Source organism: Hylobates moloch, unplaced genomic scaffold, assembly GCF_009828535.3.
Source record: "Hylobates moloch isolate HMO894 unplaced genomic scaffold, HMol_V3 SCAFFOLD_3, whole genome shotgun sequence".
In the NCBI taxonomy this organism is placed as follows: domain Eukaryota; kingdom Metazoa; phylum Chordata; class Mammalia; order Primates; family Hylobatidae; genus Hylobates; species Hylobates moloch.
In genome coordinates, this window is record NW_026652278.1 from 13,083,464 (window position 1) to 13,227,642 (window position 144,179).

General features: G+C 40.6%; 1 long non-coding RNA gene across 1 annotated transcript; it reads right to left on the reverse strand.

Annotated features, from left to right (window-relative positions):
- Window positions 1-35,576: 35,576 nt before the first annotated feature.
- Window positions 35,577-115,704, reverse strand: LOC131383018 (uncharacterized). Its single transcript, XR_009212691.1, has 3 exons — window positions 115,573-115,704; window positions 86,773-86,848; window positions 35,577-36,672 (listed from the first exon to the last, which is right to left on the reverse strand). It is a non-coding gene; the product is annotated as an uncharacterized LOC131383018 (long non-coding RNA).
- Window positions 115,705-144,179: the final 28,475 nt, after the last annotated feature.

Here is a 144,179-nt window from a genome sequence, read left to right on the forward strand (position 1 = left end):
GCCATAACAAATGCAACTCCCATTGTGAGAGCTGTAAGTTCAATGGGAATAATAGCAAGCGTACTCATTAGGACCTGTTGGTACATAAAAACAGTGTGCGGGACAAGAGTTCAACAAAGTGATACATACTCTATTTTCTTTATTTGCAAATGCCAGATACCAAAGTGTTTGCAAATTAACTTATCTTGTTCCTCCTTTCTCTGTGAAATAAATGAATCACTAGTTACAACCCTAAATTATAAATAGCACAGAATCAACTAATCTGCTAATTATCCTTAGAAGTTAACAGGTTGTCAATTTTTAGACTCGCCATTTAACAATGGCTATTTACATACTCAGTCCTTTACAATTTCCATAACACTTAAGAAATTTCCAGGCATATAGAAAAAAATCACATAAAATTTGTATTTTAGCTGTTGAAATTTATGGTATAATTCCAAGCTTTCTAGACAATATTCTTTAAAACTGATCATTTACTAGGGTAAGAAAAAAATGTCAGGCTTAGAGCCAGGGTACCTGGATTTCCAGACCTAGCTCCGTGCCTTAAGTCACTCCTCCTTCCTGAGCCTCCATGTCTCCCTAAAGTAAAATCTGAGGTTTATTAGATCTAGAGTATAAAGAATCTTCACTCTAAAAAATCCAAACTCAGCTGCTTCTGTATTTTATTGAAGATTGTGAAGCTGCATCCAAGGCTGGTGAATAAAGTACAGAGGTCAATTAGCAAAGTCTGAAATCAACAAAAAACGTAGAATGTGCAGAAGTACTACCTGGAAATAATTGCTGAGAACTCCCCAAGACTTAAAATTCATGCAGAATATAAGCCGTGCCATGTACTTTAATGTCTTTATCTCATCTGCTCCAGAAACCCAGTTTAGGTACAATCCTTTATGGAGCAAAGAGATTGGGGTGGGAGGGAAGATGCTCATCTTCAGAAGAAACACTGTGTTGTCTCTAGTCACAGGGAGTTCTGAGAGAGAAAACCCAGAGACTTGGCTGAGAGTGAGAAAGAGAGGATAAGGAAGAAGGAGAAGGAGGCGGGGAGAGGAAGCAAGGTTCTTGCAAGGGATCTGAATAGATCATCTCAAAATCTGCCACTTTAGCACAAGGATTATTTTGAGCTGAAGACACTCAAGAAACAGCAGATGCCATCAAAGCTCTCTGCCCTCCCCCACATTTCCACATTTGCCTAAAAGCAGGCTTAGACTCTGAATCACCAGGGATGACTCCAGACTCTTATCGGCCCAGAGATAGCACCAGGAATCTATGTAACAAATCTTGTTAAAATAAACTTCATCTTCCATTAATTTTCCCCCATATATTTACTTTTCCATGGTTTGCTGCCCTTGGAAGCCTAAACTCGTTTTCCTTTGTCTTGTCACGTCTCTATAAGTTTATTGTTCTTTGTTAAGATGTGATCTAAGTCCCAAGTTTTAGCCACCCCTTTGATTTTACTCATGAATGAGTTTCTCCCGTGGGTATGCACAATGCACATGTTAATAAGCTCTGTTTTTCTCTTGTTAATTCATCTTCGTCAGTTTCATTTCCAGAGCCTGAGCCAGAGAACCTTGGAGGGTAGGGGGAAAACATTTTTTTTCCTCCTCTAACCCCCCAAAAGACAAGCCATCCTGTTCAGATCAAGAGCTCTGTTTCCTTCATCAACAGCTGTGCTCCTGCCCCACACCTGGGCCCAGCTGTTTCTTGTTAAGGCAGCTGAGCACAGAGTTGAAAATGTCCTAAATTTCAGACAACCTGGGCTTTAAAAAGATATGGTAAAATGCTACATATAGTGACAAGCACAAAGTAAGAATGTGGCAAATCCTCTTGTTGGTCCCCAGTAGAACTCCAGAAAGATGTGCACATCTCCTGAGCTGGAGTGATGGGGAAGGAGGCATGGCCAGTCCTGGAGGTTGACTAAGCTTCTTCTACCTCAGTACTCCAAAGGGGACACACTTAAGGTAGCATGGGTACCACTTAGGAGCTTTTTAAAAACACAAAACCTTGGGCTCCTCCCCAGATGTACTGAATCCGGATCTTTGGGGGTGAAGCTCAGAAGTGTGATTTGGTGAGTTAACAAGCCCCCCGGGGATTCTGATCTACCCTCAAGTCTGAGGTGCTGTGCTCTAATTACACCAGGCTTTCTGGATCCTCCCCACTGATCTGATTGGAAGATCCCGCAATACAGTAGAGTCCAAACCTTTAATATCCCTACAGCTACAAAGTCAACACCACACTGTGTTTACTCAGTCCTACTGTGTTGCCACATTTGTTTGTACAAATTCTTTCTTCTCTGACCTTCCTTATTCTTGATTTTGCAATTGCGTGGCTGTGCATGTAGCAAAGCAAATTTTTGGTGAGCCAGACATCTCTCAGTGGCCACAAAGTCGCCTCTTGCTTTTTTTCACACCCTGAAATAGCCACAGAATAGCACTACGGAAACTCCAGGACAAGGTTCTCAAACTTGAGTGCATAACAAGGAACAACTAGGGGGCGTGTTTGAAAATATAGACTCCTGGGCCCCATCCCCAGAGAATGTGATTCAGTTTATGTGAGTCTAGGAATCTGCACTTTAAACTGATTCCTCAGATACCTGGGGAGCAGGTGGTACAGGGGACCACACTTAGAAAAACCCATCACTAGGTAATTCATCATGCGGGAATGCTAGAAGCAACATGTCCCCATCCTCCCTGAAATGAGCTGATGGCTCTTCTGATTTGTGTTTGATGATATCCATCAAACAAGTTAATGCTAACCACGAATTAATGACTTTTAAGCAATTTGTGTAGGTGGCTGTCCATGTAATCAATCTTAATTCAAAAACACTGCTGAGTACCCACACAAGGGTAATAATGTGCCTGATCTCTCACATAAATCTCTCAAATGGAAATTAAGCAGGTAGATGTAACACGCTGGTGTACATTCTTCAGCCTTCTGAGGGGTAGCATTAGGTTAACAGGATTGAAGCAGAAAAATCAATTAGACAATCAGGAGAGCTCTTGTCCTGCCATATTCAGAGCCATGCCTGACTTTAGAGCCAGTGCAGGGACCCGGGGTCAAAAACCCTTCCCTCTATGAGTCAGGTGTGCCATGAACCCAGAGAGCCTTGGAAGGCCGAAGTCACTTGGAAAAGGAGGGTATGGGATCGGAAGCACGCCATTCCCAAGCCCCAGGCAAAGCATTCACACCTTGCCTCAAATATTAGAAGCACCTGTTACTTTGGAAGACAGAACCCAGGCAATATGGAGGTCACTGGTTGTCTATCTAAGATATTTGCTTTTGGGCCATGTCCTTCCTCTCCTGCCAGGTGGTCACACTGCCTTGCCTGCTCCTTAGTGATGAGATAACCCAGAACTCCCTTCCCTGTCCACAGGGATTGGTCACAAGGACACCCATGTGGCTGGAGCAGAACCAGAGTCCTCTTGTGAGTTGTTATAGTGGATACTTGGGATTGGGAGCAATGAGGACCATGTAAGCTGGGAACTGCCACTTAATAGAATAACCAGCCTAAGAATAGAGGAGGAAGCAGAGCTGGGAGCCCAGACTGATCCCTGAATTTCTTTATTACATAAGCCAATTAGTTCATTTTTAGCTCAAGCAAGTTTTAGTTGAGTCTAACTAAAACTTGCTTGCTTGAGTTTTCCTGACAAAAACAATCACATCATTGTAATGTTTGACCATTCTTGGTTCTGGCAGAAGTAAGAACCTGGAGTCTACAGTGCACAGTTCACACAAATCACAAAGTTACCAAGCCGGCCCCAAAGAGCACGTGCCGGTGTGACTGCTGGGGCTGCAGAATTGGATCTCGATGTAGTTTGCTGTGCTTCAGTTGCTTTCCAAACACAGCCCACCCACAAGGTCATGTGATTTACATGTCTGTATGTGGCACTTTCAAAGGAGGTAGGAAATGGACCAGGGAACTTGACTACAAAAGACTGAGCACGTAGGTCCCTGAAAGAGAGAGGGAATCTGACCAAGGGAAGACCTCTCAGCATCTAGCCACTAAAGGCATCACTGTGAGTGACAGGATGTGTGTGTGGTATGACCACAGAACACTCTCTATGTCCCCAAGCTCTGGAGGCAGAGCACCTGTATGCAGCTTTTGCAGCCCCCAGCAGGGCTCACAGAGTACTTGAGGGTGACTCTTAGATAATAGTGTGGTTTATGGCAAATGAGTGAAGCTGGAGTGTGACTAAACTGGCTTTGGGAGCTTTGCGTTTCTTGCCTCATTTATCAGCACTTATAGTTTATAGACAGCACACTGGCTGCTTCTGAGGGCAGGAGGGATGAGCTGAGACGGCTGACCCAGGCCCAAATGTGAACCAGGGTTTTCGTGATATTGGCTGGTTGCACAATGAATGGGGCTCATTTGACCACCCGGGGCTCCAGGTACTGAGGCTGAGATTTGTAAAGCACATTAGCGGGCACACAGTCTCCACTGTCCTCAGATTTATGAACTAAAACCTGCAACAGAAATGCAGACCCATCTTTCATGCACAGAATGCTTTCCACACCGATGTTCCCCCTGCTTTCCCTTATGCAAATTCATTTGCATTCTAGACAACTCGTTTCCTCTCCTCATCCTGCAGCAATGACACTGCCTCAGAGCAGCCTTCTCCCCCCTCTATTTGAATCACTCCTCAAATGTTGCTGTACCTCCATTTCAGCTTTACTTTATATTTCCTTGCACCATAATTAGTTGTTTAATTATGTCTCTCCCAATAGGTTGACAGCTCTTACACAGCAGGAGCCTCATTTTAGTTACCTTTGTATCTATTTCAGCCTCTTCTCCCAGAGTCTAGTATAATGCTTACACCGTAGATACATAATAAATGCATATTACATTGAAATACACTGAATGGCATATTAAACAAATATGGGAATTATACACAAGTTGCGGAATTTGGGATTTTAGGTGCTGAGCAGTCTTAAACTAGACAGCTTTCAACAAGTGGTGAAAGGAGTTTCCACAAAGAAGAGACCTCATAGGACACGAGGGGAATAAAATAAGCACATGCTCTCCCCAACAAAGGCACTGCGTTTCCAGCACGACTCTTGCAGCTGCGAAGACAGCCATGTAGAGATGCAGATGAGTGAGATTTCCACTTACTGCAGTGGTACCCTCCATCCACAACTTCGCTTTCCACAGCTTCAGTTATCTGCAGTCAACTACAGTTCAAAATATTATATGGAAAATTCCAGAAATAATCCGTAAGTTTTAAAGTACATGCCATTCTGAGTAGTGTGATGACATCTTGCTCCTTCCCACCCAGGACGTGAATCATCCCTTTGTCCGGTGTCTCCACGCTGTCTACTCACCCGTTACTCCCTTAGCAGTTGTCTCAGTTATCAGGTTAATAGATCACAACAAGAAGAAAGCTGAGTACAGTACAATAAGATATTTTGAAAGAGAGAGAGAGACCACGTTCACATAACTTTTATTATAACATATTGTTACAATTGTTCTATTTTATTATAATTGTAAATCTTTTACTGTGCCTAATGTATAAATTAAGCTTTATCATAGGTATGTATGTATTGGATAAAACATAAAAATTTGGTACTATCTGAAGTTTCAGGCATCCTGTAGGGGTCTTGGAACTTATTCCTCACAGATAAGAGGGGCTACTGTTTTTTTTTTTGCCCACATTCATCTCCCAGGTGAGAATAGGAGGCTGACTTCTAGATAATTACATGAATTAAAATCCTTCAATTTGGCTCTGTGAAATTGGATGTAAAGAGGGAAAATGGCTGGGCACGGTGGCTTACATCTGTAGTCCCAGCAGTTTGGGAGGGCAAGGCAGGAGGATTGCTTGAGCACAGGAGTTCAAGATCAGCATGGGCAGGATCGTGAGACCCCCATCTCTACAAAAAATTTTTTTATAATTAGCCAGATATGATGGCACATGCCTATAGTCCAAGCTACTCAGGAGGCTGAGGCTGGAGGACTGCTTGAGCCCAGGAATTCGAGGCAGCAGTTGGGCCATGGTTGTGCCATTGTACTCCTCTCGCCTGGGCAACAAAGCAAGACCCCATCTCTAAAAAATAAACAAACATTTTTAAAAGAAAAAAAGCTTAAATGGAATTATTAATTGTTAATATCTTAGGAAAATTATCCTAAAATAATGCCTTTCAGCCCAGCTGGAGAGAGATTTGCTGGATAGTAAAACCACAAGGGCTTTACTGATTCATGAATGGAAGCAATTCTCAAATTTGACTGGGCAACTGAGTCACCTGGGGAGCTTGCCCACAGATACTCTCATTCAGGAGTATGGATGGGCCCAGTACCCTGCATTTTATCAAGCACCCAGTGGTTCTGATGCATAGCTGCAGGGTGACCCTGTTTCTCTCTCAGGTCCTCATTGTCAAGGGTGCAGCTCTGTGGCACAGTCATTGCTGCACTTAGTGGTCTGAAGTACACAGAAGAAGTAGGTGGGGAGTCACTCATCTTCTTGTTCAAAGTATATGAACATCTGATTAGGTAGAAATGTAAACGTGAGGCTGTCCTCCTACCCTTTGGAGGCAGAGAGGGTGGAGCATCAGCCAAATCCTGACTATTCCCAGCGACACCGTGATGGTTAGTTCTATGTGTCAATATGGATGGGTGGCTGTGTCCAGTTATTCAATCAAATACTAGCCTAGGTGTTGTTGGGGAGGTATTCTGTGTGTGTGTGTGTGTGTGTGTGTGTGTGTGTGTGTGTACACACACATACATACATACATACATCCCCTGCTACTTCTGTTCCCTGGAGAGCCTTGACAGATAAAGGCATTTTATCATTTCCCAAGCCAGATGTTTAATGATGAAGTCTCCAGGCTTCAGGAAGCAGAAGATAAAAATGTAAATATGTCCCTAGAATGGATAGCCTAAGAGAGGTCCAGGATTGGGCAGAGGCATTCTCCTCTTCAACAGGAAGAAGAAGGTGGGGAGAGGAGGCTCCACATTTGCCTCCAAGGAATATTCTTGAGTGACTTAAGACTATGAGTCTCAGTTGCTTCTCAGCCTACTGGACCAGCTGCCAACCTGGCTCTCCGTTCAGCCTCTCCAAGGCTCAGGCCTGGAATGACTTTCTAAGTCCCCAGCCCAGCAGGGACTGCCACTGTTTGCAATAGGGATGTGCCCATCTCTCCTTGTGGCTCCACAGACATCAATCTCACTATCATGGATCCTAGGTGCATGGTAGAGCTGTGCCTTGCTGAGATTTTGCAATCAAGGTTCCTTCTATTTTAGAATAACCCTGGAGGTCCAGGTCAGGTACTAATTTGTGATTCGATTGACATACAAATGTGAACCAGGAGCTGGAGAAAAATGTGGAGCAGTGAGGTGTTGTTCTTTATCCATTGTCATATAAAAGGTTAATTGCCATTGAAGTGATTTGTTTTAAAGTGGTTTCTTTTCAAATTTAGGTGAGCTCATCATTTATGTTCCTCCAGAAATTTTGAGATGTCATCAGCAGGGAACAAGACACACAGGTGCCTGCTCTCTCCAAGGGATTGTATTCTGGTTGGGGGACACAGGCTGTAGACAAATGAACAGAAGCCTGCCTGTCCATGTGTTCAGGCTGCTATAACGCAACACCTTAGCCTGGGAGGCTTTTAAACAACAGAATCATATTCCGTTTTCTTTTCTTTTCTTTTTTTTTTTTTTTTTTTTTGCAAGTAACACCTTTGATTTTTAATTTTTTATAGATTCAGGGGCACAAGTGTTATTTTGTTATTATTGCAAAGTGGTAAACTCTGGGCTTTTAGTGTAGCCATCACCCAAATAGTATACATTGTATCCATTAAGTAATTTATCATCCCTCACTCCGTCCCCAACTCCCACCCTTCCAAGTCTTCAATATCTATTATTCCACTCTCTAGGTCCTTATGTGCCCATGATTTAGCTCCCACTTATAAGTGAGAACATGTATTATTTAACTTTCTAAGTTATTCACTTAAAATAATAATCTCCAGTTCTATCCATGTTGCTGGAAAAAACATGATTTCATTCTTTTTATGACTGAATAGTATTCCATTATAAGTAAAGAAAATCCCATTTTCTTTTTTCTATTTCCTTTTCTTTTTTATATGTTATTTAAATCCATTCCCTCAGTTACCCTTTGTGTTACAAACAATCCAATTACACTCTTTTAGTTATTTAAAAATGCACAATTAAGTTATTATTGACTATAGTCACTCTGCTGTGGTATCAAACAGTAGGTCTTAACAGAAATTTGTATCTCACAGTTCTGGAGACTAGGAAGTCCAAAATCAAGGTACTGGCAGATGGGTGTCTGACAAAGACCCATTCCTCATAGACGATGCCTTCTTGCTGTATCTTTATCTGGTAGAAGGAACAAGGCAGCTCTCTGAGCTCCCTTTCATCAAGGCACTAATCCCATTCACCAGGGCTCCAGCCTCAGGACCTAATCACCTCCCAAAGGCACTGCTTCCTAACACTGTGATCTTGGTGATTCGATTTCAACATTTGAATTTCAGAGGAAAATAAACATTCAGATCATAGCAGTGTCTCATGTTGAAAGCTGCAAAAGGAAAACAAAATAGGCTGGGTGATCAGAGAGTGACTGGGCGGTGGGGAGGATGCATTAAACTTGAGGAACATCTTCTCTGAAAAAGTGACATTTAAGGAGCCAGCCACACAAAAATTCAGCCAGAGAAAGTATAAAATTTAGGGCCAGGAGAGGTGGCTCACACCTGTAATCCCAGCACTTTGGGAGGCTGAGGCAAGTGGATCACCTGAGGTCAGGAGTTCAAGACCAGCCTGACCAATATGGTGAAACCCTGTCTCTACTAAAAATACAAAAATTAGTCAGGCATGGTGGCAGGCACCTGTAGTCCCAGCTACTCTGGAGGCTGAGACAGGAGAATCGCTTGAACCAGGAGGCGGAGGTTGCAGTGAGCCGAGATCGTGCCACTGCATTCCAGCCTGGGTGACAGAACCAGACTCTGACTCAAAAAGAAAAAAAAAATTAGGACAAGTAGGCAGAGGCCAGCTCATGGCAAACCTCGTGAGCCACAGTTTGTTTTGATAATTTCATAAATGATAGTACCAGGAGAGAAGACAATATGGTGAAATTCCTCAAGCCAACCCTCCAGGTACACTGATTGTTTCTAATGCCTAACAATTTCTCAAGAGGCAATGTGTCCAGCTTAAAACAGACAAACAAACCTGTACCTCCCAGCATCACCTGAAGTTAGGAGTAGCCACATTTTGGTCTATGAACAACCAAGTTCTGGTCTATGACACATAAGCAGAGAAAAGTTGTTGGATAGGTGACAAGAGTTGTAGATTCTGGGAAATTTTCCGAGAAGGAGGAGAGGGATTGGAAGAGGATAATTCCATTGACATATGCCTTTTGTCCTTCATATCCCTTCTCCCTGCCTGGAACTTAGGTGTGATAGCTGTCACTCCAGCAGCAGGTTTGTGGCCAAGAAGCAACCTAAAGATTCAAAGCTATATACTAAGAATGACAGAACAGAAAGATAGACGAGCCTGGGATTACTTTATGGAGTCCCAATTTCATACTTTGTTTCCTACCTATAGACTTCTCCTTAGATGAGAAAAGTAAACTCCTGTTTTTCTTAAGATACCATTTTTTAAACCTGCACGTTGTGCACATGTACCCTAGAACTTAAAGTATAATAAAAATAAATAAATAAAATAAAAAGATACCATTCTTTGAGTCTACACTATATAGAGCTAAACTTAGTATCTTGTATCCCCCTCCTTTTAGTTTGTAAGGCTGGCTCTTTCCCTGGATCACAGCTGGAAGTGGACTGAGCCGTCTCAGAAGCTTGTGACTGGCTCTGATGCCCATTCCTGCCACTCCTGCCTATGGATTAGCAGGTGCTGCCTCTCCCTACTCATTCCCCTGACAACTGTGGGCACAGCGGTGGGTGCATTGGTTGATCTCCTTTGGATACTGTGGTCACAGCACTTACACAGGGGCCCACTGGCCTTTCAGGAGGGTTGATGTCTCAGGTTTCTAAGTGGGGCTCCAGCTAAGGAAACCACAATGGTCTCCTTAGACAGTAAACCGGGCAACTGCATCTGCACCCAGGATGCCTCCTACACAGGCTTCACCTGTGTCAGACTCAATTCCAAAAACACAAGGATGAGCAAATGGAAGGCAAAAATCACATGGGAGAAAAATGCAGAATGGATTTTTTTTTTTTAATTAACACGATTTCCTACTCTTGGAGGAGTTAATTAAAATGTAACTGTTTCCATCTGGTTTAAGTTTTCAGCCATGCTCAAGACAGTAAGTTACTGTTAGAATGATCAGACATGCAACATAACCACAGTAGGACAATACAAGGAGGAGGTAGTTTTAGGGCTTGGGAGGAGGCTCTCTGTGATCATCAGATTTTCTGGGGGTAAATGTGATTAGACTTTGATTTACAATTTCTAATCTCCCCAGCTCACTACAGCAAATGGCAAGCCCTTAGCATCAGATGAACAGTGAAGAGAAGATTCAGTAACTGAGAGGAGAAAACACTTTTAATCCCCAAACAAAAATACATCCACATCCTCAGGTTAAAGTTAAGAGATTTTTGAAAACGTCTGGTGAGAAGATGCTGTTGCGAAGTTGAAAAATATACTAAGTTGAAAACCCTTTAGGAAATCAGCTGCATGGTTTGAGATTGTTTTGCAAAACCACCAAGACCAGGAAAGTCTTTTTAAAAATTTTTTGAAGGCAGGAAAGTCTTTTTAAATTTTACTTTAAGTTCTGGGATACATGTGCAGAACATGCAGGTTTGTTACATAGGTATACATGTGCCATTGTGGCTTGCTGCACCTACCAACCCATCATCTACGTTTTAAGCCCCACATGCATTAGGTATTTCTCCTAATGCTCTCCCTTCCCTAGACTTCCACCCCACAACAGGCCCCAGTGTGTGATGTTCCCCTCCCTGTGTCCATGTGTTTTCACTGTTCAACTCCCACTTATGAGTGAAAACGTCCTGTGTTTGGTTTTCTGTTCCTGTGTTAGTTTGCTGAGAATGATGGTTTCCAGCTTCATCCATGTCCCTGCAAAGGACATGAACTCATTCTTTTTTACAGCTGCATAGTATTCCATGGTGTATATGTGCCGCATTTTCTTTATCCAGTCTATCATTGATGGGCATTTGGGTTGGTCTTAATCGTATATGCTCTGGACTCAATTGGAAACCTCAAAATTCATATATGTTGAAGCCCTAACCTCCCAATGTGACTTTGTGGAAATTGAGCCTTTACAAAAGTAATTCAGGTTAAATGAAGTCATAAAGTTAGGGCCCTGATATGATATGATGAGTGTCCTCATAAGAATAAACAAAAGAGAGAGAGCTTGTTCTCTCTCTCCCACTGTCAGGACATAGCAAGAAGGCCCTGTCTGCAATCCAGGAAGAGGGCCTTCACCAGAACCAACCACCTCTGGACTCTCATAAAATCAAAACAGCAGTATCAGTCTCTTTCATCTTCAGTTTTCAATGGATTTTGCTCTCTCAACCCTCCAGGTGACGAATGACGCCTTCTTTGGTCTATCTGATACTCAACCTACTGATACTGTTGCAGAAACAAAGTTCCCTGGTTTATCCAAAGCACATTTCTCTGCTTTGAACTGATATTTATGTAGGCCCTTTTCATATGAATAAAAAGTTTGCTAGAACAGACATAATCTAAATCCATGTTTACCTGTGATTTGCCTTGAAGAAAGCCAAATGGTTTGTCTGCCTCAGCTCAAGAATGAACTTTCCACTCTTTTTGCTTGGGAAGAAAATGTTCCAGATCATTGGATCATTTTTGTTTGTTCATTTTTTAATAATTTGGAGTTATTTTTATTCAATGATTTCTACTTAATCTGGAAAATAATGAAAGCTTTTGTAATGAGACAATATTTAGAAAGATTAACCAGTTTATATATTTGTCAATGGTTTTAAGAAAACAATTGGAAGGTGAATTTAAAAATAGAATGACTCCACAGATGCTTGCAGTCCTCTCCAGTGTTTCTTGTTGCCTGAATTTTGGGGAAAACAAAAAGCCATTTTAACTGGGGTGACGTGATATCTCACTGTAGTTTTGATTTGCATTTCTCTGATGATCAATGATATTGAGCACCTTTTCATATACCTGTTTGTCATTTGTATGTGTTCTTTTGAGAAGTGCCTATACAGATCTTTTGCCCATTTTTAAATTGGATTATTATATTTTTCATATAGAGTTCGAGCTCCTTAATGTATTCTGGTTATTAATCCCTTGTCAGATGGGTAGTTTGAAAATATTTTCTCTCATTCTGTAGGTTGTCTCTTCACTTCGTTGACTGCTTCCTTTGCTGTGCAGAAGCTATTTAACTTGATGAGATCCCATTTGACCATTTTTGCTTTGGTTGCCTCGGCTTGTGGGTTACTACTCAAGAAATCTTTGCCCATTCCAATGTCCTGGAGAGTTTCCCCAATATTTTCTCTTAGTAGCTTCATAGTTTGAGGTCTTAGTCTTTAGTCTTTACCCTATTTTGATTTGATTTTTGTATACAGAAAGAGATAGAGTTCTAGTTCATTCTTTTGTAGATGGATATTCAGTTTTCCCAGCATAATTTGTTGAAGAGACTGTCTTTTCCCCAGTGTAGGTTCTTGGCACCTTTGTCAAAAATGAGTTCACTGTAGATGTATGGATTTATCACTGGGTTTTCTATTCTATTCCATTGGTCTATGTGTTTGTTTTATTGCCCATACCATGCCATTTTGGTTACTACAGCTCTGTCGTGTAACTTAAAGTCAGGTAATGTAATTCCTCCAGTTTTGTACTTTTTGCATTTGGATAACTTTGGCTATTCTGGGTCTTTTGTGGTTCCACATAAATTTTAGACTTCTTTTCCCTATTTCCGTGAAGAATGTCATTCATGTTTTGATAGGGATTACATTAAATCTGTAGATTGCTTTGAGTAGTATGGACACTTTAACAGTATTAATTCTTCCAATCCATGAACATGGAATCTTTTTCCATTTTATGGCATCTTCAATTTCTTGCAATGTTTTATAGTTTTCATTATAGAGATCTTTTACTTCTTTGCTTAAGTTAATTCCTAGGTATTTTATTTTATTTGTAGCTATTTTGAATGGGGTTGCTGTCTTGATTTCTGTTTCAGATTGTTCACTGTTGGCATATAGAAATGTTACTGATTTTTGCATGTTGATTTTGTATCCTGAAACTTTATTGAATTTGTTTATCAGTTCTAGTAGTCTTCTGGTGGAGCCTTTAGGTTTTTCCAAATACAAGATCATATTATCTGCAAACAAGAATAATTTGACTTCTTCATTTCCAATCCAGATGCTCTTCATTATTTCTCTTGTATGATTGCTCTAGCTAAGGCTTCCAGTAATATGTTGAATAACAGTGGTAAATGTGGGCATCCTTGTCATGTTCCCAATCTTAGAAAAAGGACTTCCAGTTTTTCCTCATTCAGTATGATAGCAGCAATGGGTCTATTGTATATTGCTTTTATTATACTGATGTATGTTCATTCTATACCCAGTTTTTTTTTTTAGAGTTTTTATCATGAAGGGATGTTGAGCCTTACCAAATGTTTTTTCAGCATCAACTGAAATGATCATATAGTTTTTGTCCTTCATTCTGTTGATATGAAGTATCACATTAATTGATTTGCATATGTTGAACCATCCTTGCATCCCTAGGATAAATCCCATTTGGTCATGAAGAACGATCTTTTTAATATGTTGCTGAATTCAATTTGCAAAGCATTTTGTTGAGGATTTTTGCATCAGTATTCATCAGGCATATTGGCCTGTAGTTTTCTTTTTCTGATGTGCCTGTGTCTGGTTTTGGTATCAGGATGATACTGCCCTCATGACATGAGTTTGGAAGTATTTCCCCCCTCCTGCATTTTTTGGAATAGTTTGAGTAGGATTGGTACTAGTTCTTCTTTAAAAGTTTGGTATGGGCAAACTTTTAAAGGGCAGTGGCTCATGCCTGTAATCCCAGCACTTTGGGAGGCTAAGGAGGGCAGATCACCAGAGGTCAGGAGTTCAAGACCAGCCTGTCCAACATGGTGAAAATGCATCTCTACTAAAAATACAAAAGAAAAAAAAAATTACTACTCCTGCCTCAGCCTCCCAAGTAGCTGGGTTTACAGATGTGTGCTGGGCATGGTGGTGTGCACCTGTGTAATCCCAGCTACTTAGGAGGCTGAGGCAGGAGAGTCATTTGAACCTGGGAGATGGAAGTTGCAGTGAGCCAAGATGGCACCACTGCACTCCATCCTGGGTGAAACAGTGAGACCCCATCTCAAAAAAATAAAAAAGTTTGGTAGAATTCGGCAGTGAAGCTATCAGGTTCTGGGCTTTTCTTTGCTGAGAGACATTTTATTACGACCTTGATCTCATTACTTGTCATTGGTCTTTTCAGGTTTTGAATTTTTTCATGGTTCAGTCTTGGTAAGTTGTGTGTCTCTAGGAATTTATACATTTCTTCTAGATTTCCAAATTTATTGGCATATAGTTGCTCATAGTTGCCACTAACAATCCTTTGAATTTCTGTGGTATCAGTTGTAATGTCTCCTTTTTCATCTCTGATTTTGTTTATTTGAGTCTTCTGTCTCTGTTTTTCTTAATTAGTCTGGCTAATGGTTTATCAATTTTGTTTATCTTTTCAGAAAAAAGCAACATTTTGTTTTGTTGATCTTTTGTTTTCTTCATTTCAAATTCATTTATTTCTGCTGTAGTCTTTATTATTTATTTTCTTCCACTAATTTTGGATTTGGTTTGCTTTTGCTTTTTTAGTTGTTTAAGATGCATCCTTAGGTTGTTTAGTTGAAGTTTTTCTTCTTTTTTGATGTAGGCACTTATAGTTGCAAACTTCCCTTTTAGTAAGTACTCCCTTTGCTGTATCCCATAGGTTTTGGTATGTTATGTTTCCATTATCATTTGCTTCAAGAAACTTTTCCATTTCCTTCTTAATTTCTTCATTGACCCACTGGTCACTCAGGTTCATATTGTTTAATTTCCACGTGTTTGTATAGTTTCCAAAATTCTTCTTGCTATCGATTTCTACTTTTATTCTATTACGGTCAGAGAAGATACTTGATATTACTCCAACATTTTTTAATGTTTTAAGACTTGCTTTTTGACCCAACATATGGTCTATCCTTGAGAATGATCCATGTGCAGAGGAAAACAATGTGTATTCTTCAGCCATTGTATGTAATGTTCTGTAAATATCTGTTAGGTCCTAAATATCTGTTAGGTCCATCTGTTAGGTCCAAATGGACAGACTTAATCCATAGTGCAGATTAAGTCTGATGTTTCTTGGTTGATTTCTGTATGAAAGATTTGTCCAATGCTGAAAGTGGAATGTTGAAGACTCCAGCTATTACTGTATTAGGGCCTATCTCTCTCTTTAGCTCTAATAATATTTGCTTTACATATTTGAGTGCTCCAGTGTTGGATGCATATGTATGTAAAATTGTTATTTCCTCTTGCTGAATTGGCCCCATCATCATCATATAGTGATCTTCTTTGTTTCTTCTTATAATTTTTGTCTTTAAATTTATTTTGTCTGATATAGGTATAGCTAGCTCCTCCTGCTCTTTTTTAGTTTCCATTGGCATGGAATATCTTTTTCCATCCCCCTTTTTCAGTCTATGTGTGTCTTCATAGGAGAAATGTGTTTCTTGTTGGCAACAGATTATTGGGTCTTGTTTTTTTTTTTAATCCATTCAGCCACTCTATGTCTTTTGATTGGAGAGTTTTGTCCATTTACATTCAATGTTATTATTGATAAATAAGGACTTACTCCTGCCATTGTTATTTGGTTTCTGGTTGTTTTATGGTTTTTCACTTTCATTTTTCCTTCCTTCCTGTCTTCCTTCTAGTGAATATAATTTTCTCTGGTGGTATTATTTAATTTCTTGCTTTTTGTGTGTGTATCCATTATATGTTTCTAGATTTGAGGTTACCATGAGACTTGCAAATACTATCTTATAACCCATTATTTTAAGCTGATAACAACTTAATACTGTTTACATAAACAAGCAAAAAAAACTAATAAAAACTCTACACCTTATCTTCATCCCCCTACTTTTCAACTTTTTATTGTTTCTATTTATATCTTATTGTATTGTCTATGTCCTGCAAATTTGTAGTTACTATTTTTTATTGGCTTACCATTTAGTCTTTCTACTTAAAATAGGAGTTTTACATATCACAGGTACATTGTTATAATATTCTGTGTTTTTCTGTGTACAATTACCAGTGAGTTTTATACCTTCAGTTGATTTTCTTATTGCTCAGTAACATCCTTTTCCTTTCTGACTGAAGTACTCCCTTTGGCATTTATTTTAGGACAGGTCTGGTGTTTATGAAATCTCTCAAATTTTGTTTGTCTGGGAAAACCTTTATTTCTTTGTGTTTGAAGGATATTTTTGCCAGATATACGATTCTAAGGAAAAAAACTTTTTCCTTCAGCATTTTAAATATGTCATGCCACTCTCTCCTGGCCTGTAAGGTTTCCATTGGAAAGTCTGCTGCCAGACATATTGGAGTGTCATTATATGTTATTTGTTTCTCTTGCTGCTTTTGGAATCATTTTTTATCCTTGACCTTTGGGAGTTTAATTCTTAAATGCCTTGAGGTAGTCTTCTTTGGGTTAAATCTGCTGGGTGTTCTATAATCTTCTTGTACTTCAATATTGGCATCTTTCTCTAGGTTTGAGACTTTCTCTCTTATTATCTCTTTGAATAAACTTTCTACCCCTGTCTCTTTCTCTACCTCCTTTTTGAGGCCAATAACTCTTAGATTACCCCTTTCCAGGCTATTTTTCAATCCTGTAGGCATGCTTCATTTTTGTATTCTTTTTTCTTCTGTCTCCTCCGTGTGTTTTCAAATACCATATCTTCAAGCTCACTAATTCTTTCTACTGCTTGATCAATTCTGCTATTGAAAGACTGGTGCATTCTTCAGTACATCAACTGCATTTTTCAATCCCAGAATTTCTTTTTAATTATTTCAATCTCTTTGTCAAATTTATCTGATAGAATACTGAATTCCTTCTCTGTGTCTAAATTTCTTTAAGTTTCCTCAAAACAGCTATTTTGAATTCTCTGTCTGAAAGGTCACATATCTTGGTTTCTGCAGGATTGGTCCCTAGTGCCTTATTTAGTTTGTTTGGTGAGGTCATGTTTTCTTGGGTGATCTTAATGCTTATGGATGTTCATCTGTGTCTGAGCATTGAAGAGTTGGGTATTTATTATAGTCTTTGTAATCTGGGATTGTTTGTACCCATCCTTCTTGAGAAGACTTTCTAGGTATTCAAAAGGACTTAGCTATAGCGATCCAAGCCTATCTGCATTTGAGGACACCCTAAGCCTAGTAATGATGTGGAATTTGCAGACTCATAGAGGTACCACCCTGATGGTCTTAGATAAGATCTGGCAGGCAGAGGTTCTTATTCTATTCCCTTACTTTCTCCCAAATAAATGGAGTCTCTCTCTCTCTCTCTCTCTCTCTCTCTCTCTCTCTCTCTCCCTCTCTCTGTTCTCAGCTGCCTGGAGTTAGGTATAGAGTGACACAAGCACCCCTGTGACCACCACCCTGGGACTGCACTTGGTCAGACCTGAAGCCAGCACAGCACCGAGTCTCACCCAAGGCCTGCTGCAACCACTCCCTGGCTACTACTGAGGTTTGCTCAAGGCCCTGGGGCTCTACAGTCAGCAGGTGGTAAAGCCAGCCAGGTTTATGTCCTTCCCTTCAGAATGGCAAGTTCTCCCAGGCCCCAGACAGATCTAGAGATGTCAACTGGGAGCTGGGACTGGAGTCAAAAACCTTAGAAATCTACCTGGTGTTCTATTTTACTGCATCTGAGTTGGCACTCAAACATGAAGTGTTGTCCTTCCCACTCTTCTCTCCCTATTCCACAGGCAGAGGAGCTTCACCTCATGGCCACCACCACCACAGGCCCATGAGGAGTACTGGCGCGTTACCACTACTATGCTGTTAAGGCGCAAGGGCTTTTGAATCAGCTTGAAGTGAATGCTGCCCGGCCTGGGACTCAGCCTTCAGAGCAGTGGGAGGGCTCCCAAGGGCTCTTCAGTCAGCAGGTGATGGGTCCTGCCAGGACTGGGTCCTTCTCTTCATGGAAGCAGTTCCCTTCTGGCCCAGGGTGCATCTAGAAATGTCATCCAGGAGCTAGGGCCTGGAATGGGGGCCTCACGACTCTGACCAGTGCCCTAGCCTGCCGTGGCTGAGCTAGTATTCAAGATGCAAGACAAACGTCCTCTTTACTCTTCCTGTCTCCTCAAGCAGAAGGAAAGAGTCTTTTCTTGGGGTGTGGGGAAGCTGTGCAGCAGAGGGTTGGGGGAGGAATGGCCCAAGCACTCTCTTAGCTGCCAAAGCTGGTCTCTCAGTAGGTCTTGTGCTCCTCAAGTCCACTAACTGTGAGCCCAGTTTAGCACTAGGACTCACCTAGGAATTGCAGTCCTTATGGCCTAGGCTGCCTTTCAGGTTTATTTAGGGCACCAAAGAACTTTAGCCCATGGTGGTGAGGCTTGCTGGAACTCAAGTTTTGACTCCTGGAATGGGCAAGTCTCCTGTGGTTAGGGCTGGTTTAAATACTCCCTCCATGGGTGGGTGTCAGCTAAGTTCAGCCCAGTTTTGCTTGCTGCTGTATCAGGGCAGCACTGAGTTTAATGTAATGTTTCACAATTGCTGCAGTCTCCCTTTCCCAAGCAGGCAGATTCTCTCTCTGCACCATGCAGCCACTGCCAGGGGATGGAGGCGGGGTGGCATCAGTGATTCACAACTGTCTTTCTCACTCTTCAGTGCCTCTTTCAGTGATACAAAGTTAAAACCAGGTACTGTGAGTGCCCATCTGATTTTTGGTTCTTCTGAAGGCATTTTTTGTTTTGTTTTGTTTTGTTTTGCACAGATAGTTGTTAAGTTGATGTCTTTGCAAGAAGACAATCGGTGGAAACTTCTACACTGCCATCTTGCTCTGCCCCTCCTTCTCAGTAACTAAAGTTTTATCAGACACTCAAAAGATAACATAGCTTCCAAATATACATATATATATAAATATTTACAAACTGTTGACATTTTCTCAGGTTGGTCAGAGATTACCTTTAAAACCTGCCTTTTATTTCACTTTAGTAGTTAATGAGCTGCTCACCCTCCTGGAAACCTTCTAAAGGCATAAAAGTTCTTCAGAATAGAGATCACCTGTGCAAATGACCCACATTTTTCTAGAATAGTACCTCCTCTTTAATACATAGAGACAAAGCACAGATTCTGTTGTTAAGCACTATTTCCAATAATAAACTACTGATTCTCAACTGTTGAATTAATAGGTATGGCTCAATGCAAATACCAGGGTTCCCAAAGATTTTCCCTAAAGGAGCCCAGAAAAAAAAAAAAGGCTAGGATGAGGGATGAGGAAGGAGCTCACATAATGTTGAGTAACTGGGACTGGCCTTCCTCTGGGGGTCTGTATAGGGTTCTTTAAAGTCAGTCCATCTCCTCCTCGAAAGAATGAAAAAAATTAAAGGAAAAGTAGAGCAAGCATCCTAAGAAAGGAAGGAAGAAAGGGAGGAAGTGGAGAAGAGAAAGGTGCAGAATCATCTTTTGCATGCTCACTGGAGAAAATCCAATTTGGTTTGTGCAATTTAGAAAATAAAATCCAGAAAAACGTTAAGAAAGGGGAAAACATTTTTTAATAAAAAGAAATAAACAGCAAAGAGCCCATGCCTGCCTCAGGACAAACAGCAGCTTCTCCAAGTCTCAAGTTTCAAGCACCCCAGCATCAAGCTGGAGCCTTGATTTCTGTCGCCATAAGTTAAGAAGAAAGCAGCACAAATAAAAAGAAGAAGATTAAAAGATACAAGTAACTAAGAGAGCTGCTCCACAAGAATTGGATCAAATATAGGAAATCTGAAGGTTTCAGGATATGAATCCAAAGTTTCTATTTAAAATAAGCTAATATTGGGACTAAACACTGATTTCTAATACACTTACTGATATATTTTAAAGGAGTGTCAAAAAGTAGTAAAAGTGGCTATTTGGTAATGACAAACAGGGAAGGAAGAGGAAAGAGTTGCTTGGTTGAATTAAATTTTAAAAATTTAAATTCTATAAATAATCAACCCAGTTTACCTAGATTAGTATGGATTCATCCACTCTATTCACAATCTGAATAATGCCCATCTTGACATGCTTAGCTTTAATCCATATCCTTTATTGTTCCTCTGTCCTTGGATTCATGAATTTATGTCACCAGTGGAAAGGACTTGCCTTGCTTAACAGCCAGTTTGTATTTATTATTGACCTACATACTATGCACTGCCTAGTTACAATTACATATCAGAGAAATCTTCCAGAATCAGAAAATCAGAATCAGGCAAGTCAACCACCACCACAAGTAATAAAATACAGTCATGCATCACTTACCTACTTACCCCATAGGATACAATTGCAGAAATTCACCATTAGGTGATTTCATTGGTTTACGAACATCATAGAGTGTATTTACACAAACCTAGATGGCATAGCCTCCTGCAACTAGGCTATATGGCAGGGCCTATTGCTCCTAGGCTACAAGCCTGGATGGCATGTGGCTATACTGAATACTGTACGCAGTTGTAACACAATGCTAAGCATTTATGTATCTAAACATAGAAAATGTAGAGTAAACAACATGGCCGAATAGGAACAGCTCCGGTCTACAGCTCCCAGCCTGAGCAACACAGAAGAAGGGTGATTTCTGCATTTCTGTTTGAGGTACCGGTTTCATCTCACTAGGGAGTGTCAAACAGTGGGTGCAGGACAGTCGGTGAACTGCACTGTGTGCGAGCCGAAGCAGGGCGAGGCATTGCCTCACTCGGGAAGCACAAGGGGTCAGGGAGTTCCCTTTCCTAGTCAAAGAAAGGGGTAACAGACGGCACCTGGAATATCAGGTCAGTCCCACCCTAATACTGCGCTTTTCCAACGGGCCTGGAAAACGGCACACTAGGAGATTGTGTCCCGCACCTGGCTCGGAGGGTCCTATGCCCACGGAGTATCGCTGATTGCTAGCACAGCAGTCTGAGATCAAGCTGCAAGGCTGCAGCGAGGCTGGGGGAGGGGCGCCCGCCATTGCCCAGGCTTGCTTAGGTAAACAAAGCAGCCAGGAAGCTCCAACTGGGTGGAGCCCACCACAGCTCAAGGAGGCCTGCCTGCCTCTGTAGGCTCCACCTCTGGGGGCAGGGCACAGACAAACAAAAAGTCAGCAGGAACCTCCACAGACTTAAATGTCCCTGTCTGACTGACAGCTTTGAAGAGAGTAGTGGTTCTCCCAGCACGCAGCTGGAGATCTGAGAATGGACAGACTGCCTCCTAAAGTGGGTCCCTCACCCCTGAGCAGCCTAACTGGGAGGCACCCCCCCAGTAGGGACAGACTGACACCTCACTCGGCCGGGTACTCCTCTGAGACAAAACTTCCAGAGGAACTATCAAACAGCTGAATTTGTGGTCTCACGAAAATCTGCTGTTCTGCAGCCACCGCTGCTGACACCCAGCTAAACAGGGTCTGGAATGGACCTCTAGTAAACTCCAACAGACCTGCAGCTGAGGGTCCTGTCTGGTAGAAGGAAAACTAACAAACAGAAAGGACATCCACACCAAAAACCCATCTGTACATCACCATCATCAAAGACCAAAAGTAGATAAAACCACAAAGATGGGGAAAAAACAGAGCAGGAAAACTGGAAACTCTAAAAAACAGAGCACCTCTCCTCCTCCAAAGGAACGCAGTTCCTCACCAGCAACGGAACAAAGCTGGATGGAGGATGACTTTGACGAGTTGAGAGAAGAAGGCTTCAGACGATCAACTACTCCGAGCTACGGGAGGAAATTCAAAACAATAGCAAAGAAGTTAAAAACTCTGAAAAAAAATTAGAAGAATGGATAACTAGAATAACCAATGGAGAGAAGGGCTTAAAGGAGCTGATGGAGCTGAAAGCCAAGTTTCAAGAACTACACGAAGATTGCAGAAGCCTCAGTAGCAAATGCTATCAACTGGAAGAAAGGGTATTGCTGATGGAAGATGAAATGAATGAAATGAAGCGAGAAGGGAAGTTTCGAGAAAAAAGAATAAAAAGAAATGAACAAAGCCTCCAAGAAATTTGGGACTATGTGAAAAGACCAAACCTAAGTCTGACTGGTGTACCTGAAAATGACGGGGAGAATGGAACCAAGTTGGAAAACACTCTGCAAGATATTATCCAGGAGAACTTCCCCAATCTAGCAAGGCAGGCCAACATTCAGATTCAGAAAATACAGAGAACACCACAAAGATACTCCTCGAGAAGAGCAACTCCAAGACACATAATTGTCAGATTCACCAAAGTTGAAATGAAGGAAAAGATGTTAAGGGTGGCCAGAGAGAAAGGTCGGGTTACCCACAAAGGGAAGCCCATCAGACTAACAGCAGATCTCTCTGCAGAAACTCTACAAGCCAGAAGAGAGTGGGAGCCTATATTCAACATACTTAAAGAAAAGAATTTTCAACCCAGAATTTCATATCCAGCCAAACTAAGCTTCATAAGTGAAGGAGAAATAAAATACTTTACAGACAAGCAAATGCTGAGTGATTTTGTCACCACCAGGCCTGCCCTAAAAGAGCTCCTGAAGGAAGCACTAAACATGGAAAGGAACAACCAGTACCAGCCACTGCAAAAACATGCCAAATTGTAAAGACCATCGAGGCTAGGAAGAAACTGCATCAACTAACAAGCAAAATAACCAACTAACATCATAATGACAGGATCAGATTCACACATAACAATATTAACATTAAATGTAAATGGGCTAAATGCTCCAATTAAAAGACACAGACTGGCAAACTGGATAAGGAGTCAGGACCCATCAGTGTGCTGTATTCAGGAAACCCATCTCACGTGCAGAGACACACATAGACTCAAAATAAAGGGATGGAGGAAGATCTATCAAGCAAATGGAAAACAAAAAAAGGCAGGGGTTGCAATCCTAGTCTCTGATAAAATAGACTTTAAACCAACAAAGATCAAAAGAGACAAAGAAGGCCATTACATAATGGTAAAGGGATCAATTCAACAAGAAGAGCTAACTGTCCTAAATATATATGCACTCAACACAGGAGCACCCAGATTCATAAAGCAAGTCCTGAGTGACCTACAAAGGGACTTAAACTCCCACACAATAATAATGGGAGATTTTAACACCCCACTGTCAACATTAGACAGATCAACGAGACAGAAAGTTAACAAGGATATCCAGGAATTGAATTCAGCTCTGCACAAAGTGGATCTAATAGACATCTACAGAACTCTCCACCCCAAATCAACAGAATATACATTTTCTTCAGCACCACACCACACCTATTACAAAATTGACCACATAGTTGGAAGTAAAGCTCTCCTCAGCAAATGTAAAAGAACAGAAATTATAACAAACTGTCTCTCAGACCACAGTGCAATCAAACTAGAACTCAGGATTAAGAAACTCACTCAAAACCACTCAACTACATGGAAACTGAACAACCTGCTCCTGAATGACTATTGGATACATAATGAAATGAAGGCAGAAATAAAGATGTTCTTTGAAACCAAGGAGAACAAAGACACAACATACCAGAATCTCTGGGACACGTTCAAAGCAGTGTGTAGAGGGAAATTTATAGCACTAAATGCCCACAAGAGAAAGCACGAAAGATCCAAAATTGACACCCTAACATCACAATTAAAAGAACTAGAAAAGCAAGAGCAAACACATTCAAAAGCTAGCAGAAGGCTAGAAATAACTAAAATCAGAGCAGAACTGAAGGAAATAGAGACACAAAAAACCCTTTAAAAAATTAATGAATCCAGGAGCTGGTTTTTTCAAAAGATCAACAAAATTGATAGACCGCTAGCAAGACTAATAAAGAAGAAAAGAGAGAAGAATCAAATAGATGCAATAAAAAATGAAAAAGGGGACATCACCACCGATCCCACAGAAATACAATCTACCATCAGAGAATACTACAAACACCTCTATGCAAATAAACTAGAAAATCTAGAAGAAATGGATAAATTCCTCGACAAATACACCCTCCCAAGACTAAACCAGGAAGAAGTTGAATCTCTGAATAGACCAATAACAGGTTCTGAAATTGTGGCAATAATCAATAGCTTACCAACCAAAAGGAGTCCAGGACCTGATGGATTCACAGCCGAATTCTACCAGAGGTACAAGGAGGAACTGGTACCATTCCTTCTGAAACTATTCCAATCGATAGAAAAGAGGGAATCCTCCCTAACACATTTTATGAAGCCAGCATCATCCTGATACCAAAGCCTGGCAGAGACATAACCAAAAAAGAGAATTTCAGACCAATATCCTTGATGAACATTGATGCAAAAATCCTCAATAAAATACTGGCAAACCAAATCCAGAAGCACATTAAAAAGCGTATCCACCATAATCAAGTGGGCTTCATCCCTGGGATGCAAGGCTGGTCCAACATACGCAAATCAATAAATGTAATCCAGCATATAAACAGAACCAAAGACAAAAACCACATGATTATCTCAATAGATGCAGAAAAGGCCTTTGACAAAATTCAACAACCCTTCATGCTAAAAACTCTCAATAAATTAGGTATTGATGGGACGTATCTCAAAATCATAAGAGCTATCTATGACAAACCCACAGCCAATATCATACTGAATGGGCAAAAACTGGAAGCATTCCCTTTGAAAACTGCCACAAGACAGGGATGCCCTCTCTCACCACTCCTATTCAACATAGTGCTGGAAGTTCTGGCCAGAGCAATCAGGCAGGAGAAGGAAATAAAGGGTATTCAATTAGGAAAAGAGGAAGTCAAATTGTCCCTGTTTGCAGATGACATGATTGTATATCTAGAAAACCCCATGGTCTCAGCCGCAAATCTCCTTAAGCTGATTAGCAACTTCAGCAAAGTCTCAGGATACAAAATCGACGTACAAAAATCACAAGCATTCTTGTACACCAATCACAGACAAACAGAGAGCCAAATCATGAGTGAACTCCCATTCACAATTGCTTCAAAGAGAATAAAATACTTAGGAATCCAATTTACAAGGGATGTGAAGGACCTCTTCAAGGAGAACTACAAACCACTGCTCAATGAAATAAAAGAGGATACAAACAAATGGAAGAATATTCCATGCTCATGGGTTGGAAGAATCAATATTGTGAAAATGGCCATACTGCCCAAGGTAATTTATAGATTCAATGCCATCCCCATCAAGCTACCAATGACTTTCTTCACAGAATTGGAAAAAACTACTTTAAAGTTCATATGGAACCAAAAAAGAGCCCGCATCGCCAAGTCAATCCTAAGCCAAAAGAACAAAGCTGGAGGCATCACGCTACCTGACTTCAAACTATACTACAAGGCTACAGCAACCAAAACAGCATGGTACTGGTACCACAACAGAGACATAGATCAATGGAACAGAACAGAGCCCTCAGAAATGATGCCGCATATCTACAACTATCTGATCTTTGACAAACTTGACAAAAACAAGCAATGGGGAAAGGATTCCCTATTTAATAAATGGTGCTGGGAAAACTGGCTAGCCATATGTAGAAAGCTGAAACTGGATCCCTTCCTTACACCTTATACAAAAATTAATTCAAGATGGATTAAAGACTTAAATGTTAGACCTAAAACCATTAAAATCCTACAAGAAAACCTAGGCAATACCATTCAGGTTTAGGCGTGGGCAAGGACTTCATGTCTAAAACACCAAAAGCAATGGCAACAAAAGCCAAAATTGACAAATGGGATCTAATTAAACTAAAGAGCTTCTGCACAGCAAAAGAAACTACCATCAGAGTGAACAGGCAACATACAGAATGCGAGAAAATTTTTGCAACCTACTCATCTGACAAAGGGCTAATATCTAGAATCTACAATGAACTCAAACAAATTTACAAGAAAAAAACAACCCCATCAAAAAGTGGGCAAAGGACATGAACAGACACTTCTCAAAAGAAGACATTTACGCAGCCAAAAAACACATGAAGAAATGCTCATCATCACTGGCCATCAGAGAAATGCAAATCAAAACCACAGTGAGATACCATCTCACACCAGTTAGAATGGCCATCATTAAAAAATCAGGAAACAACAGGTGCTGGAGAGGATATGGAGAAATAGGAACACTTTTACACTGTTGGTGGGACTGTAAGCTAGTTCAACCATTGTGGAAGTCAGTGTGGCGATTCCTCAGGGATCTAGAACTAGAAATACCATTTGACCCAGCCTCCAAAGGATATAAACCATGTGTATAAAGACACATAACAGTATTTTTTTGGATTTCACAATAGCAAAAATTGAACCAACCAATGTCCAACAAGATAGATGTTAAAAAATGTGGACATATACACAATGAATATATGACCATATAAAATGATGATTCATGTCCTTTGTAGGACATGGATGAAATGGAAAACATCTTCTCAGTAAATATCGAAGGGCAAAAAACCAAACACCGATTTCTTTCATAGGTGGATTAACAATGAGAATCATGGACACAGAAGGGAACATCACTCCGTGTGGGGAGGGACAGCATTAGGAGATATACCTAATGCTAAATGACGAGTTAATGGGTGCAGGAAATCAACATGGCACATGGATACATACGTAACAAACCTGCACATTGTGCACATGTACCCTAAAACCTAAAGTATAATAATAAAAATAAAAATAAAAAAATAAAAAAAAGAAAATGTACAGTAAAAATACAGAATTATAATCTTATGGGACCACCATAGAATATGCGGTTCATTGTTGAATAAAACGTTGTTGCGGCTCATGACTGCACAGTTATTGATCACTAACTGAGCTGTGAGCTTTCTGCTGGTCAAAGATAAACTGGAAACATGATGGGAACATAATTCTCATTTGATTATTTGCCAGATTAAAAAAGGAAACACACTTGTCATCCCAAATTCCTCACTCTTCCTTATTCTTCATAACAAATCAATTAAGCAAAGTCTAACAATTTCACATCCCGCTTTCCAACCCTCTTTGCCAACCCCAACCCCACACTTCCAGCTTGGTGTAAGCATAGCCCACTTTCACTTTTGGCAACCCACTAACCAGGCCTCCTGCTTCCTGTCTCGGCGCCTTCCAATTTCTCTCTCATGCTAGCCAATCTGATCATCTGAACACATTATTCCCCAACAGAAATCCTCCAGGTTGCTCTTCAGCATCTATATTAATCCTCCAGCTTGGAGATACACCTCTCCAGTAGGTACTAAGAGTCATGCCAAGAGCTATAGGAAGCTGCAGAATAAACAGCAGGTTTTACTCAAAGATTTGAGTGGAAAAACATTTTATCAACGTCTATATAACATAGAGTCATTCACAAATGTTATATAAAACTTAAAGTTGAAACCCAAGACTTTAAAATATTGTCATGTCTGAATGGCCACTTTGGACTCAACTCTCAGAATGTATTTCTTATTCTGTGTTGTAAAGGTATTTCAGACAAAACATTGAAGAAGGTGTGGATATGACAAAAGATTCTCTTTCTTTATGCCCTTTGACATACTCAACTTGTTTATGAACATTTGTCCTATGGAAAGAACAGTCATATGCCAAAGATATATGCAAAAAGCGGTTCACCATAGCATTATTTGTGAAAGGAAAAAGTGGTATTTGAATGACCACTGTGCATTTTGGTTCATAAATATAGCAGAATACTTTGCATCATTTTATAAGATGTGGCAGAAATATTAATATATTATTGACATAAAAATATGTTTGGGATATATTGTTAAGTGAAAAGGCAATTTAGAAAATAGTATTTTATTGCTCACACACAGAAGAATAAGGATTGAGGCATTGCAGGGAGCCAAAGTCCCATGGGACGTGACCAACTCAGCATTCCACTGAGGCTATATGACCAAACAGCAAACTGTTCATCATGAATACAGAATGTGGGCAAACTCACGACTATGTCTGCCCCAGAAGGTTTGCTGCGGGCAATTGCTTCCTGGCACCAAGCTCCTTGAGGTTATCTACTGGGACATCTAAAGAATGCAGTCTTGCATTCTTTAGAATGCAATCAATTGCAATTGCAGTCTTGCAATCAAGAGTAGGCAAGCCAACTCTTGACCAAGCAGCTGACCCCTTCTTCCACCCTCCTTCTCACTATCTCTTTTGCCTAATAAATACGGAGGGCTGTGTAAAGCTCAGGGCCCTTGTCCGCTAGAGGCAAGGTGCCCCCTGACCCCTACTTCCAAATATACTCTTTTGTCTCTTGTCTTTTATTTCCACGTTTGCCCCCTTTGTCCAGTCCCCCTAGGTCCGTGCAGGTTACATAGTGGTGCCCCAAACAGCAACAGAATCGGGTGCTCAACAAGGCATGAGGTTGATCATCTTTGGGTAGGAGGGATGATTGTTAATATTTTGGTTCTTTTTGCTTGTTGATATATTCTGTAATAAACAGGTATTGCTTTTATAATAGAAATAAATAATGGGATTTCTTTCTGTGGAGAGGGAGGTGGAGCAAGAAAGAAACTCAATCTTTTTGCACATGATACACATCATGAAAGAGCTACCCACTGCCTACCTTGCCTCAGCTTCATTTCCTGCTACACCCACCTTGGGCCTTTAGCCCCCAAAAATACTGCAACACCCGCAGCTTCTTGAGTAAGAGATGCTTTCTCACCTCTGTGTTTACCGACACTTTTCTTCTTGCCTCACCAGTCCCTTAGCTTCTTAATTGACAAACAACGTTTCTAATGATAACTTGGCTTCCCACTGAACCATCACCTGGGGAGAGAACCTTCTGGGCTATAGGATTCAATTGCTTGACTCCTCTTCACGTGAATACTCTTGAATCTAAATTAATAAAGGCTGCTGCTTTTATAAACCAGCCTGTGGGTGCTTGGGCAATGTGAGTCACCCTTGCCAGACAGTGCCACTGAAGAAGTCTCAACATATTCGGGATTTTGGGTTCACAACGGCAGACATCTGGGTTCTCAATCGTGATGAAAGCAAGAAGTGCCTTTCTGTAAGCCTTCTTGAAACAGCCAAGTAGTTAGCCTTCATCCTCAAGCAATAAACTGCCATCATTTTGTAGCCAGGCTAGAGGTCCTAGTTTTCCACTGTCATTGAAAATCTCTACAACTTAATTATTTCAGTGGCCAGGGAGCATCACTCCAATGTGCCAATAAAGATGTCATCAAACTACAGATCAATAAGAGAATGTCCAAATACAAGTCTGTGTACTTTCATTTCTGAACACATAGTTTTGAGCACAGAGTGTATGAGTGAGTGCTAGGCTGTGTGTATGTGTGTGTGTGTCTGTGTGTGTGTGTGTGTGTGTGTGTGTGTGGCAGATTAATAAAGAAAACATAGTTTATGCCTACAGTGTGGCTTATTCAACCTGACTTTTTGGCTTCTCCGATGGAGAACCAAATTTCTTAGACAATTTTTTATTCTCCAAGCTGCCTCCAATTGCAAATATAAATGGGGAAAGAAAACCACATGAGCAGACTTTGAGCAAGAATCCCGGTAATGCTTAGCTTTAGGGAACTGGTAGAAAATGATCCAACCGACTCCACCTATCCTGGTCAGAAATATTACTTCTAAAGCTTGATCACTCTAATACAAGATGCTAGAGGTAAAGGCAGATACAAATTGCCTGCTGTAATTATCTTCAAACGGACAAGCACCCAGCCCTCAGGCAGCTGCTGCATCTTGCTTTATGAAGCAGTGAAATGCCTGAGGATTTTCCCTTGCATTTAGAATGCATTGTTAATACATCTTTAGAAAGGAAGCCTGTGTCAGCACAGTTTATTTACACTTCTGACCACTTTGGTAAAGAGAGAAATGACAACCACACAAGGACATTTCGCAAGCAAAAGAGATCCAAAGGCATAAGACAAATCTTGGGGATAAGGTTCTTCTCTTTGCCACTTATCAGGATAGATTTGAAGCCTCTGCCCCAAAACAGCTTCTGCCAAGTGCAACAGTGTACCCAAGCTTACAGCCTAAGCCATGTATTTTCAGTCCCACCTGAGTGAGCAAAAGCAATGAATGGTGATTATCACGGAGACGTGTTTATAGTGCCGCCTCATTGTCTACACTGCATCTGCCTCAAGAAGAATGTGTATTAGAAAATCTTCGAGCTCACTTGTAATCATGGAAATGCAAATGAACACCCAGAGATATCATTTTTCACCCACTAGTAGAGATTTTTTTAAAATGCCATTACCCAGTGTTGACAACCGTGTGGAGGAAATGCTCAGATGTTTTGCTGGAGGAGGTGTAAATTGGTGCTGCTTTCTGGAACACAGCGTGCATTATAAACCTTAACGTTTTGTATATGAATGCGCTTGCCAATTGTTTTCCAGCTGAGAAAACAGAAAACCTGATTCCTAATGACTTGGTCGATAGGAAAGCTTATCGTCTGACAACACAAGCGTGGCTGTAGAAAGCTTCAGGGCTCATCAATTCGAAAACTCAGCATTATCAAAGGCTTCTGTCGGCTCTGCCAGCCTTAGCTTGTTGGCTCACTCTCCTTGGTCACAATGAAGTGCCTAACCGTGCTTTTACTTTAACCCGTTACTTTGAATTGTGTCCTGCTTGTCTCTTTAAATCACCTAGCCTTGCTTCTCCTGTAAATAAGACTCTCTCTAGCTAGGAAAGCCGGACAAACTCCAACAGACCCCTTAATTTACAAGACACTAGGGCTCCCCACCCAACCCCCTTTCGTGTGAAGTTGGCTTGGGTAAACAGACCTTCAGCATTTCAAAGGAGCCCAATTAACTGATAAGGTACCAACACCAACCATGTATAAAGTTTCCCAGGAACTTTCTCTAAGAGATAACAACATAAAACCTTGAGTTCGTGTCCGGCATAGACCCTATATCTAAGTATAATGAAAGATTTAAAACCTTGCACCTGGTAACCGTGGCTCTTCTTGTAACCACTTGTCTTTTAAGTTGTTTATCACTATGTAACCATTTTGATTCTTTTGATTCTTGCATGTTTTTACTTCTGTAGAATTATTCCTTTTGAGTCCCCCTCCCCTTCCTAAACCCAGGTATAAAAGTTAATCGAGCCCCTTCCTCGTGGCCAAGAGAATTTTGAGCATTAGCTGTCTCTTTGGCCGCCGGCTTCATAAAGGACTCTTAATTAGTCTCAAAGTGTGGCTTCATAAGTAACTCGCTGGTTACAACAAGACCACTGCTCTGGAAGCACATTTTCACACACAAACATCGGAAAGCAGAAAACAAGCAAACACAACCCCGCCTCTTCCTTGGATCTCTTTAACACCTAGGAAATCTGCTGCCTCTACCATTTCATTGGCCTGAACCAGCGGTTCTCAGTATGCGGTGCTTGGACCAGCAGCAGTAACATCACCTGGGAACTTGCTAGAAATACAAATTCTTCCAGCGTGGCCAAAATGGCAAAACCCTGTCTCTACTAAAAATACAAAAATTAGCCGGGCATGGTGGGGGATGCCTGTAATCCCAGCTACCCAGAAGGCTGAAGCAGGAGAATCGCTTGAACCCAGGAGGCGAAGGTTGTAGTGAACTGAGATTGCACCACTGCACTCGAGCCTGGGGGACAGGGTGAGACTCCATCTCAAAAAAAAAAAAAAAAAAAAAAATTGCAAATTCTTGGCTCACCCTGGACCCACTGAGTCAGAAAGTGGGGCTGATTCTGATGCTCAAGTTTGAGAACCACTGACCTAAGCCAACTACATGACAAGGGTAATGGAATTGCCACAACTGGCTTTAGACTAATCGTGATTTTTTCCATCGGGTTGGGATGGCATCCCTATCTCTGGGCACAAGGCTCTTGTCTCTCTATGCTCCATTCTACTTGCCTACTTGCATGATAGCCCTAACACATTGCCTTCTGCAGCAGTTAAAATTTTGTCATCTGTGGGGACAGAAATCTAATTCAAAATGTCTTTAATAATAAAAGGGATCTATTGACTCAAATAATAACATGTATGAGAGTAAGATGTTTAAGTGTTCCTGCAGATGTTTACCTCTCACCCTAAGCATAGGTAAATTTCCTCTTCTTGCATATTTGTGTATGTGTGTGTGTAGTGTCTTCATAGGTAGTGAAGGGGTGAGACCCTATATTGGTTTTCAAATATGTCCACATATTCTTTGATCCTCTTCTTTCCAAAATGTACAGCCTGATTCTCCTCTCCTTTAATGTAAGCTGTACTTCAGGACTCACTTCTAACAAATAGAAGGAGGAAGAAATAATGGGGTATGGCTTTTGAGACTCCATCATAAAAGATATAGTGACTTCCTCCTTGCTTCTCTCTCTAGGATCACCTGTTCTGGAGGAAGCCCCCTGCCATGCTGTGATTACTCAAGCAACCCTAGGGCGAGGTCTGTTTGCTGAGGAACTGAGGCCTCCTGCCCACAGCCATGTGAGTGCACCACCTTGGAAGCAGATTGTCCAGCCCCAGTCAAGCCTTCAGCTGGCTGCAGCCTAGGACTCCTGAGAGACCCTGAGCCAGAACCACCCACCTAAGCTGCTCAAGAATTCCTGACCTACAGAAACTAGGAACTAATGTTCGATATTTTAAGGCAACAAGTTTTGGGATTGTTTGTAATACAGTAATAGATATCTAATGGACATCCCTAGTAGAATTATCTGCTTGGCTCCCAGGGATACACAGATTTCAGTTTTACTTTACAATCTTCTCTTCTTCCCAAAACAGAAATGATTCCTCAATAGGGGTATATTCAGGGTAACTTAATCCACACTTTCTTTTTACTCTTAGGCCCTGTTACTGGTCCATTGGGTAGCAAACCACTTCCTTTCTTACCCTGATTATTTTTCTTTTTTTGTTGTTTGTTTTTGAGACAGAGTCTCGCTCTGTTGCCCAGGCTGGAGTGCAGTGGCACCATCTCGGCTCCCTGCAACCTCCATCTTCCGGATTCAAGCGATTCTCATGCTTCAGCCTCCCGTGTAGCTGGGACTGCAGGTGTTTGCCACCACACTCAGCTAATTTGTATATTTTTAGTAGACACAAGGTCTCACCATGTTGACCAGGCTGATTATTTTTCTTTTAGTCACCCTGGCATTTGTTCCTGTATCTAATTTCTGAAGCTCTTTGCTACTTTGTTATTCTGCATTCTAACAGGGATTTACAGGAAGAAATTCCACCTCATCCCTCATCCTACAGCAGTGACTCCAGTAGTAGAACTTTCTGCCATGAATCAAGGGTGAGGTAAAAGTTAGGAAGACTTGTGATTCTACAGAAAGATTGTTAGTAAATTTCAAATCCCATCTCAGAAAAAAGGTGGGGATACCTGTGGAAACATCAGCATTTTCTGGAAATTTAAAGCAAACACATCATATTTCCTGCAGGCAACTCCATGTCTCTGACTTAGCTATGCTTCTGTGTCCTGCCTAGAGTAGAGGTGGCCAAAGACTCTGGGCCTATGTCACTAGAAAGTGCCCCTAGAAACTTCCAGGTGGATGTGTGCTCAGCAAGGTCAGGGGTACAATGGAGAGAGGAAGCCAGCCCATCTGATGCTTATACACTGCACAGGAGCCTGTAAACCCCGAGAACCACGTCTGGAGTGCCCAGGCTGAAACTCGGAACCTAAGTCATTGTCTCCCATAGGATAATGAGAGAACCACCTGGAGATGCTTGATAAAAATACAGCTTCCTCCACCCATCAATGCTCTACTGACAATCTTCAAGGTTAAACCTCTGCATAGTTATGAAGACTCTGGGCAATTCTGATGTATCCTAACTTTAGAGAATTACAGCTACTTTTTAATTGAAGTCTGATTTACATTCAATAAAGTGTAGAGATCATTAGTCTTCTATTCAATAATTTTTGACGATATAATCATCAAAAATGATTTTGACGATAAATCAAAAACCGACCTATGGAACCACCACCCAAGACAAGATATAAAACATTTCCATCACCCCAGAAAATTATCTCTTGGCTTTTTCAACTCCCAGCCCCAGAAGCCATGACTTCAGAGTCTTTATCATTATAGAGAAGTTTGCTCAGAACTGTTGCTTTTTGAGACATCAAAGCTAACAATGTAAAAAAAAGTCAGTTATTTGAGAATTCTAAGTAAGCCATTTCAGTTTGACAGGAGGAAACGATTTCAGTAGTCCATCTGAGGAGACTGTTCCATTTTTTCTGGGAAAACCAGCCAAATGGGCTCTTTAGTGATACAAACACAGAGCCTTCTGAATTGGTGATGTGATTGGAGATGATTCTGAGGAGCTGGCACTGCCTTGAGTGAAAGAATGTTAAAGCTTTCTGTGTCACAGGCAGGGCTGCAGATCTTAAGTGTTGTAAAAAGAAACGTGTCCAGGGCAGCAGAGGAGGCGCCGTGGCATTTGTCCCCACAGAGCCCTTTGGACGGGGTGCAGCCCAGGGTGACGGGGAGAGAGCCAAGAGTAAATGGGATTGTTTCCATGACAAGCCTTGAACCCAGCACCCCAGAAAGGGTGACTTTTATGAATGGTGCTTTTCCCCCATCATGCTTTCTAACTAAGGCATGCACATACACAGAGGGAAGCCTTTGATATTTCTCTCTTCATTTTCTACCTGGCCATCTCATTGAATGAATTGTCTTATTAGTTCCATTCCAATTAATTCACTGGGATTTTCTAGATACATATCTCCTGAAAATAAGGACACTTTTTTTTCTTTTCAATTATTATAGGATTTTGTTTTGTTTTCAGTTTTCTGCCTTATCATTTTTGCCATTATGTAGTTAAAGTTCTTTAGAATGAAGACATTGGTGTTGAATTTTTGACCAGCCTAAAAAGGATAGAGTTGGGTCTAGAACAGCTATAAGTCGGTGTAAACAGCAAAGAGGCCATGTCAGTAGCTTAGATGTGCTGTAATAATGGCTGGTGGTCATTTTAAATCAACCCAAAGATCCCTTATAACTTATTTATTTTAAAAGAGGAGAAAAGAAGGAAATTTAGCATGTGTCTCAGTTCATGACAGATTTTTGACTAAAGATTCAAGACACATTAGCAAATAGCTTTATTTTCTACTGTATACCCAGTGTGATCCTTAATCTACCAGCAAGCAAAACATGTTTAATGGTTCATACTTGATTCTGATTATTCTAATTTGCAAAGCAACCTTTCTTTCTCTTTGGGATATCAGATGCATGGAAAGAGAGTGAGTTAATTAATTTAACCACCTCAAGTCAGTTCATGGCACACAAGCATCAAGAGTTTACAAACAGCTCCATTTTCATCTTTACTATTTTGAAACATTATGTACTGCCCTCCCCTTCACTCAGTCCCTAATCCCATTATCATTCCACTGTATGTGCACACGCCAATAAAGTTAACATGTAGCTGCCCTGTACAACTTTATTTACATAAAGAGGCATCCCTAACAATACTTTATTCACGTGGGTTATTTTTCTTCACAAATAGGACTGTACTATTTGACTTTTGATTTTTTTCATTCAATATTACGTACTTGAGATTTATCAGCGTTAGGATATATAGAGTATTGAAGTTAATAAGAACATCTGGTGACCTATCACCTGTTAGATTGCCAGTATCAGATAATCCCCAAGGTGTCCCACCTGTCCCCACCATCCTTCCCCACAATAGGTAACCAGTATCCCAAACTCTTATTGTCTTACTTTTCCTTACTTGATTTATTCTTTGCCTTTATCATATATGTCATATACTTATAAATAACATATCATTTAGTTGTACATGTTTTTAAACTTTACATAAACGGAATTATACATATTCTTCTACAACATAATGCACGTGAGATTCATTCCAGTAGATGCTTGTAGCTGTTGTGTATTCATTTTCATAACTATGCACCATGATTTATCCATTTCCCATCCTCAGACATTTGGGTTGTTTCCAGGTTTTTGTTATATAAACAAAGCTGGCGTGAATGTTCTTAAGCATATGTGCAGGAGCATCCTGATGTCACAAAGGGGAATTGCTGAGTCTCAAGCACACATATCTTCAGCTTCACTAGATGATGCCAAATTATTGTCCAAAGAGCTTGCAGCAATTTGAACTCCCACCAGCAGAGGGCAGGTTTTTCAGTAGCTTCAACCTTCTCCAAGACTTGGTATCATCAGACTTAAACTTGTGCCAGTGTTGTACCTGCAAAATGTGGCTTTAATTCGAACTTCCTTGACAACCAATGAACTTGCCCATGTTTTTGTACGTGTGTTGAATGTTTGGCAAAGTGACTATTCAAGTCTTTTATCTTTTTTTTTTCTGTTGAGGCTTTTTGTCCTTCGCTTAATTAGTGAATAAATGATTTTTTTAACTGCTGTGTGACATTCTATTTTAGGCATTTACCACATTTATCAATTCTTATCATTGGCCATTTGGTTTATTTCCAGCCCTTTGTTATTACAAATGATGTTGTGATAAATATCCTTGTACAAGTCTCTGTGCATATAAGATATTTTCTTTGAAGTGAAACTGCTGGGTCTTAGAGGATGTGCATATTCAGTTTCCCCTGAAGGCTGACAAATTGCTCTCCAAAATAGCAGCACCAATTTACTATCCTAGAAATTGATGAAGTTTTCCATTCATTCTCCCACACATTTGCCAGCACTTGATAGCATCCACAAAGCAATGTTAGATATACACTGTCTCATTTAGTCTGTAAATAACCCTGGAAGGGAGAAAATTAAAAAGAATCAACATTTTTTCTAGCACTCTACAATTTGCAAAGCACTTTCATTTGCATGCTCTACTTCATTTTGTGCTCAAATCCTGCCACTCACTCTCTTGGAAGTTACATTCAATCAAAACCCAATGCTCGTTACCCTTGATCACTATACATTGTGTATATGAAAACATCACTATGTACCCCACAAATATGCGCACTTATGCGTCAATTTGAAATGTTAACAAAAATAAAAATGAAACAAAATAGCCAGGGGTGGTAGTATGCACTTGTAGTGCCAGCTACTGCAGAGGCTGAGGCAGGAGGATTGCTTGAGCTAAGGAGTTCAAGTTCTGCCTGGGCAACAAAGAACTGGATGAGGCCAGAGATTATTCTCTGCTGTTAGGGTCCTCAAGATGGAGGACCTGGCTCTGTCATCCCCTCCCAGGAGATTCTGCCTCCTCCCAAACCTCAGAAAGTAAGGAATTTCTCAAACACAGAAAAAAGTTTAGCCAAAGATGATGACAAGTTGTCTAGCACATAGGTTGTAAATAACAGGTCAGTTAAGGTAAAGTGTTTCTGTCTTTTCCCTTAGATACAACTTTTCCCCTTCTTATTTTCTTCAGCCAATGTCTGGTGCGGGGTTTGGGATAAAGGTTGTGCCACAATATTATAATCACTCGACCATTCCTATCAACGGAGGCTCCCTTCCTAAACTGCTTATTTTTCCAGAGATTTGTGACAGTGTTCCTTATGTTGGCAATGTGTCATCTTAATGATCTCATTCTAACAGTAATGAGTTATGACTTGATCCCCCGGCAAGGCAGATGGCATCCCTTTTCAATCCCAAGTGAACCGGTGGTGTTGTAATGAATACCAACTTCATCAATAACATTAGAAAATATAAAATGTATTCTCTAGTCACTGTCATCTCTTCCCGTAATCTTTACATTTCCATCCTTTTGACTCACGTTTTCTAGATTTAACTTCCTTTTTACTTATACAATGTTCATGCATGTCTGCCTGAATTATAACTTCCAGATTCCTACATTACTAACAATTGTTGAGGCCTGTGTTGGGCCTTATTCATATAACAAACCTATCATTTATAACTGAGGCAATCTGGGCTCAGAAACGTACAGCAATTTGGTCAAGGTCACATGGATGGAGCCTTCGAACTTAAAATTTAGTGCCTTTTCTTTTCTTTTCTTTTCTTTTCTTCCAAGACAGTCTCGCTCTGTTACTAGGCTTTAGTGCAGTAGTGCGATCTCTGCTCACTGCAACCTCTGCCTCATGGGTTCAAGCAATTCTCCTGCCTCAGCCTCCCGAGCAGCTAGGATTACAGGTGCACACCACCACATCCAGCTATTTTTTTGTATTTTTAGTAGAGACAGGATTTCACTGTGTTGGCCAGGCTGGTCTCGAACTCCTGACCTCATTATTCACCCGCCTTGGCCTCCTAAAGTGCTGGGACTACAGGCATGAGCCACCATGCCCGGCCATCTAGTGCTTTTTCTACTATGCTACACCATGTCTTTGCTGTAGCATTTTGCTATTGTTGTTTTTTACATTTCAGATACAGAATTTTTCATTCTTTATTCAACCTTCTTTATAAGCTCATTGAAATTAGGAGAGTATTACTTCAAATATTTGAATTCCCACGAGTGAAAGATCAAGCCAGCATTTCATGGGTCATCTTATTACAGTTCTCTGAGATGCAGAATGGAAGCTGTCAAACTTGGCCAGCTTTTATTCTCTGAAAGACATCATGGTTAAGGGTGGAGAGATCACCAACCAGCTACCTCCAATGACATTTTCATTACCTTTCCTTGTGAGATAGAATCAATATCAATAAATGTGAGTCTCTGAATTTCTAGCTACACAGCTTTATAGATTTACACTTTTGAACATCTTAGGAATCTGTTAGGAATGGGTGAGAATACTCCCACAGTTTCAGATTTCAAGTTTCAATCTTCTGAGAGGAATTTGGTTTTCAGAGCACTATTGCAAACCAAAATAATTGTGACTCAGATTTTGCCACGCCTACAAAACTTCAGACCATTTTATAAGAACATGACGTATTATCTACAAGAATAAACAGTCTGGGAATAGGCATACCTTGATGGCATAAAATTGTTATAATAAGTGTGTTATAATAAGTGTTAAATTAACTCTTCTAGGCCCCAGTGACTTTATAATTGCCATTCCCTCTACCTGAAAAGCCACCCAATTCTTCTCCTTCCTCACCCTCCATCTGGAAAACTCCCAGCCCAGAAGTAGCCTCCTCATGGTTGAAACCTTTCAGACATTTACACTACCCCCTTAGGATAGTCACTTTCTGCTTTCTGCTCTGTGCACTGATACATTCATTCATTCAGGCATTTATTCATGCAGACATTCATTCACCAAGCAAATATTCACTGAGGGCCTTCCATAAACCAGGTAACACTGTAGGTCCTAGATATATTCATAAATTGGCAGGTAAAAATCCCTGCCATGTGGAGGTTACATTTCAACTGGAGAGAACAGCCAACGAACAACACATAAGTGAAATATACTACAGGTATACCTCAGAGATATTTTGGGTTCAGTTCAGACTACTGCAATAAAGCAAATGTTGCAATAAAATAAGTCATAATTTTTTTGGTTTCCCAGTGCATATAGAAATTATGTTTATACCGGCCGGGTGCAGTGGCTCACGCCTGTAATCCCAGCACTTTGGGAGGCTGAGGTGGGCAGATCACGAGGTCAGGAGATGGAGACCATCCTGGCTAACACAGTGAAACCCCGTCTCTACTAAAAATACAAAAAATTGGCTGGGCATGGTGGTGGGCACCTGTAGTCCCAGCTACTCGGGAGGCTGAGGCAGGTGAATGGCGTGAACCCGGGAAGTGGAGCTTGCAGTGAGCCGAGATCACGCCACTGCACTCCAGCCTGGGTGACAGAGCAAGACTCCGCCTCAAAAAAAAAAAAGAAAGAAAGAAATTATGTTTATACCATACTGTAGTCTATTAAGTACACAATAGTAATATGTCTAAAAAAATGCACACACCTTAATTAAAATACTTTATTACTAAAAGGTGCTAACAATGATCTGATCCTTCAGCAAGTTATAATCTTTTTGCTGGTGGAGGGTCTTGCCTAAATGTTGATGGCTACTGACTGATCAGGATAGTGGTTGCTTAAGTTTGGGGTGGCTGTGGCAATTTCTTAAAATAAGACAACAACGAAGTCTACCACATTGGTTAAATCTTCCTCTTATGAAAGATATCTCTGTAACATGTGATACTGTTTGATCACATTTGACCCACAGTATAACTTTTTTCAAAATTAGAAGTCAATCCTTTCAAACCCTGCTGCCTTAGCAACTAAGTTGGTGGATTATTCTAAATCCCTTTGTTGTAATTTCAAAATTGTTCACACTATCTTCACCAGGAGTAGATTCCATCTCAAGAAACTACTTTTCCTTGCTCAACCATAAAAAGCAACTCCTCATTCATTCAAGTTTTATTACGAGATTGCAGCAATTCAGTCGTATATTTAGGCTCCACATCTAATTCTAGTTCTCTTGCTATTTCCACTACATCTACAATGACTTCCTCCACTGAGGCCTTGGACCCCTCCAAGTCATCCATGAGGGTTGGAATCAACTTCTTCCAAACTCTTGGTAATGTTGATATTTTGACCTCTTCCCATGAATCACAAATGTTCATGGCATCTAGAATAGTGATCCCTTCCAAAAGGTTTTCAACTGACCTTCCAGATCCATCAGGGGAATCACTATCTATGGCGTCTATAGCCTTAAAAATGTATTTTGCAAATAATAAGACTTGAAAGTCAAAATGAATCTTCGATCCATGGGCTGCATAATGGATGTTGTAATCGCAGGCATGAAAACAACATTTATCTCCTTGTCTACATCCATCAGAGCTCTTGCATGACTGGGTACATTGTCAATGAGCAGTAATATTTTTAAAGGAATCTTCTTTCTGAGCAAAAGGTCTCAACAGTAGGCTTAAGATTTTCAGTAAATCCTGCTGTAAACAGGTATGCTGTCATCCAGGCTTTGTTTTTCCATTTATAGAACATGGACAGAGTAGATTTAGCATCATTCATAAAGGCCCTAGGATTTTCAAAATGGAAAATGAGCATTGGCCTCAACTTAAACTCAACAGATGTGTTAGCCTCTAATAAGAGAGCTAGCCTGTCCTTTTTCGCTTTGAAGCCAGGCATTCACTTTTGCTCTCTAGCTATGACAGTTCTAGATGGCATCTCCTTTCAACAGAAGGGTATTTTGTCTACCTCAAAAATCTTTTGGATGTAGCCACCTCCATCAGTAATCTTAGCTAAATCATCTGGATAACTTGCTGCAGCTTCTACATCAGCACTTACTGCTTCACCTTGCTCTATTATGTTATAGAGAAAGCTTCTTTCCTAAAACTTCATAAACCAGCCTCTGCTAGCTTCCAAGTTTTCTTCTGCAGCTTCTTTACCTCTATTAGCTTTCATAGAATTGAAGAGAGTTATGGCCTTGCTCTAGATTAGACTTTGGCTTAAAAGAATATTGTGGCTGATTTGATCTTCTCTCCAAACCACTCAAACTTTGTCCATATCAGCAATAAGGCTGTTTTGCTTTCTCATCATTTATGTGTTCGCTGGAGGAGCACTTTTTAAATTTCCTTCAAGAATTTTTCCTTTGCATTTACGACTTGACTAACTGGTACAAGAGGCCTAGTTTTTGACCTATATCAGCTTTCAACATACCTTCCTCACTACGCTTAATAATTTCTAGCTTTTGATTTAAAGTGAGAGAGGCGGGACTCTTCCTGTCACTTGAACACTCAGAGGATATTGTAGGGTAATTAATTGGCCTCATTTCAATACTGTTGTGTTTCAGGGAATAGGGAGAAGAAGAGAGGTGGAGGAACAGCTGGTCTATGGAACAGTTAGAACTCACACAACGTGTATCAATTAAGTTTGCCATCTATGAACACGGTTTGTTTTCAACTGCAATAGTAACAAACATCACCAATGGCAGATCACTGTAACAAATATAATAATTGAAAGAAATAATAATAATTAAGTTTGAAATACGGTGAGAATTACCAAAATGTGACACAGAGACACAAAGCAAACACGTTATTGGAAAAAATGCCACCGATAGACTTGTTTAAAGCAGGGTTGCCACAAACATTCCATTTGTACAAATTCCAATATCTGTGAAGCTCAAAAAGAAAAGTACAATAAAATAATGTATGTCAGTCTACTGGACAATGAGAAACTCCAGGGGCAAAAAATAAAGCAGAAAAAAGATGTACACAGAGTACAAGGGTGGGAAGGCAGCTTCCCATTTAAAATAGGGGGTCAGTTACCGAAGGCTGGGAAGGAAGGAGGAAAGGGAGAATGAGGGGGAAAAGGGAGAATATAAATGTATTTACTGCCACTGAACTGTACACTTAAAAATGGTAAAGATGGCAAATTACATATATATATACTTCAATAAAAATAAGTTTAAAAAGGAAAATAGGGGGTCAGGTAGACCTCACAGAGTAGGGGACATCTGTACACAAAGTTGAAACAGGTAGTTACCCATTTGTAGAGGACAAATATTCCTGGCTGAGGAACAGATACAGGTTGAGCCTCCCAAATCTGAAAACCCCAAATCTGAGGTCCCCCCAAATCCAAAGCTTTTTGAGTAACAACATGATGCTCAAAGGAAATTCTCATTAGACTATTTTGGATTTTGGGTTTGGGATGCTCAACTGGTAAGTATAATGCAAATATTCCCCCAAAAAAATCCCAAATCCCAAACACCTCTAGTCCCAAGCATTTCACATAGGCTTAAGACAGGAGACAGGTTTGGCTGGAGCAGAGTGCGTGAGCAGGACATGGCATTTGGAAGAGACTTCAGGGAGCAGGCATGTGGAGCCTGGTTGGACATTCTAAAGTGAATTGACAGACAACAGTGGATTTTGAGCAGAGGTGGTCAGATTCACCACCTTGGTTAGAAGCCAACAGGACAATGATGAAATGTGAGAGAAAGAGAGGAGTAAAGGGTGACTCCACTAAGGCAGCCCTTATGGCACTGGGTCATAAATGTCTGTGTGTCTTTCTCCCTTAATGGACAGAGTCCCAGTGAAGGCAGATGCTGTGTTCAAATGTTTAATGTCTAGTCCAGGGCAGAACACACAGGTAAGAAATGTGTTGGGTCTGATGGTACAAATGAGCATCTCTACCATAAGACTAACCAATGAATAGCAAAGCTGAGACATGCCTTTAGACACTGTTTGGGAAAGCAAGTCAGAGGTAGGGAGGAAATCTCCATCCAACACTGCTAGCTTCTCCTCACCCAGATGGGTGTTCACTCGACATGGCAAACACTGTGTTCCTCCATGCAATGGATGTCAGAAGTACTGGCTGCTAATAACCTCTTTATTGAAGGATGTGGGGGCAGATGGGGCTCCTTAGATTTGTTGATATACAGGGGAACAGATTTGTCTTTTTCAGAGTGTTATAACCAGGATTCTTTAGAGCCAGGGGATTTCCCAATGCCTGGTTTCAATCTAGCAGGCTGGCTGCTTAGGGCCTTATGAGAACTTGAGATGGCTTTAATCCTGGGTGGGGGCAGCACCAAGAAGCCCACTGGACTGTTAGGAGATGCCCCTCTCTAGCAGGCTCCATGCTCCTGAAAGCAGAGGTGTCAGAAGAATTATAGCTCCTTCCAGATACTGAGCATTTCCTCTGATCCTGCCTGCTCTGTCGGTTCTGCTAATGATCTCTTTACTGCCTATGAGGGCAAAGCAAATAAGCCACTGGGAATGGCATCAGTACGAGTTTCTTTAAAGCCTATTTTTCAGAGACCAGACCTAGAGCCGGTAAAGCCTGGAGTGAATATGGGCACAGGCTCTAGATAACCATAAAGCACAGAACTGGGTTACCCAATAGCAAAGTAAATACATACCCAGGGCTCCAACAAAGAAGGGAGAGAGAGAAGAAACTCAAAAACCCAGCAAGAGGCCACTTAATTTCAGCATTTATGTAAGTTTTGTGTCATTGCGAAAATAAATCGCTATATGGTTTAAGTCAGTCTCATGCTGAATTCCACATGCTGGGTGGTGTGGTAAGCTTGTTGCTGTGAGAGGTCTCTAACCCAGCCCCATCCACAAACCTGGAGGCTTCTTAAAGCTGCATTATGGGCATAAGAAACAAAACCCCTTCATCTGATCTAAAAGTCAAGCTCTTCTATGTAATAAACTCTATAATGTTTCCAAAGACCAGGGAGTGTTTGGGGTTTATCAACCCCAAACTGGATTTGTGGTCAGTTACAAAAGCAGTTTTGCCGGACTCTCAGCAGCATCTCCATAGACCAGCTGCCATCACAGGTGCCAAGCTGTGTGTGACGCAAGCCTCCTCCCCCATAAGGCACCCACAGGGTCTGTCCACAGTGGACAGAACAACCACTGGCCCTGGAGGGGAAGGTATTTTCACCCTCATGTGAACAACCACCAAGTATTATTTCTATCTTTCCTATCCTCCTTGGCACTTGTGATATAATGTTTATTTATGCTTTTTGAAATAGGGATGGAAAACATGTAGCATTGCGCCCTCTTCCTACCAAACTCATCCATGATAGATGTTTTCTTTGGCCACAGTGTTTTTTTTCCACTAACCTAGATGAAGTCTCAGAATTTTCTCCACACAGCACTCCAGGCAGCCATGACCAACCAGCCAACCAAACACCAGTGGCATATGATAAGAAGCCTGCCTTTCATCCTGATATATGCTGGATGGTCAGCTTTTTGAAGGGCAGGAAACACATCTTCTGCATCTTTGTATCAAAGGTAGTACCGGCTCCCATCTTGGACACAAACAGCAATCTAGGCTCATTTTCTATTCCAGAAATTTAACACAGAACCAAGTCAATGTGGTTTACTACCGCCAGAAGCTTAGATTCACTCAACAAACACTTATGAAGCCATCTTTGATGAAACAATGGTGTGATTATAGCATTGATCACAAAGAAATTATGTGTGGGCCACTCCAAAAGGCCAAAGAGATGGCTCCAGAAATTAGATTAAATGCAAGGTGCTGTTTTAAACAAATAGCAATTAATGTCACCAATTAATGGCAATTAATGTCACCAGTTCCTTGAAGAATGGCCTCCCACAAGCAATGCTGTCATCTTCTCGAACATCCTGGCATTCTGTGATAAAATGGCTTTGAGATGGCATACATCATTACTGAGACATTCTTTTCACATTTATTTTCCTCATTACTATTGTTAAGAAACAGAATGGAAAAGGCTTCTATGACTGAGATAATGACTTCTGAGTCCTTTACACCAGCTGTTAAAAGCTACCCAAACTGACAATCCAATTTGTTTTCATCCAACCCAAAGAAGAGCCAGGTTGGAGTTTTTGAAAGTACCTTAAAACTTATGTGAGCCTCATTAATAACAGGGCTGAGCAGCATGTCTGGGTTGGCGTCTGTTACTCCCATCAGGGCAAAAGCTGTAGCTCTCCTAACACCCAATTACCCTGGCTAATGAGGCTCATTAATCATTCCTTGTAGCTTTGGAGAATCCCAGGGGAGGGTCTGTTGACCTTTGGAGCAGACAGCACAGTCATGGTCATATTTTATGTGTCAAACCTCTAACAAAGTTAAGTGCAGTTAGTTAAGTGCAGTCATGTTTACTAACAGTATGCTAATGGTTTTATTGCCTCTCCCCATTTTTTAAGTCAGGCAATGACTACTTGGGACAAATAGCCTGAACTGTGCTTTGGATCCTTCTAGATAAGCTCAGGTGTTTACACTTCATTAGCATGGATGTGAAGATCAAGTGAGTTAACATACATGAGAATGCTCTGCATGGCAAATGGCGCATAGCAAATTGTGATCAAACAGTGACCAAACAGTGGTCCCTTCATGCAGCAGGTCCCATGATGTTCCAGCCACCACCTGGGCCAACTCCAGCTCACATTGGCTGCTCAGAGATACTCGGGATCCCAGTCTCTTCTTATCTGAATGAGACCTTCTGGGATTTCCATCAGCTAATCTCTGGCAAATCTGTGGCTTGGTCAGATTAAGGGAATAAGTTTAAGGATTAAATAAATATCCATACGTCTGTGACCTTGGGCATATTATTTCACCTCTCCGAGTGTTGGTGTCCTCATCTATAAAATGAATATAACTAAATACTGGCAGACTCACAATACGCTGGTGGGATGCATGTAGTGACTTCAGCAAGGTGTCTTGAATAAAATAAGATCTCAATAAATGGTGCCCCTTATTATGTTGAATATTGTTCCTGATCAACTTGGACACACTTAAAAGACAAATGAAATCTGCTTGGCACATTAATGAACAAATTATTTTTGTCCCCTTGAGATAAGGTAAGTTCTTCGCTTGAGTGGATGGAACTGAGTAGATGGGGACAAAGTGACTCATCTCTTTCTTCAGGTAGGGAGAGGATTAGCTGAGACACAGAGAGCAGCAACTCCTCATAGTATGTGTTTTGGGGATTTTGAGGGTTTTATTTTTTCTTTTTGCAGACGAGAATCTCTCTGGAACTTAAGAAACAGACAAAAAAACAAACAAACAGACAAAAACTGATGCTGTCCCTGCACAAGAAACAGAAGGGAATTTCTTTCTTTCCTAAAACAAAAAAGGAGCGGATAAGTATTTTGATCAATATTACCCAGGCAGTAAATGACCATGCCAGATTGTCTGAGATTCTCATTCAGAATGTTCACTCCTCTACACCAGATGCTTCTCACTGTGAGGCTTTGAAGTAGTTCAGAGAAATCTCAAAAGAGGACAGTTTCAGGAAGTGCCAACAACTGTAAAGTTAAGGGCTCTTCAAAACAGGTGTCAAAGTTAGTAACAACGGCCAACATTACTGAGCACTCATCGTGTGCCAAGTCCTTTACCATGGCTCATCTCACAAAATTTCAACAATTCAAAAAGTTGATGGCAGCAATATCCTCACTTGACCTGTGATGAAACTGAGCCCGAGGAACGTAAAGCACATTTAGACAGGTAAGTTTTTTTTTAATCTTCTACAAACTATTCCAGAGAGTAGAAAAGAGGGAAGGCCTCATTTTCTGAGACTTTTGAATCCAAACCAGGCAAGAAAATAAACCGTAATTTAATCTCATTTATGAACACAAATGTAAAAATGTTAAATATTAACATAAAGAAATTGAATTTGGCTCACGTCTGTAATCTCAGCACTTTGGGAAGCTGAGGAGGGTGGATCACTTGAGGTCAGGAGTTCAAGACCAGCCTGCCCAACATGGTGAAACCCCATCTCTACTAAAAATACAAAAAAAAAGTTAGCTGGGCACAGTAGTGTGCACCTGTAATCCCAGCTACTTGGGAGGCTGAGGCAGGAGAGTCGCTTGAACCCGGGAGGCGGAGGTTGCAGTAAGCAGAGATCACACCACTGCACTCCAGCCTGGGCAACAAAGCTAGACTCTGTCAAAAAAAAAAAAAAAAATTGAGGGAAAGAAAGAGAGAAAGAAAGAAAGAAAGAAAAGAAATAAAATAAAAGAAGGAAGGAAGAGAGAGAGAGAAAGGAAGGAAGGAGAGGAAGAAAGAAAGAAACTGAATTTGGCTCTATCGCATACACACACACACACACACACACACACACACACTTAATTAAAATATTAGGGCCTTCAGGTTGCATTGAGATGGGTTAAAAAAAAATTAGGGCCAACTAGAATTTATCCTAGGAGTGCAAAAATGGGTCAACATTAGAATATCTTTAAATATAATCTACTACAATAACAGATGAAAGGAGAAAATGATAGTCTTATCTCAGTTATAGTGGGCTGCATGTTGGCCCCCCCAAAAAATATACACCCTCATCTTAATCCCTGAAACTGTGAATGTTAACGTATTTGGAGAAAGTATCATTGTGTATATAATTAAGGATCTTGAGATGAGGGAATCATCCTGGATTATGTAGATAGGCCTGAATTTCAGTGACAAGTGTCCTTATAAGAGGCACACATGGAAGACAGAGGAGAAGGTGTTGTGAAGACAGATTCCATGACTGGAGGGACGCAGCTACAGGCTAGGGAGCCCCAAGCATTACCTGCAGCCCCCAGAACCTAGAAGAGCAGCATGGAATGGATTCTTGCTCAGAGCCTCCACAAGGAACCAGTCCTGCCGACACCTGGATTTTAGACCTTGGTCTCCAGGAATGTGAGAGAATAACTTTCTGTTATTTTAAGTTATCCAGTTTGTGGCAATTTGTTCCAGCGGCCGCAAGAGACTAATCCACCAATGAATAAAGAAAAACCATTCAAGAAAATTCCGGCTTCATTCATAGAAAATAACTCAGTAAGCCAGGAATGGAAAAGAGATGCAATTTAGAGACGAGGAGAAGATATCTGCAATACATACATCCAACAAGGGATTGAATATTTAAAACGTGGAAAGAATTGCAAATCAAGAAAAAAAAGTAGGAAAAACTTTCATGGAAAAATGTGCATTATAAACGAACAGGCAAGTCAGAGAAGAGGAAACCCACTTGGTTACACTTGTAATCAAGGAAATGCAAATTAAAATACAAATGAGGTTCTATTTCACACTCATCAAGTTGACTAAAAGTTTATGATGAAAACATCAGGTTGTCGAATGTGTAGAAAAATGAACTCAGCAGGCCTGATTGCTCAAATCTTATGCATCCTCAGTGGGGCCTGCTGTGTGACAGCCCTTGGCTGGCTCCTGGTAACTGAGCTATTTCCTATGATACTAACAGACAGGGCATTTTAAACACTTGGAGCCTTTAACCATATAGTACCAGCTTGTCTAGACAATTTGTGCAAATTCTGTGGTTTGTGGTGGACATTTGCTTTCCTTCTGCAGGTCTGGAGTTTCAATAACTACAGCTAGTCATAAAGGCTGTATGACCAGACTCCATTTAAAACTCTAGACCTTTAGGCTTAAACAAGCTTCTCTGGGTAGAAAACTCATAGCACGGCCGGGCACGGTGGCTCATGCCTGTAATCCCAGCACTCTGGGAGGCTGAGGCAGGCAAATCACAAGATCAAGAGATCGACACCATCCTGGCCAACGTGGTGAAACCTCATCTCTACTAAAAATACAAAAATTAGCCAGGCACGGTGGTGGGTGCCTGTAATCTCAGCTACTCGAGAGGCTGAGGCAGGAGAATCGCTTGAACCCAGGAGGTGGAGGTTATGGTGAGCCGAGATCACGCCATTGCACTCCATGAGCTACAAGAGCAAAACTCTGTCTCAAAAAAAGAAAAGAAAAGAAAAGAAAAGAAAACTCATAGCACTTGTTGCAGTGAGTTGCTGGAGGAATAAGCATGTTCTGTACCACTCCATTGTGAAGGGATTCTGGAAGCTGGTCTCCCAAGTCTTGGCCCGTAGTGCCTTTTTCCTTTATCGATTTTGTTTTGTATCCTTTTGTTGGAATAAATCCTAGCCTTGGGTAATAACTCTTACAGAGTCTTGTGAGTCCTTCTAGGAAATTGCTGAACTGAGGAGTAATCTTGGGGACGACCAAAACAGTAAGAATGCAGAGAAACAAGACTGTCACACACAGCTGGTATGCCAATCATTTTGGAGGGCAATGTGACGAGATTCGGGGAAGTTCAAGATGCACATGCACTAAATCCCAACACTTCCTTTTCTACTTTTCTAATCTAGAAAAACTCTCCCTCAAGCCTATGCACAAAAATGCTTGCTACATCATCGTTTCTCACTGAGCGCAATTTAAAAATCTATGGATAGAATTATAGAAAAATAAGCTGTCACATATTTGTCTAATAGAAAATGGCAAAGCATTTCAAATGACTAAGAGCAACGCTGACATGGTTAATCCTCGAAAATGGTATGTAAAAGAAGGAAGCTGCAAAATATGCACAGTAGGATACCATTTATGCAAAGTTTAAAAACACGTAGAACTCATTCTTTAAGACGTAAGAGTACAACACATCAACTTTATGGCGGAAGCTACTCCACAGAGACAAGGAAAGGAATGGGCTGGGGAAGGGGGAGGCACTCAAGAGGAGGGTTTACACAGATCTGCAATGTTTTCTTTCTTACCTCCCAAAAAAGAGCCATAGCAAATATGAAAAAATGTTAACATTTATTAAAGCTAGAAGGTAAGTTTGTTATTTTGCATAGTTGAAGCATTCCACAGTTTTTTTAAAAAACATAAAAATGAAGAGTCAAGTGATTGACTTAAGGCCACAAGTTAATATCAAACTGAGATTTGAGCTCCGGCTCCTAAGCCTGGCTACAAACTGCACCAGGTGTCCCCTCATTTCTGCAGTCTGTTCATTAAAACCCAGGCAAATTACCCTAATCACATTTATACTATGCTCATGCAGGCTTCTGAATTACATTTCAGCAAAATGCTTATTTTACTTTAAAACTTTGGTTGCTATTTACAACAACTACATTCTGAGTTCTCACAAACTCTTCATATGACAGGTCCCACATTAATGACAAAGGTCTTATAGATAGACTTCAGGAGGCAGCTAAAAATTCTAGAGAAGACAAAGCTACTAAATCTCAAGTTATGGGACATCTTGTTCATTCAAAATATCGAATAAAATGAAATTAAAATCAATAGGAAGGTCTGAAGACATACAACTTGGTCAGCTGAACATAAATTACAAGTTCTTAATCGAACAATGTGTATGTGCTGATGGGTTCATCTCATCTTTTGAAAAACATAAATGGCTTTCAGTTTGTCATCATATGACTGAAACCAATACCTTTGGTATCAAAAGATGAAAAGTCTGAGAATAAGGATAAAAATCAAACATTTAAGTTCTCAAAAAGAAGCAGGAGATGTGAGTCATACATGCTGTGCTGTCTTATAATTTTAACTAAAATTGGTGGGAGCTGGCTAGTTTTAATTAATATTTTAGAGTTTTCCTTAATTAAAACTTGCCAGAAAATACAAGGAATTGTTTTTACATTCTTGTTAACATGCCTGCTATTCAATTTCACAAATGTTTCATCAGAACTGCTTCTAAGGGAAGCATTGTTCTAGGATCCGTAGAAGAAATCCCTTTAGTATGATAACAATAATCAAAACCACTACTACTATCACTACTCTAATGGATGCCTTTCATGTGCCAGGAACTCTGCTAGAAGATTTGCATCATTAGGAGGAAAATGAAATATGTGTGTGTGGAAGCAGAGACTGAAGAACATAAGGAATTAAGAATCTTACTAAGACCAGAGAGCAGAAATGGAGAAATGTGTTCATAGACGAGAATTGCAACGTTTGAGATATTAAAAGCAGAGATGGTCTTAATGACTGTAAGTTTGCTAGAGTATATGAATTGTCTTTTGCTGCTGTAAGAAATGTAGTGGCTTCAGCAACACAAATTTATCATCTTACAGGTCTGCATATCAGAAGCCCAACACTGGTCCTACAGGGCTAAAATCAAGGAATGCAAGGCTGTGTTCCTTCTGGAGCCTCTTGGGGAGAATCTGTTTCTTTGCCTTTTCCAGCTCCTAGAGCGCCCCCGCCTTCCTCACGGCCCCTTCTTCCATTCTCATAGCAACAGTCGGTCGAATCCTCCTTACATCCCATCACTCTGAACTTCTTTGCTGTCTCCCTCTGTCAATTTTAAAGATGCTTGTGATTATATTGGGTATATCCCAGATAATCCAGGATGATCTCCCTATTTTAAAATCAGCTAATTAGCAACCTTGATTCCATCTGCTACTTTAATTTCCGTTTGTTATGTAATGTGATATGTTTATAGGTTTCAGGGATTAGGACGTGGATCTCTTAGGCAGAGGCATTATTTTTAATATTTTACAGAAGTTACTAGAAAATCCCAATCCAAACTAGCTTAAGCAAACAAGGCTTTTTATTGGAAAGATGTCATAATAACACAACACCTTAAAGGCAGCCCAGCCTCGGGAACAGAGTCAATCCAGAAATCCCTCTTTCCCATCATATGACTGAAACCAATACCTCTGGTATTAAAAGATGAAAAGTCCGAGAAGAAGAATAAAAATCAAACACTTAAGTTCTCAAAAAGCAGTAAGCAGGAGATTTGAGTCATACATGCTGTGCTGTCTTATAATTTTAACTAAAATTGGTGGGAGGTGGCTAGTTTTAATTAATATTTTAGAGTTTTCCTTAATTAAAACTTGCCAGAAAATACAAGAAATTGTTTTTGCTTTCTTGTTAACATACTTGCTATTCAATTTCACAAATGAGTCTCTCATCTCTACTTGGCTACACATCAGCAGGCGATGTCTTCTACTAAAGACTTGTTTCTTTCACTCTCAGTCCACATATCAGAAGAATATGGCTGCCAGATGTTCTTTGAATTTTACATCTTACATTCCAGGCACCAAGAAAAGAAGCTTGCTTTCCCTCCACTCTCTTCCAGTTCCAATATACCAAAGAAGACATTACTTGGCCCATCTTGAGCCAAGGTCCTATATCGTCTTGGATGGAGGTTCAAAAGGGGGGCACCTGGAGCCATGGAAACAGGGTAGGGGTGAGACAAACAGTTTCCCAAAGAAAAAGATGAAGGAGTGGTAATGAGTAAACAAGCCAGTAGAGATCTATGATAGTGACTACATGGAGTAGACATCTTCCTGGTGATTGAGGACCACAGATCAGAGTAAGATAGAGGAATACATGGATTTCAATATAATGGGGTATGCGTGATAATCACGGCTTGCACAAAATACTGTGGGGACTCAGAGTTTCCTTCCAACAGCAGAGCTCAGTGAGGCTAAAATGCAAGGTGAGGCAAAGGAAGGAGACTGAGATGAAGCTGGACAGAAGGAGTGGGAAAGAGATTGTGGCCAAGTCTTCCATAACAAGCTAAGGTGTTTCTTTTAAAACAAGTGCCTGGCAATAGATCCACCTTGTGTTTTAGAAAGATCATCTCAGAGCTTAAAGGGGGGGTTGACAGCTGCTAAGCAGGGCAAGACTCTGTCCAATGGCACAAGTTAGGAAGCTGCTACTGTAGTCAAGAGAGTAGCCCAGAATTAGGCCAAAGCATCTGGATGGAGATGTGAAAGGATTGAGGCACATTCAGAATGGAATTTCAGAAGACAGAGGAGAGCAGAGTTGGTTAAGGAGAAGGGGAAAATAAGCCTAAGTGGTCCCAGGTGGTGACTTCAGCAGGATTTGGAAGCCTGGCTCGAGAGCAAGGACATCCTGCTAATTGGGAAGGAATTAAATCTAAACTGATTTTTGTGACTTTCATTCCTTTCCATGAGTGTGTTAGTAAATTTTAACTACTGGCTAGGCGGAGGGACCAGGGTTGGAGGAACCTTCATCTGTAGAATTTACTACTTTCTTTTTTTTTTTTTTCTTTTATTTTTTTTTATTATACTTTAAGTTTTAGGGTACATGTGCACAACGTGCAGGTTAGTTACATATGTATACATGTGCCATGTTGGTGTACTGCACCCATTAACTCGTCATCCAACATTAGGTATATCTCCCAGTGCTCTCCCTCCCCCCTCCCCCCACCCCACAACAGGCCCCAGTGTGTGATGTTCCCCTTCCTGTGTCCATGTGTTCTCATTGTTCAGTCCCCACCTATGAGTAAGAACATGTGGTGTTTGGTTTTTTGTCCTTGCGATAGTTTGCTGAGAATGATGGTTTCCAGCTTCATCCATGTCCCTACAAAGGACATGAACTCATCATTTTTTATGGCTGCATAGTATTCCATGGTGTACATGTGCCACATTTTCTTAATCCATTGTGGAAGTCAGTGTGGCGATTCCTCAGGGATCTTGAACTAGAAATACCATTTGATCCAGCAATCCCATTACTGGGTATATACCCAAAGGATTATAAATCATGCTGCTATAAAGACACATGCACACGTATGTTTATTGTGGCACTATTCACAATAGAAAAGTCTTGGAACCAAGCCAAATGTCCAACAATGATAGACTGGATTAAGAATTTACCACTTTCTATGGTATGAACACTCCTACTGTGGCCAATTTCAAACTACTAATGCAAAGTCACTAAATCCAGACTTGGGAAGCCAGCTACAGCACACCCTGGCTTTTCATTCTTCATGATGATGGTCCTTTACAATTGTCGTGTCCCAGTCCATGGAGGACCAGGTCTCTAGAGCCAGGCTTCCCTGGTGGACTTTATGGGGCCCATTGCTCATGGACCTCTCCTGTCCAATCTTCTCCTGTCCTCCTCAGCACCTGAGCATCTGATCACCACACAAAGGTGACAAGAGGACACAGTAGGATTTGCAAATGCTTGGCTGAATATTGACAAGAGCAGCTAGTCAATGGGTGGATAGTGACTGCAGCAGATACAATGGGAGGCAGTGTAGCACAGTGGATAACAACAACGGACACAGAGGCCAGACCACCTGGTTTCAATCCAGCTACTCCACTTACTGGCTTTATGACTTTTGGCCCAGTTATTTAACTACCCTGTGCCTCTGACCATAATCTGCAATGGCAATTTCCCAAGATGTTAAGGCATTTGTGTCTGCCACAAGGTGGAAGCTTCCCAAAACTGACCAGCGAGACAGTCAATAACAAGGAGTGCCCAAACATCTCTGAAAAACAAAAGCAAACACCTCTCCAAACACCTAAATGGCAGCTGAAGTGTTTTCTCTACCTTCATAAAAAATAATCAAATGTCAGCCTTGTAAATATTTATGATTCCAAGCAGACAGTTCATATTTGAACATCAATTGTTTAAAGATGATTTGAGTGGTTTTTGACAGAAACCTTATATCCTACACATGCCCTGTACACAATACTTAGAAAACATGCCTTTATAATGTTTTCCAAGATAAGGTCAGAAAGGCAACTAAATGTGATTACGTGAGCCCATCCAGAGCGTCATTTATTCTGGTCGTTGCATTTGCAAAGGTTAAAAGCAAAGGAGTTTTATTGGCAGAGGGCCACTCTGACTCTTCTCATTTATAATTCAATATTGTTTGAGTCGTAGTGTTTCTGATACCCAGATGAATTTCCTCATAGACCACAACAAGAAAACGAGAGAAAGAGCAAAGAAGTCATCACAACTATGTTTGTTCCAATTGTTCCAGTAGGGCATGGGAGTGTGCTGCAGTTAAGTTTAGAGTCTTCTGCTAGTAACTGTTTGTGACTTTGAACAAATCATGTGATTCTCAGTTTCCCCCATACTAAGAAAAATAAGTTGTCTTCCATCAATAATAAGCATTATTAAGGTACCATTAATCACTCATTTAAAAATGAAATATTTCTGAAATTCCAATGTGCCTTTTGGTTCCAAAACACAGTGGTGGTTCTGTGAATTTAATAGCAAGGATCTAAGAATCACAGGAAAAACAGAGATATTTTACTCAAGTACTCAAGAATAAGCCCCCAAAGCTCTCTGAAATCATGAGCGTCAAGTGTTTCATCCCACCAATACTCGCCCACAGTATAAATGTCCGGATATTAATTAAATTTCAGGTTTTTTCCATTTTTTTCTACTCTGCTAGAAAAAGCAAGAGAAAAAGGAAGACATAGGGAAAGGCCCTAAAAACAATCCAGGAAGCCTGTTTGAGAATCAGCCTGACTATAAATTGGTCAGAGCTCAAATAATCACTTACCAAGATTTCTTTGGTATGATTGGCCAATTAGAAGAACAAGTTATTCACTTACAAACATGCTTAATCGATGTGGAATTATCAGAGGATGAAGGTTCTATGAAAGTGAATTTTCTAGAAAATTGATACACAAAAGCTTTTGTTTTTAAACATAGAGGATAGAAAACATTCTAAAATACAGTACCCGCTTCCCTGGATGCTTATACTGATAATAATGAGCTCAGTTAACCTTTTTTGGATATTCAGGTTCAGCATCATTGAACATCTCTGATTGCACAAAATTTGCCAGTTAATAGCAGGACTCACAGGCACTGTTGTAACCCTTCCCACCAACTCACCCACTCCTTTGCTGGTGAAGCCCATCTGCCATTGTCCAGACTGATATGGCCAGGCACAAGCTTCCCCAGCCTGCCTTGCAGCTAGAGCCTGAATGCACGACTCAAACTTGACCAATGGAACATTCTGAGGAACTTGTGGAAAAGTTGAGGATGAAGGGAGTTTGCTTTGTTTTGAGTCTAAATAAAAAGAGATGAGAAAGAGATAACTTTTCTTCTGGACATAGCTATGTCTACCTGATCAGGAGCCATGATAACTCCCCAAGGAAAGCAGACACCTGAGTCCTTGAAAGCATCTCTAAGCCACTGAGTTATTCCCAGATTGAACCCCCTTTCCCACCTGGCCTTTCCTGAATTTCTGGGTAAGTGAGAAAATGAGTGTCTTCCTGTGAAGTCATTGTAATCAAGAGATTCTTTCCTTGCAGCCAGAAGTACTTAGCTTATAAACAAAGTCTCTGGGAAAACCCAAATTGGGTTCAGAGTCTGTTTGTGGAATAGTTGGCCTGGTGATTCTTCTGAGGGTATAACTACATGAGTTGATATTCAAGAAGGCCTTTAAATGGGCTACAAAGGAGAAAAGAGCTTATTTGAGTGTGCAAGCTCTAAATTCCCTGGTCACAAAGGCAATGGACAGAAGGGAGAGACAGATAATGATGTGGTTTGGTGTCCAGGTGACCAGGGTAGCATAAAGTGCATCCTCGAAGAGCTTGGGCTCTGAGCTGTGGCTGAATTCCAGCTCAGCAGCGTACATACCAGAGATTCCCTAAATTCCCTGTGCCTCCTCTTGAGGGCAGGATAATAATAGCACCCTCCTCAGAATGCTGTTGGCAGGGTTGACATCCCTATTCAACTGGGTCTATGATATCATTGTAGGATGCAATGCATTTTAAAGATGTTAAAATGTAGGAAGTAGGGGAGAGTGTCTGGATTGATGAAATGAGATGCATTTATATACATAAAGGACTCAGAATGGTGCCTGGCACAAAAGCAAGGGCCACGAAATGTTTGCTGTGGTTACTGGAGCTAGAGGAAAGGCCTTTGGGGACCCAGCAGGGTACAGACCCTCAAGGACAGGTGATTTGGGCAGCTTCGAGAGGGAGCACCCTGGCACAGGGCCTGAGATCTCACTGAGAGCACCACACACTTCATGGGAGAGGCTCCCATGGAAACCAAAAAGGCTTAGGGCCAGGTGAGGATGGACGGAGACCATGAGCCAGATGAGGATAAGAGCAAGGGATCAGAGTCCCTGCTCTTCATGTAGCTTCATTTGCACTCACAGGTGGAGGAGACCTGGGATAGAGCCAGGTTTGCATGAGCTATTGAGGGGCTCACTTTCTTTGCCCCTACACTAAATGTCCTCAGGTCACTCTACACATTTGAGCTCTGATGGTGCCATGTGTCACCATTCTTGGATTCCTCCCTCACTGGCCAATCTGCTCACTGCCAACAGCACCCCTTCTTCTTCTAATTACCTTATTTCAATATCCCACAGTCTAGATCAGATAGCCAAATATCATCAACTTACGGATAGTCACTTCATCCCTCCATCCAGTCACTCAACAGAGACCTTTGAGCACCCAGTAAGTGCTAGACACTGTGCAGGCACCGAGGACACCATGAGACCAGGAGAGACCAATCCTGCTGTAATGGGACTGACATTTTAGTGGGCTGCAGAGATACACCTCATTAAAATAAATGAACAAGACAATTCAGGCAATTATAATGTCGTGCAGAAAGGCATCTGTGTGTGGGACAAGAGGAACAGCGTGGGGAACTGGGAGACAGGACAAATGTTCTAGATCAGGAGACCAGGGATGGCGTCTCTCAGGAAGGTGACATTTGGGATGGGACCTGGACAAAAGAAGAAGCCTGCCCTGCAAGGTCATGCAGAGCTTCATAGGCAGAAGCCATGGCAAGTCCCATAACTGGAGACAGGAGGAAGCTCCAGGCATTTGAGGGAGGGGAAGGAGACCACTGTGGCTGGCTGCAGTGGACACCAGGAGAGGCCACATAAGGACCTGGTGTTACTCTGAGATCACCCAGAGGCCACTGGAAGGGGATTCGTGGTGGTGGTTCCAGTTTGGTTTTCCCCAGAAATAAACACTATGATTTGCATTTCCAATAGATGACACTGGCTGCGGGGACCATAGGGGGCAGGAAAGGATGCAGTGAAGCTCATCTGGAGGCCTGGAGTCACCAAGAGGGAGAAGATGGTGGTTAGGATAGGGTGATCACACTGGAGCTAGTGAGAAGTGTGAGGATTCCAGATACCTTTTGGAGGCATGAGGTTTGTGGTGGGTTGTGTCATATACCCTAGAAATACACATCCAAGCGCTAACCCATAGTACCTGTGGATATTATCTTACTTAGAAATGGGGTCCTTGCAGGTGTAATCAAGTAAAGATGAGTTCATACTGCATTGGGGTGATACCTAAAGCCAATGACTGGTGTCCTTGCAAGCAGAGAGAGATGTGAAGACATGGAGACACACAGAGAAAAAGACTGAAGAGATGCATCTGCAAGACAAGGAATGCCATGGATTTCAGGCAGCCCCCAGGAGCTGGAAGAGGTAAGGAGGAGTCCTCCCCTACAGCCCTCAGAGGAGCACGGCCCTGCTGACACCTTGACTTCAGGCCTCTAGTTTCCAGAACTTTGTGAGAATTCATTTCTATTGTTTTAAGCCACCCAGTTTGTGGTAATTTGTTCCAGCAGCCCTAGAAAAGAATCCAAGGCTGTAAGAGAGGACAGCATGCAAAAAGAATGGCAGGGAGCTGTGTAGACCTAGAGTGAAAGGGACACATATTTTATTGATGGAATGAGTTTTCTATGGAGGAGGCTGTAAATCACATGTTCATCTGTGGATATCCATCAAATTCTTTGGAGTGCTGATGATGCAAATGGAAATTATTAACTTTGGGGGCACTGACTTCATTGCACATGGCGGAGGAAGTCTCAGATGACACAGCCACCCCATTTCCCCCTTCATCTTCACTCTGCTTACTACCATCCTAATAAATTTATGCCACTGGGAATAGTGCTAGTAAATCCATCCTGGACAATGACCTGCAGATCCTTATTTGAGCTTTGAAAAAATTTCCTTCTTTTGCATCAAGAGATCCATAGACACAGTTAATGAACTACAAATCAGAGCTTTGGGAACCACTGAAGTGAGCTCTTCAAAGAACTGTGAGACAAATCCAATCCGCTAGAATTTTGCAGGGTAGAATTTTTGGAGAGCCAACCAAAATGTACCCTACTCATTAGTGCCTGCTTTCTAGGTGTCTTTCTGCTCAGCCAATGTAAATTCCTTGAGAACAGGGATTCTGTTTGTTTTAAATTTGTTTTCTTTTAAGTCCAGTACATTCATTTAGTCAATAAGTACTTATAGAGAAGACTCTGCTAAGCCCTGTTACCAATAAAAATTTGGCATATTTCTACCAAAAATATAATGCATTCAACAAATATTTAAGATAAATTTCTTTATATTTAATATTTAATAAGTTTATTTAATATTTAATAAACATTAATTTTAATATTAAATATTAATTTTATTTAATATTTAATAAATATAATGTTAATATTAAATATTAATTTTATTTAATATTTAATAATAGGCTGCAATGGACACCAGGAGAGGCCACATTAAGGACTTGGTGTTACTCTGAGATCACCCAGAAGCCACTGGAAGGTGATTCATGGTGGTTGTCCTGGTTTGTTTTTTGGTTTATTCATTTAATAATAAATAATATTTGAATAAATATTAAATTTATTCAATATTTAATAAATTTATTAAAGATAAATATTTGTTGAATACATTATATTTTTGGTAGAAATAAAGTAATATAAACAGATGATGGAAGGAAAGGAGGGAAGAAAGGAGGGAGAGAAGGAAGGAAGAATACAGGCAGGAAGGGACTTGCCCATATGTTAAAAAAAAAAAAAAAAAAAGGAGAAAGAAAAAATAGTAGAAAAGGCTTCTGGGAAAGACTATAGGGTCTCCATACCCAAAGAAGACCAAGATGAAAGTAGACAATTGAGAAATTCAGCTGGCAAGATACACTGGACAGGCCCAGGGATCTCAAAGTCCCATCCATCCAGCTCTAGGCTGTGCTGTACCATAGAGGAAGGATAGAAAGGTCAATTAAGAACATAGTCCTCAGAGACAAACTTGAGTTTAGACAAACTTGGGGCCAGACAGCCATGTATTAATTGTAGCCTCTTACTGTTCTTCACAGCACCCTGTCCTTTTCCTCCTGAACACTTATCCCCCTTTGGAATCGTGTGTTTTTATTGTTTGTGTATTATCTGTCTACATTACTGGGGTATAGATGCCATACTTCAAGGCTATGTGCTCACGGTGGTAGACCCAACATTATACTAGGAACATGCAGTCAGCCAACATATATTTGTGGAATATGTAAATTATTGTAAGTTATATAATCTCCCTAAGCCTGAATTTCCTCATTAGTAAAATAGTAATTATAATTGTATTTATTTCCGAGGGCTGATTTGATGATCAAGTGAGATAAAGTATTTCAAATGCTTTACTCATCAGAGACGTTCAGTAGATGATGGCTACCAGGTTATAACTAATATCATTATCATTGACATTACTACGGGCGTTGTATTAGTCTGTTCTCATGCTGCTAATAAAGACATACCTGAGCCTAGGTAATTTATAAAGGAAAGAGGTTTAGTCGACTCACAGTTCCACATGGCTGGGGAGGCCTCACAATCATGGTGGAAGGCAAAGGAGGAGCTAAGTCACATCTTGCATGGCAGCAGGCAAGAGAGAGTGTATGCAGCAGCACTCCCCTTTATAAAACCATCAGATCTTGTGAGAGTTATTCACTGTTATGAGAATGGCATGGGAAAGACCTGCCCTCATGATTCAGTTACCTCCCACCGGGTCCCTCCCATGACATGTGGGAATTATGGGAGCCACAGTTTGAGATTTGGGTGAGGACACAGCCAAACCATATCAGTCATAAAAGCTAATATTTTACTTTGAGTGTTAAAGTTGCTTGTTTTTCTTTAAAGAGGACAATTTAAAAGGTAAACCACTACATGGACATTTGGAAAAACGATTAATAAGATGTGAGGCCCATCAAATTAAAATGAAGGCAAAGAGATGAAAATTGGATAAGCGGGACTCCCCTTCAGGAGAAAAAAGGGAATGGAAGTGCTAACCAGGTGCCAGAAGGAAGAGGTGACCAATATAACATCTTCCCTTGGATACTCCACTTTCTTTGGCAGCAAAGGGGCAATGTAAAACAGCCGTGGCTATACTTTGTCATGAAAACCAAGTTAGGCTCTTCCTGCCGGCCTCAAGTGCGGCTTGTTCCTTTATCCTGGAATGAACATAAAAATATCAAAATCCTTTTCTGAATCATGCAGTTTTCTGCCTATAGGTTGTATTTTCATTATTTGTCAAGCACATATTTTCTTTTTAGTTTTTGTCAGATTTTAACTTAGAACTGCTCAACAGTTCGAGCAATGTTTAATAGAAGAAATTGTTTAGTCCACAGTTTACAATGTCACAATAAGCTACACCCAGATCCTGGTCATAATTCACACTCCCCAGTAGCTTATTCATTTCTTGTCAAACTATTTGAACTGCAGCGCAGACTGAAAACATTTGATACAGCAAATCACTTGGGTGGAGCCTAGTTTATTAATATTCTTTGAAAGAAGTCTATGGCCAGATTCCACTATGAGACTGAGATGTTGGGTCTCTAAATGATTTCCTCATTGTAGACTCTTCTACCACTTGTCTTTTGACTCCAGAGCCATCTGAGGCATCACTCTGTGACCCACTGAGGTAAAATTTGTTCTTGTCTTATCTCTTTAGTCCTGGGATCAACAAAGTTTCTGAAAAGGGCCAGATAGTAAGAATGTTAAGCTTGTGAGCCATATATGGTCCTTGTGACAACTACTCAACTTTCCTATTGTCATGTAAAAGTAGCCATAGACAATATGTAAATCAATGGGCGTGGCTGTTTTCCAATAAAACTTTATTGACAAAACAGGTAATTAAAACAGGATTTAGGCTGAGGACCATAGTTTGCCAACTCCTGCTTTAGTCACATCTTGTCCCAGATTTCGAGAGCCAGAAAAATCAATGGACTCTTTTGTCCCAAGAACTAAAAGGAAACCCATCCTAAAGATAAAGAAACAACTAGCTCATTTGCCACCAAATAAAGTACAATTATCCAAAATATCATCCCACAACTTAGAGTTTTTATTGTTTTGTTGTTTATTCAATCCTTCTCAATACCAATTCCATGCAAGCACAAAATAGACAGGAGAACCTCTTTTTCAAATGCCTCTCTTACATAGAAACCTAACTGAGAAAGCCAAGATAAGAGAGGAAGGGATTCTCCAGATGGTCTACATCTTTGCTGGTTTAGATAAATTCTTGAGTATTTGGGGATGCCCTGTGGCACCCCTGCAGAGCCCAGAGGTCTCACAGGTCTAGTTTAACAAGTACTGGTAAAAGGTCCAGAGGAAGAGGCTTGGAGTTGTGAGTCCTGAACACTAGACGAGGCTGTGTTCAGTTTCTTTGGAAACTGCAAAGATGAGAGGATGTAAGAGGCCGAGCCTCAGAGAGACATGGAAGGTAATTTGGCCCTGACATGCCAGTTCCTAGTTTGAGTTCCTATAGATACCCACATAGCCTTCTGTGGCCTGTGTCCAGTTTTCTTCCAATAAATTTCATTTTGTGTTTTGCTTAAGTTAGTATGGCTGTATTTCTGTTCTTTATGACCAAACAATCACTAAAAAATTAGCAGCTGAATTGGGTTTAATGACATTTCAATCCTGTTTAGCTTATGCTGAGAGAGAGACATCAAATGGGCCAAATGAGTTTTGGGATACAATTTTATCTTCAATACTTAAATTAATAAAATATTTTTAGTATTTCATAAGGCAAAGTTTCAGCATATGAACAAAAAAGGATTTTAGCTCTTACACATTTTCCTGTAGCTATTTATAGCTTAAATTTCACCTCTGGAATAAAGGTGAATCAGAATATTCAGTGCAAAGTTAAGCTAGTAATTCAAAATCAGGGGAGTTGTGATTCATGAGATTAGATTAAAATAATTAATGCTACAAGAAAGTAAATAAAGACTAAAGGTGTAGAGATAAGTGAGTCTGACTATCTAAAAAGGGTAAATAACTGAATAATGAGGTTTTAGGGATGGCAATCAGGTATATTAGATAGGAGGAGGGCAGTAAGGCACAGAAAAATGCCCTAAACATACCTCATTCCATTAGAAGGTAGAATTATCTTTCTCTAAGAATTTGCAGAAGTATCTTCAAAATTGACTGTGGGGTTTCTGAGGTTGACTCAGATAAGCAGATACAAGATGTGTTTTGGATCACTTGTTCTCAGTTGCTGACAAATGCTAATGTTAGAGCTGACCTTCTGGGACTTGTGTCTCCCTTAAAGCCTATGCTGGCACCTGACACGGCCCTGCTTCCAACACGTGGCACACACATGGAAATACAGCCTTGTGCACCCAGGATGGTTGTACCAAACCTAAGTAGAGGAGCCTTGTTATACAGAATTTACCACTAGTGCCTATGTGTAGCCCTTCAGAGAGAGGAGGACTAGATAACTCTCCTACTTGGCTTCAAGAGCAAAAAACAGTGGAGCATGAGGCAGTGGAAATGAAATTGATTGGGACTCAGGGGTCTGAGATCTGGATTTAGCTCTGCTAGTTATTACCTACATGGCCTGGTAGATCATTTTGACTTTCAATTTCCTCACCAAGGGCATAGGACTAGACCAGCGGTCGGAAAACTGGGGCCCAAGGGCTAAACCCAGTTACCACCTGTTTTTGTGAATAAAGTTTTACTGGAACACAGCCACATCCACTTATTTATGTATTGTGTATAGCTGCTTTTATACTACAACATAAAGTTGAATAGTTGCAATAGTCAGTACGGCCTGAAAGCCCTAAAGTAATTACTATCTGGCTGTTGCCACAAAACATTGGCTAAGCTCCGTATTAGGCGCTTTCTATGACATCTTCCAAGTTCTCTGATTCAACCCTATGCTGCTATGCACTGAGAAAATTATTCCAATGTGTGTATGTGTCTGCACACATATAAGAGAAGAATCCATCTTTCTCATCCATAATAACTATTTGTAGACAATGGACTTGGGTCGTAGCCTCAGACGCTTCCCACAGGAGTGCTTAATCAACCAAGAGAAGGGAGATTCCTGGAGAAAAAAGCAAAGTTTCTAGTCTCTGATAAGCATGGGGAGAGAATGAATCCATGTCTTTCCTCCATTAACACACAGTCTTTCTGGTGATCCCTAACAGGTTCTTTTACTGAAGTATCAAAAACTTTGGCCCATGGTCACCACATCCCTACACAAACTCAAAACTGACACCAAACTGTAAACAATCTCACTCATTGCTCTGCTCTGTAATAGATTTGGCCAATCTTGCATTTGTAGGATGATTTCAACTCCAGGCACTGAGGAATTGGAGATTTCTATTTTCTTCCCAGCTAACACAATTTATAAAGAACAGTCTACTACAGGATGGGTAGCTAATTCTCATTCAACTTTGCCAATTGCTTAAGAAGATTGCTTCTTATTAGAACTATCCATGTACATAGGATGTCAGGGGATACTTTCCTGCAGGAAAACCCAAATCCTGAGGAAGAAAGAAACAGCAGCAGGTCCCCCCTGCAACTACCCTTTCTGGTGGTCATGAAATTCTGGGTTGATAGTCTCTGCCACCTGGCAGTTTTCTGATACAGGTCATTTATTATTTTGACAGGAGGCCTGGAAAGGAATTGAATGATCGCTAAGATCCATGTGATAGAAAGCATACTCATATCAAACATAAGTGACTGCAATTATGAAGCTGTTGAAAAAATTCATCGATCTCTAAAATCTTCCATCTGTCATGAAATAGGCCTCATTTGGGTATTTAACAAAATTACAAAGACAGGCTCTGATTCTGCTGCCCACATTTCCCTTGTGGCATCCTCCTTCCCCTCAACTCTGTGTAGCCAGCAACTTGACTTAGTTACCATTAATGCAAAGTGGAACTCTCTACCCAATGTCTATACATCCATCCCAGGGAAAAGCCCAATGGTCCTATCTGGGCCCTGTGCCCATGCTTCACCTCTCATTCTCTGCATGAGGAAAGCAATTCCTAATTGCCAGCCTGGGTCACATACCCTTCCCTCTGGCAGGGGTGGGGATAAGGGATTCTGGCTCACCCTAACAGGGCTATAAGGGATAGGACAGGGTCCCCAAAAAACGAGAAAGACCTTTCAAACAGACAGAGTTGTAACCATCATGAGCTGTCATGCAGCCTTCAAACATGTGTTTCCAAAAGCATCAACAGAGATGGGAAGGGGAGTTAATATTCCAATATAGAAAATGAGGGAGCCAATTTGCCATACTAGCATCAAAAAATACTACATAGGTGACAAGAGTTTCATCTCACTGTTTTACTCAGGTTCTCTATTCTTCCTCCTTTTTCCTGCCACCTTGTTCATTCACTTCTCCATAATAAAATTAGTTACACAGTAGCTGTATTGTACTCAAGTGCTTGAGAAATAACAGGTCATTTTTCCTGAATTTAAGCAGTGAGAAAGGTCATTTTATTGTTGGTTAACACTCACTTTGGAAAGGGTTTGCATGTAAATGGGTTTATATTTCCCTTGAGATCTCCTTATGGGATTATCAGTAAGAATCTTGGGAGATGGTCTGCCAGTCATTCTGAAGCCTAAAGGAATTCGAGGTGCAGGCATAATTTTGGCCCCAGCCTTCCACCCTGAGAGGAAGCCAGCACACAAGCCATAGGTGCTAACTCCCACCATTCCCACTGTCATTTCTCATCACAGAAAGAGTATTTTTAGAACTAGAACTGCTCTCCCAGGGCTCAGAGGTTTCTAATAGCCTTTCTATGACACAAACTTGTTAATATTCTCTGATCTTTGTTCCTTGAACAAGCATTCCCATACTAAGTTTAAAGAGATTCCATTTAAGGTTAACTCCTTCAAACTGGTAATGGTACATTTTCTCAAGACTCATTTTATTTGACTATGCCTTGTGCTTTTTTATTCTCTACTTTACTTTATTATCCTAAATATATTATTTTAGCATTAGGCATACCAGTAACTTGGAGGAAATACAACGTTCAAATGTAAAGATCCCAGTTGCATTTAGATTTTGTGGTTTAGAAGAAAAAATTTTTCATTCCAAAATAACTTGAAAACTCAAAAGCTCTGTGATAAACACATGTGGAGATTTGCTTTCTAGAATTCTAAAATATTCTCTGCTATTCACAAAGTTTCCAAGTGCACATGAATAAAACATCGTGATTTCACATGGGAACTATGCTCAAATATTGTACAAACAAGAACAGTCATTTGGAAGTCCCTAAGGTTATCTAAGTCCACAGATTTCAAGGCTCAGACTCTGCAGGACTTTTCAGGGTGTCTCTGATGTGTCCCACACTCCCCAGTTCTCAGGGTGTTTGGCACCTAGTGTTTGGAAGGCATTAAGGGAAACAACAATTTTTGCCTTAACCCAGCCTCAATTTGTGTTGGCAGGGACACACAAAATGCTACAGATTTATAACACATTATAGTCATCCTTTGGTATTCACAGGGATTGGTTCCAGCCCGAACCCCCCACCCCCACCCACCGCAAATAACAAAGTCCTCAGATGCTCAAGTCCCTTATATAAAAAATGATGCAATATTTGCATATAATGTACACACATCCTTTTGTATACTTCACATCATCTCTGTTACTTTTAATACCTAATACATTCTAAATGCTATGTATATAGTTGTTATACTTTATTGTTTAGGGAATAACGACAAGAAAAAAGCCTGTATATGTTCTGTGTTGATGCAAGCATCTTTTTCCATCTTCATATTCTCAATCTGTGGTTGACTGAATCCATGGATTCAGAACCCATGGATATGGAAGGCCAATGGCACTTTACATCATGTTTCTATTGCACAAACTTGGACCTTTGCATTTTATTTCGGGACACTTTCTATACCCAGATTTTAGAGTTTCTCAAATATCAGGGAACCTGCCCCAATATTCACATAGATTCTTTTCTATTTTCCTTAAGCATCGGCCAGCTTGAGAAATAAAAGGACAGAGTACAAAAGAGAGAAATTTTAAAGCCAGGCATCTGGGGGAGACATCACATGTCGGTAGGTTCCATGATGCCCCACAAGCCACAAAACCCAGCAAGTTTTTATTAGGGAGTTTCAAAAGAGGAGGGAGTGTGCAAATAGGTGTGGGTCACAGACATCAAGTACTTTACAAGGTAATAGAATATCACAAGGCAAATGGAGGCAGGGCGAGATCACAAGACCACAGGACAGAGGCGAAATTAAAATTGCTAATGAAGTTTCGGGCACCATTGTCATTGATAACATCAGGAGACAGGGTTTTTGAGATCAACTGGTCTGACCAAAATTTATTAGGCGGGAATTTCCTCTTCCTAATAAGCCTGGGAGCACTATGGGAGACTGGGGTCTATTTCACCCCTGCAGCCTCAACCATAAGAGACAGGCACACCTGGGGGGGCTGTTTATAAGCCTATACCTCTAGGCGCATATTCTCTTTCCCAGGGATGTTCCATGCTGAGAAAAAGAATTCAGCGATATTTCTCCCATTTGCTTTTGAAAGAAGAGAAATATGGCTCTGTTCTGCCCGGCTTACCAGCAGTCAGTTTAAGGTTATCTCTCTTATTCCCTGAACAATTGCTGTTATCCTGTTCTTTTTTCAAGGTGCCCATATTTCATACTGCTCAAACACACATGCTGTACAATTTGTGCAGTTAATGCAATTATTACAGAGTCCTGAGGCAATATACATCCTCCTCAGCTGACAGGATTAAGAGATTAAAGTAAAGACAGGCATAGGAAATTACAAGGGTATTGACTGGGGAAGTGATAAGTGTCCATGAAATCTTTACAATTTATGTTTAGAGGCTGCATAAGAAATTATAAAAGTATTAATTTGAGGAACTAATAAATGTCCATGAAATCTTCACAATCCACGTTCTTCTGCCATGGCTTCAGCCAGTCCCTCCGTTTGGGGTCCCTGACTTCCCGCAACACTCAAATTCATGCCTTTTCCAGGCCCTCATTGCCTCATGTTATGGCTTTGCACGAGCCTTCCTCTCTCCAATCTCTTTTCTCCTCCACTGAACACTACCAGAGTTGCCTTCTGGACAGCCAGAACTGATCACTGTTCCCCTGGTTTAATGTTTCTGCATTGCCTAAACAATGGGATTTAAACTTTTGCAGTCTGAAACTTATGCTTCTGGCCAATATGGAATAAGAGGGTTTATCCTCCCACCTAAGTCAACCAAATATGAATATAATGTAGGAAACAATGATTTGCAAAGCACAGGCAATGAAGAACAGTGATCTCTGAGAGACAAGAAACAAACAGGATGAGTCTTGCAATTGGTCCAGTTTACTGCCTTAAGTGAGTTTCCAGGCTACAATACCAGTTGGAGATACTAGACAGAGCCCTGCAGACTCCCTGAATTGAGGAGGCAGAGCTGGGAGTCCAGAGAAACCAAGGCAGAGAGAGTTCACTGGAAAGAGTACCAAGAGGAAAGAGCTCCACAGAGAGAGAACTCTAGATATTTTCAGAGTGGTCCCTTCATATACGCAGCTGAATACTGGTCAGCAAATGTGTTTGCAAAAACTTCCTGAGGCTAGGGGAAGTACCACCTGAGAAGATTAGAAGTAACAGTGAGTAATGTTTATATGGAACTGAGCATCTATCTGTCCCTCCCAGTCAGACCACAAAACCCCAAGAATCATGGAACACTGGTAAAGCACACAAAAAGACTTACTAAGGTAGTACGAAATAATTAGCCCTAGACTGAGCATGGTTCTGCTCTCACCTAAAAATATTTCAAGAGTAAGACCCAAAAGAATCAAACTGTTTCAAAGTTACATAACTCTGTCACAGTACAAAGCTCAATAAAATTTATAGAAGCCAGGTATGGTCGCATGTGCCTATAATCTCAGGTACTCGGGAGGCCGAGGTGGGAAGATTGCTTGAGCCGGTAAGTTTGAGGCCAGCCTGGGCAACACAGCAAGACTCCATCTCTAAAGAAAATCACATTGTCAGAGATTAAAAAGTTTATGGAAGGGATTAATAGCATATTAAGTATAACAAAAAATATTAATGAACTCAAAAATATCATAGTAGAAAACATCCAAAATGAAACACAAAGAGAACAGAATCTTGAAAATTAACAGAGCATCAGTGAACCGTGGGAAGAGTTTAGATGGCCTAACAAATGTGTTATTGGAGATCACAAAAGAGAGGAGAGAGAAGGGGAAACATAAAAAGTATTTGAAGAAGTAATGGCTAACGTTTTTCAAATTTAATGGAAACTGTAACCCACAGGTCCAAAAATCTAAACATATTTCAAGCACAAAGAAAATGAAGAAAACTACACCAATGTGTATCATAATCCAATTGCTCAAAACCAGTGAGAAAGATAAAATTTTAAAAGCAGCCAAAGGAAAAGAAAGGTGTTTTAAATATAGAGGATCAAAACTAAAAATTACAGATTTCTTGTTAAGAAACATTCACCCAAATAGACAGTAGAGGAACATCTTTAAGGTACTAAAAAAAAAAAATGTCAAGTGTCAAAAAAATATCTTTCAAAAGCAAAGGTGAAATACTTTTTTAAAGACATACAAAAGTAGAAAAAAATTCATAATCAGCAAAGCCACACTACAAGAAATGTTATAGGAAGTCCTTCAGGAAGAAAGAAAATTATACCAGTTGGAAAGATAAATCTATACAAAAGGATGAAGAGCAACAAAAAAGTAACATCCTGGGTATAGAGAGATTTTTTTCTTATTGTTTAAATTTCTTAAAAGATTAGTGATGGTTAAAACAAAAATAATAATGTACCATGGGGTTTATAACATAAGTGAAACTAAAATATATGACAGTAACACGAAGATTAGAAAAGGAGAAGTGGGGCCGGGCGCGGTGGCTCACGCTTGTAATCCCAGCACTTTGGGAGGCCGAGGCGGGCGGATCACGAGGTCAGGAGATCGAGACCACGGTGAAACCCCGTCTCTACTAAAACTACAAAAAAATTAGCCGGGCGTGTTGGCGGGCGCCTGTAGTCCCAGCTACTCGGAGAGGCTGAGGCAGGAGAATGGCGTGAACCCGGGAGGCGGAGCTTGCAGTGAGCCGAGATTGTGCCACTGCACTCCAGCCTGGGCGACAGAGCGAGACTCCGTCTCAAAAAAAAAAAAAAAAAGAAAAAGAAAAGGAGAAGTGGAAATGAACTACTGCCAAGCTTTTACACTATATGTAAAGTGACATAATATTACTTGAATATACATTATGATAAGTTAAAATGTATACCATAAACCTTAAAGCAAACACCAAGAAAACAAAGTAAAGAATTACAGATCATAAGGAACAGAGAAAATAAAATAGTAAAAGGTATTCAATTAATCCAAAAGAAGGCAAGAAAAGAATAAAAGGAACAGTGAAGAATTGGAGCAAATAGAAAAAGGACTGCAAAATGACAAACTTAAATGCAATCATATGAATAATCACATTAAATGTAAATAACCTAAATGCTCAAATCAAAAGGTACAGGTTATTACACTGGACTTTTAAAAAGTAAGACCCAACTATATGCTGTGTATAAGAAACATGCTTTAAATATTCAGATACCAAAAGGTTAAAAGTAAAAAGATGGAAAAAGATATATCATGCTGACACTAGACAAAAGCTGGAGTGGCATTACTACTAAGCAACAGGTAGAACAAAAACAAAATAGATGTTAAAGCAGAAAAATATTACCAGGGGTAAAGAAAGTCATTTTGTAATGATAAAGGTATCAATTCAACAAGAAGATATAACAACCTTAAATATGTATGCCCTAATAACAGAGATCCAAAATACAGGAAACAAAAACCAATAGAACTGCAAGGTGAAATTACACATGTCCACAATTATAGTTGGAGATTTTAATACACCCCTCTCAACAACTGATTAAACAAATAGACAAAAAATCAATAAGGGTATAGAAGATCTGAACAACATTATTAGCCAACTTAACCTTATTGACATTTATAGAACACTCAACCCAACAATGATAGAATACACATTCTTCTCAAATACACATGGAGCATTTTCTAATATCCTCAGTCACAAAATAAGTCTCAGTAAATTTAAAAGGATTCAAGTCATTAAGAGCATATCTCTAACCGGACTTGAATGAAATTAGTTATCAAAAACAGAATGCTATCTGGAAAATCTCCAATATTTGCCAACTCTGCAGCCTGGCTTTTGACCTCTTCAGGATACAGCCTCCACTTGTGTTTATAACATGGCCTCCAACTGCTATAATAATACTGCAAATTTTCATGGTACTTACCATGTGCTAAATTTAGTGTTCATCACAACCTTATAAAGTAGATAATCTGATCTTACTTCTATTTTAAAGGTAAAGAAATTGAGCCACAGAACACTAAAGGAATTTGCCTGAGGTCACAAAGCTAGGGAGTGCCAGGGCTGAGATTTTCACTGAGGCAGTCTGGGCGCACAGTCTATGTTCTTAGGTAAAACCTTCCTGCCTCTCAATCCCATGTCTGACCACCATCCATTTCAAAGACAATATCATCTCCCTTTAAATGTTTGCTCAGACTGCTTCCTCTTTAAATTGTGGATGTCCTGCCTTCTCCTGGTGGTCTCCTGGGCTCTTCTTGACTTCTCCATTGGAGCATCTCTCAATGCTCAGCTCAAAAGTCACCTTAATTTCACTCAACAAGTTATCTGCTCCCCGTAGGGATGAGACAATTCCTCTTCTGAACTCCTGAAACACTCTGTAATAATGGCTAACATTTTTTGGCATTTTCTACGATAAAATAAGAGAGTTAGATCCACAATAGAAACAGAGTTCATCAGAAGAGAACTATAGGAGGGGCAGGCTATGGCCTCTCTCAGACAAGAATTGAAATAGGGAGAATTAAAAACCAGCACTGCTTTCTTAATCCTCTTTCCCACCCACCAGGTGAAGCTATTCCCCTAGTCTAATCTGTGGTTGCTTCCTGTGCAGCTGTACATAGGAAGTCCACGGCTGGACTAGCCACTGCCTCAGAAGTAGGTTCACTTCCTGTCTTGCTCTTTCTAGTGTTTGGCTGCTCAACCCAGGTTGGGATGGCCTTGTTCTTGGATTCCCTCTTGTCTACCAGGACACTTGATGCTCTACTCAGTCTGACCCTTCCTACCCCCTCTTGTGTGGCTCTTACCATGTCAAAGTGATTGCTGTGGCTCTTAGGTCAAAGTGACCTTTTCAAAAGTGAAAATCTCATCACATCACTTCCTGCTTAATACCCTCTAATAGGAGAGTATTAAAGGCTTGGCCTACAGGGCTCTGCATGGCCTGACCCTGTCAGCTTCTGGGCTCCATCTTATAGCACACTCACCAGCCCTCTGAAACCCAGAAACACAGCCTCCCTCTCCACCCCCACCTCCAAATCCCTTCTCCTAGTTACTTCCTACTCTTCCTTTGAATTTCAGTTCAATCCTGCCTTCCTTACGGAAATCACCCTTGACCTCCTCAATGAGTCAATTCCCCCATTATAATTTCCAGCAGCACTATGTGTTTATCTTTTCACAACTCTTGTTGCAATGACAGTATTACATTCACTGTGTGGTTTTTTGGTGAGTATTGATCTGTACCACTAAACTGTAAAGTCCTCAGGGCAGATATCCTATTTTTGCTTCCCAGCACCTAGCTCACAGTTGGCCCTCCATAGGCATTCATTCAATGATCAACTGGATGAGTCCAGTCACCCAGGTGTAAAATGAATGATATGAACTATGAAATAACACTATTAGCTCTCTCATCTTTCCCTGGACACATTTTTTTCTCTCTCTCTCAACAAGCTTCCTGCCTGGGTCTGAGGAATTGAAGGCTTGAGGGTGTATCTTCCAGTCCTGGTTCTCAGAGAGGCCCAGACCCTAATGCATTTAGAACACAATTTCTTTTAACATTTGTTCTTTGCCTCCACATTAAATTAATCAAAAACCCATAGTGTGGTGTTTGCCACTGTTCCTTCAATGCACTTTCACTGTGATGTTCTGTCTTTACAGCTAAGTGGATTTACAAAGCACATCCTCCCCAGAGCTCAAGATTTATGTACATGAAATTGCACTGATGGAATTACTGATGAGTGACAGAGCACAATTGAATCAAAGTGGTCATTCCAAACGAAGGTAAATACATTTAGGATTTGGGAAAAGCTGATGCTAGCTTGATTTATCCATCTCTTACCTTGAAGACAATGACGGAAACTTTGATTTATTTAATTATGTCATTGTCAAGAAATAATAGAACTCACTATAAGTCTTGAGTTAAATAGATTTCAGGTAAACAATCTCTGCTCTGCGTTGATCTGAAAATCAGACTCTGCAGAGGCTATGACCTTCCAATCCCACAACCTGATCCCTGAATTCAGGTTCTTGTGAATTCATCTAGTTCCAATAGCTTTCAGGATCTGGGGTTGGGTTTAAATTAGCTTCCCTCTATTGGCACTTTTTTTTCCTGTTTAAAAAAAGAAAAAGGACTGGATTACATGTTTCTTAAGAATCTCTTATTTTGCTATAACAACATTTATGTACTCTACTCCATAGGAGGGAAGGAGGCAGAATAGGGTAAAATAGTGATTTTCTAAACAGAAGAGGCAACAGAATTGCTTTGCATGGCCTGACCTCCCTACAACCTACAACCTCTCATCTGATGTTGGGGTCCTGAGAAGGGAAAGGACAGATACAAGTTTATCATGCTCTTTACTACTTCTAGAGATGTCTCAAAGAGCCAAAAGTCCCATAAAACTCCATCCAAAATCATCAGCTCCTGGCTAACCACCTACTGGAATGAAAGTTCTCACATGTCCCAGAAGCCTGCCTTATCATTGCATGGCAGCAGCCTTGCATACCACAAGTCCCGGAATCAAACTCATTTGACATCTCAAGGTTTCTTTTTTATATTTATGGCTTTTACATTCAACTCTTTTGATTCTCAAAATACAGTGAATAAAGCAGGGCAGATATCATGATCCCCACCTTAAAGTTATGGGAACTAAGGCCCCGTAATAGACATCTGGTCTTTCCGCTTGCCCAGCCTCCCTTCCCCTCTCCTAATACTGATATCTCCTTTTCCCTTAGGAAAGTTCTCCCCCCACATTCATTTGATTTTAATAAGGCTGTTAATCATAAGACTCAGCTGCTGCTGCTGCTGCTGCTGCTGCTGCCGCCTCCTGTACCATCACCCCTGCCACCCCCGCCTCCCTAAGCTAAAAGAGAGGATCGTGATGAAGAAAAACCAATCAGACTCTGTCTCCCAGAAATTTGAACCAAGCAGAGAATGCTGAGGCAGAAAGCAGTTGGAACAAAGAAACAGCCCACGGTATGTACTGCTGAGAGCCCTGGAGTAGCCTGCCTGGTTGCTCAAATCCCCCATTTTTCTATAATATTCCTACTCTCCTAAAAAATCATTTTCTGCTTTAGTTAATCCATTAGTTTCTGTTGCTTGTGTAAACCAAAAAGTATCTGAGATAGGTTTTAATCCATTTTGAAGTTTATTTTGCCAAAGTTATGGACCATGACCTATGACACAGCCTCAGGATATCCTGAGAATATGTGCCCAAGGTGGTTGGGTTACAGCTTGGTTTTACACGTTTTAGGGAGATGTAAGACATCAGTCAATACATGTGAGGCATACATTGGTTTGGCCTGGAAAGGCCAGACAACTCGAAGCAGGGGGCCTACAGGTCATAGGTAGATTCAAAGATCTTCTGATTGGCAATTGGTTGAAAAAGTTATTATGTAAATACTTAGAATCAATAGCAAGGAGTGTCTGGGTTAAGCTAAGGGGTTATGAAAACCAAGGTTCTTATTATGTAGATGAAGTCTCCTAGGTGGCCACACTGAGAGGCAGTAGATGACAAATGTTTCCTATTCAGACTCTTAAAAGGTGCTAGATTCTCAGCCAAACTCTTCAGGATCAGAAAAAGACCTGGAAAGGGCATAAGATTCTCTGTAGAAAGAGAATTTCCCCCACAAGAGACAGCCTTGCAGGGCCGTTTCAAAGTATATCAAAGGAATATATTTTGGGGTAAAATACTTTGGTTTCTCTCAGGGCCCTGCTATCTTTCGCCAGAACTCCAAGGGGAAGGAATTATGAGGCATATCTGACCCCCTCCATCCCTGTCATGGTTTGAACTAGTTTTTCAGGTTTAGTTGGATCCCCTTGACTGAGAAGAGGGTCCATTCAGTCAGTTGTAGGACTTAGAATTTTGGTTTTTGGTTTACACATGTAACCAAAGGACCCAGCAACAGGCTTGTGATTTGCCCAAGCTCTTAATTTTACATCCAGGTCTCTTGACTGAATCTAGTATTCTCTGTGGTATGCCCATGGAGTAGGATATAATGTTACTGGTGAAGGGTGTCCAGGTTCTTGGCATCTTGAACAAAGAATTGGAAAAAATGCACAAACAAAGCAAGAAAAGAGTGAAGCTACAAAAGCAGAGATTTATTGAAAATGAAGTACACTCCACAGGGTGGGAGTGGGCCCAAGCATGGAGGCTCAAGAGCCCTGTTACAGAATTTTCTGGGGTTCAAATACCCTCTAGAGGTTTCCATTGGTTACTTGGTGTGTGCCTTATGTAAATGAAGGGGGTGAAGTAAAGTTACGAAGTTATTTACTTGGTGTATGCCTTATGTAAATGGAGAGGATATTTCCTGTCATAGCTGAAGTGGTTCCATTTGATTTAGTTCTAGGAAGTCAGCATGAATCAGCCTATGTTCCCTGCCTCCAGACCCTATCCTCCTGCCTCAGTAATATTAATATCTTATCCAGTACAGTGAAGGAGATAGTAGAAACAATACAATAAATACAAAACTCACTCATTATCCAGAGCAGTGATTCTTAATTAGGGGTAATTTTTCCTCAAGAGACATGTGCCAGTGTCTGGAAACATTTTTGGTTATGACAACTGTTTGGGGAGGTGGTACATTATTGGCATCTAGTGGTTAGAAGCCAGAGATGTTGCTATATCCTACAAAGCACGGGACAGATATCTCCCCTCAACAAAGAATTATTTGTCCTAAAATATCAATAGTACCAAGGTTTTGACACCTAGAAAATGGGATTGTCTACCATATTATTCAGGATAACAGGCAGTGGTCCAAATGATAAACTGTTCAATGTTCTCCAAATTCTCAATGGCTTGACACCTAAAGATTTGCAATTTGCTTCTGTAAAGTCTTTCATGGACTGCTGATTCTTATTTCTGTAGTGGCTCAGCAATCCAGACTATTCTATCATATGACATTGCCATCTCAGCACATGGCTTCCAGGTGGCTAAGGCAGGTTATAGGAGAGATGGAGGACTGCCTACCAGCTTTTAAGCACTCCAGCCCTGAAGAAACACTTATCACTTCCACTTATGACCTAACTGCCAGGAGGCTGGGAAGCATGTGATGGAGTAAGGGCAATGCAATGGATGTTGAAGAATAAATGATTCTGACACACCATCCATATAATCCAGCACTGCTGTATTTTATTAAGGTACAGAAATCTACCTACACAATGTATTACTAAGCTACACATTTAATTATCTGCATATATTCTATGTAGTGCATTACTAAGTTATCTCCTGGAACCCTAGGTTTTATTTTTAACCTCAAAGCATTATTTTGCTGTAGCAGCTCCTACTGAAGCCTGCTTTGCTTTGTGGTGATTGGACTATGATCTGTGATGGTCAGGCCAACGCCAGGCTAAATTCTGTTGACTCAAAGAGCATTCCTTCTAAGAAGGACAGAGTCACATAAATGAAATTATGTCCATTGCTTGCAACCAAAGTACAGATGCAGAACATTTGTAAGTGAGGCTAACATATTTTCATTACAAATAATTAGTTGGACTCCATTTATACAGAGATGTTGTATTTCAGTTAAGAGTCTTTAAATATTCATGAGGTAGAGTTTCTCAATCATTTTGGGCAGTGTTTTTTAACTATGGTGCAGAGCCATTCCGGCCACCTTTTCCAAACATAAAACTTCCCTCCAAATTTCTAATTCAATAGAGGTATACTTATCAAGATTATTGTGATTGCAAATAAAGGATCTGATTATGGCTAACTTGAGAAATAAAAGGGGCAGAGCTTCTAGAAGGACAGTAGGGAGCTTACAGATGCAAAGATGGGACTGAGCAGCCAGGGCTTGGGAAGGACAGAACCTGAGGCAACTTCAGGAAAGGCAGCAGCCAAGGTTCAGGAACCTTCTACTAAGTTCTCTCTAAGAGTTTCAGGGTAACTCAGCTTCATCACCCTCATCTATTTGTGAATCTCCATGTAATTTCACATTTCCCAGGAGTTGCAGGATTGGCCAGGCTGAGAAGGGTATCTCTGCCTACATCAATCAGCTATGGGAGTGTGTCCTTCCTTAAGCTGTGTAACACTGGGAAAGTTACTTGTCCTCTTTCTGCCTCTGTTTAATTACCTGTGAAAGGGAGATGATCATAGTACCTGCCTCTGGAGGAATTGCTGTGACTGGGTCTTGAAGTTCCAGTTGGTGTTTAATACTGTTTGGACCTAGAACATGTGTAATTTGGAAACTCCCTCCAGGCACTTCTAATGGGTAAATATTCTGAGCACTTATGGGCCAAGTGCTACATAAAGCCTTTTAACTGCTGATATAGCTTGGATGTGTGCCCCTGCCCAACTCTCATATTGAAATGTAATTCCCAGTGTGGGAGGTGGGGCATGTTGGGAGGTGACTGGACCACGGGGACAGAGTTCTCATGAACGGTCTAGCACCTTCCCCTTTGGTAGTGTCCTCGCGATAGTTGATAGTGAGTTGTTGAGAGATCCGGTCATTTAAAAGTGTGTAGTACCTTCCCCCTCACTCTCTCTTGCTTCTGCTTTTGTCATGAGACATGCTTGCTCTCGCTTCACCTTCCCCATGATTGTAAGTTTCCTGAGGCTTCCCAGAAGCTGAGCAGATGCTGCTATGCGTTCTGTACAATCTGCAGAACTGTGAATCAATTAAACCTCTTTTCTTTACAAATTACCCAATCTGAGGTATTTCTTTTTTTTTTTTTTTTTTTTTTGAGACGGAGTCTCGCTCTGTGGCCCAGGCTGGAGCACAGTGGCGTGATCTCGGCTCACTGCAAGCTCCACCTCCCGGATTCACGCCATTCTCCTGCCTCAGCCTCTCCGAGTAGCTGGGACTACAGGCGCCCGCCACCACGCCCGGCTAATTTTTTGTATTTTTAGTAGAGACGGGGTTTCACCGTGGTCTCAATCTCCTGACCTCGTGATCCACCCGCCTCGGCCTCCCAAAGTGCTGGGATTACAAGCATGAGCCACCGCGCCCGGCCTCAGGTATTTCTTTATAGCAATGCAGTAATGGACTAATACACCTGCATTATCTAATTCAATCCTCAAAAGAGATGTACAGGCAGGTACCGACAATGCCTGATACCTTGCCTGGTGCTCTATGACAGGTGCTCCATAAATCTCAAATGAATCAATGAATGGACTAATGAATAAATAAATGATGATGCCACTGCCAACCACTTCGACCAAGAATGTAGGTGGTGATGTGCAGAGGTGGTGGCTCCCCACGCCTTAGACCCATGCTCTATTGGAGACCCCGGACCCTGTAAATGTCCAGTGCCTGCTGCTCAGTGGAATGGAGCTTGCTCCCCTCATGAGGCCACCATTCTAGTTGGTGCTTCTTGCAGGGACCAATAGCCCTTCTCTTTCTAACATTTGTCTCAGATATGCATGAAAGTTTAGGACTGCAATTTTTCTTCAATTTCATGCAGAGTTTATGTGTATGGCAAGGGCTACAACCATGACCCTTCATACTTCTTGGGAAGTCTGTGTAACTTTGGGCAAATTATCATCTTTCTCTGAGGCTTAGTTTTACAATCTGTGAAAGAGGGATAAAGATGATAAGCACCTCGGCTGTTGTAGTGTGGTCACGTGAGCAAGTGCATGGAAAAACAGCCTAATTCTTGAAATATAGTAGAGGTCCAATCAATACTGGCTAACATAATAATAGTATTTAATAATCAATACCATAGATGATGATACCATAACTGGTAAAGGAAATGGATGGAAGTGAACTCCTCCCAAAGCAGTAGCTTATTTTTGAAGTATTTTTCTGTTTTCTTGATATGATCTTCTGTTAAGATTTCCCTCATCCATAAAACATGAATTCTGGAATCAGACAGCCTAGGTTTAAATTCAGACTTACCATTTACTAGCTGTATGACTGTGGGCAAGTTTATTAACCTCTCTGGATTTCAGTTTTCTCATCTGTAAAATGCAATCATGTTACTATTTAATCCATAGAGCTGTTGTGAGGATTAAAAGGAAGAGTATTTGTTAAGCAGAACGGTAGCTATACATGAGAAGTATTATTTAAGTTTGTTAAATGAATGAAACAGAAGGCAGTGGGGGAGTTTCTGGTCAGTTTGTATATTCAGTTGGTTGGTTTCCAGACATTACTTGTTGGTAAGAATGTCTGTTAGACTAAGCTTACCCCATTGTATCTCTGGGCTCACCATTTGATCATTTTTCAAATTTAGATTATAGAAAACAATTACACCTATGCTATGTTCATCATCTGGGTCTATTCAGCTTGATGAAAAGTAACAACATGAGATCTTTTATGAATCAAAATATATTGAAATGCTTTGATCATTGGGAACTACTGGAGTCCAGCTGTCTCCTGGCCTCAGTACAAAGAATTGACACCTACTTCTGGTTGGCTTTGAGATTGTGAAAGTCTTAGGGCACAGATGACAAAAAGGCATTGGGAGCCAGCAGATGGTACCTGCTAAACAGGCCCTTCAAGATGAGCAACAGCTGGAGAAAGCAGGCGAAATGCCCCAGAGCAAGTTGTTTTGCACATGATCAAGTTTCCCTGAGGCTTACCAGAAGGAAACTTCATAAAGCTGTCTCTATAGAAGATGCTGTAGAGAGGAAAAATGTCTAGTGAATACTTTCACCTTCTTTTGACTTTCCATCCTCAAGGTGAAGGATCAGGAGGGCTCCTGGAACCCCCTCCCTACAGGACCCAGGAAAGCCCAACCAGCCAAGGAGGAAAGGAGTTTCCTTTGCACCTTTTCCATTCTGTTCCATGGTCATTGCTAGACTTGAGTTTCAGCCACAGCCCTGACTTTGCTTCCAATAGCTGGATATTAAACTGTTTTCAGTTCAGCCTTCTAACCAGAAGGAATCAGGTTGGCTTCACTGGTTTTCCAAGATTTCTGAAACAATTCTCCATTCAATCCACAACCTACTAAAACCAATTTCCTTTGCCAAAACTTAACTGACCAGGTTTCATTTAATCAGAATTAAGAGTTTTCCTTTTTCTAATAGATGGAATAGATGGTAGACTCAGCAAAATACTAGTGATGTTCTTCTCAAAGTTTCCTTTTATTTGTTCATTTAAATTGCAAAGTCACCTGCAGCAGCTTAATGCTGAATAATTTTATCTTGTTTCTTGAAAGGTTTAGTTTAGAAAAACTGACAGATAATAAAGCTACCATAGTCCACCCCTTGTCAACTTGGCATCTAAACACACCTCTGTTAGCTGTACTTAACTTCCAAATGAAAAAGACAGCAAAATCATCCTTCCGCCTCACATGTATACCTGCAAACACACTTTCCGAAAGATACAGAGACCCTTTATCCATCTTTAGGTCATATTCATTCCTCGTCTAGCTGAGTCAAACTCCCCTTGTGAATATCTAAAACGTAAAGACTGAGATATAAGATTAACTGCTATTAGCCCAGGTGCAGTAGTTCATGTCTGTAATCCCAGCACTTTGGGAGGCTGAGGTGGGTGGATTGCTTGAGCCCAGGAGTTCAAGACCAGCCTGGGCAACATGGCAAAACCCCATCTCTATAAAAAAAAAAAAAAAGAAAAAAACACCCAAAAATTAGCTGGTCTTGATGGCACATATCTGTAGCCCCAGCTACCCAGGAGGCAGAAGTAGGAGGATCACCTGAGCTTGAGCTTGGAGGTCAAGGCTGCAGTGAGTCATGATTGCGCCATTGAACTCCAGCCTGCCAGCTTGGGTGACAGGGTGAAAGCCTGTCTCAAAAAAAAAAAAAAAAAGTTAACCACTATTAATACATCTTAGGTAAGATGGTAAGGGAATGAGGAAGGAGGGAAGAAAACAGTTAATACATGCACAAATATAGGCCTATCAAAATAAGGAAGAAACACTCATAACTATTATAGTCTCGGCAGCTGGCCACATAGTCAAGCTGGTACAACTATCTTCCTTTACCACTTATGGCTTAGTGGGTCAGACAATACCCAATTTGTAATAGGTTGCTCAGGTCACATGGTCCTTTGGTGACCCGTCATTAAGCATTTTATGTTGTCTGGAAGAACCTGCAGACACTTCATTTCACCCAATTCATCCCAATTCACTTACAACTAACCAACCAAACCATTATGTTCCTGATTTTCACTAAACTATTCTATAGCAGAAACTACTTGGTCACCTACAAAACTGGGAGCAGGTGAAAAAGTCTACAAAGGCTGTTGACTTTGCATCTGGTGATAAGTTTGACGTCACTATGGGGTGGCAGGAATGAAGTCAGGAAGAAAAGCTGGACATGAAGACAGGAAGAGATCAAGGACAAGACAAACTGCACACACTCTCTAGATCACACAGGGACAAACTGGAACCCACAACGTGAACTGGAATGTATGTCTGCCACTCACCACAGTAACCTGATGACACAGTCACTAGCAGAAGGAGATGGCATCCCTTGCCATGGAGTTGCACACGTGCCTGCCCCAGGACCTGGAGAAGTTGGTGGAGGAGGTCTGGTGGGAGCTACAGGAGGTGTGGGCTCATCTGCTGCCCTGTGCCAATAAAGTGAGGCAGTAACAAGGTGAGAGGCCATCAGATGCCCTCTACACTGACCTGCAGTGCACAATGGCCACCGCTTTATCTCGGCTTCTAAATTATATGCAAATTCCTCTCGTGACCCACTCTAACCCAGAACCAGACATGGCAAGGAATTCTAAGAAACATTTCCACCTCAGCTGATGGGATATAAAGCCAACACGAGGATGGAAATCATTTATTAGATTGCCAGAAATCTCTGGGAACAACTTTTCAGGAATAAGTTTCCTATTCAATGGCACTTTATTTTCCTGCACACGTATTAATATGTTTTATCATTATGATAATCATCATAGCTAATATTTATTGCATATTTACTATGTGACAGATATTAGCCAGCTACTTCGCATCCATAATTCAATTATCACAATCACCCTATGAAATACCTCCTATTATTTCATTTTACAGATGAGGATATTAAAGCTTGGGAAGGGATTAAATAGCTTCCCAAGATTGCACAGAGAGTAAGAGCCTGCAAAGGCATCTGAAGACAGTAAGTCTGATTTCAGAGTCCTTTCTCTAACTGCTAAGCTGTAATATTCCTAACTTCAAACAAGATCCAAATGTTGATAAAGGTTTTAATCATTCAAAAATAAAAGGCATAAAATCTCTTTATAAATTTGGTTTCAAAGAAAAAGGAACGTGTTAAGAATTATTTGTAATCGGCTGGGCACGGTGGCTCATGCTTGTAATCTCAGCACTTTGGGAGGCCGAGGCGGGTGGATCATGAGGTCAGGAGATCGAGACCACGGTGAAACCCCATCTCTACTAAAAATACAAAAAATTAGCCAGGCATCGTGGCGGGCGCCTGTAGTCACAGCTACTCAGAGAGGCTGAGGCAGGAGAATGGCGTGAACCCGGGAGGCGGAGCTTGCAGTGAACCGAGATCCAAGATCACGCCACTGCACTCCAGCCTGGGTGACAGAGGGAGACTCCGTCTCAAAAAAAAAAAAAAAATTATTTGTAATCATAAAAAAATCTAAATTTACATAGCACTTATATTTAATTTAGGGCCACCATTACTTGTTTCAAATTCCCGGAAAAGTATGAGATTTTAATACCAGTTTTAAAAAGGCATTAGGCATAAAATAATTTCTATTCAGGTCATATAGGATATGAGAGCAATACTAACATAAATCAGATGGGCTGTTTTCAAAACAAGGTCAGAGCAATGTTCATTCACACATTTTTTTACTTGCTCCTTGAGCTAATATTTAGGAACATTGATGGTAAGTGTCTGTGGGGCATAAAAGAGACTAAAGCTCTACCAAGGACATTGAGGTTCTTAGGGGAGACAAAGCATATTGAAAGGAGTCATGGCATTTCCCTTCACTAGAAACCAGAGCACAGGCAGACCAAGTGTCTAAGAGAAAGAAAGATCAAGTAGTGAACCAGAGTTTAGAGAAGGAAGAGAAACGTCTAAATTTGATTTCCCTTCACTTGTGGTGTTCATAGACATTCAGGTCTATAGGTTATATGGTTTGATCTGTGTCCCCACGAAATTTCATGTTTAATTGTAATTCCCAGTGTTGGAGGTGGGGCCCGGAGGGAGGTGATTGGATCATGGGGGCAGAGTTCTCACCAATGGTTTAGCACCATCCTCTCGGTGCTGTTCTCATGATAGTGAGTGTGTTATCGTGAGATTTGGTTGTTTAAAAGCATGTAGCATCTCCCCGCTCTTCCTCCTGCTCCAGCCACGTGAGGTGTTTATGCCCCCTTTGCTTTCTACCATGATTGTAAGTTTCCTGAGGCCTCCTTAGAAGCTTAGCAGATAGCAGAATCATGCCTCCTGTACAGCCTGCAAAACCGTGAGCAAACCTCTTTTCTTTATAAATTGCCCAGTCGCAAGTATTTCTTTATAGCAGTACAAGAAAAGACTAATACAACAGGGGATCTCAAAATAATTTTGATTTAAGCCAAAGAACCATAAATTCTGGGGAAAAACAATGACCAGGGGAGTCACGAGCTCTAGATTCCATTTTCCTGTTTCTCCCGCTAATTCACTGGGTGGTCTTTGGAAAGCTACTTCCATTCCTCTCTCGTTCTCAATTTTATTATCTGAAAAGTTGGGGGAAGGACTTCTGAGATCAACAGATTTCTTTTCTGGTTTCAACAATCTGGCATGTTATGACTCTAGACTTTTCCCTGTAAAGAGGAACCTTCCTAATCCCTCGCTCAGGAAGACACACTCTTGATGCTGACAATGCTGTCACTGCTGTGTTCTGGCTTTTATTCTGTGGTGTTTTTGTTCAGTGTCAGTGATGGGTCACCTAGATCCATTGTTACTCTGCCATTTTTCTTTAAGGTCACCAGATGGCTCAAATCACAACAGACCAAGAGAAGATGGGCCACACTTAGAGCAAGCCCCTGACCCTGCCCTGGGAAATGAGCATTATATTCAATGGAAGCCAGGAGCCCCCAAGCCATGAATGATAGGACCCTTCATACATTAGGGAGACAGATTCATTGTGCAGAGAGAGGCATTGCTGGTCAAGTGTTCTTAAGACTAGTGCAAACTTCATGGACTGAATAAAAATGAGAGGAAACATGATATTTGACAATCATTTTTAGGACTAAGCTAAAAGCAGATTAGTTGAAGATAATCTGGGTAGAAGAGCAAATAGCTTGAAATACACATTACAAAAAATAGTCATTTGTGTGTGTTCTGGAGGCACATTTTAAGAGGGGAAAGCATTCAGGTCCAGGTTCCATGACTCCCATGTTAAGATCAAGGCTGTAAAATCCTGGTCGTGAGATCATGCATATTACATGCATTATTTCGTCAAGCTCATGACAGGTGCTAATCCTCATATCAAGCTCATGACAGGTGCTGTTTCTGTCCCAGAAGAGGAAACAGCCTTAGATAGAAGAGTGCCTGTCCAAGGTTAAATGGCAAAAGAAAGAGGTGGGACTTGAATCCAGGTCTAACTCCAGACCATTCTGTCCTTGTATAAGTGATTTGGGCTCTGCCTATAGAGCACCAATGCATCTGGATGAAAAGTTGAAACTTGTGTGCTTATGCCATGTACACATTGACCTAGGTCAGGTCAAAGGGCATGTGGAGATCTCTGTTGTGTATGTGAAACATGGATGAAGAGGCACACTCAACATTTCATTGAATAGACACCACCTGACAGGCACTGTGCTAGGAATTGGAAATACAGAAATGCAAACAACAAAAAACAATGAGGCCACTGCTACCACACACCAGAAAGATGTGTGAAAATTGTAGGATGACCCAGGGGACAGTGTAATTATGCTGGGGTGGATTGCTGACATCTCAGAGGACGCACTCTTTGAAATGAACCTCAAAGCACAGTAGGCACTCCCTGGTGGAGGGAGAAGTAAGGTGAGAGGGGAAATGTATTTAAGACAAAACCTCAGGAAATAAAGGTAAATATGAGAGCATCAGAGCCGACTTTCCCTGTGTCCTAAGATTCTCTAAAGCTTCTCCCCTTGGCTTGCATTAGGAATGCTCTGGCTCTCTTTAATAAGCAAGACTGACACCCAGTCCGTGGCTTTGCAACGTGATTGGAATTAGCAATACTAAGGTGAGGCACCTGTGGCCTTGCTGGGCTGTGAAATAAATCAAACATGGATAACAACTTCTCTATCATCCTGCTGCGAGTCAAAAAACACTTGGTCCCAGAACATGTGGGCGGTCATAATTTACTCTGAAAGCTGAGAAGACAGGGTTCAGTGAGCATTTAACATTTAATAGGAATTATATCACAGCCACTAAATATTTGGGGCCTAGAAAAAGCTTTCTGTTCCAGATATGGCTGCTCAAAAGAATAAAATAAAATAAAATGGAATAATAAAGAAAGCTCTAAGTGAATCAGTGGGGAATTGAGGAAGTCATTACTAGAACTAAAGAATCCTGCTTGATTCTTCTTCCTGGCCTGGCTCTCGTGGAATTTAAATAAAGCCTTATAGAGATAGTTTTAAAAATCTGGAATTACGCTCAAAGGTAACAAACTACAACTTTTAAGAGAAGCTATGGAAATAAAACTAAAATTGGCTTCAAATGCATCATTTATAGTGTAGACCATTACCTTTTTGTGGCAGTTTATCAAGTTGTAGTCTTCTATGTAATTCTCCACCCTCTTCTCCTTTCTCCTGGTTTTCTATACTCATTCCTAACCACATCCCCAAATCATTTGCAAATTTTCCAAGCACCTTCCTAGTCTATCCATTGAATCTTTGGGACTCTTTTTGGGTTTTACCTCTTCCTTCAAACTCTTATGCAAGAAAGAATAGTGTTTAGTCATGGCCAACACAACTAAAAAGCTTGAAAACCTGACACTCAGCAAACTCATAATTATGATTTTCTGTTTACTTCACCTCTCAGATCATCGTTGTGCCCATTCCTCATTTTTCATAATCATTTTGTTCCCAAAAATAGTGTCCAATTTTTTAAAAATAAATCAGATCTTAAGTCATAGGAGGGGATTTTCTACTTAGGGAAAACCTTTAGTGAACTATCTTATAAAGCAAATAAAATGTTCTATAAATATTTGCATCTGGCCGGGCGCGGTGGCTCATGTCTGTAATCCCAGCACTTTGGGAGGCTGAGGCGGGCGGATGGAGGTCAGCAGATGGAGACCATCCTGGCTAATATGGTGAAACCCCGTCTCTACTAAAAATACAAAAAAAATTAGCCAGGCACGGTGGCGGGTGCCTGTAGTCCCAGCTACTCGGGAGGCTGAGGCAGGAGAATGACCTGAACCCGGGAGGTGGAGCCTGCAGTGAGCCGAGATAGCGCCACTGCACTCCAGCCTGGGCGACAGAGCGAGACTCTGCCTCAAAAAAAAAAAAAAAAAAAATTGCATCCTCACAAATCCACTTATAAATCATACTTTAAGTGTATTAAAAAATCAGGAAAGCACCCCCTCTAAATACTTAAAGCATTTGACATTTTGCACGGGCATATCATACATATTTGTTGATGATTATCATTAATATTAAGCCTTAGAAAGAGTTTCATTGCATCAAAGTCACTGTTCCCTTAGAGACATGGCAAAACAATGTCAGCTTTCAAAATGTGATAAGAAATGGAAAGTGCAGGCAGGAGATCACGAACTTGGAGGGGTTTCCTTGCTCACTGACGTCAATTCATAACAATAATTTTTAAGGCACTTCTAAAAATTAAACCAATTAAAATTTTACCTACCTTGGAGATGATTTTGGGAGGGTAGTTTCAGTTTCAAGTTCAGTTCAGTTTCCTAAAGTATGCTCACTAAAAAAGTCTAGAGAAAAAAGGAACACACATGAACTTAAATGAGTTGGATTAACAGGAAAGCTTTGGCAGTGGTGGAAAAAAATAGTCTATGCGGTCATTATTACTCAAATAAGCAGCTTTTTTTTTTTTTTTTTGAGACAGAGACTCGTTCTGTTGCCCAGGCTGGAATGCAGTGGCGTGATCTTGGATCACTGCAACCCCTGCCCCCCGGGTTCAAGCAATTCTCCTGCCTCAGCCTCCGAGTAGCTGGGACTACAGGCACCAACCACCATGCTTGGCTAACTTTTGTATTTTCAGTAGAGACGAGGTTTCACCATGTTGTCCAGGCTGGTCTCGAACTTCTGACCTCAGGTGATCCACCCACCTCGGCCTCCCAAAGTGCTGGGATTACAACCATGAGCCACTGCACCCGGCCTCAAATAAGAAACACTAAGAAGTAACCAGATATATTGCCCAGAAATTCTTTCTGCATATCACAGAGAAAACTGGACTAGCACAGTTAAGAATCACATGCAGCTTATCTATTTCTTTTGTTGTTTTTTGTTTTTAGCTTGCCTCCGTTTCTCCTTTCCCACCCTCTTGGGGGACCAATGCCTTGTGTCTCTACCTAGAATCTCCCATAAGTAGTCATCTTGGCAAAACATTTGTGGTACTAAAATGCCTGGTGAGACTACCTCACCTGGCCCTCCTTCCCGATAGCCCACTGAAACTTCTCCTTGCACAGCTGCCCCCAAAAATTCTGCCTAGATCAGCGTCACCTGACATGGGCTCCCTGGACCAGCAGCAACATCAGCTGGGAGCTCGTGGGAAATGCAAATTCTCAAGCCCCGCCTTGACCCACTGAGTCAGAATCAGGGGCCCACAACACTGTTTAAACAAGCTCTCCATGTGGTTCTTGTACACATTGAAGTTTGAGGGCCGCTGACTTAGAAAAAACATCAGAAAGGGAATTCCAGCAATGGTGGAGACAAAAGGTGCCAAGTGATCTCCAGGACCCCTTTCAACAGAGAGATTCTAGCCCAAAGCACTTTGCCCACTAACTGTAAGTACTGAAGTACGTGATGCAAAAGGAAACAACTAGAAAATGATCTAAAGTCTTATTGAATAAGTTCCCTGAACTTCGGACATGAGGATTCAAAATTAATGACTCAAAGTTTTTGGAAATGAATCGCAATTCTCTGGGTCTCTGGAGAGAGGCTAATTGGGGCTCATAAATTGGAAGAAATTACTTAGCGAGTTGATTAGTGTTCTGAGAATGGGATGGGAGGCCAAAATGGATGCATTCTGCTGATTTCTAGAAAGGGGACTTAGTTAAAATCAATGGCTTCACCCCACTGTAAACAAGCTCAATCAATCCAGGCTGTGGGCAGTCACATCAATGTACAAGAAGAAGAAAATCAGGCTGCAGGCAGCAGGATTTCAGAGAAATTTTGTATTTGTCAGAAGACTATTTGTCACCTTCAGGAATATAAAAGTATGGAAGGAAAAATCAAACAGCAATTTCGGCCAAGAATAGATTTTCCTGTATGTGGCAAAGGGGACACCCAGGCCCCGGTCATGCAGAGTTGAGTCAATTATTCTCTTGGGCTAAATTGCTGTCAGCCTCCACTTCATAAACTGAATATTTGCTGTGCCTTTTCCACAATCTGCATGAATGATGGTGTGGATCTCTGGGAACAGACAGCTAGGCTGCACTGCTGACTCGGGGCCAGCACAGGGAAGTCCTCGCTGCTCAGCAGCGAGCTCTTGGCATTGCAGATTACCCAAGTGGTTCGCACAGACCCAGGTCTGCACCCTACACTGCCACACCCTATTACCACCACCTGGAGCTACCTCCTAGACAAGAGAGGCTCACACCTTCAGCAGGTACCCAGTGAGAGAGGGCCACACGTGCAGCAGGTACCCAATGAGAGAGGGTCACCCCTACAGCAGGTATCCCACAAGAGAGGGTCACACCTGCAGCAGGTACCCAGTGAGAGGTCACACCTGCAGCAGGTATTTCATGAGAGAGGGCCACACCTGCAGCAGGTAGCTAGTGAGAGAGGGCCACACTTATAAGAGATACCTAATGAGGCCCACACCTTTAGCAGGTCCTGCTCTCCCGTCTTTCCCATAAAGGCCCAGAACTCCCATTCCCAGTTTCTCTGCAGTCCTATCTCACCCCTCCAACCTCAGGGCCCTCTTCAGGTTCACCATGCTTCCCTGCTTCCCCAGGCTTCAGCCACTCCTGCTACAACTCCAAGAGAATTCTGCCAGGTAAAGAAGCTGACATACATTCAAAAAGTGAAAAATGTGGGCACCCAGTACAGTTAGACTGAGCAGAGAGGACACAGGACACAGAGCCAAAAGAGAGGCCTCGTTCACTGTGGCAGGCAAATAACAACCTCCCCGCCATAAAAAAAAAAAAAAAAAAGATGTTCACATCCTAATCTCAGAACCTGCAATATGTCATTTTACCTGGGAAAAGAGAATGAAGGTTGCAGGTGCAACTAAGGTTGTGGATCAGCTGACCTTGAGAAGGCATGAGCATCCAGAATTACCCAGATGGGCTCAATCTAATCACAAGTCCTTAAAAATGGAAGAAGAGGCAGAAAACAGATCAATGTGAAAGGCACCCTACCCACTCTTGCTGGCTTTGAAGCAGGAAGAAGCTAGGCCTCGAGAGAGAGAGGTGGCTTCTAGAAGCTGGAAAAGGCAAGGAAATAGGTTCTCCCCTAGAGCTTCCAGAAAGAAACCAGCCCTGCTAACAAATTATTTCAGCCTAGCACAACCTGTATGGGACTTCCGGTCTAAACAGCCATAAGATACTAAATGTGTTTCATTTTTAGCCACTCTGTCTGTTGCCACTTGTTACAGCAGTGATAGGAAACTCATGCAGTCAGGGCAGCCTTTGGTGGGCTTGGCAAGACCTGCTCTGGCCGGTGTCCCAGCATGGGACAGGCACAGCCACTGCCTAGCTGGATAGGAAAAGTGGAAAGAAAGGAAGAAGAAAAAAAAGATGCTTCATTGTGAACCATTAATTCATCCCTGAAATTTCACAAACACTTAACTGATGGAAACTCAAAAAAAAAAAAAAAAAGGTCTTCACTTTGATCTTAAAACCAATTTGAGTTGAAGCTTTTAGAAAATGAAGCTGTTTACCACTGAAAACAATCTTGACAAAACAACCTCAAAGAATGTCACAAAACCACACTACAGAGCTAGTGAGATTGTTTTTAGCACATCCATAAAGGGAAAATAGAACCTAGCGTCTAGTATTCTATAAACTCCGCTAGCATATTAGGAACATCTTGACTTCAATAATTATATGCCATAACAGTATCTAAAACATACGGTATCCTAATTTTGGGTGGTCTTGGGGTTTTTTGTTTGTTTTGATTTTTAGAATTGTGTGAATTCACACTTGGGTGCCTTCCTGCGTGGTGGAAGTAAGAGACACTCAAGAAAGAGCAGATGTTGTACTAGAAGATATAACATACAAGGATGATTTTTAGTGGACTCTACTGGAAGAATCTCAAGGCTTCTCTGTCCCCCTCCACGCAGCCTGCCCGGTGGAGAGGACCCTTTGTTAGGTGGAGTATTCGGCCTCCAGGGCAAGGCCAGCGCCACGCTCACTGGTGAGAGCTGCGGGTGAGAGGTCTCTTCTCTCCCCTCTCTAAGATGAACGGCTTTGGTTTACTCTGTCCACACAGCGGCCGGGCCATGTTGGCCCTGGGTGTGGGGACCAAACAGGGCTTTCTCTTGCTATTTCATGCTCTCTGGTGACAAGTCCCCGTGGACTGCTGGGAGTGTTGAGCCACTTAGATTTAGGAAACAAAGGTCCTCTATGTCCTCAAACCCATTTTACCAGGGAAGCCTGCCCCGGGTCTCAGATCCAAAGGCCCAGTAGCAGGAAGTGCTCAGCAACTGTGCTCCAGCACCCTCTGAAGAGCAAGTGAAGAGGGCCTTCAGGGGGCTATGGCTGCACTCCACTGGGTCCTGAGGCCACAGCCAACTCACCCCTCAAATGTAATATCTAAAGAAGAGGGAAAGAGGTGGGGAGAAAAGAGAAGAAAAGGAGGAGAAGCAATTATTTCTGACTAGTGGTCCGTTGCCTGCCAGCCAAGGGGACTCTTGAGCAGTGTCCAAACCACCTGCAGAACTGTTCAAAGGAGGCCCCGCCAAGATGTGCACATGTAGGGAGGCATGCGTGGGTACTGCTTGCTAGCACCTTCTCCTTTAGAGCCATTTCCGTGGAGCATTTGAAACACATTAATGATCCCGATTCCACTGACTCTCGCAGACACAAAGTTCAGCACAGCAGGATGGGCAACACACAGAACCCATGCATTTTCTTTAAAGAAAATATGTTCTTCTGAGCACTGAGAAACAAGAAGCTTTTCTTTTTCCTTTTTTGTACATACAACTAGATATTTTGTCTGGGGTGAGGTAATAGCTTGTCAGCCCAGCCTGTGATTTTGAATATGAATCAGCTGGAAAAACTACAGCTTTCAAAAAGGAAACCTGGATTTAAACAGATAATAATAGATTTAAACAGATAATAGTATAACTAACCTACTTTGAGGTTGTACAATATAACTAACACGTGTGTCACATCCATCAGCTGATGCATGTTTAAGAGCAAGTTTAATTTTTCAAAGCTTCTAGAAGGGAGATGGTGTGGAAGTGAGGAGGGGACAGTAGGGACATTTTATAATTCATCAGACTAAGTACAACAGCTCAGGTATGTGTGTTTAAACTCTGCTCCTTCCTATGCCTAAAATGCTTATATCAGGCTACAGAGTTCACCTTAAGGCTTAACCACAATTCTTTCAAATGTGGAGGCTTTTGCCCCCAGAGAAGATATAACCAAGGTAATTTAATCAGAACAGAAATAATCCACGTCTCACCAAGCCCATGGCAGGCTCCTGCTGCATGTTAACAGATGCAGGCATTTATTGTCATTGAAGACTTGTCTTTTAATTTGACATTTAATATAGCTCCTTGTCTCTGAGGCCTTCGAGATGTACATACGTTTTTGTTTTCACTCTAAGTTAACATTCTGCCTTTCTTCAGAGATCATCATTCTTAATCTCCTTTAAACACTTCCTCAGAATGAACAGCTGTCTTTAGCCTGTCTGCCTAAAGTCTATTCTTGATAACGATCGCAGGTTGCAGTGAGTTTGAACTTCAGTACTCAATGATTTCCGTCTTCAGCTTGCAATCCCTGGAGCCAGGAACCTCCTCTTTTTATACATTCTGCAAAGCATCTTGTGAACTTATAGCCCTCAATAAACCACATACCGTAGCAGGGGCGATCTCTTTCCATTTCCACCCTGGGGACTGTGGCCATCTATATTTTATGGAGATCTCTGTTAACCAGGTCCATTAATTTTGCAGGAAGCATCCTGCATATCAGGACCTTATATGTATTGTGCAGATGTGCTCTTGTAACACATGAGTTGCCAACTGGCCTTTTCCACAGAGGCACCACAGGGACCCCATTTATAACAACATCCTTAAGCAAGGACTGTGATTTGTTGTTGTTTTCATTCAGGAGCTTTAAGATGCTTTGTGGATCACTCTCTATGCAGGAGCAACACTGACCTGGGCTATGCTGAGCATGGGACCCCTACAGCTGTCGAGTGTGGGAAACAGAATGTGCCTAGATGAGCTTCACTTTGTGGGCAGCATGGGCTAAGCCCACCCAAGTGAACACCTTTATCTCAGCCAGGAGTTCACCTGGACAGACACCATGACAGCTGGTTGGTAGTGGGGACAGGAGGTGGGGATGGCGTCGGTCCCAGTAGGGGGTCCTGAACCTAGAGTTCAGTCCCTCAGGGACGGATGAATTGGCTCCAGGTATGGGGGTGGGGCCCTCCTACTCTTGGTTCACTTTTCCAGATGCTGAGCATCTAGGTAAACTCACCTGAAACTGATCTCAGCCTCCAAGCGAGACAGCCACTGCTCAGCAGCCAGGCAGCCTGCAATGTCTCCCTGAGCACCCGTCTTCCATCTGTTGTATGAAGATGCCAATGCCCTCTCATGGGACAGTCGTGAAGATTTAATGATAACTCATGTACAGTGCACAGCACATGAAGCACTCAATACATACAAGGTCCTGATATTTATCATTTTTATTGCTGCTGGGCCAGATCTGACTCCTGCTCTGCAAGTCTTCAAAGGCCCACTGAAATTGACCTGGTCAGTTCCAAGTGTTCATATTCCTCTGAAAGACAAATGGCTGGGCCCAGCCAAAAAACTCTCTAATTCTGGGAGCTGAGATGTCAGCTATTCCACAGTGCCTCCTTTGGACTGTGATATGGACTAAATGTTTGTGTGCCCCCAAGCTTAGATGTTAAAACTCTAACCCCTGATGGGATGGCATTTGGAGGTGGGCCTTTAAGAGGTAGTAGGCTCAGAGGACGTCAGAACCCTCATAATGGGATTACTGCCCTTATATGTAGAGATAACAGAGCTTGTGAGCCCACCTCTCATGCAGGGGCACCCAACAAAGGCCATATGAGGACACAGTGGGATGACATAAGCCAGGAAGAAGGCCCACACCAGAACGCGGCCATGCTGGCACTTTCATCTTGCACTTCCAGCTTCCAGGACGGCGATAATACAAATTTCTGTTTTGTTTTCTTTTCCTTTTTTTTTTTGTAATTAAATACTTTTACTTTTTAACTTCTAGGTTCAGGGGTACACATGCAGGTTTGTTATATAGGTAAATTGTGTTTCATGGGTTTGGTTTACAGATTATCTTGTCACCCAGGTAATAAGCATAGTACCCAACAGGCCGTTTTTCAATTCTCTCCCTCCCCACATCCTCCACTCTCAAGTAGGTCCTGTTGTCTGTTGTTTCTTTTGTGTCCATGTGTTCTCCATGTGTTCTCCACTTATAAATAAGAACATGCAATATTTGGTTTTCTGTTCCCGCATTAGTTTGCTTAGAGTAATGGCCTCCAATTCTATCCATGTTGCTGCAAAGGATGTGATATCATTCTTTTTTATGGCTGCATAGTATTCCATGGTGTATATGTGCATTTCCTTTATCTAGTCTACCACTGATGCACATTTAGCTTGATTCCTTATCTTTGTTTTCATGAATAGTGCTGCAATGAACACAGCCATACATGTGACTTTATGATAGAATGATTTCTATTCCTTTGGGTATATACGCAGTAATAAGATTGCTGGGTTGAACGGTAATTCTGTTTTAAGTTCTTTGAAAAAATCACCACGCTGCTTTCCACAATGGTTGAATTAATTTACACTCCCATCAACAGTGTGTAAGTGTTCCCTTTTCTCCACAACCTTGTCAGCATCTTTTTTTTTTTTTTTTTTTTTTTGAGATGGAGTCTTGCTCTGTCACCCAGGCTGGAGTGCAGTGGCATGATCTCAGCTCACTGCAACCTTCACCTCCTGGGTTCAAGGAATTCTCCTGCCTCAGTCTCCCTAGTAGCTGGGATTGCAGGTGCATGCCACCATGCCTGGCTAAGTTTTGTATTTTTAGTAGAGACAGGGTTTTACTATGTTGGCCAGGCTGGCCTCAAACCCCTGACCTCAGGTGATCTGCCCACCTTGACCTCTCAGAGTGCTTGGGATTACAGGCGTGGGCAAACATACCCAGCTCGACTTTTTAATAATAGCCATTTTGACTGTTGTGAGATGGTATCTCATTGTGGTTTTGATTTCTCTTCCTCTAATGATTAGTGTTGTTGAGCATATTTTCACAGGCTTCTTGACCATATGTATGTCTTCTTTTGAAAAGTGTTTGTGTCCTTTGCCCACTTTTTAATGAGGTTGTTTTTTGCATGTAATTTAAGCTCCATATAGATTCTGGATATTAGTCCTTCATTGGTTGCATAGTTTGCAAATATTTTCTCCCATTCTGTAGGTAAGGTTGCCTGTTTAATCTGATAGTTTCTTTTGCTGTGCAGAAGCTCCTTAGTTTAATTAGATCCCATTTGTCAATCTTCGGTTTAGCTGCAATTCCTTTTGGCATCTTCGTCGTGAAATTTTTGCCAAGACCTATGTCCAGAATGGTATTTCCTAGATTATCTTCCAGGGTGTTTATAGTTTAGGTTTTACATGCAAGTCTTTAATCCACCTTAAGCTGATTTTTGCAGATGATGTAAGGAACGGGTCCAGTTTTAATTTTCTGCATATGGATAGCCAGTTTTCCCAGCACCATAAATAAAAGTGGTGGAGTCTTTTCCTCATTGCTTGTTTTTTTGTCAACTGTGTTGAAGATCAGATGGTTGTAGATGTGAGGCATTTTTTTCTGGACTCTCTGTTCTGTTCCATTCATCTGTGTTTGTACCAGTACCATGCTATTTTGGTTACTGTGGCCTTGAAGTATAGTTTGAAGTCAGGTAATGTAATACTGCCAGATTTGGTTCTTTTTGCTTAGGATGGCTTTGGCTATTCTGGCTCTTCTTTGGTTTCATATGAATTTTAGAATTAGCTTTTTCTAATTCTATGAAGAATGTCATTGGTAGTTTGATAAGACTAGCATTGAATCTTTACATTGCTTTGGGTGATATGGCCATTTTAATAACATTGATTCTTCCTATCCCTGAATGTGGAATGTTTTTCCATTTGTTTGTGTTGCCTCTAAACTCTTTCATCAGTGTTTTGTCGCTCTCCATGTAAAGATCTTTCACCTCCATGGTTAGCCGTATTCCTGGGTATTTTATTTTTTTGTGGCTATTATGAATAGGAGTGTGTTCTTGACTTAGCTCTCAGCTTGGACATTGGTGGTGTATAGAAATGCTACCAATTTTTGTATCCTGAAACTTTGAAGTTGTGTATCAGATCTCGGACTTTTGAGCAGAGATTATGGGGTTTTCTAGGTATGGAATCATATCATCTGCACACAGAGATAGTTTGACTTCCTCTCTTCCAATTTGGATGCCTTTTATTTCTTTCTCTTGCCTGAAATTCCTGTTTAGCTGCCCAGCCTATGTTATTTTGTTGTGGCAGTCTGAGGAAACTAATATAGTGCCAGTACTTCTTCCTCTTGGCACCTTGCTGCCCTGTGGCAACAGCTGCAAACTAAGTTTTACAGCCCTCTAGAGACCAGTATTTCCTCTTTTTTTTTTTGCATCTAACTTCTTAATTTTTTAACTGATGTAATAATGGCATATTTACGGGGTACACAGTGGTGTTTTGATACATATACTAATCTGCTCACCAATCAGTATAAGTAAAACATATGCATCATCTCAATCATCATTTCTTTCTTTGTGTTGCAAACATTTGATATTCTTGTTCTAGCTGTTTGAAACTATATAATATGTTACCTACATATATTCATCCTACAGAGGTATAGAACACTAAAACTTATCCCTCTTATCTAGCTGTAATTTTGTATCCTTAACAAATCTCTCCCTATCTCTCTCTTCCTTTTTACCATTCAATTTTCTATAATAACAAAGTAATCCTGACCTGAGCCCCCTCCCAAAAAGCTACAACAAGTTTTCCCAAAGATACTTGGGAAATGCATCCATATCCCATGGCTCCACCTTGCCCTGCTCCCCCAGCTTCCTACCTGTCATACCTGGTCACCTCTTACCTGCTCTGCCACTTTACTCCAGCTCTCTACAATCTACCCAGTCTCTAGTTGCAAAATCTTTACTCAAACTGCAAATGCAGACCTGTTGCCAAAGTTTAAGAAGCACATAATAGAAGTCAAGACACAAGTTGGAAAAAAAAATCAGGTATCACAACCCTGTGGACCAAATAATTTCACCAGGGATCCTCAATGACCCTCTTTCCCTTATCCCCAAGGCAGCAGTCAGGTCTCTGGAGTCAGTTCATAGTCCCCATAAAAAAAAACCCTCCATGATCATTTCCTTACTCCCTGAGGCCAAATCTGTTTGAGATAAAATCTCTGCAGAGTCACTGTACTCTCAATGGAGTCACCATCCTTAGGCAGGGGATGCCTCATTACCCATTCCAAACTCAGACTGTAGTTTTATCTTTTGCACGGCCAAATGCATCAAATAATAATTTCCCCCAAGGTGAGGAGCTTTGAGCCCTAAAGACAACTCAAGCTTCCATCTCCGGCCACACAAGGAATGTGAAAGCCTTGACTATCTTTTCTTTAGAGATTACAAAAATCCCAAGTTCATATATATATAAGAAAGATGCTCCCAGTAGCAAGAGGTAGGTCCTTAACTTCCATTTGCATGACCAAAGGGGCTCACTAAAGGGACCCCCAAAGCAAGGGGAACATCTCTCTCAAAGATTGCTCTGTTTTTGTCATAAACTGCTAAGGTTTCCAAAATAGCATTTTCCCCTTGTCCCAACTGCAAATGGATCCCATCATCTAATCAGTTATCATGTTCTGTTTCCCTTCCATGCCAGGATTGACACTTTTTTTTTTTTTTTGGGACAAAGTCTCTCTTTGTTGCCCAGGCTAGACTGCAGTGGTGCAATCTCGGCTCACTGCAACCTCCACCTCCCAGGTTTGAGCGATTCTCGTGCCTCAGCCTCCCAAGTAGCTGGGATTATAGGCGCCCGCCACTACGCCAGGCTAATTTTTGTATTTTAGTAGAAGCGGTGTTTCACCATGTTGGCCAGGCTGGTCTCAAACTCCTGACCTCAGGTGATCCACCCACCTTGGCCTCCCAAAGTGCTGGGATTACAGGCGTGAGCTACCGCGCCCGACTGACACATCTTATAACCCATTGTTCCTGCATGCTTTTCTATGAATATCACTAACTGAGACTTTGCAGAACTTCACATTCTGCAGATTGTGTTAAAAATTGGCATTTTTTAAAACGTGTTTTTAACCACGTACCTCTGCCCCAGAGATTCATATTGGCTGTCTTGGCATCTGTTTCTTATTCTACCCCAGAAACTAAGAATCACTTATATTAGACTATGAGCTCCTTGGAGGTAGGGGCCTTTCCCACTGTCCCCTGCTCCTTGGAACCGGGTCTGGGTGAGATGCCTGATGGTATTTAAAAGCTTTACCCACATATGTGGGCCAGCCATATAATTATTCTCTAAAAGCAGTGGGCTTCTCTTCTAAATATTCTTTATTTTATTCTGGGGTACGTGTGCAGGACGTGCAGGTTTGCTACATAGGTGAACGTGTGCCATGGTGGTTTGCTGCACCTATAAATCTATCACCTAGGTATTAAGCCCTGCATGCATTAGCTATTTATCCTTATGCTCTTCCTCCCCCACCCCCCTGACAGGCCCCAGTGTGTGCTGTTCCCCTCCCTGTGTCCACGTGTTCCCATTATTCAATTCCCACTTATAAGTGAGAACATGTGGTGTTTGGTTTTCTGTTCCTGTTAATTTGCTGAGGATAGTGGCTTCCAGCTCCATCCATGTCTTTCAAAGGACATGATCTCATTTCTTTTTATGGCTGCATGGTGTATATGTACCACATTTTCCTTATCCAGTCTGTCATTGGTGGGCATTTGGGTTGATTCCATATTTTTGCTATTGTGAATAGTGCTGCAGTGAACATATGTGTGCATGTATCTTTATAACAGAATGATTTATATTCCTTTGGGTATATACCCAGTAATGGGATTGTTGAGTCAAATGGTATTTCTGGTTCTAGGTCTCTGGGGACTCGCCACACTACCTTCCTCTAAATATTCTCAGTTGTTGCATTTCTTCCCTTTGGGCTCAGCTGCTCACTGCAACAGCCACTTCAATGATCCCTGCCTCTACTCTTGCCACTCTCTAATCCATGGTCCATGCTGTAGGCAGAGCAAGCTTTATAAAATGCAAATCTGACCGTGTCACTCCTCAGCTTAAAGGCTGCAATGGCTTTCCTGGCTCTTAAACCAAAGTGCAAAATGTCTCACAAGACTCTTAATGGCCTGGCTGCAGCCCATACCTCCTGCATCATTTCTTGCCACTGCTCTCTTCCTACTCTGTGCTTAGCCAGGCTGGACCCCTTTCAGGCCCTCGAATTTGCTGTTCTGTCCCATCTCACATCCTCTGGATGTGTTAGTCCCAATGTCTCACCCATGGTGAATAGATGTTAGTCCTCAATGCCTGTATAGTAAATAGATAAAGCAATCCATAGTGGGATTCTCATAGCCTGAGCAGCTTCCCAGTAAATATCTGAAGGGAGACAAAGGAAGGTAAGATAAGGATGGAGGGGGGCAGAGGGAAGAGAATAGAGGACAAGTAGCATGTTAGCTGATGAGACCACAGAGCTCAAGAACCAAATCAGTAGGTCTGGGGAGGATGAAGCATGTAGGATGAGAAGGAGGTAAAGCAAGAGCTATCAGTCAAAAGGAGGGTCTTGAGACCTTGGCCAGTCCCCTTCAGTTGGGCTCTAATGACAGTGCTCAGCCTTCCTAAGTCCCAAATGGTACAGGCTGGTCAGGAGGGCTCCTACGTCCTTTGCACCATCCATCCAGCAGAGCACTGGCTCTCTTTTGACTTGAGGCACCGTGGTGTGGCCAACTGAATTTCTCATTCTTCCCAAAAACAACATCCAGTCCCTGTCCTCATCTACCAGAGGTCAGAGCTGGATCTGGGTCTAGGTGAGATCCTTAACTGTACTTAAAAGCTTGACTTTCACCCAGAGCCACATCAAGGTCTCATCAGCTGGCCCTTTGACCAGGGACTCGATGGTTATTCTGGCTATTCTGACCTCGAAGTGATACGAAAACATCTAGGCAGAGAAACCAAAATTCAGATGGACGTCTCAAGCCTAATACTTTATATCAACCACAAAGCAATTAGATTGTCATGTTGTTGTACCACAGATCAGCATGCCACCTTCATGAGCAGCTATAAATATTTTCTTCTCCTAGAAAATGTTTTCTCCTGCTGAGTAGTCAACTCATATCTATGCATCAGCATAGCTGTAAGAGATTCAGTCTGTGTGCCAGGCGTGATGGCTCACGCCTGTAATCCCAGCACTTTGGGAGGCCAAGGCAGGCAGATCACCTGAGGTCAGGAGTTCAAGACCAGGCTGGCCAACATGGTGAAACCCCATCTCTACTAAAATATAAAAATTAGCTGTGTGTGGTGGCGGGCACCTGTGATCCCAGCTCTTTGGGAGGCTGAGGTGGGAGAACCACTTGAACTCCACTTGAGGTGGAGATTGCAGTGAGCCAAGGTAGTGCCACTGCACTCCAGCCTGGGCAACAAGTGCGAAACTCCATCTCAAAAAAAAAAGAGAGAGAGAGATTCAGTCTCTGTATGTCAAGATTCTCTAGGTAAACAGAACCAATAGGATATACATCAATATAGAAGAGGACATTTATTAATTACGGGAATTGGCTCTCATGGTTATAAATGCTGAGAAGTCCTACCATCTGTAAGCTGGAACTAAGAAAGCTGGTGGCATAATTCCATCTAAGCCTGAAGGCCTGAGAACCAAGGGATCTGATGGTGTAACTCCCAGACTGAGAACAAAGGCCTGAAAAACACACGGGGGTTGTGGAGGAATCTGGGGTAAAGTCTGAAGGCCGAGAACTAGGAGTGCCAACATCTGAGGACAGAAGATAGGTATTGCAGCTCAAGAAGAGAGAGAGTTCACCCTTTCTCTGCCTTTTTGTTCTATCTGGGCCCCCAACCAACTGGATGATGCCTACTCATGTTGCGGAAGGCAGATCTCCTTTACCCAGTCTACTGATTCCAATGCTGATCTCTTCCAGAAACGCCCTCACAGACAAATCCAGAAAAAATAGTTTGCCAGCTATCTAGACATTCTTAAACCAGTCAAGTTAACACAAAATTAACCATCACAGTCTGCAATCCATAGAACTCAAGGCCTACGGGGGAGAGGCAGAAATGTAAACAATGTATGTCACGCAGTGTTCTGGAACAGGGCCCAGCTCATAGCAGGCGCTCAGTAAATAATTGCTGCAAATGAAGGAATGAATGAAGAAATGGGTGTTACAGTAGTTATGGAATACAAAACCCAGTTGAACACCAAGAAAGGGAATGATTCATAGTGGAAACAGAAGTTGAGTTAAATCATAGAAGACAGGTGGGATGTACTTGGTGGTTAGTATTTGGAGGAAGTTCTGATTATAAATGTCTTATTGGAAAACACTTTTACATTACACAAAGCATAAAGAAGAAAATTAAAATCACCAACAATTTAGGTAGATATATGAAATTCAGTATATGAGGAAGACATGGCTTAGCAGGGATAGAAATAAAGTCAATAAGGAAACTGGCCTGCTGGGCCAGACTAGTGGATGAAGAGATGGCATGGGGGTTGTTCCTGGGAAGAATGGAAATTGCTTTCCATTACCATGGTGTCTCAAGTCAAAGATATATCGCTGAGACTTGAAAAATACCGAAGACCTCACACTGGTTTGTCAGAAGGATGGAGCAATAGGGGTATTTCAGGATGATTGGTACTGCCCAACTCTAGTCCTGGGAAGCTGGAGAGTTTGTGTTTGAGCTAGGATGTCCCCCACTATTACCCACGACATAGTAGAAAGCCCCTGCCAAGTCATCAGGGACTTGCTAGCAAAGGTGGAGGCAGTGGGCATGTGGAAAGAAAGATGCTCATTCATCTGACTCACTTCTACACATCCACCTGTGCATAGGTAGATCCGCTCCTATGTGTGTGTTCAACACAGTGCAAGGAAAACACTTGAAAAGGGTGTTTCACCAACTGGGGTAGGGGGCAGTTAAATAGAAGCAGTGTTCTGTCCCCTAATTAATAGAGAGGATGGTTAAGCCTCTTGATTGATGACACACAATCCCCCATCAGCTCTCCGAGCACAGATGCATAACAGTTTCAGAATCCAGAAGGCAAAAGTATTTTCATCCTGGACATGGAGAAACTGGAAAACAGCAGAGCAAGCCAGAATTTTCACTTACATGGTCTGCTGGATGAAATGACACCTTATCAGTTTTCAGTTTTGTGTTCCTTCTAGATCCACACACCAGAGACTAGCACTGTTTCAGGTGGATCGCTGATTTCCCCTGTAAAAGTCTGCCATTTTGATACTCCTTCTTTGATAATAGTCCAGATACCAGAGCAGTGAAGTGGAGAGGTTCAGGTGGCTAAGCTCTATTGCAGGCTTCCAAGAAAAGAGCTTCACTGATCACACCATTATTTCCCATTAGCCTAAGAATGGTGCCCATTTTTCCCTTAGAGAGCTTTATATAGATAGGTGGCTGCTTCCAAAGGCCCATAAAATGAACAGGAATTCAAAGATACATTTCCTGTCTTCAGCTAACATTCACTGCCTGCTTCTCTGAATTATTCATTATTGAAATTATGCCATCAGCAAGACCAAACCATCTTTGTTAAGGAAAATTTACCCACAGAAGTTTTAGAAAGTAGAACATGGATGAGGGCCCCCAATTCTGCTTTTCTCCTAATTATTTTTCCTTAAAATCCAAATATTACCATGATTAATGCTACAGAAAAGCAAAATCGGATTGAGTATGTATAGTCACTGATAGATACTTCTAATGCTCAAGGGTCAAAATTTGTTATTAAATATTAACTACTTTTTCTCAGCTTCAAGAGAATTTTCAGCTATGTCACATTTTAATCTTCTTCAGGGGAATGCCATCACCTAAAACACGTGCACAGAATTTTTTAAATGTCAGAAAGGTCTTATTCTTGTGTTTCCAGAGTCATTACAAATTCTCACTAGGATTCTGAGGTTGCTCTTGCTGGTTCTCTCTGCCCTCTCTCCATTATGCCCAGGCAGGGCAAACACATGTGTCCTTGTGCATACACACATACATATATATTCACATGCATACACACACAAGCACACATGCATATATACACACATGCATACACACAAGCACACATGCATATATATACACATGCATACACACACAAGCACATATGCATATATACACACATGCATACAGACAAGCACACATGCATATATACACACATGCATACAGACAAGCACACATGCATATATATACACATGTATACACACAAGCACACATGCATATATACACACATGCATACACACACAATCACACATGCATATATACACACATGTATACACACACAAGCACACGTGCATATATACACACATGCATACACACAATCACACATGCATATATACACACATGTATACACACAAGCACACATGCATATATACACACATGCATACACACACAATCACACATGCATATATACACACATGTATACACACATGCACACATGCATATATATACACATGCATACACACACAAGCACACATGCATATATATTCACATGCATACACACACAAGCATACATGCATATATACACACATGCATACACACACAGTTGAATTTATTTGGGCCTTCACTTTTTCTGTCTTCAACTTGGATTAGAATCATGAGGTTAGGAAAAGTACAAAAGATAAAATCTATCCTATTCCAATTTTTCCCACATTGCAAAGACCTGGACCTACAGAACAGGCTGTCCTTGTAAAAATCAATGAGATTATGGCATAGAAAATAAGGTTACACAAGCTCCATAACTCGCCAGCTGTGGGACCTCAGGCAATTGCTTAACCTCTCTGTGTCTCAGTTTCCTTGTCTGTAAAAAGTGGATAATAATAGTCTCTCTCATAGAGTTGTTAGAATTAAATTTATGAATACAGGAAAAGTATTTTTAACAGAGGAAGGAGTATAATAGATGGGTGGATAGACAGATGATACAGAGATAGGGGTTTTTTCTAATAGTTGAGAGAGTAGCACTTTTCAGCAATCGATCAGCCACTGAACAGATATTGATTTAGTACTGAGAAAGAGGCAAGCTCTGGGCTTGTTGCTATGGATATGATCATAAACAGTCAAGCTTGGTTCTTATTCTCACAGGGCCCTCAGCCTAGTCATCCCAAAGAGCACAACATCTCCTTGTAACTGACACAGTCAAATAATTGCCATCTTGATGTGGACTAAGAAGTCTCTCGTATGTGCCACTGGCTCAATTATCTGTGAAAAATAACATAAGAGTGCCAATTGATGGGGGAATTATAAAATTCTGCTGATTGATCTTAAAAATACTCTGAAGGCATTATATTATAGAATAATTTGTAAACAACAATGCAAAGACAGCCCCATTAGTCATAAAAACAATAAAGGTTTACCCCCTCCCCATAGCAGTTTGGTATTAGGATCAAAATCTGATTACAACATACCCAAGATAAATATTATTCAATGATGTTACCATCATTCCTATAAATCCAGCACAATGTCAAAGCACCATCCCGAGCACTGCAATTTCTAAAGCTTTTGTAAAAGTACAGGCAGCCTTCACGAGGACTCAGTAAGTCAGGCTTAAACTAATAGGCATCTCTCTGTATTAAATGCTTTCACAAATCCACAAACCCATTCTTACAGGATGTTGCTTTTGGAACAAGGCAGGGTTAGTGCAATGGGGGAATCGTGGTCCCCAGCCTAGTCTCTAGAAGCTGGCCTTATTTTCAACTGACTGGAATTAACCGCAGAGAGATGCTTGTTTATAACTTATGTTCCTGAAATCTTAGAGACAGATGCAGCAATGCAGACATTCCAAAGGGAATGGTTCCTGTCTGGTATAAGAATAATGTCATATTTTCTGCAAACAAGGCTTCAGGGCACATTTGCATTCTTGTTGCTGAGCAGAAGTGAGGAGGCTCAATTTCAGAATGTGGCAAGATCACTTAAAGTGAGAAACCAACCTCATGGGTCTTTTCATTTGCATCTGACACACTGGACTAGTCTCCCATTGAGCCAAAAGCACATTTCATAAGAACTATCCCTTCATTTTCCAAATATGTGCTAATAATAATAAAAAGGACAGATGATTGAGTAGTTACTATGATGCACACAATTTATACATGTTAGTGCATCTGATCCTCACCGCAACCCTGTTGGAGAGGCATTATTATCCCCATTTTGTATGCAGAATATAATATTAATTCATCAGTCTGAGCCTCTATAATGAAGAAACAGACTTACAGAAAAAAGTAGTGTCCCAGGTGCAGGATTGGGTTTGAACCCAGGCATGTCCACCTCCAATGCCCATGTTCTAGAGCACTGCACCAGTGGTGAATGATGGTTTCTTTGGCATCATTTCTGTGAACCTTTTTACTGAGGTATAAGACATACAATAAGCCACACATACTTAAAAAGTTCATTTTCATAAGCTTTGTATACCCCATGAAACCAACAACGCAATCAAGATAATTTATCTATCCCACATGGCAAAAGGTTCCTTGTACCCCTTTATAATCCCTCCCTCTATTCTGCTCCATCTGCCATCCCCTACTCACCCACACTCCCTCAAACCACTGATCTGCTTTCTGTTACTATAGATTAGTTTTCATTTTCTAGAAATTTATATGAAGAGACTCATACTGCTATGGATTGAATGTTTGTGTGCCCCCACTCCCAAATTCATATGTTGAAATCCTAACCTCCAAGTTGATGGTATTAGGAGGTAGAGCCTTTGAGAGCTGACAAGGTCATGAAGCAGAGACCTAATTAATGGGATTAGCACCCATTATACAAGAGACCCCAGAGAGCTAACTCATCCCTTCCATTCTGTGAGGTTACAGTGAGAAGCCAGTAGTCTGCAATCTCGAATGGGGCCCTCACAAGAGACCTACAATGCTGGCACCCTGATCTGGGACTTCTAGCCTTCAGAAGTGTAAGAAATTTCTGCTATTTATAAAGTACTCAGTTTATGGTATTTTGTTAAGGCAGCAGAAACAAAGACACAGTATCATGCTGATTTTTTTGTCGAGCTTCTATCACTCAGCCTAATTATTTTGAGATTCATTCAGGTTGTTTCATATATCAATAGTTCATTACTTGTGTTGGTGACTCTTATTCCATTATATGAATATATCATAATTATTCACTTACCTGTTGATTGTCATTGATCGTTTCTGGCTTTTGGCTGTTACAGATAAAGTTGCTATAAATATTTGTGTACAAGCCTTTGTATGAACAGATGTTTTCATTTCCCTTGGGAAATTCCTGGATCACAAGTATATGATTCACTTTAAAGGAATTACTAAACTATTTTCCAAAGTAGTTGTACCATTTCACATTCTTGACAACAGTATATCAGAGTTCCAGTTGCTCTACATCCTTGCCAACATTTGATAAGATCGGTTTTTTAAAAAAAACTTTGGGTATTAGCATATCATTGTAGTTTTAATTTGCATTTAACTGAGTGATAATAATGTTAAGAGTCTATTCATATGCCTATTTGCCATTCATATATTTTGTTCGGTGAAATATCTATTCAAATCTTTTGCCCATTTTTTATCAGACATTTTTGTTGTTATTGAGTTTTATTAGTTTTAATAACATATCCTGGACATATATCTTTTATCAGATGTATTTATTTGCAAATGCAAATAAATTTGTATTAGCAATACAAAAACGTGTATTTATATTATCTCAGCCAGTAGCTTGTATTTTCAATCTCTTGAGTATCTACCAAAAAGCAGATGGTCTTAATTTTGACAAAGTCTAATTTATCTTTTTTAATGAACTGTGCTTTTGGTATCATTTCTAAGAAATTCATCCCCTATCCAAGGTCACAAATATTTTCTCCTATATATTCTTCTAGAAGTTTTATAATTTAAAATTTAAACTTTTACATTTAGACCTATGATACATATTGAGTTAATTTTATACAGGTATAAGATAGGAATAAAAATTAATTTTTAAAATAGGAGTTACAACTATTTCAATAGCATTTGTTGAAAAAGAATGTCTTTCCTACACTTAATTGTCTTTATACCTTTGTCAAAAATAAATTAACTACATGTACCTGGGTCATTACTGGACTCTGTTGCATTGACTACTTGTCCATTTTGATGCCAATATCATACTGTCTTAATTACTATAGCTTTAATGTAAGTCTTGAACTCAGGTAGTATAAGTCCTCCAACTATTTTCTTTAATATCATAAAGCTGTTTTAATTATAGTAGATATCTTGCTTCTCTGAATGAATTTGAGGCCCATACATTAGTTCTAGGAAAAAAAAAAAAAAAAGCCTACTGACATTTTAATTGGGATTGTGTTGAATCAAGTTATCAAGGTCTACCAAAAAAAAAATGCCTAATGGAGTTTTAATTGCGATTGCATTAACTCTAGGTCACTTGGGGAATAACTGACATCTGAATAATATTGATTCTTCTCAAAATTATTATGTGAACACAGTAAAATTTCCATTTATTTATATCTTTTATAATTTCTCTCAGCGTGGTTTTTATTGTACAGATCTTACACATTTTTGTCAGATTTATCCCGAGGTATTTCATGTTTGCATACTATTGAAAATGGCATTGTTTTCCTTTAAATTTATTTGTTACTAGTTTATAGTACTACAATTTATTTCTGTGTGTTGATCTTGTATCCTGCAACCTTGCCAGCCTCACTTATTAGTTCCAAAAATATGTTTGCAGATTCCATCAATTTTTCTACATAAATATGTCATGAGCGAATAAAGATAATTTTACCTCTTTCATTCCAGTCTGGATGCCCTTTTTTTTGGCAGAGATAAGACAGAGAAAGTGTGCCTTATCAACTGGCCAATTGAATAGAAGTGGTAAAAAACAGGCATTCTTGTTTTGTTTCTTATCTGAGGAATACTGCATTTGATATTTCATGATTAAATATGATGTTGGCTATGGGTTTTTGGTAAATGACTTTTATCAACTTGAAGAAGGTCTCTTCTGTTCCTAATTTGCTGAAAGTTTCTAACAGTAATGAATGTTGAATTTTTTTCAAATGCTTTGTCTGCATCTATTGAGCTCTTAGGGCTTCTTCTTTTTTAGTCTGTTAATATGGTAAATTACATCAATTTGTTCCCAAATGTAAAATCAACCTTGCATCTCCAAACCAAACCTTACTTGGTCATGCTGTACTATCCTAATTATATATTGTTGAATTCAAATTGCTAACATTTTGTTGAGAATTTTTGCATCTATTTTCATAAGACACATTAGTCTGTAAGTATTTTGGAAATTACAGAGTTGGAAAGTATTTTGTCCTGTTTAATTTTCTGGAAGTGTTTGCATAGCTGTGACATTATTTCTTCCTTAAATGTTTAGGAGAATTCACCAGCGAAGCCATTTGGCCTGGGTTTGCTTTGTGGGAAGGCTTTTAACTATAAATTCAAATCATTCGATAGATATAGAGCTATTCAAATTCGGTTTCTTTCTGAGTGAGATTTGAGAGTTTTGGTCACTCAAGAAATTTTCCCATTTCACTTAAATCATCAAATTTATTGGCTTAAAGTTGTTCAAATATTTCCATGTTATCCTTTTAGTATCTGTAGAATTAGAAGTAATGTCACCTCTCTAATTTTCTGAATATTGATCATTTTTACCTCCTATGTTTTATTCCTGACCAGTCTGACTAGAGGTTTATCAATTTTATTAATCTTCTTAAAGAATGAAATTTTTGTTATATTGTTTTTCTTAATTTTTCCTATTTAATTGAGTTCTGTTCTGATCCTTATTATTTCACATCATAAACTTACTCTGGGTTTAATTTGCTGCTATTTTTCTAGTTTCTTAAGTTGGAAATTTATAGCATTTAGTTGAAATCTTTCTTCTTTTTACTATAGGCTATTTAGTGTTATAGATGTTCCTCCAAATACTGTTTTAGCTGCATCCCATTGATACTGATATGTTGCATTTATATTTTTATTCAATTTAAAGTATAAATTTCTTTTTTGATACATGAGTTTTTTAGATGGGGTTTATGTAGTTTCCAGATACTTGTGGACTTTCCTGTTATCTTTCTATTGTTGTTTCTAACATAATTCCATTACAGTCAGAAACCATATTTTATGAGTCCTTTAAAATTTATTCAGACTTATGGCCTAGAATTTAGTCTATTTTAGTAAATGTTCTGTATACCCTTGACAAGAATGTGTATTCTACTTTTGTCTGATGAAGTACTCTATAGATGTCAATTAAGTCCAGTTGGCTGATAGTGTTGTTCAAGTAATTCATATTCCAGTTGATTTTCTGTCTACTTATTCTGCTGGTTATTAATAGACTGATTTTTAAATCTGTGATTGCAATTGTGTAAATATCTGTTTCTCCTTGTAATTATTTCAGTTGTTGCTTCAGATATTTCAAAACTGTTATTAATTGCATAATTATTTAGGATTGTTATGTTCTCTCAATTTTATCATTATGAAATGGTCCTTTTTATCCCTGGTAATATTCTTTGCTATAAAATCTAATTTATGTGATATAATATTACCACTTTAACTTTCTTTTGATTAATATTGACATTATATATATTCTCATTCTTTTACTAACGTATATTTGTATTTAAAGTGAGTTTCTATATAGCTTGATCTTCCATTTTTATCCAATATGACATTCTCTGCCTTTTGATTAGTGTTTAGACTAATAACATGTAATGCGACTATTGATATCGCTTAGTTTAAATCTATTATCTTGTCATTTATTTTCTGTCACATCTGTTCTTTGCTCCTTTTTTCCTGCCTTCTTTTGGACAAATGGAGTATTTTTACGGCTCCAATTTTTCTGCTTTGTTGGCTTTTAGCTCGAATCCTTTTGACATCATTTTAGAGATTGCTCCAGGGCATATGGTATGCATGTTTTACTCATCACAATCTGTGTTCAAATGATATTATACTGCTTTGCATATAACATAAGAATCTTATAATAGTATATTTCTATTTCCTCTTTTATGACATTTGTACTATTATCATATTTATGACATTTGTATGATTATTGTCATATATTTTAATTCTACATGTTAGAATTCCACAATGTAATTATTATTTTTTGTTTTAAACAATTTATTGCTTAGAAACAATAATAGATATCAGGAAAGCCCACGAGTATCTTCTAAAGAGATTTGAATAATTATTTTTTCAAAGTATTTTATACCTATCTATGCAGTTACTTTTGGGGAGGGGGGGCTTTTCATTCCTTTGTGTAGATCCAGATTTCCCTCTGCTGTCATTTTCCTTCTTCCCATAGAACTTTCTGCAGCATTTCTGATAGTAGAGCTCTGAGGATGATGAATTCTTTCAACTTTCTTATGTCAACAAAAGCCTTTATTTCACCTCCATTTTTGAAGAATGGTTTCAGTAGGTGTAGAATTCTCAGTTGATAGTTTTTCTTTTAGCATTTTTCACATAGTGTTCCACTCTCATCTGATTTGTATTATTTCCAACAAGAACGCCACTGTAATACTCATCTTTGTCCTACTGTATGTAATAAATATATTAAAGGTGCTCCTGCACAGGAATAATTTTAAAATGCAAGTTAAAACTAGAAATTATTGTTCTCCTATTGCATTTGCAAAGATTTAAACTATTGGCAACATCTAGCTGTAAGGATATCCACACTATCTGCCACTATCTTGGGGAGTATTGGTACAATTTGGGAGACAGTAGTTGGATATAATCTACTAAAATTTAAAACATCTAAGCCTTTTCTGTTTTTCTACTATGATTTTTCCCTAGAGATATTCAACAGCTGTGCAAGTATAAAAGAATGCTCATTGCCGCATTGTCTAAAGTCAAAGCTTCAAAATAATGCAAATGATTATAAATAGAAGAGTTTTAAAATATGAGTTCACATATTAATAAACTATAAGCCACCCAATAAAAAATGGACAATATTGATACATTAGCATAGCAAGATGTATTAATAAAGACATTTTTGAATATAACCGGCAAGAAATAAAATTCAAACTAGGTTAGGAGGAAAAAAAGAAAAGCTACTGGCTCCTCCAAATCAAGGAAGTAGAATGTGACTGATCAACCAAACTGTGAGAAAAGAACAGCTCAATCCAGGGGCTAAGACACTACTGGGACTCACCTTTCCAGCACCCACTTTGTGTTTCTGCCATTGGCTTTATGTTGGCTTCCTCCCTATTGAGAGTACCTAAGTCAAATATCCTCATATCATCTTCAAAGGGAAACGTATTCCTCATTTCAGTTTCTAATACGCCAGGGAAAGATGTTGACTCACACAGCTTGAACCAGTCAACTCTTTCTGCGGGGGAGGTTATATAAAAACATAAGGAGTCGCCTAGCACCGATGTAAGTTAGAACAGGGAGCATGCAAGGGAGCTTCAGGGAGAAGGGAGGTGGTCTAGGCTCATAGACTGTGTATATCTGCTACAAAAGTATCCAGGATATGGTGACTGAAAAAAAAAATGAGTTGCAAAACAATATAATTGAATTTTCCCTGCACAAAGTGCAATACATGCTATCGCAGAGATGGAAAGGGGAAAATACTGGAAAGCTCTATACTAAAATATATAAAAGATTATCTCTGAGGTCTAAGACTGTGAAGAATTCACACCTTCTCTATTAAACATTTCTCTAGGGTTTCAACTTTCACAATGTAAGTAGAAAAAATATTATATATTTCAAAATAAATGAAATTTCACAGAAATCCAAAATCTTCACATCAGGTTCTGAGTATAAATTTTTTATGCTTGCAACGAAACGTGATTGAACATGTTTAATTTTTAATATTCTAAGAGAAACATGGAAATATTTTCTTTTTTTTTAGTCTGATGTTCTTAAATTTACCAGATTGACAACTCAACACACTGCTCTCCTTTTACACAAAATATTTAAAAGCATAGCTATTGGTCAAACAGCCTCTGGAAAATTTAAATAAAAAATGCACCCCTCCTAATCTGAATGGCTCCACAACACTTTATAGATGAGAAGAATGATATGCGCCTCCCCATCTCTTATGGTCACCCCACCTATAGTGGTGTGACTATAGTAAAAATAAAAATAGGACATTTTCAGCAGAACCACATGTGTAACACAGTGATCCTCCCTGACGTCCCACTAACCACATGGTGTGAAAACAGCGAACACAACCTCCAGCACAACCGAGTCCACACAGTGCACCCCATCCCTTCCCTACACGTTCTATCATGGCAAAGAGGTCCCAGAATTTTTAATTTACATTTTGAATTAATTTTTAAACTTAATTTTACTTTTAAATTATACCAAGCAGAGGGAAGCTGGTACAGTTTTTTAGGCCATTCAACTGAATATGTGATTCACAGTCTCCAAGGTTTCTAGGTTTTACTCTTTCATTTTTATTCATTCTTCAGATGTTCCTAGCCCTCACCCACCCCACCAGAGTCCATGAAAGAGCCTGATGCTAGTGGCTACAGGGCATTGAGGAAAGGGGGAACATTTTCCTTCATCTTCATGTTTCCACATAGAGGGACTAAGTTAGAGTAACACTCCTGGCCTCTCTCTGCCCCTTACTTTCTACTCCCCATGGGAGGAGGAGAGATTTTTCTGACTGGTGGAGTTGGGATACTTATACCTCATGGCTCCATCTCTTTGCTATCCCTTGGCATCTGCCTTCCCGCAGAATGGAAGCGCTTTGGTCTCTCATGGGCAAGGCCATAAGCTTAGCAGTAGCGGCTCTGCCCATTGAGAGTCTGCCCACAGTTTTCTAGAATGGCCTGCACTGGGTGGTTAAGACTGCTCCAGGGATTTAGTACAGGAAGCATCTGAGCCACCTTTTCCAAATGATCTAGGAGTAAGAAAGCCGACATTTTCCTCTCCATCTGCCTGAACTTCTCTGTTTCAAACTGACTCAGAATGCAAGTGGGTAATTTATTACCCAGAAATCCCCCTTCTAGAATTTACCTTGAGAAACCACCTCTACAAATAAGAAACAGCATATGCGGAAGTTATTTATTGCTGTGTTGTTTGTTAGAAACAGCCCAAATGGCCAACTGTAGATAAGTAATGTACTTGTGGTACGTCCACACACCAGAGTAATGTGTAGCCATTTACAGAAAGAATGAGAATGCTTTCTATAGAGTGATATGGAATAACTTCCAGGATGTATTGTTAATTTTCAAAATCAGAGTTCCAAAGAATTATTTAGCATGCTACTTCTTGCATGAGAATAAAAGGGAAGAATAGACCCATATTTACTTCATTTATCATAAACTTAAAGATTACCTAGAATCTAATAAAAAGTTATCTACGGGAAGGGTAGAAATGGAGGGAGAAAGAAAAAAGATGGCAGAGAGACTTCTCTGAATACATCTTTTGTGTAGTTTTGACTTGAAACGTGTAGCTGTTTTTCATTTTCAAAATTAAATGAGATAGAAAATCCCAAAATGTAATGTAAAAAGAAACAAATTAATATAATTTTATATCAACTAGATATCAGTGCCACACAGAGAACAAAAAGTAATTCATGTAATGTTTTAGCACAACCATCTGATTACATACACTTCATGGGATATATTTTAAGAGCCAAAAGAACTGCCAAAAAATCTTGAACTTTGTTCAGTAGATTTGTTATGGGTAGTGATATTAGTGTTATAATCCTGAAACCACTTGCATGTATTTAAAGATAGAAAAAATTCATAAATGTATTGATTTAAAGAGTTATCAAAAAGGAGAAGGGAGATGCGAATATAGAACATGAGAGAGTTAGGAAGAACTGGATGAGATTTTTAATTAGAGGGAAATACACCTTTTTTTCCCAGCTCTGTCTACTGAAAGAGCCTAGAATCCATTTTAAATTTCTTGGGTTCAATAATTGTGTTGTAGCCACATAGGAAAGTGTTCTTGTTCTCAGGAGACATATTAAAAATATTTTTCAAACTGGGAACAGGGGAAAAGGGATACTACTTATTGTCTCCCTAAAACTCCAACAGAAAAGGTTTTTCCTAACCAGATAGTACCAATTTATTTTAAACTAGCCAAAACTACTGTCAACTTCTAGCCCATTTAAATGTTTTTGTCAACATTCCTAATTAGCATCCTATCTCATTAGTCTAATTATTTGAGTTCTCTCTTATTTCCTCTGCGCCTGTGGGGCAGGGAATATATCTTCTCTCTTGGACTCTGCATGACCTCTAACAACATCTTGCCTTCGTGGCTCAAAAACCCTCAAGTTCTTACTGAATGAAAGGTGATTAATGAAATTTGTATATTGTCTTAAGTAATTTGCTGGTACTAACTATGCCACCTAACCATGGAACCCCTACAATTCAGGCATCATAACCACCTCTCTTTCATGAGGACCTAAGATCAGATTAATTGATCCATTCAAAAATATTCACAAAATACAAATTATGTACCACATACTACGCTGGGATCCCGAGGAAAGAAGGGCAAGTATACAATCTTTATACTCACAGGGCTCTATGTAGTGGGAGAGACAAACAGTCATTACAACACAAAATAATATATGCCACAATAAAAGTAAGTACAGGTGCTAAGAGCCACATAACTCATAGCCAAAAGAGGCTGGTTCAGTTGCTGAAGGAATTATAGTTACAGTGACCATCATCTGCCAAGTGCTATAAGGACCATAGGACAGATCCTGTCTAACAAAAGCTGTCCTGAAATATCTGAGACTATATGATTATACGCTTCCTGTGGCTAGACCATATCTGGCTAGAACTAAGACATTAAAAACAAGGTGACATGAAGCTTTACTTGTTACCCAAAACATTCCATTCCTTCTCACTCCTGATTTGCAAGGGAGTTTCAGTCAAGGGTTTTCAATGCAGATGTGGAAATCAGCGAGTATCCCCAGTGATGCTGCATAGAAGGGCTGTGGTGAAACAGTCCTTGTAGCACAGAACAGGCTCCGTTTATCATCTTCTCTCTACTATCAAAATAATTGCACTGTGCACAGCCATGTTATTAACAACTGGGCACCACCACAGAAAACATATTAGAAAACACCTGCACTGGCAAAGCAAAGATGAGCTGACCCAGTTATTTCCGCCATCTCTAATTCTGGATGGCATATTAAGAGTAATTGAAAAGAACACATTGGCAAGAAATGGGTGATGGTTCTGCTGGGGTTGCAGGGGGAGCTACCCACAGAGCTCCATTGGACAAAACTCTGAAGAATCGTCTAATTATACTTTTACACACCCCTTCCCTCTCCCATGAAAAACACCAGGGGTGAAAACATGTCATCTAAAGCCTTTCTCCTGTCAACAATTTCCCCCACATGTCAATGTGAAATTTTTAAAATTCCAGTCTAGAGCTCTTTGAGGGACAGTGATGGGAATGAGACCCTGCCAAGCATACAGGATGGGATGTGGTAAACTATGACTAGAACAGATGGCTGGAACAGAAGCCACTTACTCAATGTGACAGCCCAAGATTAAACTGCTCCCTTTAAGTCTTCAGCCGTTTTGTGGCCCAATTCTTATTAACTTCTTCAGAAACACAAAGAGGCTTGGGTCTGCATAAGCTTCATCAAGGCGCTTTTCAAGTAATGTATCGACTTGGCCAAAAGTCGAACTGGAAGGTGACAGAGAGTCATCTATTCTGTCCATTCCCAAACCTAATAGCACAAAAGAATAACTCTAGAGCTTTGAAATATCACTATAAAATATTTCAAACACACAGAAATGTAATGCATTAAAACAGCCAAGTGCCCAGCACAGATCATTTATGAATTTTGTCATTTTTCTCTGTTTTCTCTGGATTTTTCTACATAAAAACCGATTACAGATACATTTCAAGTATGCTTGGTATCTCTCTTCTGTCTCATTCCTTATTTTTCTGCAAGGACAACCATTATCTTAAAGATACATTCCATTTTTATATTTGTATATTTTTTAGTATATATATGCAAGATTGTGTATTGTTTTGTTTACTTTAAAATACAAACATACCTCATCTTATTGATCTTCACTTTATTATGCTTTGTAGGTATTGTATTTTTAATAAATTGAAGGCTTGTGGCAATCCTTCATTAAGAAAATCTATTTACATCATTTTCCCAACAACATTTACTCACTGTGTGTCTCTGTGTCACATTTTGATCATTCTTGCACTATCTCAAACTTTTTCATTACTTTTATATCTGTGATGATGATCTGTAATCAGTGACCTCTGATGTTACTATTGTAAAGGTTTTGGGGCACCACGAATCACACCTATAAAGGATAACAAACATAATCAACAAATGTCTGTGTTCTTACTGTTCCACTGACCAGCCGTTCCCCTGTCTCTCTCCCTCTCCTTGAGCCTCCCTATTCCCTGAGACACGAGAATATTGAAATGAGGCCAATTAGTAACCCTACAATGGCCTTTTAAGTGTTCAAGTGAAAAGAATAGTCACAACTCTCTCACTTTAAATCAAAGACCAGAAATGATTAAGTTTAGTGAGGAAGACATACTGAAAGCTAAGACAGGCCAAAAATCAGTCCTCTTGCACCAAACAGCCAAGTTGTAGAGGTGAAGAAAAAGTCCTTGAGGAAATTAAAAGTGCTGCTCCAGTAAACACATGAATGATAAGAAAGCAAAACAACCTTATTGCTTATGTGAAGAAAGTTTTAGTGATTTGTTTGGATAGAAAATCAAACCAGCCACAACATTCTCTGAAGCCAAAGCCTAACCCAGCGGGAGGCCCTAATTCTTGTTAACTTCTATGAAGCCTGAGAGAGGTGAAAAAAAAAATCTGCAGAAAAAAAGTTGGATGCTAGCAGAGGTTGATTTAAGAGGTTTAAGGAAAGAAATTGTCTCCATAATATAAAAGTGTAAAGTAAACCAGCAAGTGCTGATGTCAAAGCAGCAAAAATTATCCAGAAGATCTAGCTAACAAACTTGATGAAAGTGGCTATACCAAACAACAGATTTTCAACGGAGTAATAGCCTTCTATTGGAAGAAGCTGCCACCTAGGACTTTCATAGGTACAGAGAAGATGTTAGTGTCTGAATTCAAAGCTTTGAATAATAGGCTGACTCTCCTGTTAGGGGATAATGCAGCTAGTGACATTAATTTGAGGCCACTGTTCATTTGCCATTTCAAAAATAGTAGGGTTCCTAATGATGCTAAATCTATTCTGCCTGTGCTCTATAAATAGGATAGTAAAGCCTGGGTGATAGCACATTTGGTTACAACAAGGTTAACTGAAGATGTTAGACCAACTGTTGAGACCTACTGGTCAGAAAACAAGATTCCTTTCAAAATATCGCTGCTCATTGACAATGTACCAGGAGACCCAAGAACTCTGATGGACATGGACAAGGAGATGAATGTTGTTTTGACACCTGCTAACACAATATCTATCCTGCATCCCATGGATCAAGGAGAAATTTCAATTTTCAAGTCTTATTATTTAAAAAAATACATTTCATAAGGCGATAACTGACATAGATGATGATTCCTCTTATGGTTCTGAGCAAAATACATTCATAACTTTCTGGAAATGATTCACCATTCTAGATGTCATTAAGAACATTCATGATTGATGAGAGGAAGCCAAAATGTCAACATTAACATGAATTTGGAAGAAGGTGATTTCAACCCTCCTGGATAATTTGGAGGAGTTCAAGACTTTAATGAAGTAATTGCAAATGTGGTAAAAATAGCTCATGGGTTAGAAGTATCAATATTGTTAAAATGGCCATACTGCCTAAAGCTATCTGCAGACTCGACACAATGCCTGTCAAGCTCTGAATATCATTTTCCACAGAACTAGAAAACACTATTCTAAAATTCATATGGGCTCACTAAAGAGCCCAAATAACCTAGGCAATTCCAAGCAAAAACAACAAAGCCAGCGGCATCACATTATCTGACTTCAAACTGTACTATAAGGTAACAGTAACCTAAAGAGCATGGTACTGGCACAAAAACAGAACACAAACCAATGAAATAGAATGGAGAGCCCAGAAATAAAGCTGCACATCTACAGCCATGTGATCTTTGACAAAGTTGACAAAAATAAGCAATGGGGAAAGAACTCCCTATTCAATAAATGTTGCTGTGACAACTGGCTAGCCATATGCAGAAGATTGAAACTGGAACCCTATCTTTCACTACATACAAAAATCAACTCAAGATGGGTTAGAGATTTAAATGTAAGACCTCAAACCATAAGAATCCTAGAAGAAAACCTAGGAAACACCATTCTGGACACTGGTTTTGGAAAAGAATTTATGAATAAGTCCTCAAAAGCAATTGAAAAAAAAGTGACAAGTGAGACCTAATTAAACTAAGGAACTTCTGCATAGCAAAATAAACTATCAACAGAATAAATAGGCAACCTACAGATTGGGAGAAGACATTTATAAACTATATATCCAACAAAGGCCTAATATCTAGGATCTATAAGGAACTTAATTCAACAAGCAAAAAACAAATAACCCATTAAAAATTGGCAAAATACATGAACAGACACTTCTCAAAAGAAGACATACAAACAGCCAACAAACATATAAATAAATGCCAGCATCTCTAATGATCAGAGAAATGTAAATCAAAACCACAGTGAGATACCATCTCCCACCAGTCAGAATGGCTATTATTAAAAAGAAAAAAACAGATGCTGGCAAGGCTCCAGACCGTTGGTAGGAAAGTAAATTACATTGTTGATGGGAGTATAAATTAGTTCAACCATTGTGGAAGACTGTGGCAATTCCTCAAGGATCTAGAACCAGAAATAGCATTTGACCCAGCAATCCCATTACTGGGTATATACCCAAAGGATTAAAAATCATTCTACTATAAAGACGCATGCACACGTATGTTTATTGCAGCACTATTTACAGTAGCAAAGACTTGGAACCAACCCAAATGCCCATAAATGATAGACTGGATAAAGAAAATGTGACACATATACACCATGGAATACTACACAGCCATAAAAAATAATGAGTTCTTTTTTTATGGAACAATGAGAACACGTGGACACAGGGAAGGGAACATCACCCACCAGGGCCTGTTGGGAGTGGGGGAACAGGGGAGGGAGAGCATTAGGACAAATACCTAATGCATGCAAGGCTTAAAACCTAGATGATGAGTGCATAGGGGCAGCAAACCACCGTGGCACATGTATACCTATGTGACAAACCTGCACGTTTAGCATGTGTATCCCAGAACTTACAGTAAAATTTAAAAAAATTTTAAAACCTCCTCTCATATACAGAGCCAATCGGTTTCTCTACAGAAACCTAATACACAAACATCAATTTTCCCCACCAAATGCTTCTTGCATACTACTATTTCCTTCTGTATTGTGCTTTACCATGAGGTAAATATCTTTTTTTTTTTTTTTTTAGACCGAGTGTCGTTCTGTAGCCCAGGCTGGAATACAGTGGCATGATCTCAGCTCACTGCAACCTCTGCCTCCAGGGTTCAAGCAATTCTCTGCCTCAGCCTCCCAAGTAGCTGGGCTTACAGGCACCCACCACCACGCCCAGCTAATTTTTGTATTTTTAGTAGAGAAGGGGTTTCACCATCTTGGCCAGGCTGGTCTTGAACTCTTGACCTCGTGATCTATCTGCCTCTGCCTCCCAAAGTGCTGGGATTACAGGCGTGAGCCACTGCGCCCAGCCTCCATCAGGTAAATATCTTTCAGACATTCCTTTTAGCAGGGTCTGTGAGTAGCAAACCCTCCCAGTCTTCATATATTGTTAGATGTCTTTATTTCATCATCCTCTCTCCTGGTTGGTAATTTGGGTGTAAAATTCTAGGTGAACTCTTATTTTCCCTCAGCATTATACATTCATTATTCCATTATCTTCTGGCATCTATTATTTCTGATAAGAGCCTTATTAGTTGATTGTCACTCCCCATAAATAATCAATATTTTATCCTTGGCAGCTTTTTTGATTTCTGCTTTGACATTCATGTGCTGCCATTTCACTATGTTGCTGTCTGGGTATACACATTTTTCATTTTTTCTACTGGAGCCTCAGTATGCCTTTCAATCTCTGCTTCACGTCTCTTGGCTTTTTTTCATATTTTCTTTCTCCTTATCTCTCTATGCTACATCCTGAATAATTTCCTGAGATCTTTCCCCTACTTAAATAATTCTCTTTTCAGCTGTGTCTAATCTACATTTAGACTCATTATTTGAGGGATATTCTCTCATAATGGCCATATTTTATTTTCTATGATTTCTATGTAGTTTCTTTTCGAATCTTCCTATTTATGTATCATATTATCCTGTTTTTGTCTTGCGGTTTCTAGCCCAACTTTTCTCTTTTAGGAAATTTTATTGCTATTATTTCTAATTCTTTTTTTTTTTTTTTGAGACAGAATCTTGCTCAGTCACCCAGGCTGGAGTGCAGTGGCACGATCTTGGCTCACTGCAACCTCTGCCTCCCAGGTTCAAGGGATTCTCCTGTCTCAGCCTCCTGAGTAGCTGAGACTACAGGCATGCACCAGCATGCTCAGCTAATTTTTGTATTCTTAGTAGAGACAGGGTTTCACCATGTTGGCCAGGCTGATCTCGAACTCCTGACCTCAGGTTATCTGCCCACCTCAACCTCCCAAAGTACTAAGATTACAGGCATGAGCCACCATGCCTGGCCTATTATCTCTAATTCTTGTGATGTAAATCCACCAGTGTGATAATCCTCCTCATGGTGTTTTTCTATTCTCATGTGAGCTTTTTATTTTTTAAATGGGTAGTTTAGTGATTCTATTTTTCATGGGAGTACTAATTAATGTCTGGGAAGTGTCAAATTTCTCAGACTCTTCTTTTTTCCCATCTACCATCGTGAATAGAGGCTCAGCTTTCTTACTGCTCCCTAGACAGGTGAATAGAATTTCTCACATCCTTTTCATGCATTATAAAAACTGCTATTTTTCATGGACCAAAGACTTTGCCTCCTGTCCTTCAGTATGCATTAGAATCTGGTCAGGAACTTTTTAAAAATTGGTTCCTGGGCCCCACTCTAGACCTTCTGAAGCAGAAATCTGAGCATGGGGTCCAGGAGTGCACACTTATCAAGCTCTCCGGATCCAGCCACCCTAGTATTGGCAGAGCCAAGATGAGAATCTGTATTTCCTGAAAGAATGTTAGTGGCAGAAGATACTGGGGAGCAACTTAGCACATTCATGAAACGTATTCTCTCACTCCACAGAAGAAGAGCAAAATATGGTTCAATGTTCTCCCGTCAGAAGTAATAAGCACAGACTACATGCTGTTCCTTTCCTAAATAATGTTCTTTCATACAAAGGCATTTCCACTTAACTTACAAATCTGTAATTTAACTGACCCATTTTGCCCACTTTTCACAGAATAATTCTAAAATCCTCAAAATTATCACCAAAAAAGGCCATGTGACATACAAAAGAGGTTTTTTTTAAATCCTTCATGGCAAAATTAAATAGCTTTAACCTCTACTTTTATTTAGATATTCAGACTTTATCCACAGCTTTAACTATTGTTTTATTTTATACAATAAGTTTTACCTCTGTGGCTTCATGTAAATATCAGAATAAAACTTGAGACTAAAAAAAATAGATTTATTTGATGTGCCGTAAGACAAACCAAGCAACCTTTTCTAACTAGTAAATACATTTTCTCATGCTATGAGCACTTCTAACCTAATGGTTCAATTTCATTTTGAAAGAAAAGTGTTATTATATTATGCAACATAATGTTTTGAGCAGCATTTAAAGCCAATCATATTCTGCACATAATCTTCCTCAATTTTCTCCCTCTTCACTACCCGACTTTGGCCTCAGCTGTATCAAAACAACCTGTATTTCCCTGAACATGTCTATTTAAGGCTTTTGAGCCTTTCTACTCAGTGACTCTGGCTAGAGTGCTTTCTTTCCCACACTGTCTCATCCCATCCCTATCACCACGACTACCTCCACATACACACGGACACGTCATAATCCAGCACCTCCCTACCCATCCTTCAAAACTCCCTACAAAGATGTACAAATATACATCTCTCAAAGCAATGTTCATACTCTACTACAATAATTGATTCACTTACAGTAGAGCATAAACTCCTTGAGGATAAGGACCATGTTTTATTTAACTTCCATGTGTTATATGAAAAGTTAAATGTAGTCTGAGACAACATGGCCAAGATGTGCTGGGCACTGAGGGTATGATGGTGAGGACCCAGGCCTCTTGCCCAATGGCACTGAGAGTCTAGTGGCAGAAAAAGACTAGTGAATGACCAAATAAGTAAATATATAAATACATACTGTGAAAAGCCTACAAACAAATAGAGCAGGATGTACAACAAAGGGATCTGGTTTATTCTGGAAGGTTCTAGAGGACTTCCCTCAGGAAGAAATATATGAGCTGAAGGAAGAGTTAAGAGAAATTTAGGCAAAAGGATAAACAAGAGCATTCAATGGAAGGAGTAACCAGCCCAAAGTTCTCAAGATAGGAAGGAGCATTTAAGGGGAAGAACAGGGATCAGTGTTGCTAGGGTCCTAGGGCAAGGAGTAGAGTGACCACAGATAACGCTAAAGAACAGCAAAGGTAGGTCTAGCAGGAGATTTTAGGCAAAGGTAGGTCTAGGAGGAGGTTTTAATACACTCCTCCCTCCGTGGTGTGTTGACATGTATCCAGCCCTTATCATGGTGCCTGGGAAATAGGTCTCAGTAAATATTTGCAAAAGAATGTATAACCCATGAACAAACACAAAATCAACCTTGAGTTTGAGGCCATACAAGACTGAATTATAATCTCAAGAAAAATCGGCTCTTAAAAACAAACACTGAAACATATTCATATACTCATTCAACAAATATTTGTCAGTTCTGTGCTTTCGACAAGGTATTGCAGGGCATTCGAGTTTTCAGAGACCAGTCAACAGCACAGAAACCTTTTCTGAAATCCAACAATTCTTTTCATTTCATTTCACTTTTTTTTCAGTTAAATTCAAGAAAAATGAAACTTCATGGTTTTGCTAATAAAAATATACTGTAATCTCATTTTTTCCAAACTATTTTTGTCTATTATTCTTTCTGTACATAAGGAAATAACTTGAATAATATTCATCAAATATTAATAAAAGTTGTTTATTTTGAGTGGTAGGATTTTTTAGTTATTTCTTACTGCTCATCTTTGTGTTTTTCTGTTTTGTCTGATTTTCAAAATACAATGAGTTCATATAATTTTTACAAAAACAAAAATGTTTAAACTACTAAAGTAAAAGGGATTCAATTTCATCATATCTAATGTAGCCATAAAAACTTATGTCCCTCCAGGGAAGAGTGTGGAGGAAATGAAGAAAGGTGGGCTAATTGGTACAACCATACAGTTGGACAGAAGGAATAAATTCCAATGTTTGACAGCAAAGTAGGGTGACTACAGTTAACAACAATGTATTATATATTTCAAAACAGCTAGAAGAGAGGACTTGAAATGTACCTAATGCTTAGAAAGGATAAACCTTCAGGTAATGGATACCCTAAATACACTAACTTGTTCATTACACCTTCTATACATATAACAAAATTTCACATGTACTCCATAAATATGTGTGAATATCACGTATAAAAGATAAATTACATTTTTAAATTTATGTCTCTCATAGAAATTGAAGAAGAAATTTCAGTCCAGACAGGTTAAATGACAAAGTCCCAGAGTTAGATAACACAGCTAAGATAGTCTTGATAAGAAATTTTTCACATTCCTTAAAAAAAGAGAGAGAGAGAGATCTAAAAATCTGCTATTGGAAAGCTGAACCTACCTCCTCCCTGTCATTCCCACAATTCCCAATTACCATGGCAAGTAGCTGGCACAGACTCAACAGCCTTGTGGCAGTTGCCACATTCCTAGGCTCTTTCTGCGTAGAGAATCTGAACCAGTGACAGTTAGTTATATCCTTGTGCAGCCCGCCATGCCCCAGCCAACCCCCCCACTCCCCCCGCTCCCGCACAGTCCGAGCCTCCCTGACGGGCGCCGTCCCCTGTTCCACGGTGCCCGGTCCCATTGACCACCTAAGGGCTGAGGAGTGCGGGCGCACCCCAGGACTGGCGGGCAGCTCTGCCCACAGTCCCGGCGCAGGATTTACTAGGCAAAGCCAGCTGGGCTCCTGAATTGGGTGAGAACTTGGAGAACTTTTATGTCTAGCTGGAGGATTGTATATACACCAATCAGCACTCTGTGTCTAGCTCAAGGTTTGTAAACACACCAATCAGCACTCTGTGTCTAGCTCAAGGTTCGTAAACGCACCAACCAGTACCCTCTGTCTAGCTCAAGGTTTGTAAACGCACCTTGTACTCTGTGTCTAGTTAATCTAGTGGGGACTTGGAGAACTTTTACCTCTAGCTAGAGGATTGTAAATACACCAATCAGCTCTGCGTCTAGCTCAGGGATTGTAAATGCACCAATCAGCACCCTGTCAAAACGGACCAATCAGCTCTCTGTAAAATGGACCAATCAACAGGATGTGGGTGGGGTCAGATAAGGCAGTAAAAGCAGGCTGCATGAGCTAGCAGTAGCAACTTGCTTGGGTCCCCTTTCATGCTGTGGAAGCTTTGTTCTTTCACTCTTTGCAATGAATCTTGCTTCTGCTTGCTCTTTGGGTCCGCACTGCCTTTAAGAGCTGTAACACGGCGAAAGTCTGCAGCTTCGCTCCTGAAGCCAGTGAGACCTCGAACCCACCAGAAGGAAGAAACTCCGAACACATCTGAACATCAGAAGGAACAAACTCCGGACACACCATGTTTAAGAACAGTAACACTCACTGCGATGGTCTGCGGCTTCATTCTTGAAGTCAGTGAGACCAAGAACCCATCAATTCCGGGACAAACTTGCATGACTCCAGAATGTTACCACCCAAGTGTGTGGATGAACAGTCAACCTCTGACTAATGTCCTATTACGGCTCTCTTCTTTACCAAAGAATTAAGGTATGTGTCTTTGAAGAAGGGTTAGAAAAAAGAGACGAGGAGCCTCGTATCATGTGCCTCTCACATTTTCTTCCACGGATTCTATCGTGCTGCAGATAAAATAAAATCCCTATATTCATAATATTTCCACTCTATTTCTACTGTAATCTTCCAGAAACAGTTACTCTTTTCCTGTAACATCAACAATGTGCTGTAATAAAATTATTTTTATTTATTCAACAAATACATGTTGTGTGCCAGAACCATTTCAGAAAGTGCAAAGAAAAAGAGGGCATTATATCTGCTCTCAAAAAGCTACAGTCAGGAATCAGAATTTTTACTATTAAAAAGTCATTAAATATTATTACAATATTGATTACATATTCGAAAATTCTAGAAGGAAATTTTAGATGCTATTCCAACTATCATCTTAAAGATAACTTGGCCAGGCGCAGTGGCTTATGCCTGTGATCCCAGCACTTTGGGAGGCCAAGGCAGGCGAATCACTTAAGGTCAGGAGTTCAAGACCAGCCTGGCCAACGTGGTGAAACCCCATTTCTACCAAAAACACAAAAAAATTAGCCAGGCATGGTGGGGTGCACCTGTAGTCCCAGCTACTCAGGAGGCTGAGGCAGGAAAATCGCTTGAACCAGGGAGGCAGAGGCTGCAGTGAGCCAAGATCACGTCACTGCACTCCAGCCTGGGTTACAGAGCAAGACTCCGTCTCAAAAAAACAAACAAACAGAAAAGATAACTTACATGCAAATAAGGGCCTAGACTAGGAGTTCGGCCTAGAAGAAAAAAAGAGGAGAAAAAAGATTAGGGTGAGAAAGCTTACCAAGAGAACTATAAATAAACTGTGTGATTGATACATATTTCAGATATTCATTCTGAGACTATCTTCCTGGCAAGCACATTTATCACTGGATAAATGGAAAAGTTGTTCTGGGTTGAAATATACTTTTGGGGTCACTATTTATGGTGTGTGGAGAGCACATTTTCCAGCAGAAATTGTTCTTCCTTAAGTTTCTCTTTCTTACGTCTTTCAGGAATTTAAGAAACCATTCTGCTTAGCCATAAGTGAAATCAAATTACCTCAGGCTGCAGGTGGTAAGATACTAATTCACTGGAGCTCAGGAGGTATAATGTTTGGTAGCTATTGCTACCCACCTAGAGATGATTGTCAACCCTCCCAAAAGAGATAAAAGGAAAATCAATACAAAATAGGCCATGGAGAATCTTTTAGACCAAATGTGTCCACCTAGGCCTAAATCACATGACTGGAAATGGGTCCATGAAAAGTTTGGGGATGGCCAGGCACCCAAAATTCAGCCTTTTCTACATCTAGTAGAGATTTTTGATGACTTTACCTGTAGAGACCTATTGATACAAGTTGTGTGTCTCCCTGCTTTACAAATGTCTCCAATATGTCTTATGAAAACCACCAAAGTGTCTTTTTACAGAAAAATAAATCAATGTCCAGAGTAGAACTGAAGAGCCATAACAGATTTTTAAAATTTAAATGCCACAAAATTATTCTTTGAAACCTTCACAAAAAAAGAATTCACTCATGTAAAACTCGTTTCGAGCCACTCTTTCTCAACACTCTCATTTTATTAGAAGATTTAGAATTTATTAAGACAGGAAAATCAGCTTTCCACAAACATACCCTGACGATTTGAGAGGATAACCATTCTAAAGTCCCTGTTCATGTTTATTCATATTTTATGGTAATTTCTTAAAGTAAATACTCAATACAATAAGAAAATATTCTTTACCATGTCAAAACTATAATCCCCAGTGGTGTCACAGAGAGTCAACTTCTCCTGATGAAAATTTAAACATAATATAGTTTCTCTTTCAGATACAGTAAATAACAGTTATTATTCCATGTCACTGTTTAACTTCTCCCCCTTTAGAAAAACCAAAATAATAATAATACATCTTTCAGTTAAAAAAATTTGGCTAGGCATGGTGGCTCACACCTGTAATATCCTACCACTTTGGGCAGCTGAAGTGGGAGGATTGCTTGTGCTCAGGAGTTCAAGACCAGCCTGAACAACAGAGCAAAACCCTGTCTCTACAACAACAACAACAAAAAACGTAATTAGCCAGACATGGTGGTGCGCTCCTATAGTCCCAGCAACTCTGGAGGCTGAAGTGGGAGGTTCGCTTAAGTCCATCAGGTCGAGGCTGCAGTGAGCCGTCACTCCAGCCTAGATGACAGAACGAGACCCTGTCTCAATAAATAAATATTTCACTGATTTGGGGGATTTGATTTTTGATATATGAAGTATTTTAGCTAGGTACTCCAAGCAGAGTGGGCATCTTCCCTTTGCAAGGACCTCTCTAATCAAAGGCTCTGAGGTCAGCAACTCTTCAGAGCTGGAGCACCACAGGGCACTGCTGGCTCCCCTACAGACAGATGTCAGAAACCTAAGTAACTCCAGAAAGCACATGCTACAGCGCCAACCGTCTTCAGTCTCATGCTTAGAAATCCAGTCTTCCCTCCTCCAAATCCCTGCTCTTCTCTGTAGGTTCAATCATCCTTCTCTCTTGGGTTCTGGAATTCTCAGGAAAATAGGACATTTAAACTTTTTCTTGAATGGCATTATAAGAAGCTGCATTTCTATTGCCTACCCTCTCTCCAAAGACTCAAAGGAAAAAATGGAGCTTTAGACTCACTTCCTAAAAGCACATTTAAGGATTTGACCTTGGAAACACTCAAGTGGAAGGGAATGCATCTGATGTTATCCAAATCAGGCATTTAGAACACCTCTTCCTAATAGTCCAATGGTGGGGGTGAGGAAGGCAAGAGGAAACCGGATCAGTTACTTACAGGGAAAGGGAGGGTTTACGCAGGGGAGAAATTTAATCACTGGAGGAAAAAATTAGGGACTCTGAACAAGTATACTCTTCCCCCATGGGAAGAATCTGATTTAAAACCATGCATGCAGTCATTCATCCATTCATTCACTAAATGCTTCTTGACATCTACACTAGGGGTGTCAATATACTGGGCCCCAAAGGCATGAGACAGACCTGCCTTCAAAGAACCATAGTCTGGGATGGGGAGCCAGACTAGTAAACAGATTACAATATAATGTCATCTGTGCCCAAGAGCTGACAGCAGCAGCTCAGAATTAGGAATAACTATTGCCACCTGAGAAGAAGGTGGTTTATGAACTGGAATTTGGAAAAGGAAAAATGTTCATTAGGTGAAGAAGTAAAGGAATGGAGTGTCCATGGGGTGAAAGGAGCAGTGCCTACAAGGACACCAGGGCCCAAAATAGGTAGTGCCTGGATAGGATGACCAGTAGCAGTGCAGGAAGAGGAATGCGGGCTCTGAAGTCCATCCTACCACCAATTCTGGCTTATGACCTGGGAGGACATTGGGCAAATCACCAGACTCAGTGGTCCACAATTCTACCTGCATGTTAGCCTCAGCGCAGGAAATTAAGAAATAAAAGTCAATGTTTGAGTCCCACTCCAATTATTTCAGAATCTCTAGGTCTGGCTCCAGGCATCAGTGTTTTAAAAGCATCACAAGTGATTCCAATGTGGCATAATCCCAAGGGATTATTGTAAAGGGGGTTAATTAAAGAACCCAGTTCCATGGGTTGTCATAAGGATTACATGAAATAATAAATACAGAGTTTCTAAGGAGTATTAATAAAGATGATGATGGATTCTGCGGGAGGGATCAGGATGGAAATGAGACAAAGATAGCCCAGAGCCCACCATCACAGCTGAATTTTCTTGTTCCTTTCCTGCATGCCAGGCACTGTTCTAAGCTCTTCACTTGTGTGAACTCAGGCAGTCTGGCTCCATTGACCAGGCTCTTTAGCCACATCTCTATACCATGAGAGGATGACAGTCCTTGACTCAGATATTAAAGCTACGTGGCTTACTTTGTGGGAGTTGGTGACTCACGTTTTCAGGGAGTGATGTGATCAGAATTGTATTATATAAAGTCATCTTAACTCTAGTATTGACAATAAGTTTGACAGGGAAGACATGGAGGTAGAGAAATTATTCTACTCCACAGGTATAAGCCAGAAACGGAATTGGTCTACAGAAGAAGAAAATCAGATCTTGAAAATCCAGAGCCTGAAAAGAAAAAAGAAAAATAGGCTGACAGATTTTCTCATCCTATCTGCAGGACTTACTAAAGTCTTAATAAACACACAAATGTATTCTGACATACAAACATGTTCTGTTTCTACACCAACCACTTCTTCTTGTGCAACTTCAAGCCTCAACATTAATACCATTTGAAACATTTTTAATCATGTCTCAAGAAAAGTCTATGAATAATATGCTCAGCATGCTTCCATCATCTTTCAAAAATCTCTTCTATTCAAAGGGTTTTTTTAATGCTCTTGTATTACCATCTTCTGTTGAGGGGTTTGATTTAAATTAGTTCCTCTACAGCAGAATTTCATTAATTGGCAATTCACAGTTAAACTGTATTTTTCCATTAGTAATATATTAATAATGTGCTGGAATGGAGAATATGTTAAGCCTCAGAGCCAGGGGAAAATGATTAAACTTCTGCTTGGCTTTTGGAGGTGGGAAAACAAGGCTAGCAAAGGCTGAGAAGCTACTCTGTCTCAATCACTTTGCTTCTGCTGCTTTCATTTACTTTACTGCTGACAATGACCCTCTGAGATAAGAACAAGTCTGTTTTCTGTCCAAGAGCACCCAGCTGGAAAACCATGGTAACCCAGAAACTGTACTCTTCACCATCTCATGGTGTCTCCATTCTGTTCCATGACACCTTTTGGAGGCACAAGGTCTTTTCCACAAAGTTGCTTGCTTAGTTCGTCAAGTTTATTTTTCAAAAACCCATATCAAATATTTTAGTATTATTGGGGGCCTCAAGTATTCTATCTGGGTATTTATCACTAGTATAAATTTTCTTAAAACAGGAATAACTATTCAGCATTAACTCCTGCGTTAGTCTGTTTTTGCATAGTTATAAAGGAATACCTGAGGCTGGGTAATTTCTTTTAAACAAAAAAAGAGGTGAGGAATCTGTGAGGGGGTTCCCCTTGACATTGCCATCATAGAGTTCCTCTGTGGGAGCTTTGCCCTTGCAGCAAGCTTTTTTCTGGGCACCCAGGCTCCCAGACTTCTTCTATCCTTTGAAATCTAGGTAGATGCTGCCAAATCTCCTTCACTTTTGCACTCTGTGCACTTGCAGGCTTAACACCACATGGAAGCCACCAGGGTTTATGGCTTGCACCATCCAGAGCAGCCCAAGCTGTATCTGGGTCCCTTTGACCTGAGGCTAGAGCCAGAGCTGCTGGAATGTGGGAAGCAGGGTCCCAAAGATGCACAGGTCAGTGGAGCCCTGGGCCTGGCCCCCCAAAACCATTCTTTCTGCCTAGACCTTGGCCTGTGGTTGGAGGGGCTGCCTCAGAGACTTCGGAAACACCTTCAAAGACTTTTTTGCATGTCTTGTATGTTAGCACTTAGCTCCCTTTTAGTCATGCAAATCTCTCTAGCAAGTAGAACACAGCCCACTTGTGCTCCCCAGCTGAAAATGCTCTTTCCTTTACCACATGGCCAGGCTTCAAATTTTCCAAACTTTTACTCTATGGTTCCCTTTTAAATATAAGTTCCAACTTTAAGTCATTCCTTTGCTCCCATATCTGATCATAGGTTGTTAGAAGCAGCCATGCCACATCTTGACTGCTTTGCTGCTTAGAAATTTCTTCCACCAGATGCCCTAGGTCATCACTCCCAAGTTCAACATTCTACAGAGTCCTAGGACATGGACACATCGAAGCTGTTTGCTAGGGCATAATAAGGGTGACCCTTACTCTACTTCCCAATAAATTCCTCACTTCCACATGAACACTCCTCAGCCTGGCCTTCATTGTCCATATTTCTATCAGCATTAAATGGTGACAACCATTTAACCAGTCTCTAAGAAGTTCCAAACTTTCCCTTCCTGTCTTGTTCTGAGCACTCCAAACTCTTCCAACCTCTGCCCATTACCCAGTTCCAAAGCCATTTCCACATCCTCAGGTATCTTTGTAGCAATGCCCCACTCCTTGGTACCAACTTTCTGTGTTATTCTGTTTTGTTTGTTTGTTTGTTTGTTGCATTGCTATAAAAGAATATCTGAGGCTGGGTAATTTGTAAAGAAAAGAGGTTTAATTGGCTCATGGTTCTGCAGGCTATACCCAAAGCATGGCACAGGCATCTGCTCAGCTTCTGGTGAGGACTCAGGAAGCTTCCAATCATGGTGGAAGATGAAGGGGAGCCAGCATGTCACATGGAAAGAACAAGCAAGAGAGAGGAGGGAGGTATCAGTCTCTTTTAAACAACCAGATCTCATGTGAACTCAGGTAAGAACTCACTCATTACCATGAGGAGGGCACCAAGCTAATTCATGAGGGATCCACCCCTATGACCCAAACACCTCCCAGGAGGCCCCACCTTCAATATAAGGGATTAATTACATTTCAACATAAGATTTGCGGGGAACAAACATTCAAACCGTATCAACTCCCCTCTATTGTCAGAATCCAAATATATATTCTATACTATAAAGTAGGTGCCATCTTTTCCATTTTACATATGATGACTGAGCTGGTTCCCCTCTAGAGAGGTTATCATTACAGAAAGAATAAACTACTCAAATACCAATTATTTGTATGCATTGCTAGTATTTCAAAATTATTATTTAACTCCAGAAAATAAATGTGGCAACTCAGTGCTTTCTAGTTGTTAAATTTAGTCTCCTATGTACTAGATGAAATATTGTGATTTGTAATAAGAAATATATTTTTTTCTTTATCTGCAGTTCCTGGCACAGAGATCCCTAAAACTCTTGTAATTTTCTGAGCAACAGGGTGCTAGGAGAATCTTTTGTTCTAATAATATTTGATCTTTGATACTTCTCCCTCACACAGAGCTCATAAATCCTTTGGAATTTCCTGAGTAATAGGAACATCTTTTGTTCTAATGAGGTGACTCCAGATAGGAGTTGATCCCCAGAAAAACCAGGCCGTGATTAGAAACTTAGAACTTTCATCCCTATTGCCCATCTCCAGGAAGGGGATAGGGGCTGGAGACTGAGTTAATAATCGATCATGCCTACACAACAAAGCCTCCATAAAATCCCTGAACTGAAAGGTTCAGAGAGTTTCTGGGTAGCTGAACACATGGAGGTGCTGAGAGGCTGGCACCCCCAGAGAGGGCATGGAAGCTTTACAGCCTCACCATACCTCGCCTTGTGCATCTCTTCCATATGGCTGTTCTGAATTACATCGTTTTGTAATAAGTGAACGATTAATAAATATAAATAAAGGGTCTCCCTGAATTCCATTCTAACAAATAATTAAACCCAATGAGGAGATCATGAGAAGGCAGGTCTGATTCCCTCTGTCAGTCAGAAGCATGGGTAACAACCTGGAACCTGGTACCTGCAACTGGCATCTGAAGTGGAGGGCAGCCCTTTGGGATTGAGCCCTTAAGGGGTTATCTGATGCTATCTGTAGGTAGATAGTGGTAGAATTCAATTAAATTATAGAAAAGTTTGCTGGTGTTGAATAAATTGTCAGTGTGAGGACACTCCCACACATTTTGGTGGCCAGAGTATTAAGTGATGAGTGTAAATACAGAGGAGAAAGTAGTTTAGTTTTTTCCATTACACTAGGTAAAATGCTAATCTATTCCTAGGAAGAAAAATGGCTATCCTAGGGCATCTTGTACTTAGAAATACTATTATTTCTAGGTATGAATGTTCTTAGAAATGTACTAAATATTAAATGTGGCATTTTTGTAGGTCAAAAATAACAAATATTGGCAATTTCATATTATTTTATCTAACACATTATTATATTAGTATGGCACCATTCAGAATGTTCAGTAATCCAGACTGACTTCTCTTTCACTCTTCCAGCAATCCAGGTGGAACTAGCTGGATCCTGGCAACAGCATTTGAGACCCTGAGCACAGGGGTCGGGAGTGCCATTCTAGAGTAAGAATATAAGAGAGGCAGGGTCAGCCTCAGTTACCCAGTTTTGGCCTCTGGGCTGAGTAGATCTCATGTGTCTTTGTACTCCCAAGGGCAAATGCCTCTTTCCTTGGCTCTTGTAAAACAGGTCCAGTATTTGTCTCCTTGATGTTGACCCATACCTCTCACTGCCTGATCCATGGCCTCCCAAGCCCTTGGGTGGCTGTACATCTTTCTCACAGGAAGTTCCCATCGATGTTGGTAACATTGCTGCTACAAGTTGGGTAGCTAAATGTTTAAAAATAGATAGGAATAATAATAATTCTGAAATAGAATTTTTATCCCTATACCAAGCCTCCTTGTCAACCAGCAAGAGAAATATTTTTAACTCCTAAGCCACAACGTTCTACACAATGATTAAGTACGAAAAGAGACATGAAAATGTTTTGTAAAGAATAAAGCACTCTACGAGTGCTAGTGGCTATTTCTATTATGTCCATGACAACAAAACAGAAAGAATTTGAGCCTTGATTTCTAAACTGTGTTTCATAGTCAGAGTCGGGAGAAAAAATAGAATCTAGATTTATGTCAGTGTAACACACTGGGGTACAGGAATACCTCTCATGGAATTACTGTATAGCCACTAGAAGGATCAGGTGGATCAACCAGCATATAGCAATAGCCAAGGCATGCATACATATGCACATGTAAAATATATCATATATATCAACATAAATAGATATATTTTATATGCGTGCATACATCTCTGAGATATGAGAAGGTCTCAGAGCCTAAATAGTAAACACTTGAAAATGGTTCCCCATGGGGAGAAAAAGAGAAGTGAGATGTGGAAGAGGAAATTTAATGTATTTCTTCAACAAATAATTTGCAAAAGGGAGAAATTAGGGATCAAAATTGATAAGCAAAATATCAACTTACTGCAACATGTGGGCCTTATTAGACCCTGATTTAAGCAAAGTTTTTTAAGAAGCATGAGATAATGGGGCATCCTCACACTGGACATTCGCTGATAAGGAATTACTGTTAATTTGGGGAGATATGATATTGGCATTGGGTTTTTCTCTTTAAAGCCCTTATCTTTCAGAGATGGCACTGAAATAGTTACAGATATACAGATAAAATGGTATTTGCTTCCAAACTATTCCAGTGGCAGGTATAGATAAAACAAGATAACCTAATAATTATTGAAACCACATATTGGGTTCATTACATTATTTTCTCTACTTTTGTGTATGTTTGAACTTTTCTATAAAAAGTGTTATAGAAAGCTTTTTTCCTGGGTTTGCCATATCCCTAGTTGTATGATTTAGGGTAAGCTATTTAACCTCTATAAGGCTCAGTCTCCTCTTCTGAGAAATAGTGATTATATGGTCTGGCCCAGAGTAAACTCTCAAGAAGCTCTGACCTCCACTGCTCCATTGGTCATGCCCTTATCAAAGGGTAGTAGCTACTTTATAGCTACTGGTCATCTTTCTTTGGAAATGCAGAAGGAACTTCAAACCCAATATATCTGAAATTGAATCCATCAAGTTGGTTGAATGAATTAACGAGTGAATGAAAGTGATCCACTTCATCATTCTAGTCTATCCTCCAATGTTCCCTTTTTCATAGCTGGTTTTTCATGACAGCTGTTTGGAATACTCTAACTCCCTGACTTCAGTTGCTCATAGTTTAGATTTTATATAAAGTCATCATGAACTGAATTTTCTCTAGTTTTGCATCCTCATTTCAATTAGCAACCACAAGGATCTCTACAACTACTGATACTGATCATGGGAGCTTTGCAAAATGCATGCTTCTCATCATAATTGGCTTTTGTCTAACTGAGAAGAGTTCTACTTTCTAGACCCTTGGTCTTTGGCAAGAAGTGAACTTCCAAATTATACATTTCCCAGCAAGACAAAATTCATAGACTTAACAATGCCTTTAGTGTTATTTGATCAATCATACCCATGACCTATGCTTTTACCCTTAACTATTTCCTGCCACCTTCATAAGATCCAAATAAATGTGATGACCATATCTTAGACTTTCCTCAGGAAGGTTAACATTCAGGGACCATATTATGACCAAAAAAAAACAAACAAAAAAAACCAGACAACATCCCAAGAGACTGTTTTCTATGCAACATCTGAAATCTGAGCAATGTAGTGAGAGCCTTGTAAGCATATTGTCTGAGAATGTGGTCTCCTGATGAATTTCATACTAGTAATAATTCCTCCATCACTGTTCAGTAACGAGCACCTTTCCATGTCTTCAGGAATAAATAATGTGCTTCTCATGTGCCAATTGTGAAAAATTGCTTTAGATCCATTATCTCCTTGGCCAGTAAGTATATTTATTTCCAGATAGATAGATACAAACATTGAAATTTTGCTGCACCATTAACTCACCAAGGAGCATAAGGGTTATGTATTTCCATATGGACTTTTTGTTCTCTTTCTATGGTATGTGTATAAAACAGCCCATATTTTGCATTTACTCAGCACTCAGCTTCTCCTAGGTGAGGTGTTCATGGCTAAGTAAAGCATAAGAATTACAAAATCATCATACCTGAGAGCTAGAAAGCACACTAGAAATGTAGTCCACTTCTGTTTGCATGTGAAAAAATGGGGCACAGAGAGCTTCTGTGCCTTGCCCAAATCAATACAACTGGTCGGTGGTAAAACCAGGGCAAAAATGTCAAACCCAAGGATTCCTAGTTCAAGGCTCTTTGCCCCAAACAATGCAAGTCTGATGCCCTTGGACTTCCACCTATTGAAAACAAATTATTCCCTGGTAATCAGAGAGCAGAGACTCTTTTATTATTATTATTATTATTATTATTATTATTATTATTATTATTATGTGAGACAGTCTCACTGTCGCCAGGCTGGAGTGCAATGGTGCAATCTCGGCTCACTGCAACCTCCACCTCCCGGGTTCAAGTGATTCGAGCAGAGACTCTTTTTTTCCCAGACTACTCAGGTGTCAGATAACTATTTATGAGACTACATTAAGAACACAGTTTTCAAAAGCCTATCCCAAAGTTCCATTTACACATAGGGAACACCTCACTGTGGAGATAGACATACCCTTCCCATCCTCACCCAGTCCCACCCCACCACAACCAGAGGCTCTATCTTACCACTACTGATCTCTTTCAAAAATCTTGTATGAAATCCTGAAGACAGCAAGCAAGAAAGTCCCCAAGAGAGATCAAAACCAGAAGATTGTGCTCACATGCCAATGAACACTTATTCTAAAATTGTAAATATAGAAAGATTTGAACACCTGATTTCTTCACGTGTTTATGATTTCTCCTTCAAGATGGATATAAGATGCTTCTTCGTTGGTTCCTTTGCCTATTCCCTTGATTAAAATCAACCTCTTTGATATTATCTGCAACCAGTAAAAGTAATCAGTTGATGATGAGAAATCAACACATTTAAAATTAAACAGAGTAGCTTCCTCTCTACCTGCTCTCTGCAAAACCTATCCTCAGTTCTGTTGTCAATGGCACATCCATCCACCAGATGCCCATACTTGAAACTTCAATTTTGCCTTCCACCTCTCCCTCACCTCCCTCTCATCCAATCTGTCCCCCTGCCACACTGATGCCTCCTAAGAAATGTCTTTTGATTCCTGTAATAGAGATGTGTTGGTTGTGACCTCACCCTCCCCACCCCTTGATGCACTGAGACCCAGGTCAAACTTCACTTTGAGTCTACTTCTTCTGCCATGACCCTTGGTACTTTGGTTCTATTCAGGGACTGATTGGTTGTAAGGAGCAAAAACTATCTCAAGGGAGCATAGATAAAGGGGATATGCATGGAGGGGACATTAAGCAGACTCACCAGCATCCAAGGATGGGAAGTAAAGGACAGCTGAGCCTTTACACAGGAACTCAAACCAGCAGTAGAGATACAAGGCTTCTGGCTCCCACATGGTTGCCTGAATTCTCATCTCTCTGTCTCTCCCTCTCCCTTTTGCCCCCTCTCTTCCATTCATCTGCTTCTCTCCACAGATTGTCTTGCCAGCAAGGCTCTTCCTGTCTGCCATATTCCACCCACCCACAGGCTTTACTTTTCCTGCAGTACCCATTCTAGCTCCCACTTTAGCAGGCCAATGTCCAGGACCACCCCCACTACGACTCCAGTTATTCATTCACATTTCCAGAGAATCTCATTTTCTCAAGCCACCCACATTGCTTCTTCCTTGGTCAGGTGCGCCCTTGGTCCAGTCAACAGTCACTGCATAGGGTCCTAAGACAAGCCCGGCTGCCTATGTCTAGCTTTCAATAGGGGCTGAGGGTGCCCTGTCCATATGCCCTCCCAATTATGCTTCCTGTATGCACAAATGCAATGGTGTCCTTCTGCACAGCTCGGGAGTGCTGAAACTCTCTCCTGAGGCTGTCTCTGGCTGCTTCACAGAGCATGTCAGATGTGCTAGGGTATTAAACATTTTCCCAACCAATGCCCTTGACCAATGACTGACGGCAGTTGATATATAACGCTGTCTAGATCTCTGTTGAGATAGCAATATAGAGTGTTCTTCACTCTACCCCAGAATTGCCCAGCAGAATTAAGTCTCAGCTGCCCAGAACATTAACCTGTTTGATCCCTGTCTTAGTCCATTTGTGCTGCTGTAACCAAACATGGGATGCTGGGTAATTTATAAGGACCAGAAATTTATTTTTCACAGTTCTAAAGGCTGGGAAGTCCAAAATCAAAGCACCAAAGTCCAAGATCAAACAACCAGCATCTGGTGAGGGCCTTCTAGCTGCATCCTCACATAGTAGAAGGCAGAAGGGCAAGAAAGAAAACCAACTCTCTCAGCCAAGCCTCTTTATAAGGGCACCTAACCCTCATGGCACCTCCTAAAGGTTCTATGTCTTAATACTTCCACATTGGCAACACCTGAATTCTGGAGACGACATTCAAACCACAACAATAACACACATTCTATTGACCGCTTTTTGTTCTCTCTCTCCTTATAGGGTTCCCAGAATCACGTTACAAAATACGCTACCTGCACTCCCATTCTTGTCTCAAGATATGCTTCTGGGGAAACCCTAAATGAGGCAGTAGGGCATATTCCCTCAGAAAGGAGTGCTTGCAAATTTGGGAGGCCAAGGCAGGCAAATCATTAGAGGCCAGGAGTTTGAGACAAACCTGGCCAACATGACAAAACCCTGTCTCTACTAAAAATACAAAAATTAGCAGGGTCTATTGGAATGCACCTGTAATCCCACCTACTCGGGAGGCTAAGGTGGGAGAATTGCTTGAATCCAGGAGGCAGAGGTTGCAGTGAGCCGAGATCACACCATTGCACTCCAGCCTGGGCAACAGAACGAGAGTCCATCTCAAAAAATAGAAAAGAAAAGAAAAGAGAGAGAGAGTGAGCACGAGTGAGCAAGCGAAAAGAAAAGAAAAGAAAAAAAGAAAGGAGTGCTGGAGTGCTTGCAGGGCAGAATGACATTTCGAAGACTCCACTATGACAGCACTCTATTTTTACCCCACATTCCCTTTAGTCGTTTGCACACCTGTCTCCCCAGATAGAATGTAAGCTCCTGAAGGGAAATTGTTGTCTCTTCTTCATCTTCTAAACAGGGTTCCCAGGACAGAGCCTTGCATACAGCAGGCCCTCAACTGTTTGTTGACCAAGAAATTGGATTGAATCTGCCAAGCAAGGCATTCCCCAGGAGACATTTCCATAGTGAACTATACTATATACCTAGATAGTCCCTGAACCAGGCTACACTATCATAAGATTCTCCTATGAATCAGCTACCTTTTCAAACACTGATTACATGCTTCATTTGCAAGTAACATCTAGGCATGATTGTGCAGTATGAGGTATTGCAGAATACTGCAATCTGTTAAATCTTGTAAACTTTTAATAGAAAACAAGCCTAAAAGCATAATTCCACTGTAATTGCATCAAGAAAACTATGACTTTTGCATGACTCCTGAAACTTCCTCAATGGCCTGGTTATGAAACAGGCACCATTGCAATATTTGCACTTATTCTCATAAACTCGATAAGATTGATAATTATCTTTTCACTTCCCAGCTCAAAATACCCTATTGCAAAATTTCCCAAAGGTTCAGAGACCAGGTGAAGGCCTCCTGTCATCCATCTGCTACTAAGCAATGAAATTGGCATGATAATTAAATGCCCAGTATTCTAAAGTATATGTGGAAAAAACTGGATGCTGGTTGTAAATAAAAATAGGCTGATGGCTGGAAAGAAAAGTCCAGATGGGCTCACATCACAGTTTTAATTATTTTAATTCATTGGTATATGTTGAATAAATCACTAAATTAAAATAAACCTACCCCGAGTAGGTTTACTTAATCTCCACATGGACACATATAAGACCATTGGAATGGCAATATGAAAAGGGAAACCTACTGGCACATATGTCGTGGACTCTTTGGAGGAATTGGACTCATGGGATTTTTTAAGTATGTAAAAGGAATGAGAGGCAATGCCGCATACATAAGACTTAAGAGCCAAGTTTCAATGCAGCTCCACCTTTAGCAACATCAGCTTCTCATCTGCAAAATGAAGATTTTAAATAGTACTCAAGTAATAGCATTATTGTGAGGACCGGGAACAAGTTATTGTGAAGACTGGGAACACAGAGTTATGTGAAGACTAGGAACAAGATAATGGCATGTCAAGCCTCTGGCACATAGTAAGGCGCAGAAATTATTAACAGAAGGAACAGAAAGCTCTGTTCAATAAGAGAGGAAAAAGAAAGTATTCAGCTAGCTCTTCTGGTTTATTTTTTAATCTTTACTGCCTCTATATTTAGTATTTATGAGGATCTCATTAATGCTCCCCAGGAACTTTAGGCCCAAGAATCTACTAAAGTTGACCATAGTCATACAGTATGGCAGAAAATTTATTCCTAGGTATTTACCCACTAGAAATGTGTATGGATGTTCACCAAAAGACAACCGCAAGAATGTTCACAGTAGCACTTTTTGTAATATCCCCAAACTGGAAGCTACCTAAAGACTAGAATGGATAGTACCTAGCCGTCACCAATAGAATAAAGAAAAGGATGGCTATGGGCGCTCCATCAATAGTAGAATGCATACATTGTGGTATGCTTACCAACGGATTACTATCCGGCTGTGAAAATGAGCAAACCACAGTGACAATACAAATGAATCTCATAAACATAACATTGACAAGAGAAGCCAGACAAGAAAGAGGGCATAGTGCATGGTTCTATTTACATAATATACAAAGATGGGTGAAACTGTTCTAAGCTACACTGTTAAGTCAGGAGACAGGTTACAATGGGAGACTAGTGACTAGAGGGAACCAGGGTCTCTGGGATGAGGATAATGTTCTCTTATTTGAGCTGGCTGCTCAAGAAAGGGTGAGTCTCTTCTAGAAAACCCAAGCAGTACATTTAGAATTTGTGCACTTACCCGTAGGTATGGGACTCTTCACTAAAAAATTCCCCAAGTGAATGAGTTGGGCCCTGAGACTCAGGAATTATACCTTCTCAAAACTAGGCTGACTCTTGTACAGATCTAGTAGTGCTGGTGGATGGCATGATGCTAGAGACCTGGGTGAACATAGTAGACTCTCTACCCACGGCTGGTCCTCATTATTCACCTCTCCATAGCTGAAATCCATGCAACGGCACAAACATGCAGCCAGCTGTGGCTAAGACATTGGCCTCTCAGCCAAGACCAGGGCACTTAGAGACTCTCTCTTAGCCAAGCTCTACAGGCTCTCATTTCTCCATTGTCCCCCAGATGTGTGGCCTGAAATATAACACAGGGGTTGTTCCAAATCATTGTATCAGGGGACACAGTGACCTACCAAGCACCAGGCTTATGGCGAATGTATCATTCTATTCAGAAAAAAAAAAAATGGATGAATGGAAACAAACAGCAATGTAGCTTTCAGTACAGAAACCCTAAATTCAGCATCTTCTGGAACAACAGTACAGTTGGCCCTTGAATTGCATGGGTCCACTTATACATGGATTTTCTTCTGCCTCTGCCACCTTTGAGATAAGAAGACCAATCCCTCCTCTTCTTCCTCCTCGGCCTACTGACATGAAGACAGTGAGGATGAAGACCTTTATGATGATCCCCTTCCACTTAATGAATAGCAAATATATTTTCTCTTCCCACTGATTTTCTTAAAAGTATTTTATTTTCTCCAGATTAAGTTATTGTAGAATACAGTATATAATACATATAACATACTAAATATATGTTATTCAACTGTTTATGTTATCCGTAAGGTTTCCAGGCAGCAGTCAACAGTAGGCTATCGGGGGGTCAAAAGTTTTATGTAGATTTTCTACTGCAAGAGGAGTCAATGTCCCAACCCCTGTGTTGTTCAACAGTCAGCTGTGTATATACACACATAGACATATAGTTATAATTTTTATATATGTCCTTACATGTAGTTATATATTTTTCATATATGATTATATATAGTTTTAAATAAATCTTGATTTTCTATATATGCTCTTGATATGAAATTGTTTCTGGCCTCAGGAAAGCAGTCTTTTAAAAGTTCTCCAATGAGTTAGAAAAGTCATTTTTGGCCACAGGCAATTTCAAGTACAGAATTTAAGTACAGATTTTAAATACAGCTTCCTAATATACTTAATACTTTTGTACAGCAGTCATTTTTTCAGTGATTACATTTATTTAAATGGTCACACAGACTTTCGTGAAAAATATGTTGAATCCTGTCATTTTTCTCCTCCAAACACTGTGATGGCTCCATAATTCTCCCAGGAGTGGGTGCAAATCCTTTGCTATCCCCAAGTTGCCAGTGTTCAGTCTCCATTCACTGAGTTTAACGTGAGGGGCCAAGCTCCCTGATGGGTGAAAATCTCCTTAAATCTCAGGCACAGGGGCCTGGGAGAACCTTAGGGCCATCTCCTTCAATCTCCCCTTCTTTAGCATCTACCTCATGAGGTCACTTTGCGGATGACAAGACAGCGATGGAGTCAAGCCCTAACCACCCTCTGGTCTCATTTGCAGGTATGGCCCATTAGCCTTCAGGACTTCCAGCCACAGACCCCATCCTGCTGCCTTCAGGCCTTTCTTCTCCACACTAGCATCCCACATGTCCATTGTCCTTTCCTAAAACAGCCCTTCACCATCCTGTTTATGCCCCTCTGCATGAGCTCCAAATTCTCTCTATCCCTCTCAGGATGTGGGGCCCCAGAAAGAAGAAATAATTCAAGTTGAAGTGCCAGCCAGAGGAGAATAGAGTAGAACTGTCACCTCCATTGCAGTACTACCCACTATTTATGCAAGCTGCAATGGCCCGATAATGGCTCCCAAAGGTACATCCATGTCCTGATCCCCAGAACCTGTGTTAACATATTTGGAAAAAGAGTCTTTGCAGCTTTGCAGGCATGATTAAGTTAATGAACTGATTATTTGGGGGGTGGAGAGATGATGCTGGATTATTTGGGTTGGCCCTAAACGCCATCACAAGTATCCTTATAAGGGAGAGGCAGAGGGAGTTAGACACAAAGAAGAGGGGAAATGATGTGAAGACAGAGGCAGAGATTGCAGTGATGTGGCCACAAGCCAAGGAACACCTGGAGCCACCAGAAGCTGGAAAGATTCTCCTCTAGAGTCTTAAGAGGTAACCAATACCTTGACTTAAGCCCAGTGACACTGATTTTAGACTTCTGGCCTCCTGGACCATGAGAGAATGGTTTTGTTGTTTTAAACCCCATTTGTGATACTTTTTTTTACAGCAGCAATAAGCAAAGTAATATTTAACCCAAGACTTCATTTGTTTTCTTGTTGTTTTTTCTCTCCATGATGCTGACTTACTAAATCTAATCAATTCTTTCCTTCTACAAAAAATCCAATAATGAAGTGGCACAGCTGAGAGGAAAACGTGCTATTTTTTTTTTATTCCAATGCACAGAATATGGAAAGAAGGGCCTTAGTAGAAGTTGGAGACTGATTGGCTGTGTGACCTTGGACAAGTCAGCCTATCTTTGGGTCACTTTCCCCATTTGTAAATGAAGAAATAACCTCTATAGTCTTCCCAGATCATTCTGTAAGTCTGCAAAGCTTTTTACTCAGTTATCAATAATTTCACAGAGTCTCCAGCTGAGCACTGACTTCATGTCACCTCCTTAAGGATCACCTCCCCTGGGAAGTCTTCTCTGATTCACCTCCATTCTCTATGCTCCAATAGATCTTGTGTGTATCTATATTGCAACATGTATTGCACTGTGATCTAATGATTTGTGTCCAAGACCATCTTCCTCACTAGACAAGAGTTTCTTGAGGGCAAGAGCCTCATATTATTCATCTATTTCCAGTGCTTAGCTCATCAATAAATGGACAAATGAGGAAATTAATGAGTGGCTATGAGGTATGGACTTTCTCACTGTACACAATTGACTGATGCAAATGTCTGAACACCAGAGTTCTGGAGCCCAAACCTCTGCTGCAGGGGAGCCATTGATCAAATAGTCCTGGCATCCATACTGCATTTTATGAGTGATGTATGTGTTTTCATCAATGTGATCTGACTTGTTTTATCTATTTCATAAGGTTAAGTCATAATTCAAAAGCTAACTTGACTACTTGTATGCTTGAATTTTATAATTATGACTAATATATCCGTACTTGAAAAATCAAATATCTGCTAGAGATGTCTTGTCCTTGGTCACTGAAGTTTTAGAAAGACTTTCCTCTTTTTTCTGAGATGCAGTCTTGCTCTGTCACCCAGACTAGAGTGCAGTGGCGCAATCTCAGCTCACTACAACCTCCGCTTCCCAGGTTCAAGTGATTCTCCTGCCTCAGCCTCCCAAGTAGCTGGGACTACAGGTGCCCGCCACCACACCGGCTAATTTTTGTATTTTTTGTAGAGATGGGGTTTCACCATATTGGCCAGGCTGGTCTCGAACTCCTGACCTTGTGATCCGCCCGCCTCGGCCTCCCAAAGTGCTGGGATTACAGGCGTGAGCCACCAGGCCTGTCCTAGAAAGACTTTCCTAAACGTCTTTCATATATGTTCATAATTCCAAACTACAGATATAAAATTAAATGGCAATAGATGAAAAGCTGCACATGCAGGAATCTGAACTAGAGCTTGGCATTTTTCTATTCCCTCTGCTGGTTTTCGTTTCTTCCTCTGGAGACATTGAAGGGCTCATCACTGAGGCAGATGCTCCAGCTGCCACAGAGAACCAAGGAGACTTGGCTCAGTCCAGTAAACAAATGCAACCTGCCAAGATTTTGACTGGAGCCCCCTGGTTTTGACTGAATTTCAACATGATCTATGAATCTCTCTAAAGTCAGCTGTCAGCATCATAGTTGGAACCGAACACAAAAGCCATTTGTAACAGAAATTAGGGAACCTGATTTGGATTTACAAAATAAACACCCAAATCTAGACTTCTCTATGAAACTCTACATGCATCTAATACAATTTAATCTAGAATTTGTCTGGTATTATTTTATTACTCAAAATTACTGACATAGGAAGGGGGCAGGGAAGTGCTGGGTAGAGAAGGGCGGGGTCCCTGGTGAGGGCTCCACCCTCAGGCCTGTGCCCACGGACATAAGTGAAACAGGCACTCCTGTTTTCACACCCAAATGTTGCATTTTCCAAGACCACTCTGGCCTGCCATGCACCCCCCATCCTGTGCCCATATAAACCCAAGACCTTAGCAGGCACAGACACAAGCAGCTGAATGTCGAGAGGAGCACAGTAACAGACCAGCAGACCGGCAGACCAGTAACGGTGGAAACACGTGTCAGAGAAAGAAGAAGAGGGATGTCTAGACACTGCGGGGG